This window comes from Artibeus jamaicensis, unplaced genomic scaffold (genome assembly GCF_021234435.1).
Source record: "Artibeus jamaicensis isolate MK-2021 breed Jamaican fruit bat unplaced genomic scaffold, CSHL_Jam_final contig_76, whole genome shotgun sequence".
In the NCBI taxonomy this organism is placed as follows: Eukaryota; Metazoa; Chordata; class Mammalia; order Chiroptera; family Phyllostomidae; genus Artibeus; species Artibeus jamaicensis.
Window position 1 is genome coordinate 5,824,996 of NW_026521954.1, and position 132,018 is coordinate 5,957,013.

At 40.1% G+C, this 132,018-nt stretch overlaps 1 protein-coding gene across 1 annotated transcript; it reads right to left on the minus strand.

Moving 5' to 3' along the window:
* Positions 1 to 59,520: 59,520 nt before the first annotated feature.
* On the minus strand, positions 59,521 to 120,498 carry DTHD1 (death domain containing 1). The gene is made up of 11 exons (XM_037131560.2): positions 120,228 to 120,498; positions 117,619 to 118,234; positions 113,968 to 114,298; positions 111,311 to 111,490; positions 110,009 to 110,253; positions 96,559 to 96,723; positions 94,569 to 94,858; positions 87,658 to 87,902; positions 71,110 to 71,167; positions 66,336 to 66,651; positions 59,521 to 59,659 (listed from the first exon to the last, which is right to left on the minus strand). The coding sequence occupies exons 1-11, from the start codon at positions 120,496 to 120,498 to the stop codon at positions 59,581 to 59,583; spliced, it is 2,796 nt and encodes a 931-aa protein (XP_036987455.2). The 3' UTR covers positions 59,521 to 59,580.
* Between the last annotated feature and the right edge of the window lie 11,520 nt (positions 120,499 to 132,018).

A 132,018-nucleotide genomic window follows, 5' to 3' on the forward strand; every position in this document is an offset into this window, starting at 1 on the left:
TTCCGGCAACGTCTCGCCTTACCACCTCAGGGTCAAACAGTCTAGACTTCAAATGCAAAAGAGAATCCTTATTACTCACGTTTGCTCGAGCAGCTCACCCAGGAACAAAAGATTAAAAGGGGGAATTTGAGAGGCAAAATGCAAAATCTCGTCCTTCAGGAAATGATGAGAGACCTGTCTTGAAAAACTTTCAAAGGCCAATGGAAAAGAATCATTCATGTTCATTAGCCAGGAAAACTGCTCGGAAGTATAGGGTATGACTATAACAGGAGGGTCTCGTCCTAAGATTTGGATAGACACTTTGCGTCCCTGCTGAACTTGCTCGGCTACCAACGAGGCATAAGAGGCAAGCGCCTTCTTTGGCGTTGCCGGGCCGTGAATCTACTGGAGTACCCCATGCTGGTAGAGAGCTCCTGTCAGGGTGATAGAAGAAGGTATTATTAACAAGGACCAAGGTTGTGAAATATCACAGTAAGACAATTGGGCGGACTGAAGAGCGTCTTCCACCAGCCGTAGGGCCTGCCGTGCGCTCGGGGTGAGCGCTCGAGGAGAGGCAGGATTGGAATCTCCGTTAAGCAAAGTAAAAAGAGGCTTAAGGTCGCCGGTGGTAAGTTTCAAAGATGGGCGTATCCAGTTGATTTCTCCTAGTAGGGTCTGAAAATCATGCAGAGTCTACAGGTGCGAAGTATCAATCTGCAATTTTTGAGGCGAAAAAGTCAGGGGCTTAAGTTGGTATTCAAGATAGGAGTAAGGGTAAGCATTTTGGATCTTATCAGCTGCTATTTGCAGACCGAAAATGGCTAAATCTTGTTTCATCCTGGAAAATGCTAAAATCAAGAGGTCATGATTGGAATGCGCTAGCAAGATATCATCTATATAATGAATAACTAAAACTGAGGGGAACTTATCTCGTGTTCCCTGAATAGCTTGTTGCACAAACTTCTGACACAAGGTAGGACTATTAGCTACACCCTGAGGTAAAACTTTCTATTGAAATCTTAACATTGGTTCCCGAAGGTTAGTGGAGGGAACACTAAAAGCAAATCGCTGACAATCAGAAGAGAACAGTGGAATAGTAAAAAAAACAGTCTTTTAAGTCAATCACAATCTTATAAGTAGATGGAGGGATGGCAGCAGGAGATGGAAGTCCAGGCTGCAACGCACCCATGGGAAACATGGAAGCATTTACTCTTCTCAAATCCTGAAGGAGCCTCCACTTTCCTGACTTCTTTTTGATAATAAATATAGGAGAATTCTATGGTGACCTGGAAGGTTCAATATGTCCGGCAGCAAGCTGCTCCTGCACCAGCTTTCTAGCTGCCTCTCATGTTATTCCAAGCCTGTGAGCAACTTCAGACTTAGCTTGTCGCTTACAGCTCTCGTGATATTCAGCAAGCCATAACAAATAATCACCCCCAGTTAACACTGCCTTACACATAGTTTTCCAATCTTGTGGGGGAAGAGCAAGGCTCGCGATAGTTTCCATGGTAGCAATGGTGAAGGGAGCCGTAGCCCCATATTGGGCACAGGCCAATTTTAACTCCTTCAAGGTCTTGTAAGGAATAGGCTCATAATCTCGCCACTGTTGGCCCTGATCATTCTGTCTCTGAAGGACAGGGAAAAATCTGTCTCTTGGGGGAGAAGCCATCTATTGACTCCCCAATCTTCCTCCAAGTATTAATATTAATCGTTCCCTCTATAGGAAACCAAGGACATACTTGTTGGACAAAATCCACAAAACGATGGATTTGCCCCTTAGAGGTTGTGACACCTCGTCCCCTTAATAGGGTGCACAATACTTGTTCAAACAACTCCCTTTCGGAAGAGTGGGAATTCCCCATTATTATACTCTCCTGCACCGCTCCCTGCTACTTTTTACTTTTAACTTACCGGGGCCCCCGTAGCAGCGGTCCTCTCGGGATCTCAAATCCTCACGATTCTGGACTCTTCAGGTCCCTGTTCCGGGCGCCACTCTGCGCAGCCCGCTGCGGCAAGGGTGGTCGTGAGGCTGAGCGAGGGACTGAAATAAAGGAGAGGACCAAATGCTCTGCTGGCATAAGGCAAGTTTATTGCGCAGTCTTCTGGCTTATATACAATCTTGGATACAAAGGAGAACAAAGGAGAAGCCTTCTGGCACGTAGCTCACTTCCTTGACCTACAAAGGTTATCTCTTCCCTTAGAGTCCGGACGTTCCCAAGCTAAGACACTTTCTTGGTACATGATGCACAGGCCAAAGATATGAGTTGCTGGGAGAAGCGGCTACTTTCTCAAGGGGTCAGAGAACTGTTATAACCCAAGATAGCCCCGAGGCCGGAAACCAGGCCCAGTCACCACACCCGCAGTGCTAGACCCTATCCTCGACCCCTCACAGGCCTCTTGGGCTCCAACAATACCATGCAGGAAATAGCTGATATGCTAAAAATGTCCAAATCAATAAAGTTATTGGTAAAAATAAAAAAAAATTGTCTTTTAGTTTATGGGGAAAAAAAACTAAGTAAACTTTTTGGCCAACCCAATATACTATTTCAATACAAACTTCTTGTTGAAGAATTGTCTCCTAGGAAACAAATTTTAAATTATTTTCAAATGAAAAAATCTACCCAAGAGGACCTACAATTTCAAATTTTATACAGCTTCAAATAAATAATTTCAAAAGGTTATTCTCTTACTGAACCTGAGAAAATGAACCAGATTAAGAGATAATTAAGTTTTCCATTTTTCTGACAAATGCTCACAGAAAGCCCTAATCAAAGTTTTCTTTTTATTAACTCATGTCCCACAAAATTTTCTCTGTATTTATGTCACTTCCAATGTCAAATGAAGATGGAGTTTCTTCAACCAATTTTTAAAAATAGCAACATTTTAGCCCTGGCTTGTGTGGCTCAGTGAATTGAGTACTGGACTGCAAACCAAAATGTTGTCAGTTGAATTCCCAGTCAGGGCACATGCCTGGGTTGTGGGCCAGGTCCCCAGTAGGGGGCATGCAAGAGGCAACCACACATTGATGTTTCTTTCCCTCTCTTTCTCCCTCCCTTTCACTCTCTAAAAATAAATAAATACAAAAATAGCAACATTTTAGTACAGCATAGGAAATAGAGTCAACAACATTGTAATAACTATGTGTGGTGCCAGGCAGATACTAGAAATATCAGGGGGAACACTTTATAAATGATTGTCTAACCACTATGCATACTCCTGAAACTAATACAAAATAACACTGAATGTAAACTGTAATTGAAAAAAATTAAAGTTTTTAAATAGCAACATTTTAAGAATATGACTAGGTCATTACATTTCTTGATATACCATAACTATTGTTTATTTAGAAAAGAAATTAATAAAAGTCAAACAAGATAAAAAATACAATTCTCTTTAAGAGTGATTAGCAGAATCCTAAGAGAAAGTAAGGGGGGCAGTGTCTAGATTGCATGCCACTTAAAATTTGTATTTTATAAGTTAATGTGTATTAACATATGCATATACTACATATAATTCTAATGTTTACATAGAAGCAATTAGGTCTTACTATTGTTAGTTTCTGTGGGGTAAGAGCACTTTCCCTGATAATTTTCATGAGTATTTTCCTCAGTAGACTGACTAGCTTCAATCACTCATTATTTAGCATTTTTTAAAAATTAAATATCAAAATAATAAGCTTAGTAACATTTAACAATGTGAATATTATTTTTTCTCTTGTTCTAATGGATGCCTCTAATGGGTACCCAAAGCAGTAGACGTCCACGTGCAAGTGTTCTCTCTGCATCTGGTTCCACTTGTCGTTCTGCTCACTCCGCACGAATAAACTGACTCCCTGATCCAGATAGTATCCCTAACGATAGGATGATTAGTTGACAATTACTGCAATTACAACTATCAGACAAGCCACACCCAATTTAGAAACCATTAACTTTAGTGTAAATCTATTTTAAACAGACTGCAAAATAATAGGGAAGTTGAATTAGAGAGTATTTGCAATCTCTCTTCACCGAGGAGTGGACACAACCCATGGCCGTGGTGTTTAAGCAATTTCTGTTCTGGGTCTACTCACTTGATTCGCTTTCACCTGTGTCTATCTTGTTCCTGCTTCTTCTTTGTGTCTGGTAATGCTTCCTGAGTCAGCCTTGTAGAGCTTGGCCTCTTGTCATTTCTTTTGTTTATTTTTTACTTTTTAGACATATTTTATTTAGCCCTGGCTGTTGTAGCTCAGTGGATTGAGCATGGGTCTTCGAACCAAAGGATCACTGGTTTGATTCCCCGTCAGGGCACATGCCTGGGTTGCAGGCCAGTTCCCAGCAGGGAATGCACCAGAAGCAACCATACATTGATATTTCTCTCCTTCCCTTCCCTTCTAAAGATAAATAAACAAAATCCTTTTTAAAAAATTATGTATTCACTTTTGGAGAGAGGAGATGAAAGGGAGAGAAATATCAATGTGTGGTTTCTTCTTGCGCATCCTGTACTAGGGACCTGTCCTGCAACCCAGGCATGTGCCCTGACTGGGAATCAAACTGGCGACCCTCTGGTTCACAGCCCACACTCAATCCACTGAGCCACAGCAGCCAGGGCCCATTTTTTTGTTTGTTTAAAAAGCTCAGCCGTTTTCAGATTCTCACCAAATATGTGTTTTTACCTCTGGCTATTTCCCTCTCTGTTTCCTGCAGTACCATCCTTGTAAATGCTGGAAGCGCAGATTCCCCCAGGATTCCTTTAGAACCCTGGGTGCTTCGGAGTGTTTGGCTCTGAAACGCCTTCTTCACTGTGATGGGGGACGTTTTAACATGTTCTGTGTCTTTGAAAGGTGAGAGCATTGTTGAGTGCCTTTTGCTTCTTTTCCATGATCCATTGTGAATTAAATTTAATCACTCCTTCAGCACACTTACTGAGCACTTACTGTATGTCAGAGACTGCATCAGATTCTGAAAATATAGAATTAAAAATCAAAGAAAAATCTCTGTCTGTCTACTTCAGACACAGATAACTGACTGCCCTTTGTGTCTTCATAAAGCTTAACTCAATGGTAAAGAGGGTGATAAGAATTAAATGAGTAAAATATAGGATGTTGCAAAGAAGAATGGGTGCTACAGAGAAAGGGAAAAAAAGAGAAAAAAGCAGAGACAATTGAGAGGTAGGACCAGGGTGGAAACTTTGCAAATGTTGACAGAGAAGGGAAGGAAATGCCTCAACCTTGCTGGAGCAGACAATGCAAAGTGTTTTTATGTTACCAATTACTGCATTGCTTTTTTCTCCCTATGACATTACTTGCTACTATGTATTAAGGAATAAGCTGTTATGTTCCTCCCTGACTCAAGGAACAGCAAGGAGAAAGGTTCTTGACTCCTTTCACACCCTGGTAGCTTCGGACGTGAGAAAGTCCAGGGCAGAGTCACTCAGGATGAATCTGACTAACCACCCGCATCAGAAATCATCTGGGATGTGTCCAAAATTCAGATTCATCAACTGCATTCCAAATCTATAAATATGGATTTCAGGGATGTGAGTTCATGTCCAAATACTTAAGCACCTCACCTGGTCATCTTTGTGCTGCTATTTAAGACTAAGTACATGGCTTATCGCAACATTAGGCCCAGACGAGAAAGGTCCTGACCTAGCTCTGGACTTGGAGGTTCCGGCTCTGCTGGGCTGGCTGGCTGGGCTTGCTGGGAAGCAGCCTCAGAGACAGAGCTCAGTGCAGAAGGATTTGTAGGGTGAGCTCTTGTGATCCTCACCTGTGCAAGCAAGGGAATGAAAGCAAGGCAGGCCAGAGGAGCTGCCAAATTGTAATTCAAGTTCCACCAGAGCCTTGGTTGAGCACAAGGGACTCTTCGGAGTTTGCATCCGTGTTTTCCCCCATGGGAACAGAAGGGTAGGACTACATAGGACCTTAATTTGTCCCTGGATGTGGCTCCTCAGGAAAAGACATGGCCTGGGGCTGTCTGTCTGTCTGTCTGTCTGTAGGTGAGACTGTTCCTGGAAGGGCTAACAGCAGCCCAGCTGTGGGACTGACTGCGAGTCTTTCTCTGTGGACGATCTGAGTGGCGCACCCTCAGTTCCACCACAGTTTGATTGTCCCTTGTCTCTGCCCTCGCCCACTGGCTGAATACCTGTGGGGCCAGGAGAAGATGGCCGCCCAAGGCTTCACCATCCCCTCCTCTGGTTGCTACTATGTATACGCAGGGCCCTGGAATTCCCTGCTCAAACATCTCTGTGCAGGGCCTGTGTTGGTGTCTTCCCTGGAGGGGACAGCACCCTCAGTGTGTGCATCCCTGGCCAGAGGAGTGCTCAGTCTGTAGCTGTTCACACATGTGGACAGAGCTCCCATGTGCAAGCTAACCTTGGTACAGGCTTGTGTTCAAGATCACTCACAGTGGCAGAACCAGACTGGAAAGCGAATGAAGCAGGCTGCCTGCCCAGGGGCCCCAACTACTCAGTTCAGACATGGACTTTCAGGTTGTCATGTTGGGGTATATGTTCAAGAAGGAAGCTAGAACATATTTTATTTAACAGCTTATTAGTTTGATTGATGACTTTCTATTATTTAGATGTAGGTGTATGACTCTTCATTCACTTTCTCCCCAGGCTCTGCAACTATAACTTGCAGGCCAGAACAAAATAGTTTTCTGTGATAAGAGGAAAAGAAATAAAATACTGGAAATTCTTCCTTTTATTCATACCCCTTAAATGATCGTAGGTCAGCAAACTCAGGCACTGCAGCAATGCATTACTCTGGAAGAATCTACTAAGCAGAAGCAGTGTAGGCTTCTCGCTCTTTCCTGCTAACTTAAAGCAAAGAAAGGTTTGCATTGTAAACACTAATTATGCTGGTTCCATTTAGTTAGGAGTCAGTTAGGGTGGATGATTGTGGGGATCCTATTAATGCATGATTTCAGGAGATTCCTACAGAATTGTCCGCTGCAGCTCCCCCAAATGTGAACCCAGACTGATACTCGAGGGGTCACTTTTATGCTAAAGCAAGAAAAGTAGAAATAAGGAGAGTGCATGTCCCACGCGGGAAGCCCAGGTCTGGGGCTGAGGAGATGGCACTGCCCTGCAGGGGAGGCTCTCCTGGAATGTGGTGACCTCGATGCGGTCCTTCCTCCTCCAAACACTAAAGAGATGGTTTTTTATTTTTCTCATTTATTTATTTGTCTTTATTCCTGGAAGCTGGGGAAATGAGTCCCCCAGTTCTGACAGAGTGGTTGGACAGCCGCTACTGAGTATACTTTTGTATCTGTTCAACCGTCCTTATGCCCATCCATCCATCCATCCATCCATCCATCCATCCACTCTCATTCATTCAACCCATATTCATTGAGCAACACTGGTAGTCACTGTCTTAGGGGCTGGAGGTACAGGAGAGCACAGAGCTGCCCCAGGAAGGACGAATTCTAGGAACAGAGCACATACTTGATTACAAGTAGTGATAACTGCAGTGAAGAAGCAATAACCTAGATAAGGCAGACAGCGAACGATAAGGGATGCTATTTATATACTGTGCTCAGGGATGACCTTTCTACCCCTGTTTTAATTTTTAAACCTTTTTTTTTTACTTTTTGAGCCCCTTTACCCAATTCTTCCACACCCCACCGCCCTTGTCTGGCAGCCAACCATCTGTTCTCTATCTATAAGCTGGGTGTTGTTTTTTGGTTTTTGTTTTTAGATTTCTTATGTGAAAATCATATGGTATTTGTCTTTCTCTGTCTGACTTATTTCACTTAGCGTAATGCCTTTGAGATCCATCCATGTTGTCATGAATGGCAAGATTTCAGTATTTTATATGACTGGAAAATATTCCATTATAAATGTACACCTCATTTTCTTTATTTATCAGTTAATCTATAGATACACACTAGGTTGTTTCCATATCTCAGCTATTGTATGTAGTCCTGCAGCAAACTTGGGAATGCATGTATGTTTTTGAGTTTGTATTTTCATTTTCTTCAGATAAGTACCCAGAACTGGGATTGCTGGATCATGTAGTACCTCTACTTTTATTATTTTTTTCTTAGCAAACTATATACCATTTTCCAAAGGGGCTGCACCAAATTACATTCCCACCAACAGTGCACAAGAATTCCTTTTTCTTCATATTCTCACCAACACCTGCTATTTCTAGTGTTTTTTAAAATAGCCATTCTAAAGGTGTGAAATGATACCTTGTTTTCATTATAATTTATCCCTCTTATATTCTCTTCCCCCTCTCCCCTTCTCCCACCACAATCACTACACTGTCATCGTGGGTTTGATTTGCAGTTCCATGATGATTAGTGATACTAAGCATGTTTTCATGTACTTGTGGACTGTCTGTATGTCTTCTTTAGAAAAACATCTAGTCAGATTCTCTGCCCATTTTAACTAGATTATTTCTTTTTTGCTACTAAGTTGTATGAGATCTTTACATACTTTAGGTATTAAACCATTTTCAGATATATGGTATGCAAATATTTTTCCCAGACAGTATGTTACCTTTTTGTTTTGTTGATGGTCTCCTTTGCTGTGCAAAATCTTTTCAGTATGCTATAGTCCCACTTGTTTATTTTTGCTCTTGTTGCTTTGTATTTTGGTGTAAAATCCAAAGCATCATCAGCAAGGCCAGTGTCAAGGTGCTTATGGCTTATATGTTCTTGTAAAATTTCTATGGTTTCAGTTCTTCTGTCCAAGTCTTTAATCCATTTTTAGTTAATTTTGTGTGTGGTGTAAGATAGTGGTCCAGTTTCATTCCTGTATAAATCACTGTCCAGTTTTCCCAACACCACAGATTGAAGAGATCGTCCTTTCTCCATTGTGTGTTCTTGGTTCCTTCATCATGAATTAATTGACCATCTATATATGGGTTTATATCTGGGTTCTCTATTCTGTTCCATTGATCTATGTGTTTATTTTTATGCAAATACAATACTATTTTAATTGCTTAGTATAGCTTTGTAGTAAAGTTTAAAACCAGGGATCATGACGTAGCTAGCTTCTTTCTCAATATTGCTTTGACTAATGAGGCTCTTTAGAGATTCCATACACATTTTAGGCTCATTTGTTCTATTTCTGTCAAAAATGCCATTAAAATTTTCATAGGAAATGCATTGACTCTGTAGATTGCTTTAGATAGTGCAGACATTTTAAAAACATTAATTCTCCCAATTCATTAGCACAAAATACCTTTTAATTTATTTGTGTCTTTTAATTTTTTTTCTTGATGTGTGGTCAATTCCAGTATACAGGTCTTTCACCTCCCTGGTTAAATTTATTTCTAGGTCTTTTATTTTTTTGGATACAAGTTTAAATGGGATTTTAAAATTTCACTTCCTGATCGTTTGTTATTAGTGTATAGAAATGCAACAGATTTTTGTATATAGATTTTATTTTCTACAACATTACTAAATGTATTAGTCCTAGCAATATTTTTGCTTCATGTATGTGTCATCTACAAATAGTGACAATTTTACTTCTTTTTAATTTGGATGCCTTTTATTTCTTTTTCTTGCCTAATTGCTTTACCTAGTACTTCTAGTGCTATGTTCAATTAAAGTGGCACAGTGGGTGGGTATTCTTATACTTTTCCTGACCTAAAAGAAAAACTTTTAGCTTTTTATTATTGAGTATGGTGTTAGCACCGGGCTTGTCAAATACCTTCTCTGTATCTATTGAGATGATCATATGATTTTTATTCTTCATTTTAGTATTGTGGTACATCATATTGACAGATCTGTGGCTTTTCAACCAGCCTTGTATCCCTGAAGTAAACACCATTTGATCATGGTGTGTGATCTTTTTAATGTATTTTTGAATTCTGTTTGCTATATTTTGTGTAGGGCTCCCCTATAACAGACAACCCCAGATTCTCTTCTATTGGTTGGCACACCTGCATCACCTTCTGTGAGAGAAACAACTCAAAAGCTCTTTAGTTACACAGAAAGAACAAAGAACACATGACACATTTGATGTATTTTTCAGACTATAAGACACACTCCCCCCCCCCAAATTTGGAAAGAATAATGGTTGTTAGTGCTGCTGTTAAGTTCTGTTTACATTTACATTGGTGAAATGTTATGTTATTTATGTTCTTAGATATTTTACCACATTTTTTTGCTTCAAAATTTTTTTTCTATTTTCCTCCTCTAAAACCTAGGTGCGTTTTATGGTCTGAAAATGTTATTTACCTTACTATTCTAGTCCAGGGTGTCCATGGTCTACTTGAGAAACTGCAAGCATTTTTTTTAAAGTCATGTAGCTAATTCTCCCTCAGTGCTGGGGATGCTCTGTGGATAGCACATAGTCTCCAAATTGCAACATTTCCTGTGAGCCTCCCTTTGCTTCCAATCCACATTTGATAGAACTGGAGCCTCGCTTTGCCCTGCATCTGTGTGGATGAAGCCCGGTTAGTCTAACAGTTAATGACTTCATTAAATCCCACTACTGGAAGCACCTGGATCCACAGGGCTAACACCTGTTAGACCCAGTGCACCACCACCTGCCATCTGTGATCGCCCTTGGCTATGCCTTTTGGATGATTTGCATGCCCCTATTCATCTCTACACTGTCACTCACCAGTCTCCCTGATTCAAATGCTAATCCCAACACTGCTTGAGTCTGCCTCATCCCCTGCCTATTATTGGACTGTTCATTCAGCTGAAGCAAGAATAGTAACTGTTCTTTCAACAATGTTTGCTTCTGCTGAGGTTTTGTTGGCAAATGTCACTAAATTCCAGTATCCTTATACCTGCATCTCCTCCTGTGGTGAATAATATCTAAACCACAGTGGACAAAATTAAGTAGTTTGTGAAATTACTTAATCATCTAACTGAAAATAGGATGCTGAAATAGAAGAAATCACGCATGTGTTCGCTTGGCTTCTGTTCATTTGCTTTGTTTTGACTGAGGAGGAACAGTTCTATGGGAGATTGCCTGGAATGGAAAAAATGCCTGATAGTGAAAGCGGCACTGGGCAGCCTGGTGAAGGTGGGAGGTCAGGGGTGCAGATGCCGATGTGTTCGTTGGTGGGGAAAGTGAGTTGATGCAGTACCAGGAACGGTCATCCTTGTGCTCTTTCCCAGTGTTTCCTCGGACTCTGGTCCAAGCTCTTAATAAATCTGATTGAAAATCAATTGTGCCCATTAAGAAGTATCCCATTCTCTGTAACTGGGTGACTGTTGATCTACTTCTAGCAAACTGGAATTCATTCCATACAGAAGGTAGAACAAAGATACTGTGAAATAAGGGACACCCGTCAGAGGTGCGAGCAGGACTCCCGCCCTGAAAGAGAAGGAAGGAAATCAACAGTTGCCCAAGATGCAACATGCAGATCATGTATCATGGAAATGTACGCCCGGAACCTATATAATATATTCACCACTGTAACCCCAGTAAATGTAATGTTAACAGAGAAAAGTAAGAAAAGGAAGTGAACAACTGCATACTGAACACTGGCACGCTCAGTTGCCTTGCCCACCTAGGTTCCCAGAACTTTACCTGTCCATCTTGTCTAAAACCTGGAAGGTCCTTCTCTGAGGACTCTGACCAGTCCAAGGGAAAAGCTAATTATTTGTGTGTGCTGATTAATGATGCATGGTTATCTTGAGGTTCTTTACTGATTCTTTCCTTTATACTTTTTTTTAGTCTTTGTATTTTATGTAATAAGTATGTATTCATGTGTCTGTAATTAAATAATTTAACATTCATTAATTAAATACTTGTGTTGGGTGGGCACTGTGCTAAGGAACTTAAATTCATTATCTCTTAACTTTCACAGTAATTTTGTAAATTAATTTTTATTTCTTAAAATTTATTATATTTTTTAGAATGAGGAAGAGACAGAGAGGGAGAGAAGGGGAGAGAAGGGGTGGGAAGGGGCGGGAAGGGGCAGACAGACAGACAGAAACTTTGACTCACTTATGTATGCATCCATGGGTTGCTTCTTGCGTATGCCCTGACCAGAGACTGAACTGAAACCTTGGTGGATGAGGACAGCGCTCTAACCAACCGAGCTACTGGTCAGGACTTAGCCTGTGCTCACGCAGCACCCTAACACAGGGCTCCTCAACCTCCAGGCCAACCAGGGTCCTTCCTGACCTGAGCCCGTTAGGAACTGGCCCACACAGCAGGAGGTGACCTTGACCATAATGCCCTTGAATCCTCCTGAAACCATCCCCCCAACACCAGTCAGTGGGAAAACTGTCTTCTGTGAAACCGGTCCCTGCTGCCAGAACAGTTGGGGACCACTGCTAACATGCCTAAAATAACTTTAAAACTTAATTCTAGAAAAAAAGTGTTTCTAAACCCCTCAGACTGTTCATTTTATTTTCATACCCCATCCTAATAAGCTTTGAATTACATTTCGTAACAATTTCTTATTTCTCCTGTTTCCAGTTTCTTAGTTTGGTTTTGTTGTTTGCTTGTTTAAACCCCACCTCATCCTTTGAATCTGACGCTTGGTCCCTGACTTGGTTGTGATTGATACAAAGGGGTAGAAGTGTTGGGGGCGTGGCAACACCATTTAGGCAACCGCTGGAGAAAATCTTGTTAGAACGTGGCCTGTGCGGTCAGAGAAGGAGGAGCCGAGAAGGACGCCACAGGCGGTCGTGTCTCCTCTGTACCCGACTCTCCCGTAAAAGTACCACCATTCAGTTCAGGCCGTCAAATACTATGTACTCCCTAACTATTGTATCTCCGAATAACATCTGAAAAAGGTTACAAAGTTCTTTTCAGATAATGCTACTGTGATTGCAAGACCCAGAACCATATGATTCCAGTTTTTTAAATAACAGCGCATGTGATAAATGAGTACCTATGTGTGAATGTTACAACTTTGTTAACATTTGTTAAGTGGAGCATAGGGTGCCAGGTGGGAAGCCAGTTTCAACAACAGACCCCAAGAGAAGCTGAAATGCAGAACTGCATCACTCACAGGTCCTGGAGAAGTACCCAGTGCAGTTCTAGGGGCCACAGTGGTGGGTGTGGGCAGAGACGCAGGACCGGGGCAGCCCTGCCTTTACTGGGGTCTGTGAGTACAGTGCTTTGGGGGTCCTGGGCTACAGCTAGATCCGTCCGTTTAAACCAAAAGATGCTCCACAAAGGTCTTACCTAAGGGTCACACAAAGTGAAGGCAGCCAGAGGCTGGGGAGACTGCTGACCACATGGACTGTGAGGGGGGTCACATCAGGAATGCACATTATTTGCTTGTGACGCTACGGCCTGCTGTCCAAGACATGGGTGTTCGTGCAGGGGCCAGTGTTAGCTTCATGGCCTTGCAGGCCACTTGGCCACACAGAATGGGTGCCCAGGCAGCAACACCTTGGAGCGGCTTAGTTAAACTTCTAACAGTGTAAAACCACTGACATTAACATGGTCTACAATATAACAGCTCAGGCAGATGACTTTCAAGTAAAGGCAAAAAGTGACAGGCTCCCTACGTGCTCAAAATGTCCAACCAGGTTCTGGTGCCCTTTCTTTAAAGATAAACAGACAAGCAAGAGTCATTGAATACACAAGGGAAAAATTTAATGTGACAGATAGGAACAGAACAAATAAACAACAACAAAAAGTTATCTGACATAAGGGCACAAACAGATGCTACCTGGGGAGAAAATAATTTTTAAAATGTGGAAAGAAATAACAAAACAACAATGCATTTCTGGAGAGAAATAAGAATAGGCATTACATCCATGAAAAAGAACAGACCACAGTAAAAGATATATTTAGAGAAACAAATAAGCTGTAAATATTAAAAATATGATGTTAAAAAAGGAAGACTCAATAGGAAATTAAGGGGGAAACTGCCATAAAATAGAAAAAAGATTAGAAGATTTTTTTTTAAAGAGGATAAAACCAAAAAAAAAAAGTGGTAATTAGACAACAAATCTAGAAACTCCTTCAGTGCAGTAAGAATAGAAAAAACCCAGAGAGCATTGTATCATCAAAAAAGTTTCAGTATTTTTTCTAAAAGTGAAGAATACAAATTTTCAGTTTGAAAGAGCCCATAAAGTGTCCGTAAACATGGAAGAAAATCAGACCTAACTCCAGGCACTAGTGACAACGTGAAAAACTGGTGTCAGGAGAAGATTCTGTAGGCTCTGACAGAAAGAAAAGAAAAAAGTTAAATGCAAAGTAAAAACATCAGCAAATTAAGGAGAAGCCTTAACGATCCTTTGGACAGAGTAAGGCCAGTGTTTAGTCATGCACGTCCCAGGAAAGCTCACCTCCCATGGACCGCGTTTGGTAAGCTCTGTGAGAAGACCCTGCACAGAGGAAGGAGGAAGGAGGAAAGGGGGTGCCCCAGACAAGGGAAGAGAGTTCTCAGGAGGACAGTGGTAGGTGGGAGATTCCATGTGGTCAGCTGTGCTTCGTGGATGGAGGGCTGTCAGTCCAGATTAATGCAAGTTAGTGAGTGATCTCCCAGGGCGTTTTCTAAATTACATGAAACCTAAAAGTGTCTGACGCATCTGAGTCTGTCAGTGCTGGTCGGCTACAGGGAGCTTCTAGTACATCAGGATGATGGTACTTAACTTCAAAGTGTTTATTACCTCGTTGGGAAGTAGAGAAACCAGATTAAGAATAAAAAATAACTGTAATACATAGAGTCTCATGTGCAAATGTGATAAAAACAAACAGGAAAATAAGAATGGCATGGGGACAGAAAACTGTGGCAACAAATAAGATGTGAAGAACCTCGTAAGCCCTGTTTGTCATATTTGACTCTGAAAAAAAAGTGATGCCTTCCAAAAGCTCAATTTTCTGTGACTGAAGGTTTCCAAAAGGATTTACTCCAGCCTGTTAGATATTCGAAAAGAGCGCCATGCCTGCTTTGGACCGTATTAGCACTGTTGAAAGACGTGTGTAAGAGACTTCCAAAGGAGGAAAACGCATCTGGATAGATGAGGACAGATGTTTGCTTCATAAATTTTTTCACTAACTTACAATTACTTAAAATCAATAAAATCACAGAATTTTAGAACCCTTAAATAGATTTATTTCTTCATTTTGTTGAAGATGAACTTGATACAACAGTTCTCATAACTTCTAAAATTCACCCAAAATTCTGAAGACAGCATATGTAAGAGCCACAATTAAGACAAAAATGCTCTGGGTTTTTTGTTTGTGTGGTTTTTGTGTTTTGGGTTTTTTTTTTTTTAACTGTTTTCCAATCTCCAAATTCAGAAGGGAGGGATCGGAGTGTAACTAAATCTTTAAAACTTAAAAGAACATATATTTTACATTTAAAAGATTAGCTCCAGGAAAGGATAGCTTGCTAAATTGTAAAAAAATACAGTAGGTGTTTTCAAAAGTAACTCTTCATCAATTAAGATGTAAAAAAAATTCATAGCACTATTATTTACCTAATCAGAGTGATTACAAAGTAATAATTAAGACACACTTTTCCTCTACAATAGATAAAATGATGACAAAGAGGTTTTTCTGTCAGTCAGGTAGATGACAATTTTTCCTCTTCATTTTATGGCTAAAAATGAATACATAAACATAATTAATAAAGAGGTACTATTTAATGACCCATTTCTTTTTGGAGAGACAGCTTACAATTTTGCCAGAGTTTAAAAGTAGTGTTCCTTTTATCTAAGTTATAATTAAAAAATAGAGAATTCTTTGCATTTGCCAAAAAATCAATCAAATTTTGCCATATTTAATATACATTTTCCTCAAATGTTGTGTACTATGATTACTTGGGTTCATGGAGGAAATTCAAGCTCTTAAGTGAATACCAACTCTGAGTTACCTTTCTAGAGTTTCTATATAATTAAAGGGCAAGTGGAAAAGGGAAAAACTCAACAACACATCCCAAATTTTTTCTTTGTACAGTACTTCTAGAGTTATAAGACAAATAGGGGACCAACTATGTATTTTCAAAAGATAGCATATCTGCTGATGCATTTGAGAAAAAGTATTTATTATTTGTGTGTGTGTTTGCAAAAAAAGACATTGAAATATATTGGGGTACAAATATTCACAAGCATTCTGTCCCCAAATAACAACATGGAGGTTGGGGCCCAGTACGAATTTCTGAGTTTAAAAGCGCCCCCACGTGGAGGTGAGCAGTCATTACTATCTCTTACAGTGTTGCTCCATTTGTTTACTTCGTGCCTGGCACCTGGAGGTTTATGGACATTTCTAATGAAAGCTGACCAGTGAATGACTTCAACAAAATAATGATAATGTATCAGCCACTCAGTAGTATTTGATGGCACTGCTGCAGTGTGTCCTAAGGCAAATGAACCCTGAAACATCACTGGAGGCAAAAATGACAAACCTGCAGCTGTTCCACTTTGAACATGTCCTGAGGAGTCAGGGTTCCTTGGAAAGACAGTACTACTGAAAAAACAGAAGGCAGCAGGAGAAGAGGAAGACCAAATAGGGGCTGGATGAGTTAACTCTGTGACAGAAGCCATAGGCATGAGTCCACAGCAACTGAGCCGACCTGCCAAGGGCAGGACATCGTGGGCATCAGTTTTCATACGGTCGCCAGGTGTCAGAGCCGACTCAGTGGCGTGCACACACACCACGGACAGGTGCAAGCTGAAATACAAACAACACCATTTTGTTCATCACTGTACCCCTAGTGCTTAGCAGAGTGTCTGGCACAAAGCAGAAGATATAGAAATATTTTTAAACTAATGAAACAATAATTATGCAGTCACATAAGCTAGAAATCTAAAGACATTTGTTCTTTTCTCATTCATACATAATGTAAAAAATAAATTCTTATCACTTTCCTTATCTCTTTTCTGCTCCATGATCCCAGTTAATTTATAATTGCTATCCAAAGGTTGAAACAAAACGATATTCAGCAAATTGAGGCCAGCATCTATGCTATTATTAAATACAGCTTTTAGCAGAAATGATGGAAAGACTTCTCGTACTAACTTACCAGCACTGCTGTACAGACAAGCATGCTCACTGTGGTGGCCGGCTGCTGAGTTCTCCCCATTTCAGGAGACGCTCAAACACTAGCGCGACCCTGAATGTACTTTCCACCTTTTGAATAGAGGAATTATTGCTACCCAGTAAATTGAGCTGTTTCATGTTTTCCTATAAAAAAGTTTAAGAGCTTTTTATTCCAAGAAAAAGTTTAATGTACTACATGTTTAAAATGCCCATTCAATAAGGTATTTTTAAGTGTTCTCTTGGTTTCTCCATTGACCCATTGATTGTTCAGTAGCATGTTGTCTAATCTCCACATACTGGTGGTAGCTATTAATTGCAGCCATCCATGCAGAACCCTGATTTCTTGTCCTGTAACGTGCCCCCCAAACACTGATATGAACAAGTATATATGTTGAAGTCTTAAAAGAACTGCTATTGTTGAAACTCCAATCGAAGAAATGATTTCAGTGAAAAATAAGTTCTGTAATTTTATGAGCTTCTTTGATGTATGTTGGTCCCATTGTGTAGCGCCTGGCCCTCACACTGATGCCCAGATCTTCTCGTTTTATCATCATGACCTTGGAAAGTAAAACTATGATGGTGTCAATGTTCTGCCTAAATACCATCAGGGGTTCTCTGCTGACTACATAGCATAGAGCTCTTTGCATCCCTTCGTGACCTCACTCCCGCTGTCCTCTCTAAGCAGCAGTCCCCCTCACCCTTGCAGATGTGCTCCAGACCCCCAGTGGGTGCTCTGAACTGTGGATAGTACCGAGCACTACGCACACTATGTTTTTTTCATATACGTACAACCCTATGGTAAAGTTTAACTTGTGCCTATAAATTAGGCACAGTAAGAGATTAACAACAACTAAGAACAATTATAATAATATACCAAAATAAAGGTGATGTGAATGTGGCCTCCTCTTCCTTTCTCAAAATATCTTACCGTATCATCACATATTGTGATGGTATGAGAGGATTAAAAGCTTTAAGTCGAGAACTTTCACCGTTTCACTTACAGGAAGCACTTCACAGCCTCTCTTTGACATATGCGCACTAACGGCAGTACTTCTCTCGCACTCCGGGGCCGATATTAAATGAAATAAGGGTTCCTCGGACACAAGCACTGTGATCCTGCCACAGTGGATCAGGTACCTGCAAAGCCTACTAAGTGACTGATGGGTGGGTAGCTATTCAATGGGGAAGGCTCAGCAAAGGGACGATTCATGTCCCATGCGGTACAGCATGCGATTTCATTACTACTCAGAATAGCACAAAATTTAAAGCTTGAGAATTTTTTATCTCTTGAATTTTCCATTTAATATTTCCAGGCTACAGTTGACCATGGATAACTGAATCCTTGAAAAGTAAAAGTACAGATGAAAGGAATCTACTGTTATTTTGCTACCTCCTCCTCTCAATTATTATATTACTGACACTTGACTCTTGCCAGTTGTCCATTCAAACTATGATGCTTCCTACCTCTTCAATTCACCCAACTCTTTTCCTCCCCAAGAATTCCTTCCCTGACTCTCACTGGACCTTCTTCACACTCTTTCTGCCACACCAGGCAGACTATTACTCATTTCTTCACCCCCAGTTTCCACAAGAAAGTTTTCATAGCTTCCCCCACCCCCAAAGGATGTTAATCACATCAATAATATGCTACTTCTGTCTCCTTTCCATTGTCTTATTGTCGTGCTCATGACACTAAAGCAATTTGCTCGATTTTCTATCTCATCAGGCAGGAGCTTTGAGCACTTTGAGCTCAGCCACAAGATCACCACCCTATTATAAATATCTGGACACATGGTAAATTGTACACACATGTTTGCTTAAAGAGTAAGAGAGCAAAACATGAACCACACAGAGGCTTGGGCATGGGAACTAAGGAAAACTCCGTTTTTATGGAAACTGAGTCTATGGAGAGAGGTCCCCTACCAACAACGATAACAATGTTAAGGGAGACAGACATCTCTGAGCAGCAAAAACTTAGAAGACACTGTGCTATTCATCTGATATAGATTACTCTGCTTATGTCTTTCCCAGACTTCAATCACTGGCAAACTTATTAATGCCTGTCTGTGCCATATGTGTTTAACTTCTATACGTGCTATTTACTTGACATTTTTATTTAAATTGGCTTATGTTTTACTCAGTAAATCTATTTAAGTGGAAACTTTATATCACTACAATAAAGTAGAAAATTTAGCATTATGTTCTAAATATACAAATGGCTCTTAAAAATAAGTACAATGAGAGTTTGGCGTTAGCTGATGCACCGTAGGTAATCGGGACAAATCCTCCTTCTGAAAACAACAGGAGAGGCTAAACAAGATATTTTTAAGTTTGTTCTAATGTATTCCTCTACCAAAGCACAGAGGAACTTAAAAAGATAAAATCTGGAAGGAAAAAGGAAACCAGATATTTAATTCTTACACTTAAAGCCACGTTTTCTTCCTTTCAAGCACTTGTTCTGAGATGCGCAGAAGTCAAGTATAGCTTTCAGAACATTTGCATGTTTAAAGGGAAACAAATGAATTTCAGGACCTCACAAAGAGGGAGGTTAGTGAAAGCACAAGCTTTTGGTCTGGGCCCCCAAAGGACTGCACTTAGAAAGCCAACTGAAATATCTGAGATTTTCTCGCCAATGTTCTCCTCTAGGACTTTAATGGTGTCACGGCTTACATTTAAGTCTTTTATCCACCTTGAATTTATTTTGGTGTATGGTGTAAGTTGGTGCTCAAGTTTCATTTTTTTGCACGTAGCTGTCCAGTTCTCCCAGCACCATTTGCTGAAGAGGCTATCTTTACTCCATTTTATGTTACTGCCCTCTTTGTCAAATATTAATTGACTGTAGAGAGTTGGGTTGATTTCTGGGCTCTCTGTTCTGTTCCATTGGTCTATGTGCCTGTTTTTATGCCAGTACCAGGCAGTTTTGATTACAGTGGCCTTGTAATACAGTTTGATATCAGGTATTGTGATCCCTCCTACTTTGTTCTTCTTTCTCAAAAGAGCAGCTGCTATTCAGGCTCGTTTATGGTTCCATATACATTTTTGACATTTTTACCGGTATGTCCCCTAGAGCAAGGAATATAAAGGAAAGAATAAACAAATGGGATCTCATCAAAATAAAAAGCTTCTGCATGGCTAAAGAAAACAGTATTAAATTAAAAAGACAACCAACTGTATGGGAAAACATATTTGCCAATGATACCTCAGACAAAGGTTTAATCTCCAAAATATACAAAGAACTTACAAGAATCCACTCTAAGAAGACATCTAACCCAATTAAAAAATGGGAAAAGGACTTGAACAGACACTTCTCCAAGGAGGACATACAGAACATTCAGAGACACATGAAGAGATGCTCAACATCATTAGCTATCAGAGAGATGCAAATTAAAACCACAATGAGATACCACTGTACACCAGTCAGGATGGCTATCATAAACAAAGCAACAAACAACAAATGTTGGAGAGGTTGTGGGGAAAAGGGGTCCTTAGTTCACTGTTGGTGGGACTGCAGACTGGTACAACCATTATGAAAAACAGTATGGAATTTTCTCAGAAAAATAAAAATCGACCTGCCTTTTGACCCAGCAATTCCACTGCTAGGATTATATCCCAAGAATCCTAAAACATCAATTTCAAAGAACCTCTGCACCACAATGTTCATAGCAGCACAATTTACAATAGCCAAGAGCTGGAAGCAACCTTAGGTGCCCATCAGTAAATGAATGGATCAAAAAATTGTGGCTCATATACACAATGGAATTCTATGCAGCAGAGAGAAAGAAGGAGCTACTACCCTTTGCAACAACATGGATGGAACTGGAAAGCATTATGCTGAGTGAAATAGGCCAGGCATTGAAAGACAAATACCATATGATCTCACCTTTAACATGAAGCTAAACAACAAAACAAACAAGCAAACAGAATAAAAACAAAGACACTGAAATAGAGAACAAGTGGGCAGTGACCAGAGGGGAGAAGGAAGGGAATTTAAGGGGGAAAAAGGGGAGGGATTTTGAGGAGCAAGTGTGAAAGACACAGGGATGAGGACTAAGGGGGGTGGAAATGGGAGGGAGGTGGGGAGACGGGGCAGGGGGGGCTGGGATGGGAGAAATAGACAAAAAACTGTACTTGAAAAATAACTAAATAAAAAAAAAAGAAAGCCAACTGAACAAGAATATGCTAGTCCTCTTGAGGACTCAAGTTCAGGTCTCCGTCTCAGACTCTGCGTGGACCAAGCTAATGTCTCTAACCTGCCATCTGCCAAAACCCAGCATAGATCTCTTCTGTCTGGAACAAGGTAACAGAGATTACCTTTTCTGTCTGGAACAAGAGATTCTTAAAATAATCTGTTTCATTTCATATATGAGAAAGAGGTCATGGAATGCTAATCAAAAGAAAAAAAACAGGCAATGGCAAACAGCCGGGTTACCAAGCATAGACTTTAAAATAATTATACTTACTGTTTAAAAAGTTTAAATTATGTTTAAACAACTGAAATAGAACTGAGATTTTTGGGGAAGACAGAAAAATAAATATAAGAAAATAACCATACTGAAGCAAGCTGACAAAAGAATGGAAACTGGATATTTTGAATAAAAATCTTACCAGGTTAAAGAAATTCCCTTTCATTCTTCACAATTTCCTATTTTTTTGTTATAAATTGATATTGCTTTTAAACAAATGCTTCTTCTTCATCTGTGAAGGTTATTCTATGGTTTTTCTCCTTTATCTTACTGGGATTTTCACATTTTCTCTTTCTTCTGTTAGTTTTGATAAGTTGTTTTTATTCTAGGGACTTGTTTATTTTTTAATCTAAATTTTCAAATTTATTTGCATTTGTTGGATATACTGTTGCCAAGCCCTGATTTTAGTTATTGTACCTTCTCTATTTCTTCTTTTTTCATATCTATCAATTTTTAATTTACATTTCCTTGGGTCAATCTGCTCCTTTTTGTATTTTTAAATATAAATTTGTTCTTTTATTAGCTTCTGGATAATGTAAAAACCTTTGAATACTTAAAGTATTTTAAGCTCTTCCCCATAATAGCCAAATTATGTGTTGGCTATTTTAATTTCCTGTATGTTTGAAACCTCAAAACATTTTCTCGTTGTTTTGTACAATTGTTATTTATTCAGGTTTCCATGTATATTTACCCTTTGCTTTGCCCTTTTTGCCTTCCTCCATCTCAGAGCTTCAGTCTAGAATCATTTTCAAGTTCCTTCTTTACTCAAGAGTTTTTGTTTCTTTGAAAAGGTCATTACCTCACTTCTTTTTTGAAGTGACATAATTTGGGCTGCGTCTACAATTCCATTCATGTATATCTTTATATAACCCCTTGGGGAATGGGGGGACCAATAATGGACAGTTGTTTCCCACGACGTAAGGAGGGAGCTCGCTGGGGAAGCCTCGGGGCAGCCGGGAGGCCAGGGCGACCAGAGGGAGCCAACTCGCGGAGAACGGGGGAAATGAGAGAGACAGGATCAAATCCTGTCAGGTTAGGAGGGTTCCTTACTCTTCAGGTTGGTATTCCAAGTGAAACAGAAAATCACTGGGTAGTTTTGAGCATGAATTTACTTATTTTTGGCCAAATTATCTCTGTTTTATCCCCAGCACTTAGCGCAGGTTGGGAGGTAGTTTGGACACTGGACTCCATCTAGGGATCTATTGTACTAATCTGTGCAGAATTTGGTGACGATGTGGACCAAAGCGACAGACAGCAGTGGGAGTGGAGAAAAATGGTCAGATGAATATAGTTTTAGGGTAGACCCAAAAGCTTTCCCTGGTGGACTGAAACGTTTAGTGTGGGGCATCGAAAAAAGTCCAAAGTCACTCCAAGTATTTGACCTAAACGACAGAAGGATGGCTTGGACGGTAAAGGTGCAGGTGTCAGAGGGGAAACGCACGACCACTGTGGGGGCAGTGCAGACAGCACAGAGCTGCGCTTTCTGACGGGCCGGGCACTCACTGCCACGCAGTTCACGCCATGACCGAGTGACTGAGGCCGGAAATGCTCTAGTGTTTGCCAAATCGATAGTGAATAAAGGGCTAACTTGTAGTAATTTCTACTTTTGAAATTTTAAAAAATCTGTGCCATCGCTCCAGAGTTAAAAAGACTCCTCTGGGGAGAAGTAAGTGGAACACAGAGGATTTTTAGGGCAGTGAAAATGCTCCGTGTGATACTACAATGACGGGTGTATGTCATTATAGTGCATTTGTCCAAACCCATAGGCTGTACAAGACCAAGAGTGAATCCTAATGTAAACCGTGAGCTTAAGGTGATTATGGTGTGTCAAAGCAGGTTCAACAATTGCAATGAATGCACCACTCTGATGGGAGACGTGAACGGAGGAGACTGTTAACCAGCATTAACTGCACTGAGCAGCTCTGTGCACATAAAGCACAGAACTGCATCTCACCACGGTGCTTCCTCCTTTGTCTCTGTGTGCATCCACACCCAAACTCAACCACCTCCCGGAATGACTAGTGCGTTCTACTTTATTCACTTACAACCCCAATTCCCGTGTCTAGCTGGTTGAGTGGCAATAACTGACTAAAGATCATTCAGAATTAGAGTGTTCATACAGAGAAGGTTTTTGTTCTAGGTTTTATAGCTCTGTAGACTTCTCTGTGAACAAGCTGGGATACAATGTTCTGTTTTACATTGGTCAGCCATTGCAGTCGGTTGTAACATACGTCATGTGCAAACTCTGGAAATATCCCGCACAAATAAATCTAACATAAAAGAGATGAAAATTAGTGAATCAGTTTCTTAGAGCTCTTAAAACTTACAGGAATTTCTGTGATAATTTTTTATGGAGATTAAAAAGGTGCTTGAAAAAATTTAAGGTATGATAACTGAAATATTTCCAAAGGAAAAATAAATGCCTAAATATCCTCATTATTTGAGGGGGAAATTATTCGTGCTATAAAAATGATGGCCTTTTGATCCGAATTAGTTTAATAGCTTTATGAAGTTTCAAAATAAGGGCTGTGAAGACATTTATTGCTTTTGAGTAATTTAACAAGTTTCAATCATTGATATGTATCTCTAGAAAGGGGAAACTTTAATTAATATTTTAATCAAGGTGAATTCTTTCAAATTATACTGGTGGGTAATTTTGCTTTCTCTCTGACTTTGTCAGAATGTAAAAATAATACAATGCAGAAATAATACTAGAAAATGTTTCAGTTTATTCAAGACTTTGCTTAACTTTCTCAGCTTCCTGTTCTGTTTTACTGGTCAGATAGACTAACACCAATATCACATATGTTTCCTATTATAAAGATGAATTGTGTTTAACCAAACTGACTTATAATAACCAATGTTTTTATAAAACAGATTGATGTTACAACTACAGATACAATAGTATCTGTACAGTAGTATAAACTACTACTCTATGCTATAAAAGTAGTATAAATTACATGAATCTAAGGTACTATCTCACTCAAATAATTTGCATGACTTCTGAAAAGTACTTTATTTTTATGGAACTTTTTAATAGCAACAGTGACTATGATTTTTTAAAGAATGACTCTGATTTACTTGCTAAGGACTGCAACTGACTTTAAGTACCTGCAAGTCACTAGGAAATAATTTTTTATTACAAAAAAAAAAGAAAATTCCTATGGAAATCAGCCTTTCAAAATCAGAGAGGAAAAATACGCAGAGTTTCCATACAGTATTGTAATCTTGCATTATGTATGTATACACACACGTACATATTTTACATATTCTTGTGTAGGTACATATATGTGAATTTCTATTCTATAAAGGTTAAATCATTTTATTATTTTTAAAATTAATTTTATATAGATATCTTAAATAGGAATAGGTTTAATTATATCTAAAGGCAAAAATTAAAACTTTACAATATCACTGTTTAATGTTTAAATCTATTATACCGAATCAAAAAGTAAAGAAGGAGGAGGAGAAAGAGGAAGAGGAGAAGGAAAGTCTTATATAAAATAGAAAGGAAAGAACTATAGGTAAATAAAAAATGTGACCTCAGATTATAAAATTACCTTCCCTATGAGGAAAAAAATAATTATTATTTAGCATTTATATATTTTACTCAGAAAAGTCATAGCTTGTTCTTTCCTCACTTATGTAGACTTTTAATTCTCATGAGTCTACTTTTGTGGTTTCGTGCTGTTTCTGCCACACTCCCAGTTTATTTTAAATAGAGCAATAAGAATTCTTTACTCTAAGGAGAACTAGAATTTTCAACATATATTATGTTAAACTTTGCATATTTTATATTATTATGACTAATCAAGAAGCCAACCCACCACATATTTTTTGACAAGTGTCTTTCCTAATGCTGACCCCAGATTCAGAAAACCATACTATTATTGTCTTTTAAACCAAACTATTATTGGAGTTTCCTAGGTGGCCACTGGGTAACTCCCAAGATTAGTTCATAAAAGGAGGAAAAAGGAATTTGTAGGGAAGACATTCTTGAGATTTTATTTCATTGAGATTATTATTTCATTAACTCAAAACAATTTGAAATCTCCTTCGGGTATCAAATACAGGATTTTTGAAAAAAATGAGAGAGGGATCAGCCTTCCAGAGTTAATGGTAGCACTGGTTTGAAAACGACCCCTGCCCCGCCCCACATACAGAGGGAAAGGAGAGACCCAAGAAAGAGGCAGACCGCTGCAGACTGGCAGGCGGCCAGTGCAATAAGCAAGGGGATTACATGCAAGTGTTGCCTTGGGTGACTACCAGACCAGTGGATGTGCACCCACCTGCCTGAATCCTACATGTTTGTACAGAAGCCTTACCTGGGGTCAGTCGCGTGTGCAGTACAGGTGGTCTCCACAACCCAGTGCTTTCCCAGGGCTGCACCTTTGAAACCGCTCCCACTGTGGGAATGGTGGGCAGGACGCACATACCCAGGACAGGGGAGGCGTGAGGAGCCACTGATCACCGGGGTCCTACTCAAGGGCCAGCCCGTGGTCACTTCCTCTGAATGACCTCCAACAGATCTATAAGTAATGTCATTAATATATACATGTTTGTATGCTTTGCAGAGTGAAAGAAGAATACGCATGCTCATGTACAAAGACTGATACTATATCTATAATCTGACTTTGGAAATGATTTTGTCTCTGCTTTTAATGGACTTACAGTTTTATACCAGGAAATAAAGGAGCCCTTAGAGCGCTGGGGCAGGTGCCAAATCAGGGACTGACCTGATTAAAACCCTCTAACACTCCAGTCTCCCTCGGATACCTTCCTCCAAAAGTATAGGTGGCACCCTAGCCAGTATGGCGCAGGTGGTTGGAGTGTCATTGTGTAATTGAAAGGTTGTGGGTTGATTCCTTGTCAAGGCACATACCTAGGTAGTGGGTTTGATCGCTGGTTCAGGCACCTGTGCATGCCATCGTGGTCTGGAGGCACCCGCGCATGCCATCGTGGTCTGGAGGCACCTGTGCATGCCATCCCCTGGTCTGGATGTGCACGATCCCCTGTGTGGTTGTCAGTCCCCAATCTGGGCGCATTCAGGAGGCAACCAATTGATATTTCTCTCTCGCATCTGTGTTTCTCTCTCCCCTTTCTCTTTTTCTAAAACGAATGAAAAAAATGTCCTTGAGTGAAGATTAAAAAACAGTATAGCTGGCATTTAAGTTTCCTCTAGAGTAAGCAGTTATTTAAGTGCACATTTCCATCAACCAAACTGTTAAAGCCTATTCTATCCCCTCAAGCTAAAACTTGAATCTAGAATCTCCCATAATTGACCCCATATCAATAAATTTAGCATATTCTTTCACCATTCTCACACACATTACCAAGATTTCTGTCTGTATAGATTGGACAAGACAGCATAGTTTTTTTGTTGTTGTTGTTTATTTTTTCTGGTATGTAGTAAACCTCCTCTTGGGTTGCAATTTATTCCTCAACCTTTGGGGCCTTCTGTGAACTGAGTCTAAGGCAGGGGATCTACAGCTTTGGGGCCACTGACTGGTGTTCATCTGGAACTGTCAGGAACCAGGCTGTACAGCAGGAGTTGAGCTTGAATGTGATGCACTTGAAAAAATCATCCCCTCTGCCCCACCTCCCCTGGTCTGTGGAAAAATTGTCTTCCCTGAAACTGGTCCCTGGTGCCCCCCAAATTGGGGACCAGTGGTTTACTGAAAAGTTTAGCATCAAAAAGTGACAGTAAGGTGTGCATTCTCAGGAGTCAGCAGGGCCCTGCCAGGAACTGCCTCAGGCAAATTGTTGTGTTTTTTGTTTTTTTCAGGCAAAGATGAAAAGGACAGCTTTTCCTGGTCAAACAAAACAAACAAACAAAAACTCTTGGTAGAATTTAGAGGTTTAATATGAGCTACCTATATGACCCCATTTTTATTTTGAGGACCTCATTTCTTCCCAATAAATGACCTCCTGTAATGGACACCTTGGGAGGGAATTCCATTTGCACTGTAATTTACATAAACACAGGACGAGACTCAGTGTTTGGTGTTCAGAAATAATAGCCCTGCTACTACAGTAGACCAGAGTTTCTTTCAGGGAAGATGTAAAAGCTTTAAAGTGATGTATGCAGAATTCATGCTGGGAATTTCAAGGCCCGAATTCATTTTTAATTTTGTATACTTTTTCCAGCAGAGGTAGGATAACCAATCAATGTCATTTTACTAATTAGTTTGACTAAAAGGTCCTAACTTCGCAAATATGGCCACACTGAACCTCACCTTCTATAACTGTTGGATTAGGAGTGCTCAGTGGTAACACTCTGCCTATCTCTGTTGCCACACCAAACCATGGACTATCAGTTTTCTTTTTTCTACTGGCACTAGAGCCATTGTTGCCTTTAAATCTATTCAGCAGTCCCAGAAAACCCAGAACCAATGCAGAAAACTCATCTTTCAGTTTCTGTTCCTCTCCCCTCACCAACATCTGGATCAGCCAGGGCTCAGCTAAAGAAGCAGAACCAGTGAGAGGTGTGTAATACTAGATACAGTGTAAGAAATTGGTTTATGTTAGTTGTCAGGTCTAAAAACACGTCTAAAATATTTTGGGTCTGATGTTAGGAAGGGCGACCTGGAACTCTTAGGCACATGTTGAAGTTGCCGTCTGCAGGGGGAATTTCTTCTTTACTTGAGGTCCACTGCGTGTGGACTTCAACCACATCCACGAAATGCCTTCAGAGCAACACCAAGATGAGTGTTGGACGGAGAACTGGGGACTACAGCCTGGCCAACTGGGCACATTCAAAGACTGGCATATACATCTGTATTTTTTAAATATCAATCAGGTTCCACTTTTGCAATTAAAAGTAATAAATACACCACTGAAAGCTTTTCCACTGAAATGACAACAAATATGTTTAGACTGAAGTTTGTTTTCCTCTTTTTACCTAGGCAACAACATCATCGAATCCCTTTTCCTTCTTTCGTTGACCTTATTTCATACCTGGCCCATTGTCCCTGCATTTGAACTATCAAAGACTGATGATGTCACCATGCCACAGTTCTCAGAAGGTGGTTCCAAATCAGCACAGCTTCTGAGGCTGGTGTTCTCTTCCTGAAACCATAGGGTAAACCCTGAGGGAACTTGACCTTTCAGTCCCAATTGCTCCATCATCTCCTATTACATCAAAGCCACCAGTCATTCTTCATGATATTCTGAATTTTAAGTGAATAAAAAGTGCACAATGACTCTTGATTCATGAAATAAAAGACATTAACTTAAAAATAAAAGGGGAGACACTTTGCCCTAGTTTCTATGATAGCACAGGGAAAACCCAGTTCTGCACGGTTTGATATTCAGTCTTTTTGCTGGTACAGGGTATTTCCAAGGCATGTTCAATGATGTTAAAGGCATAATATGAGGTCTTTTTTAACATAGTTTATATCAACTTATTTTGCTCTGTAATCTTGCTTGGTCTCTGTCATGGTCTAAATAATTAAGCAGAAAGATTTTAAACCACTATCCTTGTTCACATCAACTCATTTTCTAGGAAATCTCTCTGCCGCCCCTTTTTGTTAGAAAAGAAATCACTAACCTGTCAACCAGCAATTTTAACAGGGTGACTTCTATTCAATAGAGACCCCAGAGAAAGTCATTTGCATTCTAATTAATTTTATCTCCAATAATTTTTTAGAAATACCAATAGTCTCCTAATTATATCCTACTGGACATAAACCTGTGGAAACGTAATAAGGACCAATCACGTTTTAAAGAACCAGTCATTTTAAAATAGGAGGACGATGTTGTATAGGAATTAATCCAGAGGACCCCCTAATTTCTTACTCATGGGTTATCAAACAGGTAATACCAGATTTTTCTCCTAAACTGACGCCTCGGGTGATTCCTTCCTCACACTCTGAGAGTGTTCACTGTGCAGCCTGGCAATGAATACGTTTAGTGATAGTGTGTTATAGACTGAAGGTTGCTGAGAGTGGGTCTGAAATGTGCTCACCCAGAGAAGGGTCGGCTGTGTGAGGGGTGAATCTGTTCACTGCCTGGCTCTCGGTAACCACCCCACAGCGTGCCTGTGTATCCAGTCCTCCTGTTATGGACTTAAAATATGTACAGTTATACTTGTCAATTATTCTTCACAAAGTTGGGGGAGAATGAATGGAAAAATAGTCTTATGAGTTGCTTCCTTAGAATGATCAGTTTAAAGGAAAGGTTTCATACAGCTGACTCCAAAGCAGTTGTGGAAAGAGATGGGTGACGTCTGTGTGGAGTATCCGTCCCCTTCCGTCCCCTCAGCCTGAGAGACTCAGGGGCAGCATCCGGCCCAGGAACCGTCTGATGGAATCTGAGCTAACGTCCGCGAGGAGTTAAAACGATCGTCTGTCTGAAATGAAAGATCCCAGGATGGGCGGCGTGGTCCAGGATATTTATTAAATTCTTTATAGTTTACAAGGCACTTCTATTATATTATTTAAACATTTAATCCTCACTATAATCCAATAGGTTAGGTACTACTGCCTCTATTTTTGAAAAAATGTCTTTATTGCTGGCACTAGTACAGATGCTCCCAATTCACCGCCTCCCCCCAGCCCCCACCCCCTCCCTCTGGCCATCACCACACCACCGTCTGTGCCTGCGGGTTATCAAAAGAAGCATTTGAACCTGCCCAGCTTCACACAGCATGCAGCTACATTTGTGACGGAATCTTGTAGATTTTTCTATTAGAATGACTTTATCTCCCAGATGATATGTTTTGTGTAATGCTCCTTCCTGCGTTAGTTTGCTAGGGTAGCCCAACCATAGCACAGCCTGGGTGGCTTAAACCACAGAAATTCCCTTTTACACAGTTCTGGAGGCTAGAAGTCCAAGTTCAATGTAAAGACAGGCCCAGGGAAGTAAGTTAACCTATTAACACAAACAGTTAAGTAGTGGTAGAATTGGCACTAAACCTCGGTCCTCTGATTTTCATAGTGCGCTTTCCATTAAACAAACATGTCTTTGATGATATGGTTCATAAACAGTTTCACCTCGGTACATGCACACAGGTGGAAGGTAGATTCAGACTCGTCAATTTGAAAGAAACATCCAAGGAAACCAGTGAAATTGCTCCAATTTGTGACTTGGTTTAAGCTGATATGGTCCCTCATAATTGCTGGCCTTTTTTTGGTATCATAGGATCAATCTTTATGGGTAGTTGAACATTAAGAGCTTTCTTCGAGAGACCTGCCAGGTATCAAAAGCCACCATTAAGATAAATTCTGTACACGCACCAGTGTTTATTAGCAAAAAAGGAACTGAGGCAATTATGCAGCATGTTCCTTTAAGCTCAATAAAATCATAGCTCTCTGCTCTTTTGAAAGCTTTGGCCATGCTTGGCATGGAAGCTTCTCTGGAGGAAAATTTGACAAAATACAAGAGATGGGAATCTTCTCACCTACTTGTAAGCAACGGACAACCATATTCTTTCAAATTAGTGACTGAACACCAGACTCTTTGGGAATAAAAAATTCAAGAACCATCAGAGCCAGACTGCGGGTCTTGTAATTCATGTGAGGACCAGTGTCTCTATGATGTTTCTCACTACTACTCAATTCATTAATGAACTCCTTCTTGTAACATCTCTTATGCTAGGTAAACAATCTCTGGCTTCGATTCAAGATAAATAAAGCTCAGGTCTCCTAACAGTACTGCAACCTCAGCAACCCCTTTCCTTCATCACTCACTCCATTCTAAGCTCTGCTAGCTTCTTACTCTTTCTTGGAAAAAAAATATATATATAAATAAAAATATATATATATATATATATATATATATATATATATATATATATATATATATATTCTATTTTAATGGAGAACCCTAATACATCTCTATGTGCCCCCAAACTGTGGGCAACTGTAAAGTGATACACACCTAAAGGTATTACTCTTACACAACTCATTGCACTAGGGTTGTTTAAGGGTATCTTTTTCGGAACAACCCTCAGTTACATTGTACTAGGAACTCAGGCCAATTACCTGGTTTAAGGAAAAAGCTACAGTAATACTTTTTGGTCACCAGAGGGCACCACTGGCTCATCAATGGGCTCTTTAAAGCTAATGCTTTTATTACTTGATACATATTTAAGGTTCTTTAGTCAAAGAACATTCCAAGCACATAGTACACGTCAAGAAATGGTCTAAGTCCTGGGGGATGCAGCAATGAATAAAAGACAGAAGGTCTCTATCACTGAGCTTGTTTTAATTTCACTCAAAAATGAGGATTCAACACAGCCGAAGTCTGGTTAGAATTAAGAAACAAGTGGAAAGAGATCCCATGCTCATGGACTGTAAAACTTAATATTATTAAAGTGTCCACACCACCCAAAGCAATTTTTCTCTTAAAGTAGCATTTTGATGGGATTTCAAGCAATTTCATGAAAATCCCAAAGATATTTTTTACCAAAAGAATTCTAATCCTAAATTTCATATTAACCACAAGAGGCCAGGGATATAATTAGATCAATCTCGAGAAAGAGAACTCCATGCCTGGTCTTTGACAACACTGTGAAGAACCCACAACGGGAACAGGGTGGATGGTCTCGTCAAGAAGTGGCGCTGGGAAAACTGACTGTCCTCAGTCAAAAGACAACTCGGGCCCCGCCTCGTGCACCGCGCAACAATAAATAAATAAAACAAAAATAAAATAGCAACTAAAAAGGGATTAAAGGCTTAACCCTAAGACCTGGCATTCTAAAATTCCTAGAAGGAAACCTGAAGGAAGCTTCAGGACACCGGTCTTGGCCGTGACGTCATCAGAAATGACGTCATTGGTATGACACCAAAAGCGCAGGCAACCAAGTAAACCGCAGGAAGACGAATCCACTCCCAGAAAGGGCTTGGCATAGGAAAGGGGCTGCACAGGAAGCTCTCGAACTTTTTTTCTTCATTATGATCTGGGATGTGTCGGCTCACCTGACACCTGATTTGGTTGGAGTAACCTCATCCTTCCAACATCCCCCAAACCAATCCAGAGCTGTGAAACTTTAGGACAAGACCTGGAATGTTGTTTGATAAAATAAAGAAAATCCCATGGCGTTTAATTGTGATGACACAAATTTTGGACCTATAGTAAGTTAAATGATACATGTGACTCATGAACAGACAGTGAAATCGAAACAACGCCGGAACAAGAGATGCATCATAACACAACTGAAATTAGTTTCACTTCAAGTAAGAATGCCAGTTAGTGATCCCAGCGGTACTGGAGTTTAGAGTAAGGCCAGCAAGAAGCCAAGGTACTATTAATGAAGTACAGGGGTTTGCCCCCCTGAACACATCAAAGCCCAGGGAAATGCAAACTGGAGTTTGCAGCCAAGAAAGTAAAGGTTTGTTCATTAAGGAAGTGATGTGGTTCCCTGATGGCTTCTAGGAAATGGGTTATTTAGGGGACTAACTAAGGAAGTAGGGTCATGGCCAGGGTCATGTTTTCTGTTGATCGTCTGGAGCTAGGGTAGGGGCAGTGGATCAGTGCACCTGGCCCTGAGGTCAGCCAGGGCATGGCTATGTCTGGTTTCGCAAGGCTGTGGTCCGTGGGGTTAGTCCACTTTACCGTGTCCAGAGCTAAAACACAATCAGGGCCCAGCTGTTATCTCTAGTGAGATTGAAACTCTATTTCTGTGGTCAAAGACCCGAGGAGTTGTTTCTTAAGGTTATTTGATGCTGATCAGAAGCACATTGTCCTAGGGCTTAATGATAAAGGGAATGGACAAGCAAGGGAGGGGGAGGGGGTGAGTCAGGGGTGCTGGATGAAGCCAGTTCGGGTTAAATGGAAAGAAGTGCGAAGAGGTCAGATTAAGTAAAGGAAGCTTCTGTGCATCTCCAGTGTTCTCACAAATTTAAGAGAATGAGGAATCAAAGAATTTAGGTATATTTAGTTATATTCCTGAATAAAACAATTAAATTTATGATTTTTTTGGTAGACCTAAGAGATCATTCTCTCTCCAACATGAAAGTAACAGTTGTAAATGAAATATCTTATTAAGTTTATGTATTTTCTTTTATTTGGCTCCCTAGGAAACTGACTTGAGAACTTGATGAAATGAAAATTTAGAAGAAAATAGAAAAAAAAAAGAGTTATGAGGGCAGAAGATGAAAATTAAAGAATGCAAAAATAGAGATAAGGAGAATGAAATTAGTACACATTATTCTTTAACACAGTTAGTAATCACCCGTTGAAAAGCTGCTAAGTGCCAAATACTGAATTAGATTCTGAAAATGAAATAATGCAACATTAAAAAAAAACTAATAATATTGGCATCTTGTCTTTAGGATATTCTGGGTTTGATAAAGGCAAGACATAGAAAAATAATTACAATGCAACGTGGTAAAGTCTATAATTAGGAGAATACAGTCTAAGTGAGGAGAGATGGAAACTGAGATGGTAAATAAAGGGTAGTAACTACTATTATTTTTGTCTGTTCAGTATAGCTTCCCCCTTCTTTCTCTGGTGTCCAGACTTCCCTTTTCTGGGCAAAGCTGTTTCATGTAGTTTATGGAACCGCAGGAACACTCTCCTGATTCAGGTCTAGCCCAGCAGGGCTTTGCCGGGCCCTGACCGCAGTGGGGAAGTCAGGAATGATCTTGGGATCTGAGTCAGAAAAATATGCATTTTTGTGTACTTCTCTTTAAGAAGTGCTTAGAAAGTTTATCCTCTCACTTGTTGGTAAGCCTGGAAGATGGCTGTGGGGCTTCTGGTGGTCATTTGTAAACTACCAGAACAGAAGAGGGGGCAGGAGGGGCCGAATTGGAAGGAGTCCCACCCCCAGGGCCTGGACTGGCCGAAAATCAGCTGTATGTCATCTCACACAGGACGTTTCCTGGGAGGTTTTCCTCTGTGCATCTGCAAGTAGCAATACTCTAATTTTTACAGAGGATATCGTATACTACACCCAGTTGATATATGCATTTTTTGAAAAAAGAAGCACCATTTTGAATTTCAATCTCCCTATTTTGTTAGGGAATAATAAAGTCATAATTTTTCCATTCAAAGGCCGACATGCCTAATGAATTCTGATTTTTCTTTCTTTTGTTTTTTTGGTTAAAGAAATGTAAAATGTATAGTTCGGAAACATGAAAGAGAAAAGCAAGTTTACGAGCTTCCAGACAACAGGACTTCTGAGGTTGTTCAGACAACGTGACGGCTTGTGTTTCATTGTTGCGCCTGAGTCTGGTAAGAGGGTAAAGACACACACAGGAAATAAGGCGGGTTAGTGAAGGAGTGCGGAGAGGCTGATTTAAAACTCGTTGTAAAATGTACCTATCAACAATTTAAGACACTGCACTCTCTTAGAAGTATATCTGAATAGACTTCAAAATGAAAGGGAGTTTATGGAGTGTTTAGCTCCCGGTATAAAGCTGCTGGAGTTGACAAGTTCATTTTTAATATTTGATTTGAAAATCTTGGTCACAGTAGTAGCATGTTAAAATGCAAATTAGATTTTTCAGGAAACAGGAGAGATGCACATTTTAATTGAATTTCTCATGAATAAAAGGTTATGAAGGCCCCTACTAGACAGGAAGAAACATCATTATTTCATTTTGGATGGTTTGGGAAGAAGTCTTAAAGTCTTAATGATCTCTTTTTTCTTTATTTTGTTCTCCAGTTGGCATTAACAGTCTCCCTTACTACATTAGGGTATTGTCAAGAAGGATTAGCAGGAAATATGCTTTTTAAAAGTAGTCAGTTACAAAGGAGACAAAGTGAATGGGTTCCCTGTTACTTGGGATTCAAGGGAAGGCCTTGATAAAGGACCTTCCCTCAAGGCACCTGCCCAGATAACTCTGAGCTTGGGTTTGCATTTAAATGCAATCTGCAAATTTCTTGCTCTAAGAGCTGTCAGTCAGCCTAAAGAAAAAATTAAATCCCTTGTTCCTGGACTAACCAAGGATAACCAGCTTTTCTGCTCAAGTAGAAGTAGCTCTTCACAGCCTCGTGTTCAACTCTTAAGATAAGTAAAGAAGCTTTAAGCAATGCCATTACCCACTGTACGAATGTTCCAATGAATTACCATATTCTCTCGCAGGGAGACTCAAAGGCTCACATGTTCTGGTGTCTGATGCCTTCCCAGTAACACAGTAATGATGCAGATGCATAAGGGTTTGCTAAGAAAAGAGCAGTGGAAGGAAAAATGGCATCAGAGATTCAAGTTGGAAAGGGGAAAGACTACCTGGTTCCTCTAATGATGACAGTGATAAGGCTCTAGAGTGAGCGTCCCAAAACAATACCCAGAGGAGCTGCAGGGTGGGAGGTGAGGGTGGGGGGCTCCAGTCTTGGGCTGGGGCTGTCACACTGTACCTGTGTGAAGTCAGTCCAGCTCCATGCCGAGCCGGTCACCACAGTGGCAGCTGGGCTGGGACAAGGAGACATGCGAGGCTGAGAGATTCCAAAGCTGTGCCAAAAAGCAGTCTGATATACACTGACTGATATAAATTTGATCCAGACTGGTAGACAGGGCAAAGAATTTATGCATTTTATACATTAACTATATTTGTTTTTAACGTAATGTTTGGTGCTTTCCCCATACTTACTCAATTTTTTCCTTTGCCTTAAAGCAAGCAGGACTTTGCAATGATAACTAAGTTTACAACTGAAGGAAAAAGAAAGAAAAACACTATTACTGGATGCTATTCTATATTCATTATATAAAGGGCAGGCAGGGTTCAATGTTGAACATGGTGAACAATGAGAAAACTTTATATTTTGATATTTTTGGCAGCAAAATGGCACCAGACCTTGGTCCAGCAACCAGGTGTCAGACCTGGGTCAGCAATCTCGGTACTTGAGTTCTTGCTGAGAAAGAATTCAGAACCAAGACTCAAACGATAAGACAGAGTTTATTTAGAAAGTCACAGAGGTAGAAGTGAGCTGTAGAAGTAGTGGGCTCAGGAAATAAGTTACGGAAGCAAAAGATGGGCCCTTGTAGCTTGGGAGTGAGAGGCAAGGAAAACTTGGGGGAGGGGAGTGGACATGCTCCCTAGAGAGCCACACTGAGCGTTTGTCAGGAGGTCTCAAGGAAGGATGCTGATGGAACATGCACCAGCTTTCCAGGTGTGTCCTTTCAGAGTCCTGGTCTGTACTGATTGGTCAGCACCAGGCAGGAGGTCGTTAATCATTGCTGCTGGTCCTGAGTTTGGCTGTGGTGTTGCTTCTCTGGTTTTGCTGCTTTTCTGAGCCTGGAGCTGAAACACGACTGAAGCTTAGATGTACTTCATGTGGTCAGAACCTCAGGGGTTTAATGCTTAAGGGCTGTCTTCAGCCCCTGTGTGTTCCCCCTCTGAGGGGGTCCAGCCCGAATGATGAGCAGCATGGCAGGGGAGGAAAGGCCAGGGGAGGGTCCAGGTCACGTGACTAATGATGTGCCAGGGTGTTGCAGGAAAATGAAGCAACCAGACACTGAGGGTTTCTGGAGTATGAGGTTTATTAACGTGCACTGGTCCAGAGGATCAGTCTCCAAATTCTGAGCCCCAAACAAAGGATTCTTGGGGTTTATATAGCCTTCAGAGTAGTAAAGCAAGATACAGAAGCAGGAATGGGGAAGTTAGTCCTAGCTATGAGGCGAAAGTAAAGTACAAAGGCTAAATTCGAAGGTCAGTTTTTAACAGCAGGGGTGTTAATCTCAGTCCTAGCTAATGCACCTTTGTTTACTTATCCCAGACAGCCCCATCATTCTCCCCAGGGCGCCTGGGGCCTGGGCAAATAAAGGTTAAACAAAGGTTCTTCAAAGCTTCCCCTATCAAGGGGAGGAAAGAATTCCCTGGAGGCCAGGTCCTTGGTTCCCCAGTTCGGCCCTTTGCCAAGCTCCCGAGGCTTTCCACCCTGGTGACCTTCTGTGCCTGGCCCACCGTCTCGCTCTGCTCGCGTCTCACTGCCTCCCACAACCTGACTGGGACAGCTGGCATTTTACAGATACAAACCTCTGGCATCAGGCACTCCCTTCCCTTCCTATAATCACAGACATTTAACATATTGAAAATATCATCTAGCTTTTACCTTTATATCTCATTTCTATTTTATGGCATCTTAACTCAGTAATTATTTCACTGTTTCTGAAATGTCCATAATAAAGTTTTGGGACATTTAGAATATGTGCGTGTATGTACATAGAGGTTATGAACACATAGGTATATGTAGAAAGAGAATATATATGGGAGGATTATGCAAGCTTTATAATTTACTGCTGTGATGAAACATGAATTGAGGTTTGTGTCAACTGTTCTAATTGGTCTAACGCACATCTTAACATGTTGAATTAAACAGAAAGCCAGTTCCACTTCATACTGGCACTCTTCTCATTAACAAGGACCTGGAGAAGGAGGGGCCAGGTGTCTCGCTGTTGTAGTGGGAGGTCACAGATGAGCAAGGGAGGAGGCTGGAAAGACCCACCAAGTAGTGGGAAAGACTGGAGGCGTTCATGTGAACTGATTGAGCTTGAGGTAGAGTCCAATGTTTGCACAGGGAATATATGTTGCCAATGTGCATATATACAGGGTGGTATATGGACATGTACCTGCTTTGTCAGCTGAGGGGGACTAGAAACAACTCTGTAGCACTAAGAATACCTGGTGCCGTTCTCCAGTGGACAGAGCAGGACCCCTTGGGTCCTTTGAAGAAAGGGTTGCTACTATATTGGTGCAGGGATTATACAAGAGAATGCTAGGGCATTTTGTGGTGTCAGAAAATGAGGAGGGGCTAAAAAATATTGTAATAAAAATGAAAACTGTGTTGATGGAAGTGTTTAGGGACATCAGAGGCAAATGACCAAAGCTGCAGAACAAAAGAAAGTAGCAACGGGTTTTAACCCAAAGCATAAGGTAATTACCAGTGAGTTCACGTTAATATAAATAAACCATATAGACTCTAACTGCCCACGCTTTAAGTCTCTATTCCACATTGCAGCTGTTAAGGCTTGAATTTTGTGCCTCCGAACTTCAAATGTGAAGTCCTAGCTCCCAGTACCTTAGAATTTGACGTCATTTAGGATCAGGGTGTAATGAGTTAAAGCGAAGCCATACTGGAGTAGTGCGGGCCCCTGGTCCAACAAGACAACTCTCCATAGGACAGAGAGATTTGGACACAGATATGAGCACAGGGAGAACATCAGGTGTCCTTGAAGGCAGTGTCCTTGCAAGACCAGGGCACGCTCGTGCAAACCAAAGACCTCCACAGACGTCTGCAGACCCCCAGAGGCAGGAGGGGGGCACAGAACAGAATCCCTCACCCCCCTCAGAAGGAGCCAAGCCCAGTGACATCTTCATGTCAGACATTCTTGCCTTCAGAACAATGGAGCGATACATTTCTGATGTTTAAGAGGGTCGGTTAATGGTACTTTGTTAGGCAGCCCTAGGAAACTAATATAGTGACTTCCTTTCAAAGAATGGAGTGTGGAGAGAGAAAAAAATGAGAGAAAGAAATGGAGAAACCAGACAAATGCTATACCAGCTGGATGACCGGGTCTAACACCAACAGTGTTGGGTGACATTGGCAGCATGACCCTTAATTTGATGGGCCGGGAAGGGCGCGTCACCTCTGGGGCTTTCCTCACAAAAACCCACACCCCCAGTCTAATCGTGAGAAGAATGGCAGGCGAGTCCCAGTGAGGGACTTCTGCAAAGTACCTGACCAGCTCTCCCCCAGCGTGTCGTCAAAACCAAGGTCTGAGGGACTGTCACAGGCAAGAGGAGCCTCAGGGGACATGACAGGAGGACTGCATGTAATGTGGGCTCCTGGGTGGGCTCCTGCAACAGACAAGATGCAGCAGGTTAAACATAAGGAAATCTGATGAAATTATAGGCTTTTGTTAATGTGCCAATGTTGGTTAATCAGAATAATGTATCATATAAGACATTGATAGTTGAGGAAAATGCTTGGGCCATATCAAAGTTCTCTGTATTCTCAACTTTTACATAAATTCCGAACTGTTTAATGATGAAAAATTTATTGAAAAAAAAATTGGATCAGTGATCCATCTGGTAATGGACTTAATATGCACGAAGCAAAGTGCTATGACATACAACTCTATTCTACAGGAAATTCAGTTTGCAATAATTCCCACCTTGCTCATAAAAGCATTCAATAAAAAATAGTACCATGATAAATTATTGATTAAATCATGCAGTTTGTGAGGCAGGACGTTTATTTCAAAATGATGTCCAACAGCGCGTTTTTCATCCTTTTAAAACCGTAACTAATAAATAGTTTTCCCCTCTCAGTTCACTAGGACTCAAAATATGTTTTGACATATTATCCTCAGAGAAGTTACATGAACAACTTGTGGTTCATTCATTTCAGTTGAACAACTGAACAACTTTTTATGTTCTACGGTAATGACTTAACAGAAAATAAAGGAGTAGAGTAAAAGATTTACTGGTAACATTTTATCTTCTCTATCACACACAAAATCAATCTTGGGGATTTGGGGAGATGAGCGGTCATTCATTCCTTGCCTTGTCAATGTCAGGCCACGGCTTGTTAAAATCAACACAGGAGGCGCTAAACTACCAGGTCGTGTGTAGTATATTAACTTTCCCGCTCGGACATTTTATACAATTACTTTCATGTGTGAGTATGTGTGCGTATTGACAATATCTACTCTCCGAGCAACTTACAAGTGTTTAATACAGTATTGTTGACTGTAATCGCCAGGCTGCACGTGAGATCCCGAGGGCTCATTTGTCTTTGAACCAGAAGTTGTACCCTCTGACCAGCATCTCCCCATTTCCCCCACAGTCCAGCCCCTGGTGACCACCACTCCACTGTTCCTTAGATTCCAAATCTAAATGAGATCATATCTCCAGGGCACTCATGTTGTCGTGAATGGGAATATTTTCTTCTTCTTTTCTTACTGCTGAATAATATTCCATTATAGATATAATGGCATGACCCTTGTGCCCCACCCTCCCTGTTCACCTGATGTCACCCCAAGCCACTCTCCTCCCCCCACCCCACCCCCACAAAAAAAGTCCTCCAAGGGAGATGTTTTGCCAATGTAGAAGAGATGAAAGAAAATACAGCAAAAACACTAAAAGACATCAAAATCAGTGAGTTCAAAAACTGTTTTGAGCAGTAGAAAAAAAATGGCTTGATAGGTATATTACATCAAAAGGGGAACACTTTGCAGGTGACTGAAGTTTAAATATGTAAAAATAAATACACGATTTTTATAAATAAATTCCGTTTTGGGGGGTCCCCCACCTACTATATTAAAGGAGGAGAATTATCTGTGCATAGAGCAGAGGAGACAATGCCGAATTGGTAACCTGAGGTCAGTGGTAGGAGGCCAAGGAATTCACAGAACACAGGCAGATGAGGGAGAAGTCCCACAAACAGTGTTCAGAAGCCTCAGACCTCCCGACTTCGGGGTCAGGCAGGCCTGGATCTGCTACTGGGCTCCCTTGTTACTGGTTCCTGGACCCTGGTCAGTGATGACCTGTCCTCCTAAGCCTCCCTCCTTTCATTCTGTAAGTGTGTACTGCTTTCCAAAGGAGAAGCCACCTCCCCAGTCGTTGTGAGGAGTAACTGTAATAAATGTCCATCAAACTCTGCAGTGCATGGCCCAGCATAAGCGCCTCATAAACATAAGCTCTGTGAAGGCAGAGACTTTATCTGCTTCCTTTGTCTCTAGAGCCTTAGCTCCTGGTGCTGCTGAGTGACCTTTCACATGATTAATTGGCGATTTAATGGCAGCTACTTATGTTGCTATTCTTGTATTTTTGGTTGATGTAAGGTCCTGAGCTATACAATACACATAAAGAGAGATATGATTTTTAAAAATTCTTCAACCCACTTAGGCATGTACTACCCTCAAAATGTTTAGGAAAGATGGCTTTGCTCTTGGGTTTCCGAAAAACCAGGGGTCCCTACATTCTGAGTTCAGCCAGGAGAATCAGTCTTTTCTAACATCCTATTTGGTCAGCAACAGTTTCGTCCTGCAAATCCTCACATGAATGCTTTTACAAGTCAAAACATACTTTTGACTTTTACTTCTGGCCTTGTGCACTGTAGCCTATTTCTGGTGGACAAAATGTGGCCGTTTCCAAGCTCCTGGAGGCGACTTTATAACACTTAACGTCATGTGTCATGCTGTCTCCTTTTTCCTGTTAGCACCTAGGAGTAGCAAATGCCATTGTTGTTTCATGTAACCTTTACAGTGTCTTGCATATAAAGTGGGGACAAAAGTATGCCATTTTAAAGGTTACAGCTATTTCTAAATTCTAGGTGCATGCCAGAATCCTCCATTTGCTCTACAGCAGTCTCTTCGGTGACCCTTACAGACACACACATCTAAGGCAGTGGAGAAACGATGATGTACATACATGTTTCAGACGGAGCTGTTGTTATACATTTCATCGTGTAAAAGGCTTTTTATTTTGAGTTGAGTTAGTCTTTGCAGATATTATTATGTCATTAAGATGTATTGATTTTTCTCTGGTTGAGGGTGGGTAGGGAGGGTGAAGAAAAAGATGAGAGACAATGAAAGTACCCCAAATAAAAAGAATCAAGTCCCAGTAATACAGAAATAAGCCAGCAGCTGAGAAAGACTTGTCTAGTGGGAGAACCCAAAGACAATGGCCAATACATTAAAGGAAGATGGGTATCAGATCACCAGTTTTATCCTTTCCACATTATAACTCCCTTCTATTTAAAACAATGAACTCTACAGCCAAACTGCATGGGATTAAATTCTGGGTGAATCGCTTATTAGTTACATGTCTTTGGGAAATGTATGTAGAAAATGGGGGTAATAATAACAGTACCTGTATTATAGGACTGGTGAGATCATTAAGTGAATATATTTATTTTAGTTCTCAAGTGCTTAATATGTGATTGTATTACCAGCACTACATTTACCTTTGTCCCAAGAGTTAGTAAAATCTTAGGCATGAGAGCATTGCCCTGGCTGTGTTTAGCAGCCTGTGTCCATGTTTTGGAATGAGTTATGCTCAGGACTGAGACAGCGATGATGAGACGGCTAGAGGCAGCCTGTGAGGGAGAGAAGGAAGGGATGAGCAAGACAGGGTGAATTTCTAGGACACATATGGAGTCATCTCATATGTGTTGTCTCATATGTTCTTGGGGAGAGAATTAGACTTCCTGCAATTATTCAGTACGGTAGCTCCAATTATCATTGCATATGTATTAAAAGTAATAGGCACCCTAGAGGTCTAGAGAATTTGGGGACGCTGAGGTTTTAATACAGTATTACTATCAATTTATTTAGGTCACAGACATAATCTATTGATCACTTGCATGAGCCTAACACCTTCCTAGGTGTTGGAGATATATAGCTAGAGCCTACATTGTGGCTGGGGAGAAAGATCATGAGCAACTAAGCAAATCTATGCAGGATAATTACAAATTGTGATACGTGCTATTTAACAGGGCATCACTGATACAGAGCACATACTCTACATAGGATATCAGGAAGGCATTCTCTGAAAAAAGAACTATTTAGGCTGAAACCTAAAATATGTAGCAGAGGAAGCCAATAAAAACCCAAGAGAATAGTTTACCAGGCAGAGAGAATAGCAAGTTCAAAGGTCCACCAGCAAGAAAAAGCTTGCCATGTTCAAGACACACAAAGGAGGTGATCTGGCTGGACTTTAGTGTGTCAGGGAGGGTGGTAAGAGATGGTGCAGGCAAAAGAGGCAGAATCCATGTCATGTTCAACCTTGAAGGCAAAGATAAAACATTGTAGGTTTCATTCCAAAACAAGGAGACATCATGCACAGGCTTTAAATGAGGGAATGAAATAATATGCATTATGGCTTAAAAATACTGTAAATGAATTATGGGGGATGAAATAATATGCATTATGGCTTAAAAGTACTGTAAATGAATTGTGCATGTGTTAAAGCAAGTCTCCCCACCTATGCCCTAGACTAGATCAAGGACAACAAGTTGTCCTCTCTAGTGGAAACACACATAAGCTGTTATGATGTTTTTTTTCTCTCATCTTTTAAGACCTTTCTCAATTCTGCTTTCCACTTTAGTTAACATCCTATTTTATTTCCTTTACATTACAAGAAAGGAAAGAAAAGAAAGAGAGAGAGAGAGAGAGAGAGAGAGAAAGAAAGAAAGAAAGAAAGAAAGAAAGAAAGAAAGAAAGAAAGAAAGAAAGAAAGAAAGAAAGGAAGAAAGAAAAGGGAAGAGACAAAGGGGTGTGGGAGGGAGGGAAGGGAAGGAAGGGGAAGGGAGGGGAGAGAAGGGGAAAGAAAACGACTGGAAAAGTTGTCTGTACTCTCTGACTGCAATTTATTTACTTCTGTTCTGTTTTTTTACCACTTTGTTCTGTTTTTATCTCAGTTGACCTGTCAGTAACCTCAGAAAACCACTCTCCTACTATGCCTTCTATGGTTCTGGGTCCTCAGTCATTTTTAATGGTTTCTTCTCATGTGCTCCATCTATAAATGTTTCCATCCCTATGGCTCTTCTCTATTCTAGCTACACTCCTTAGATTATTTTATCCGGCCACATGCATGGCTTTGAAATATCACCTATATCCACATATTTCTATCTCTGCCTTAGACTTGTACCTTGAACTTCAGACCCACAGATACTCTGCCTACATAACATCTCAGATGTCTAATAAACATCTGAAACTTAACATGTTAAAAACGTAGCTCCTGTAGCCTATCCCCTACCCCAACAAAAAGTAATAGTTGTTTCATTGTTCCAGTTGCATGGGCCAAAACCTTGATGTCATATTTTTATGGCTTTTTCCTTCCTTTAACCAATTTATGGCAAATATGATTGATTCTACCATCCAAATATATTCATAGCCTCGTTAGCTATTCTCATCTCCACTGTTACTACCCTGAAAAACAATCATCTCCTGCTTAGATGCATGCAGTTGGCTCCTACTGGGTAACTCTGTTTCTGTGTGTGTCGCCCTGAGCATATTCTAAATACAGCAACTGCAGTGATAACTTGTCACACGAAGTTCCCATCAGATTACGCCTCTCCTTAAAGAAGAGTGGCTTTCATGGCTTCCCTCAGCATCAAAACAAAAAAACAAAGTTCTTGTTTTTGGGTTTTTTTTTTCGGTAAATTGTAAGGTCACACATGATCTAGACGTTTTTGATATTTCTAAATACTTGCTTCTCTTGTACTTGCTGTTCCCTGCTGTTCTCAAACCCGATGTAAAAGCAGCTGTGTTTCTGCCCTGAGGGCTTTGTACCTGCTTTGACCCTGGACAGGATGCTCATCACAAAGACAGGCGTTCACTGCCTGCCAGTGAATGTCTCTCTCTCTATACATCCTATTGCATATGTTTCTCTGAAGAATTCTGACTCATAAATGGTCTTTAACTATGAAATTCTGACTTATAATATCAGAAAAAATTAAAACATCATCTTAAAAATTTGCCATAAGCCATTGCTACCTGCTTAGTGTGAATCATTTGTTCTCCCATGATTGGTTTATTGGCCCACAGGTATAAACTGTGTGTTTCACTTTAGCTTGAGTGAAAAAATAATCACATGTATTAGACTATAAGTAGTGCATTGTGTCTTCTCCAAATAATTAGGAGATGGACAATGGGGTGCCACTAAACCCAGTATTTAGCCCAATGATGTCTACCAAACTGTTAGGGATCTGGAAGAAAGGGATAATAGTAAATTGATAAAATATGTGGGTGGTGAAAAGCTTATGAATGGTGTGTTACCAGTTAGGAAACACACACTGCATTAAATCTTTCCACAGAGAAGATCAGTTGTGGACTTGGAAAAGCAGGTGGTGAAGGCAACGTGAAGTGTAACACTAGACAGTGCAGGCAGGCGGCTGCTACCCCCTCTGCCACTGGGAGAAACAGAAATGCAAGGGCTCTGGGTTGTCAGAACCCAGCAGCTCAGAGGAGTGGTCGTGGAGCTGCAGCTCAGACACCTGAGCATGGCGCACTGATCACCTGGTGCTGGGACCTCCGGAGCGTGGAGGACCAGTCCCACTGGGTTGGTCTCATTCCTCAGAGGAAGGACTGTCCTTGCCCCTCTGCACTGATGCCTCCAGGGAGGGGCCTGGGGGACTGGGACCCAGAACCCTGAGGTGGCGACTCTCAGGAGTCAGAATGAGACTGGTTCTGAAAGGTCCAACAAACACTGAAAACCGTAATCAACTCTTCCTTTCAGGGCAAAGGGCCGTTGCTAAAGTGAGGCTGACAGGAACAGAAAGCAACCAGGAAAGAAGCCGCTCTTTCCTCTTCCTGTGTTCCACTCCTTCTAGTGAACTGCACTGGAGGAGATGGTAGGAAACCAGCTGCAGATGCAGGAATAGTTTGCAGAGCCCGAGACACCATTTTGCAGAACATAGAAGCAGAATGACTTCATTCCTGGGCCCTATTCATAGACAGAAAGTCTGACCCAGTGTGTGTCCAGAAATCGATGATTTTTAAGTATCCAGTTGGTTCGACTAGATTTGGAAACCATTCATTTTGTCATGGGCAAACTGAGCCAAGGGTCGTGAAGTGCCTTATGGTCTGTGGCAGTTCATTTTATGTATCAAGCTGACTGACCCACGGGATCCTCATATATTTGGCCAAACCTTATTCTGGGTCTTTCTGTGATATTTATGGGTAAGTTTCATATTAAAATTGGTAGACCAAGTGAAGCAGATTGCCCTCAATAATGAGGATGCGCCACACCCAGTCAGGCCTAGTCCTCAGGCTTAAGTGCAATGACAAAGCTATCCTTCCCCAAAGAAGAGAAACCCCCCCCACCCGGCACACATGCCTGCGCACTAGTGCACTGGCTTTTCTCCTCCTTTAGACCATGACTGAAACGTCTCCTTTTCCTGAGTCTCGCACCTGGAGGCCTTTGGACTAAGTCTGCACCACTGGCTGTCCTGGGTGGCAGCCCTTCCTGCCTGGAGGGGGTACCACCATCACTCTCCTGGTCCCCAGCTTGCTGAATGCAGGTGTTGGGATGTGTCAGCCTCCACAAATGCATGATCCAATTCTTATAATAATAAATCTCTCTGTATATACATCCTATTGGATATGTTTTACTGAAGAATTCTGACTCATAAGTGGTCTTTAACTCTGAAGTTCTGACTAATATCAGAAAAAAATTAAAACATCATCTTAAAAATTTGCCATTAGCCATTGCTACCTGCTTAGTGTGAATCATTTGTTCTCCCATAATTGGTTTATTGGCCCACAGGTATAAACTGTGTGTTTCACTTTAGCTTGAGTGAAAACATATTCACTTATATTAGATTATAGTAATTCATTGTATCTTCTCCAAATAATTAGGAGATGGACAATAGGGTACCACTAAACCCAGTATTTAGCCCAGTGATGTCTAACAAACTGTTAGAGATCTGGAAGAAAGGGATAACAGTAAATCGATAAAGTATGTGGGTAGTGAAAAGGTTATGAATGATGCAGCTGATGGCAAAGGGAAAAAGTGGATGAAACGTACCTGCAGGGGATCCTATTCATGCAGAATGAACGAAGTGCTATGCAGTTCCCATATTGATGTAGCAGAAAATGAAAATAAAGTGTTCCGTATAAGTAGGCTTAGGCCAAGGTGTGACTGTCTTTTTCTGTGTGAAAGCTACACTTCCTGTGTTTAACAAGAAGATTTGGTACAGAATATTAGCATTTCGTCAATCTAGAATACTGTGTTTTAAAAACACTCTAGGCCTTGGACCAAAGGAACAAAATCAATGCCAGTGAAAGGCACTCTCAATTCTGCCTGTCCTCCATACATTAAGGAACAGAACAATCACTAAACTGTGAGGGCTGAAATACCAGTGGGAAATAATTAGAATAATTGCAGTTTAAGATTAAGGTCCAAATATGAGAATATCTGACTATTTCTCTTTCTGATTGCTTCTTTTCTCCCCAATATAATAAATATATGATTGTTCCTCTTCCCCTCAAATGTGTTAAAATATAAGCTATATTTTATTAAACTTGCTATTTCTTCTCAAAGAAGACAGAGGTAGTTCTTGGTGTTACAAGAAATTTTGCTCGAACTTCATACACTGCTGTTCATATACTGACAACAATAAGCAGAAAAACACATGTGCAGGACTTTGCATGACATCTGCTGGCTGAAGGTGTGCATGATGCAAAGCCTCATTTTTCCCTCCGGGCAGAGCGGATAACTTTCCCAAGGCCACCCAATGTCTACAGGCCTGGAAGGCTTCCTTTCACTCAGTGTTTTTTCCATCCATTCTTTACATCCCAGGGTTTCATTTTATACAAATAAGTACTAATAAATTACAGGATAAAAGACAATCTAGCTGGGGCACACTAACCTCCTCATCTCCTAGGTCTGATTATTTTCTTGAGCCCTAATGACTCTCCATGTGCGTCCCATCCAGACCTAATTGCTGACCTGCCCTGCACCCAGGTGTCGGCCACCTCAGACTGCATTGCCCAGGCTGTGGTTGGCAGGCGACAGTGGAAATCGGATGACAGAAGTGAGATATGGTGTTTCCTCGTACTCTCTCCCTGTTTGGGTGATGCACCTTTGGCTGGAGCGGTGTCTCCCCATGAGCACGGTTGCTATCTGGGACCCTTCCTTTAGGGGTCAGGAGCTGTTCATTGTTAGTTTCTGAGTGTCCCTCCTTTGTCATTCCCATAACTTTCATCAGGCCACTTCCATAATGGCTCTTATTTGAACCCTGTCTTTATTGGCCAGGACCTTTAATGATACCTTTCTAACGGAGACCCACTTTATATCCAGGGGAAGAAACAAAAGAAAGGGCGGGGTAGCATGAGAGAAAAGAGTGGAACAAAAGGCCAGGAGGCCACAGGGTGAGCACCACACCGTCTTGTGTGGCCATGGACTCTCCCCAAATGATGCCACTTGGTTATGTTAAAGTCCCTGTCCTCCAAATCAGTATTTTGTGTCTGGGGGTAATTTTTGTGTACTGCTCCATTAGAGCTTGAGTTCTGTGAGGTCCTGGTGGTTTTGGTTCTTTTTGTTATTATTCTTTTTCGACTGTTTTGTCCACTAATAATCAAATATGTAGAAGATAACATATGCATAGTAGCTCATCGATAAGGACTTATTAAATTAAAGAAGTAACTGGATTATTATTTGAAAACATTAATTACTGGATGGGTAGATAGATGAATAATCATTGATTGACTCTCTATTTTCTTTAAATGGCTTATGTATTCTGAGATTCTACCTTAAACAACGATATGCACTGAGGTGTAATCAGGAAAAATGGGGACCTTAAAAAGATGTGCTGTGATAGAGAAGGATTCTATTTTAAATACATTTGACCTGAATATATTCGATAGCATGAAAGAAATAAATTAAACTTCCTGCTTATTGTAAAGATTAAAAACATGCTTATATATTAATCACAACGAGCATTTTTATAAAGACAATATAATCTCTATTGTATCTTTTAGATAAGATACAATAACTTCTTTATTTCTTCTTCTATTTAAAATGATACCATGTAATATGCTGGCTAGCAGCAGTGATGTGCTGGTTATGAACTGTCTCTCTGGGGGGAAAAAAACAACCCATAAAAGCCAATTTACACCACTTGCTGATTTCAGCGGTGCAAAGACTCCCACTAAACACCTTAGGTTTCTGTTGCTGCCATAGCAATCTCCCTCTCACATGCATGTGTCTGACTCTGCTCCCGTTTTTATATCTATTCTCCAACTGCAGGTGGGGAAGCTTCTTCCCTTTCAAGGAGTCCTGTGATTAGACCGACCCACCTGGATAGTCCAGGATAACCTTCTCCAGCTCCTTAACCTTAATTATATCTATGAAATCCCTTTTGCCATGTCAAGTAACACATGCACATGTTCCAAGTATTAGGATGTTGACAACTTGGGGGAGTCATTATTGTACCTACCGCACCCACCATGGCCAAATTCAAGCTAACAATAGGACGTCAACTGGTTTATGAAATTCCTGAAAAATTAGCCATTACTTTTTATGAGCTAGAAAAGAAACAACTTCTGCTACCAGAATTGAGAGCATGAGTCCAGAGTTAGATGCTGAATTTGAATCCTGGATCCGCAATATACTAATTATATGGCTTTCAGCAGGTTGCTTAGCTTCTCCATATCTCAGTTCGTTTCTATGTAATGGCAATAAAAAGTAGTATTGGCAGGGGTGTTGGTGAGAATTTACAACAGAGATAAAACATGTAAAGGAATTAGAAAATGAAGTACTTTATATTTGTATTGTCTCTGGTCTACAGTGATCAGTGTAAATCTCCACGTGTTCAGCTTTTATTTAAAAGCTCAGAGCACTTGCTTTCTTTTGAAGACTCCTGTAGTTTATGTTCATAATATTTATTCTAAAAGGTTTCAAGAGGTTTATGAGCTTCCCAAAATTTTAAAGAAAATACAATCAACTTGGCAGTATTTGTGTTACTTTTCCTTTGTCCCAGACAAGTCTTGGCATATTCTGTTATTAGAATTTTCTGGTAACTCCAAGATCAAAGCTTAAGAAGAAAAAGGGACCCTAAAATAACATTTAAGTTACTATTAACTATTCCTGTAATATTTCCATCAGTCTTAAATCTTTAACGGTACCTTCTAAAATTCATTTTGCATTGAACCTAATGTATGTTTCAGCATAATATGCAGATATGGTGAATACATATCAGATTTACCCATTTATTTACCAACCTCCATTTGCAAGGCAAAGGTTAACTGTGATTCTTTTCCCATGTAGTCAAAAGGTGCCTCCCTTCCTACCCTCCCCAATTCTTTAGTTCAAAAAGAACAGGCTGCCTGCTCCACCACCCACGAGCCACAGGCAGAGAACCCACTTGATTTTATTAGTATTCTCAGAGTATTTAAAAAGAAATACCCCCAAATAATGAGATGCCTGGCTGTGTCTGGTGTTGTTTACAATTTTAGCCTCAGGACTTCGCACAGTATGTGGCACATAGTAGACATTCAAACAATATATGTACATAATAGATGAAAGAACTAATGAAGGAAAGCTTGTCACGAGGAAGAGCTTTCTCAAGTTGTTGAAGTCACAGCACCCAGCACTGTATCTGACTCTGAGCTGCAGGTATTCAGCAAGTAATTGAATGAACCATCATGAATGAATGACTGAGGTGATCTCCATTGGAAAAAATGCACAGTTGCTTAAAGGGAATGGTCACTACCTCATACTTTCTACAGATGTTTTTTCTCTGATAGAAACAATTCCAAAAATTGCGGTCTATCTGCTGATCTATCACCCAGATGCATCCACATGAATGCATCCCCAGTCTGCCTGGTGAGCAGAGTACAGCAGAAGCCTCAGGCTGCACACTGATGATGGGGAGGTACCATCCCACTGATGCTTGCAAACCAGGCCTGGTGGGTTTGGCTTTGCATCTGTTACCATTGCCCAGGGTGCCAACATCACTGAATTCAGTACAATTACTGAATTTCAGCTGCCAGGGAAAAAGTATCTTCAGAGTCAAGAGACAGATAGATGTGCTCTCATGTATGTCTCTGGCATTTAATTGTCGGGCTAATGCATGGAACAGATATTTCTACTAGCAAAAGAAAAAAAGAAAGGGTGTCTTTCTCTGGAGCGAGAAGGACATCCATTGGTCTCACACTTCAGCCGGCTCTCAGGGCAAGTGCACTCCTTCCTGTTGCTCCCTTCCCGGCCTCCACGTCGACCCAGGCATTTCCCGTGGGAGAAGAGCTGTCATTCAGTTGTGGCGCCCTGCATGGTCAGCCGTGAGTTCCCTGAACTCTGACTCCCAGTGCATCGGCTCAGCCTGGTCAAAAATAATTTTTTTAAATAAAAGCATTGACATTTAGATTTTTTACTCTTAAAAAAAGGAACAGTCATGGGGATGTAAGGTACAGCATAGGGAATATCGGTAATGACATCATAATGACTATGTATGGTGTCAGATGGGTACCAGCTTTATTGAAGTGATCACTTCATACATGACTAATCGTTACACTGTTTATCTGAATCCAATCTAGTATCGTATGTCAACTATAATTAAAAATACATTTTAAATAAAAAGTAAAAGATCAAGTAATATTCTAGTTCCAGAAAAGCTTAAATGTGAGTCTTAGAATCGAATAAATACAGTATTTTTAATAATGAAAAATAATTTTCCCCCTGGACTTGGGGCAGACACTAATTGCACTTCTGCTCTATCTACAGGTAACTGGAATAGAGGAATTGTATTATAGTTCTCCCACACTAGAGCGCGGTCTTCTCGGGGATGAAAACGGATGCGTTGGTCTCATTAAGCTAATAGTAGATGCTCAGTGAATGCCTGCTGACTAGTGTGATGGGTGGATGGAGAGGTGGACACGTGGGGGGGACGTGCACCTACCAGAGGCAAGTAGCCGTCAACATGGAGACCGCATGAGAGGGAGCAATCTCGTTTGACTGGAGTCCCACCGATATACAGATAAATAAAACACCTGTCCAACTTAGAGAGTTCATAATCTAGCTGATAGGTGGTGCGATGGAAAGTTTGCTCCTTTAATTAGCCATCTGGAAGCACTGCCTACAAGATAAATTCTAAAATCCTTTTGGAAAATTGTCCCTGATGGGTGGTCCCAACAGCATCTTTCTCAGCCAGGGACAAGCAGGTGGCAGGCGAGGTGACACAGGGAGGTAACTGACACCTTGGCCCTCGGTTGGGACGAGCTGTGCTCAAACTGGCTTATATCAGTCAGAGATGACTCAGCATTCCCAGAAGTCAGGCTGGGATTCTTGCCAGGCTAACTGAGAAACATTTTAACAATTTGATAGAGTATCTGTTGCTTTTTCTTCTTCCATTAAATAAAAAATCCTGTCCTATAAAATAGAATTTTTCACCTCTCCATGTTCATCTGAATTTATTATCTTTTTCCTTCAGAAATGATAATCATTATATTTTTTTTACTCACAATTTTTGTCTAAGAATTGAGTTTCATGTATGTTTTATAAAAATTTTTGGTGAAAATATATGAAAAACTGCCAATAAGAGTAGCCTCACAATAGGCAAATTTAATAACCTTCTTTTTGGCAAAAATCGAGGCCAGGAAGGCCCCTGCTCACCCTGGCACCGGGAAAATGTTGAATTTGCTCACGGAAATCTCTATATGATGATATTTGAGTTTTTCTGGCTTTTGAGGCCCCTTATGAGAATGGTGACACCTATTAGTGTCCAACACCAGTCTTCCAGCTGAATTTGCCACATGTGCGGGGCACAGGAGCCACCATGCATTGCCATTCTCGGTCCCTCACCCTTAAATTCGTCACAGCATCCGTGGCCTTCAGCACCCCCAGGGCAGATTCCGGGCAGCCATGCCCGAGGGATGGGAATCGGCCTATGAAGTGGTGCCTGTTTGCTGGCCCAGCTCTAGGCAGATTCCCTGAGAACTGGCTGAGACCCAGAGTTTCACCTCCTTTGTCTCAACATCAGGTAAGGAGAGGGACTGCAGAAAAGAAGCCCTGAGACCAGTCTGAGATGTTTGATGATCAAAATGTTAGTTACTCTAAAGGAAAGACAGAGCAATCATCTGGCCTTCTCAATACCTGAGAGAAGTCAGCGCCATAAAATTAAAGTGCAAAAAGTGTTCAGTGTTGTATGAATTGATGTTGTAAATAAGTGTTTTATATTCATTTTGGACGCTGTCCTACAAGACCCTAAGGGTGTCAAGGAAGGGGTAGGCTCTGAAGTAATGAAGCTTCCGATCCGAGGGCCAGCCATGTCCGCGAGCCATGGGACCATAAAACACCAGTAAGGAACTGAGTACAAATGTCAGCCCAAAGTAAAAAAATTCAGATTTTTTCTCAAGTAATCAAATAGCACGGCATAGTGTAATCACTGAACCATTTTAATGCACTGTTTCCCAAACCCCAGTATTCCCATACCACCTTCATAATGTTTATCATCTCAGCATAACAATTGTGTAATTACTTACATGAGATGTAAAATAAAATTTATTTTAGTACAATTTTAGATTTTTAACAAGATCGTGAAGGTAGGACAGACGATTCCCATATACCCCACATTTGATTTCCTCTACTGCTAAGACCTTGCTGTTGCAGCCTGAGGCATTTGTTACAATTAATCAACCGATACTGATATATTATGATTAACTAGAGGCCATAATTTATTGGGAGTTCTTTAGTTTTTACTTTATGTCTTTTTTATGTCCCAAGATCCCATTCAGGTTACTGTACCACATTTAGTTATCGTATCATCCTTGGCTCCTCTTGGCTGTACCGGTTTCTCAGACTTTGTTTTTGATAACAAAGCATTTGGGGACAGTATGGGCAGGCATAGCGCAGTGTGTCTCAGCTGGGATTTGTCTGATGTTTTCCCCATGATTAGACCGGGTTTCTACATTTTGGGGAGGAAGACCACAGAGCTGAAGCGTCCACTCCCGTCACACGGGGTCAAGATACAGTAACACACTCTCAACACCGGGAACGCATTGATTTTTCACTTCACCCTCGCATAACTAGTAGGACTCAGGTCACACTTCTGGTGAGCTTTTTATGTGTTTTTAATTCATTTCTCACTCTTTTTTCTCTCGGTATTTGAGTTTGGGTGAATTCTGTTGACCTATTTTCAAGTTCACTGATTCTATCATCTGCCCTGTCGCGTCCACTGATGAACCCACAGAAAGCATTCTCACCTACGTTTCTGTGATTTTAGAGCTAACATGGTCATTTGACTTCTCATAGTTTCCATCTCTCTCTGCTGGAATTCTCCATCCACACATTTATATTGTCCAGCTTTTCCACTGGAGCCTTTCACATGCTCATCACGGCTCTTTAACAGTGTCTTCTAGTTCTAACATCTGGGTTACATATGTGAATATGATTTGTTGCTTTGTCTATTCACTGAGTATTGCATTTTGTTTACTTCTTTGTTTGGTAATTTTTGTTGAAATATTAACATTGTGTCTAGGACTGAAATAATTACTATCAATCCCTGGAAGTAGACACACCTCCTCTTCTGTTGGCCTTCTAGTGTATTGGGAGGGAGACTTTTCCACTTCCAGTGCATTGCTGGCTGCAGTTTCTTTTAGTGTTACCTTGTGCTTGGGAGTGGGAGGAAAGGCTGCTTTTCTGCAGGACTTTTCACAGTGTTCCTGCTCCACCCTCAGCCGTGGACCTTCCTATGCACCTGTGCTTCAGAGAGGCTTTCTCTCCAAGCCTTTGTCCATCCCCCAGCAGTGGATCGCTGCTGCTTGTTACTAAGTGGCTGCTGGTCAGTGGCAGGGGAGGCAGGATGCGCTGATGCCTTGATCCAGGCTCAGCCTCAGGCAGACTCTGCATCCTGCACCCCAGGTCCCAGTGTGACCTTTCCCCTCCCCCAGTGGTAGGAGGTTTCTTATGATCTGCTCCCAGGAGATCGTCTGCCCCTGCCGAGATGTACAGTGTTGTCCTTGTCCTCTTTCCAAGCCATAGGGAATCTTGACCTGTGACCCGAGTGTGGCAAGACCTGCTGTCCTTCCCCCCAGTAACATAAGGCTGGTGTTTCTCCCCTCGTGGGGAGAAGCCTCCTGGTGCACTTTCCCCCTTCAGCAGCCCCTCCCCTCCTCCGCACCTGCACCACCAGGGAAGCCTTTTCTCACCTGTGCCCAACCTCTCTTGAGCATCTAGTGCAAAGCCCTGAAGAGGGGCCTCTGAGTGGGTGGGAAGTCCCCCTGCAACCTCAGCTTCGAGGGGCTCTATACCCTCACACTTGTCCACACTTCACTTTCAGCAACTTTTCATTAGAATTTTTAGCTAAATTCTTCCTATGAACTTGCAAGAAAGACCCATCTTCCCCTGTGATCTTTCATGTTGGTGAGTGCATATAGCCTGTGTTATTATTATTATTATTATTGATTTTAGAGAAAGAAAGGAAAGGAGAGACAGACATCCGTTTGCTGTTCCACTTATTTAAGCATTCATTGGTTGGTTCTTGTATGTGCCCAAGGTTGGCCATTTAACTTCTTTCCATGTGATTCAAAACAGGCAAACCCCAAGCACACATGAACAATTCTCTTTTAGAAAGACCACTTGAGACATTCACTGGAACAATGTTACTGGATCTCAAAGTAGTTATATTCCCAAATACATAAGAAGAACAAAGAAGAGTGGGGTTCTTTTCTTGAATGTAGACATATAATTCAATATGCCAAGTTAAAATGAAAGAAAAACAAATTGAACTAGAAGGGAGGGCATCCTGACAGTAAATACTAACAAATAACGTAACACTTCAAGGGAGATGCTACAAGAAGACCCATTATACTTGAAAGCTTAGAATAACTTTTCATAGCAAGATGTCATTCATAAAGCTGTGGGTTGTGTGACTGGTTTGTTCCTTTTGTGCCTAATGTTTGTATTTGTGACCTTAGCAAACTTTCAAGATCGTGTTGTTTAAACATTTTTATGTAGTCTGCTGTCCAAACCCCCCTAATAATACCAAGTAACATTTCACATAGATCTTGAAATAGGAAAAGAAATCTCTTAGAATAAAGGTCATTTACTTCCCATGTAGTTTATTTAAATGACATTTTATTATAGAAACAGTATAAATAGAGAAAATATTTATGAAGCTATTGCTACAGAAGACTCTAAAGTTAAACAAAAGACTATGTGGCACAAAAATTATGGTGACTCACCAAAAATTTTTCAGATACTCAAAGAACGTTTCACCTATGGTATACAAATAAGAACAGAGGAAAAGAATACATGAGGAGAGGTCAAGGTTGCTATAGGAAATGTGTGCCCTGAAGTACAAACGCATAATAATGAAGGCGCTCGTATGTTTTTCTCTCACTATTCTCATGGGACAGCTTTTGAATAGACCCTGGGTGTCTGTCACGTAAAGGAAAGACAGAGGACAGTTAGTCCAATTGCTACAGAGACTTGTGTCCTCATACCAAGTTTTTTCAATGGAAATGTTTAAATTAAACTACTCATGGCCCTGAAAAACATTTCATGTTCAAAGCCACATATTATAGTCGGGCCACTATGGCCACAAACCTTTACCCACATTCAACAAATCACTCAGTTAGTGTATTTGGTAAAATGAATAAAATTCATAGAAGAACTTTGAAAAGAAGGTACTTGAAAGGTCATGAAGTCATAGAAAATACAATTTTAAGCTCTGGATTTGGAAGGAAGTTTAGCCGTTCTGTATTATAATTATTTCTCAAGACTTTATTTTTTCTTTCTTTTCTTTTTTTGCCTCACTCTTTGGTAACTGAACAAATTCTTAAACTGTACCATCATACTTTTCTACCTTCTCAAGCAAATAATTCTGAGCATAAATTACACTTTTTATTAATGACTCAAAATTCTCAGCTTAAATGAAAGTGAATTCGTTTTCTCTTGCTGTGTAACAGGTGATCACATACTTAGTGACTTGAAAAACACCAATTTACATGCTCACAGTTTCCACGGGTCAGAGTCTGGCACAATTTAGCTAGTTCTTTGCTCGAGCTCAGTCTCAGAAGGCGGCATTCAAGGTACTCGCCAGCTGTGTTTTCGTCTGGGGGTGTGAATGGGGGTTACCTGCTCCATCAGGCTGTCGGAAGGTTCATTTCCTTGTGGTTATGGGGCTGGCGCCCCCATGACCTTGCCAGCTGTCACAGGACTTGCCAGAGGCTATTTCCATGGGATTCCCCTCTACCTCAGAAACCGAGAAATGTTCTCATCTCAAATCTTTTTCATGCTTCAATTCTAACTTCTTCTGAGAGCAGCTCATAAGATTAGGCCATGTCCATTTGAATAATCTCCTTATTTTAAAGTTAATTGTGTCTTGTAGCATAACCTAATCCTGGGATTTAAATGAATTCTTTTCATAGTCCGGGGGATTATTCAGGGTATATAGGAGTGGGAAATCTTGGAGGCCATCTTAGGATTCTGCGTAGCACAGAGTTTATGGAGTGATGGGAACATAGACTAAGAAATCTGATAGGAAGGGGTTTAAAAACCTAAACTTACCAGCTAGTATATAATAAGTGCCTCACAAATACTTGTTGATTGGATTATGAAAAGTGAACAAATGAACAAGAAATGTATAAATGAATGAAATCAACACTTCAAAACCATTCATTATCTAAGAAGAAAAAATTGAAGGGTAGTCATAAGAATGAAAGGAAATGATACCTGAAAGCTTGGCACAGATGACATTCAGTAAATTGGTATCTATTATTAATCTTTCCACAGTGGCGTAACAGCTGGACTTACCATTTCCTTGGGACTTTTAATTTCCCCTGATTTGCTGGTGGAGTCTGCGGTTAGCATCCATAGTGATCCTGCTGCCCGCTCCCCCTCCCCCCCCTTGTTTCTTCATTTACATAGGCCACGGCTCCACCCCTTCTTTACAGTGTTGCTCCATTGTGGTCCCCAGCGTCTTGGGTTTGTGTTTTGTGATGCTTTGTGAAAAGGAAAATATTCAGCTTCTTTTAGAATTTGTCTCAGGAAATATATTATGTTAGTAAAATGCAGCTAAAAATAATACCTTGAAAAATATTACGACTGCTTTTAAATCATCTTAATTCAGAGATCCATTTTAATGTATGTTGGCCATTTTCATTTACTGAAACATAGCAATACTCCTTTCAGAACCTTCCAAAAATTAGGAAGCAGTTCTTTGGAAATCACATCAGTCAACAGCATTTACTGGAAAGTGAAGTGAGTCAGAAGTACACTATGTCAATAAACTATGTCAATAGTTTATACTCTCAATTTCTACTTCCAGAAAATTTCAAAGAAATCTCACACATCAGTTTCAATGATTAATAGTGGATTGCATTATTATTTCTATTGTTTGGACTGGAGAAACAGAATAGACAATGTAACAAAAAGACCTGGATAAATGCAGCAGTTTCTGTTTACTTTGTTTCTTGTCTACAGGGAATTAGACATTTCAGAATATTAGAGTAGAAATTAGCCACAAAATGATGTACTATTACATTAACAATATATTAACCATAAGTCAAATTATGCCTTCTACCCTAAAATAACTTCACAATTTTTAAAAAAGAGAATCATGTAAAACAGTACTTAGAAAATATAAGGAACTTTCTTTGTAGTCTTGACTGTTTCTTTCCTTTTATCTGAGACACAGACGCCCTCCTGTGGTAGCCTGTGGCACTGGCTACCACAGTGACTGCTTTTAAAGAGAAATTTCTGCTTGTCTGGCACAGACAAGGCCTTCTAAGGCCCGGGCCACTCAATTTTTGAGGCCCTCAGTGTATGTAGACATTATCAAAAAGAAATCTAAAGGGAATAGAACATAATTCAGTGCATAGAAACAATCAGCACACAAAAAATGCAGTGAAACATGATGTTGCTTTTTACAATGAGAGAAAAATTTTAAAAATATTGATTTACAGTGTATGATTAAGTAGGTAGTCTATGCATGGGACCAGATTTAAAAATATATAATCATCCGCTTTCAGGGAAGTGCATTTATCTTTGTGGCTGTGGCACAGCCAATCTGCTTCAGAGAGAGGAAGAAAGTGCTGTGTTTGGTCCTCTGCTCCTGGGAGGCCTGGCTCAAGGCTTGCTCCTTCCCAGCTCTCCCAGGTCCTGGCCGCTGCTCCCGACCCCACCCTGCTCAGTCTTGTGAACAGACAAATTGTCTCGAAAGACGACTGTAAACTCATTTTGTTCATCAAAGCACAGACCCTGCTCTGTTTCCGTCTGTTTCTCTTCTGTGTTGCTCTTGGTTCTGTTCAAACCATGAAAGATAAAAATAAAAATTGGGAGCATGCTTTAGACAGGAAGGGGGCAGTCTCCTAAAACTTCCACTTGAGGGGAAGTGTCAGTTTAGGTAGTCACAGCCGCAGTGGTTCCCAGGACCCGCCCTGGATGCTGCAATCAGGATTTCTCAGAGCAGGTCCAAGCACCAAGTGCTGACTCCAACCTGCAGCTGATCGGATTCGAGAACCACTGGGTCAGACAGCACACAAGCTTTGGCGCCTGAGCCCAATCTGTTCAAGGCCAACAGGACACACCTAAAGTTCAACAAGGTCAGGTTTATTGACTCTACCACAAGGGAGATTTCATGCCAAAGGAACAGTGATGTCTCCCGGAACAAAGGCAGGGATGGAGTTATTTTAAGACAGAGGAGTTGGGTGGAGTTGTGTTTGGATGGGCTCAAAGGGAAACAGAGCTTGTGTAAAATGATCGGCTTCAGGTTGGCCCTGCGAAGTTGGCCCAAAGCTCAGTTTTCTTAGGGATGTCCATCTTGAGAGGGATGTGCAGTGTTGTATCCAGGGACCCTTTCTGAGAAGTTCTGCCTGCGGTTGTCGGTGGAGACTGCTTTTCTATGTCGACGTGACTTGGACAAGAGAGGTGTGTTGCTGTCTTTTGGATAGGATTTCCAGCAGTGAAGTTTTGGATAGCCTGTGATTTTGGAAAACAAAGTATCTCAGTGTGTAAAAAAAGCAGCAGTCACTCAAAGAAGGGGATGCATGACAGTCGCAGCGCGTTTGGGGGAGAAATATTGAATCTTGTTAACTCTGTAGCTGGCTTTGTCTGTGTCTGTTATTCCGACCTGATAAAAGGCAGGGTGGATGTATACAGTCCCAGCTAAGTTTCCCTTTTTAAAACATGACCACAGGGTTACTTCCAGAAGGAAGATGGAAAAGAGAGTCCTCACGTATGAGCACATACATGTTCGTCATGCATTAATTCAACAGAGACTTATTGGGTGCCTGCTATGTGCTAGATCCTGGGTTAGGCTACTAGAAATCTAGTGATGAACAAAAATTAGCCTCTGTCCTCAAGAAACTGTGACAGGTTGGAGAAAAACATAGAATAACAGGCGATTATGTTAGGGTATGAGAGTGCTGCTACCTGAATGAAAAAGTGTTATAACTTGACTCAAGAATAGATGCCATGGATAATTAACCCAGTCTTGGGTATTCAGGCAACTTGAAAAACGTGACCTCAGGTTAAAGAAGAGAGAGGATTAGGGTGGAGGGGATGAGGAGCCAGGGGCTGAAATTTGGCAGGAGAGGAGAAAGAACTTTAAAAGCAGAATCATCTGGGTTCCAATCCAGGCTGTACCACTGGGTGGGTATCACGGTAACTCCAAGGTGCACTTTTCTCATTTGTAAAGCGAGGGTAACAAAACAAAGAAACATTCACGAGTGCCAGCCAGAGTTCTAAGTGACAGGATTGCATCAATGAACACAAGGTGCAAACTCCAAGACCCTCAATAGCCTGAAATAAGGGGTGGGGGGATTGCAAAAAGTAAATAATACTCATAATTAAAATGCAAAGTATTTACTGTGTTACATAATAAATGCAGAGTGGGGGGGATTGGATATGCTGGAGAAGTAATGAAGTGACATCTGTCAAAACACCTAGCCATGGCATAGGGACTTTCTGGTGAGGTCAGGTCATAGAAGCCATGCTTGGCTAAGCTACGGGCAAATAAGGTACCTGTGCCAGCCACAGAGAAATACCTACCCTAGTATTTCCCTTTTCTTCTGAACTATTTGTTCTTCTAGTTTCAAAGAGCCTGCTCTGTACCGTAGACAGACCTCGCATTCTACACCCCAACTCTGGCTCATAACTTAGAGGGTATCCGCATTGACAGTATTTCAGGGAAAGTCACCAGACTGTGGTTGACTTTGCTTGCAAACAGTGACAGCAATTGGAGAGTTTAAGGCAGGGCCCTCTTTTGCTGGTAATGTTCTTAGTTTCTCTTAATTTATTCTTCCCTCTGTTATGCTCTGCTTTGAATCCAAAATTGGTTAAAACCGACTCTCAACACCCTCCTGTAAGGTCCATGGCACCCTATTCTTCAGTCCAGTTGTAGCATTTCTGCGCTCTCCCAACCCACCTCCATCATAGGTAGAAATATGATGAAGGGATTTTGTTTCTCACACTTACTAGGGTGGAGGGTGCTCTGTCCACATGGTGAACAGAAGTCAGGGCTGCCAAATGGCCTGCAATGCAGGGACCAATTCAGGTTACTTTTAAAAAATTCATTCAATGTGGTGCTTGTTGGCAGGTAGTGGGGTGGATGGAGGTAGAAGAGGGTATAAGGGGGATAAATGGTAATGGGAAAATACAATGAAAACATATCCACTCAAAATGCCAATAACAACTCCATTCAGAAACACTGAGTTAGGTCCTGGGGCTAGAAGATGGCAGCAGAGTAGATGGGAGCTGAGTCCACTTGCGTCGCCACCAGTCCAGATTCTCAGCTGAACTTCCCACAGTCAACCTGAACAAGCCACTGAACCTCAGCTGGTGGGAAGTTTGGAGCCTAGGAGTACAGAACGTGGTGGGCACCATGCAGTAAGGGGATTTTTAAATCTAAAGCCCGTAACCCTGTGCGTGGCTCCTGTCACAGCTGAGAGTCCAGACAGAAATCCTATCTTTGAGGCTCTCTCCCCTCTCAGAGCCAGGGGCCTTAGTTTCACACAAGGACCTCCAACTGAAGTTGGAGGAAACTTGGGGGGATCTACTGAGATTGTGAGACCCAGGCTGCACATTCACAGTGAGCAGTGCCGTGGTGGAAGTGCTGGCTTGGAGAGCTCTAACAGGGGCTCAGACTACTAATGGACCGGTTGCCGCTCCCACATCTGCAAGAAGCACCTACCAGCTGCAGCCAGCAGTGACTTTGAAAGCTGTGTTTCTTGGGGAGGTTTTATGTGCAGAGAACCAGAAAACGACTCAGTTCTGCGGCATGGGTACGGAAGAGAGACTTTCAAAAGGAACCGAAATGTGGACTGTCAAGGACCTCATGCACTGCTGCTCTGCTAGTGGAGAGACCAGAGTGAAATTGCAGCTCCAAAGCTCTCTCTCCTCTGGGAGCAAGGGGCCTTAGCTCCACGCAGGGATCCCCTCTCCTAGACGGGGAAAACGTGGGGGATCCACTGAGTCTGTGAGACCCAAGCTGCACGCTCACAGCATGCGCATTGCCATTGTTGAAGCACCAACCTGGGGAGCTCGGGATACGGCCTCAGGCTGTGCAAGGGTCCAGGTAGCTGCACCTGGGTCTGTCAGAGGCACCTACAGGCTGCAGTCAACAGTGACTTTGAGAGACCTTTTATTCTTTGGGAAGGCTTTATGCGCAGAGAACCAGAGAGTGACTCAGTTCTGTGGTGTGGGCACCGCATAATGACTTTTAAAAGGAACTGAAATGTCCACTGTCAAGGACCCCATGTGCAGCTGCTCTGCCAGCAAACAGACCAGAGTGAAATCACAGCTCTGGGGCTCCCTGCCCTTTGAACTGGGGGGCCATAAAAATACTCACAGCAATAGAGTGGAAAGGGTAGGCTGTGGGGTCTCTGGTGGTAGGGTGCAGTGAGGTTGCACCACACTTGTGAAAATCAGAGAATGCAAATTCAGCATGAAGTGCTTCTAAGGTTTGGGTGTGAGGCTGAAGAGCTCCCTATATGAGCTCAGACTAGGAGAAAGCATGCTGGTCCAACAGGGCCTCTAAGGAGGTGGCAGACAGCAGTGGCATAATGGGGATCTCTGGTTGTGGGTGAGGTACCAGGGGGAGACCAAAACAGAGAACTTGATGAGTGGATTTGGAAAAAGAACTGGTTTCCCCACTCTCAAGCACGTGTGTTGGTGGTGTCCTGCTTCTCCACTATGAGCTACCCCTTCTGCTGTGGCTGTGAAGAGGGACATAACAGAATGGGAAAAAAATTTTGGGCCCACTCTGAACTATTCTCAGCTGTGCCAGGCCATGCTGGATCTTTGGGTCCTTTCCTATTGAGACCAGTTGGGCAGAGGGATCAGGAATTTGTGCAATGAAGGGTTTTTTGGGCTCTACCCTACTGGACTTGTAAGCAAACTGGGGGCTGTGTGAGGTAGAGAGTTTTGGATTGTGTCTCCTACAAAGGCTGTGAGCTAGGAGTTAAACAGGTGAGAATTGAATGCCTGGGATACTTTGGAGAGAGGGAAAACCACTCTCAGCCTACAGTCCCCTGGGAAGGGAAAAGAGTACCCATCCCTCTCCTGCAGGGTTGTAGGTAACACTCCCCAGTGGCAAAACTGTAGAACAGCCCTGCCAGGTCCAAGATTCTACCACTGGGTGCATTTCTGCAGGGGGAAGAAAGAGAAACTCCAAACAGAGACTTTCAAAGTCTAAGACATTTGGAGGATATTACTTAGGAATAGAACAGAGAGCTTAGCTTCCTACCCAAGGCTTGGAATATAAAAGAGTTTAGTCCCTACCTGTGGTCTGGTCTTGCCCCAGCCCCAAGAGGAGATTTTTTTTTATCTATCTCTTGAAGTCCAGAGCTGCTGAGCTCACTCCTGCAAAGGGGAAAGTTGAATGTACCAATTCTGAATCAGCAGTGAACGTACCTGAGGAAGCAAGTGCCTGAGTGTCTTGCAATGACTGAAGAGCTTGCTTTGAGTAGGGGCTACTGCCTCCTACAGACAGCAGGACCAACAAAGTAGAAAGCTGCTAGCACTATCTCAATAGATCTTGTCTCAGCCTATAGTCCCTCATCAAAAGGCTCTAGAGAAAAAAATAGGCAACCTCAGGGAAGGGCAGAATGGCTGAAAGGGAGAGGTGGACCTCAGGGAGCCTCAGCTCTTAGAGTTGCCAACAGCTCCAAGCAGGAAAAAGCTGACTCTTGTGTCCATGACCCCTCACATGTATAAGCAGGTCCAATAAACACAGACACAAACAGCAAACAGCCTGGTAGCTACAGAGAGATAGCCTAGGGCTGGTTACACACAATGTCTGAAAGGAACCTGTTTCTGAACTCCACCCAACTGGACCCAGAACCAACAAAATCACTGGTGGACTTCAGTACACATCAAAGCTCAAAACAAGTAACTATACAGCCAATGCACCCAAAGGAAAATTCCTACGTGCTCCAGACTCCACTGGGAACAACACCTCTTCAAGGGGCAGCGACTACACAACATCCCACATATGGAGGTAATGGCTGCTATTACAATTACCAAGCCTGCAGGGATAACTATACCCACAAAACTGCCAGCATTTAAAATACAGCTACAACAAGGGAAGGGGGGGACACACAACCCAGAAGAAACACTCCTGGACCATGGAGTTCAGGTGTCCTGAAAGATCTAACCCCAGCAATCATAAAAAAATTATCATACCAACCTAACACACAGAGATCAAGTGGAGTAACAGAGAAAAATGTCCCAAACAAAAGAACAAGTGAAATCCCCCCAAAAAGAATTAAAATATATTGATGGCATGGAAGTAACACAAATACCAGACGCAGGGTTTAAAATAATATTTATAAAGATGCTTAAAGACCTTAGGGGAAGAATAGATCATCTTGGTGGGAATTTAAATAAAGAGATAGTAAATATTAAAAAGAATATAGAGCCCTGGCTGGTATAGCTCAGTGGATTGAGCTCGGGTCTGCGAACCACATGATCGTGGTTTGATTCCCAGTCACGGCACATACCTGGGTTGCAGGCCAGTTCCCAGCAGGGGACTCATGAGAGGCAACCATACATTGATATTTCTCTCCTTCTATCCCCCTTTAAAGATAAATAAAATCTTTAAAAAAAAGAATATAGAAACCATAAATAAGAGCCAGTCAGAAATGATTATAATATCTGAAATAAAGAATTCGCTTGGAGGAATCAACAGTAGGTTAGATGAAGCAGAGGACTGAATCAGTGAATTAGAGGACAAGATGACAGTATGTACCCAAGGAGATAATGAAAAAGAAAAAAGACTTAAGAGAAACAAAGAAAGTGTAAGGATCCTATGGGATAACATCAAGCAAAACAACATCTGCATCATAGGATTGCCAGAAGGAGAAAACCTATTTGGAGGACTAATGGCAGAAAGCCATTATTTCCTAAGGTGATGAAAAAAAATGGCACACAACTTCAGGAAAGACAAAGTCCCAATAAAGATGAACCCAAAGACCTACACCAAGACACATCATAATTAAAATGAGAAAGCTTGAAGACAAAGGCAGCAAGAGAGACAGTCAATTATATATAAAGGATTCCCCATTAGAATCTCAGCAGATTTCTCAACAGAAACAGCACAGGCCAGAAGGGACTGGCAGAATATATTCAGAGAAATGAAAGCTAAGAACATGTAGTCCAGATACTCTACCCAGCAAGACTATCATTTAAAACCAGAGGCCAAAGAAAGAGCTTCCCAGACAAAGTAAGGTTAAAGGAGTTCATTATCACCAAGAAATGTTAAAGGACCTTCCATTAGAAGAAGAAATAGAGAGAAAAACATAGGTACAATATAAAAAAATGGCAATAAGTAAGTAATTATCTATAATAGCCTTAAATGTAAATAGATTAAATGCTCCAATCAAAAGATGAAATGAAACTAGACCACCAACTCTTTTATATACTATTTATATAAATACTTAATATTTATATAAAATATGCTATTTTATAGGGCTTATCTAAAGTTTCTCTCAAACTGATTTAAAAGAAGAGTTTTTCTCCTAAGCAGGTGAAAAGGCCCTGAATTCTTTCACTGATATGCATTTCCTCATCCCACTAATAATAAAAAATGAGGTGTTCCCTATTGCAGACTCTATTTTATTAAAAGAAAAGTTTGTGGCAGGAAGCGCCTGGAATGTTATTCTACTTTTAATTTATTGAGAGCTTATCATCCACGTCAGGTCTGGGCAGCCCAGTCTGTCCGTCACCGTTACCTGTGGGCCTCACTGTGTGCACCCAATGAGGGTTAGTTGCTTTGGATCCTGGGTATTTTACTTTTATGTAGATAAATAACAATCAAAAAGGGTTTCTATATACCATATTTTCCCTTTACACTTAGCAAGTGACCTCAGCTGCTAAAACGTGAACAGAGCAAACTCTGTGACAAATGCTATTGAGTCTGGCTGGACTCAAGACTGTCCAGTCTGCAGAGCATAGAGCACTGAGCCATGGTGTGAGTAGATCACTCAGACCTACGAATGCTTGTCATTGTCGGACTGGTGCTTTGCCACTTGTCTCAACAGCACATCTATCGGACAGATCCACTTCAAACAACATTATTTGGAAGTCACTAGTAAAATGTTGACAGAAACCATCTTACATCCCAACTATGACCCAAAGAAGGAACAACTGACTTTACTCTGCCATATCAAACCACTGTTGTGGATCAGTGAACACTTTGTTTTCCCACTTGAACTTGAGCTCTTCGGAAAGATCACTCCTGCCAATCTTGCGGAGATGACGAGCCAGAAGGCGAAGTTTATCCGTGGAATTTGGGAGTGACTTTTTCCAGAAGCAAAGAAGTTCGTGGATCTGCTCTGTGAGATCGTGTGGGCTCTTCAGTTTGATGAGCTGAATGGTGCTGCGGCGGAGAGGGAGGGACGCGGAGAGACACAGGGCGTTCTCCTCCGAGAGCTCCTCTGCCAGCCAGTAGAGCAAGTTATCCCACAGGGCTTCTGCCGGGCACAAGGGAACACTGGGTTAGGACTCTTTCTCGGGGCATGTGCTTATTTCACCTCTGTACCTGTTCACAGGAAATCTAGGTGCCTCTGGTTTGTCCCCTGAGCAGTGGAAAGATTTGGGACCTCCCAGAGGATGGTTGAGAGCTGCTGAATTTCTGGGGTCTTCCCCTGAGGGAGCACCTATTGCAGAAGGTTGGAACTACTTCCCTAAGAGCCAGAGAAGCTGGTTCAGTGGTGTGTAGGCCCTGGCCCAGATGGTGTACTTACGACGAGGCTGCAGACAAAATCTGACATTTTTAACAACCCTGCTTTAAGTGGCACTATGGTAAAAGGCATTTTTTTTGTTCAAAAAATACTTTGCTTAGTTGGTACTAACCTGATGCATAAGTTATTTGAGCAGCTGGAAAATTCTCACACACCCCCAACCACAGACGCACACAAACTCACTGAGGGAGGTCCACTACCCAAAGAGCAGTTCTGTGGGTGGTTCTTCACCCCAACAGTGCCCCTGCCCTCCGGGCTAGTGTTTAGAACCGCAAACACCTCTGTTGTCTGTAATCAGTATGTTCAACATACCTCTTCCCTTGCCCTGTGACTCCTGTCTACCACCTAAACCCATGATTCATTTTCTGTTGTTATTTTCTTCATCATGTAACTCAGACACATCACTCAGAAAACCCCGACCCACTTTCCCTCTCCATCCACATACCAGCAGGAGCCTGCCTCACAGTCACTTGTTCCTCCTCTCATGCTCACCACCGCCACGTGTTCCCCACTCTGGTGTGAATGAAGAATATCTGCCACCTTTTACTCAAGTATTCCTTCCACCAACCTACTTGCACAGATCGCACTTGATTTTACACTATGAATCACCCACTTCTCTGTGGAGGCTACTCCGGAAATAGAGTCAGCACATCCTTGCTCTCCACCGTCACCTTCAAAGCAACCTCCTGCTCCCATCATGCAGTATATTGATTTCCATGGCCATGCTCTACGGCCAGGCCTTCCCCTCCCTGTCCACATCATGTATCTGTTGGCATCAGACAGCAGAATCATCAGCAGCTGTGTTCATCATCAGTAATGCCATTGACCACACGGTTCCTTAGCCTTGTCAATAATCAATGAGTTGTGTGTAGGTCCTTATTAGAAACTAACATTCATGGCCAATTCTCGAGTTTCATCATCAGCCAGAATTATTCCACCTCCCCAGCCTCAGCCTTTCAATATTACTGCCCACCAGCACGTCCTCAACTTCCACAGGCTTTGTCCCATTGCTCCTGCTTCATGTTCTTCTTGTCCCCATCGCTACTAATCTAGTCATTCCTTTGATGGCCCCAGTCTTTCATCATCCCCACTGGGTTTCACATGCCGCTTCTAATGACCAGCTGTACATCCAGGCAGGTGTTGCATCTTCTTTAAACTCTGTTGTCCGCTTTAGCTTTCATTGCCAATCTGTCAATGCTCAGTTCTGCTTTATTCACACTGCATTTAACTACTGGGCTGCCCAGGGTTATGAACCTATGCTGAATGTGATCGACAAACTCTTTGCTTTTTATACCATTTGAACCCTTAGCGGCTTATAAATCCATTAAAAAATCTTTTTCCTGTACTCAATTTACATTTTTCCAGAGCAATCACCCAAACTTCTACCACTCTTAAGTCCCAAACTCACACTTGCTGTTTCCCTCAGCCAGTTCTCCTTCTTCACCCAGCGCCATTTGACCTCAGTTCTCATAACCTTCTTTTAATTTCAGAATCTTCTTACAAAATTTCACTCCTCATGTTCGCCAGATTCCACCCTCTGCACTGTTTTTCATCAAGTAATTTCACTCCACACCTGTTCCCTCATCTCCTCCTCGCCACGGGTTCTTGCCATACTTTTTACAAGCACTCTCAAGCTTCTTCTTTCTCTGCTTCTGCTACTCTTTCAAGTTACTGAGCTGTCTCTCCCTTTCCTTTTACCATAAAATCTTTTATATTTTTGGAGCTAAAGGACAAAGCCCTCTATTTTATTATCATTTTTTAAACTTTCAGTATTACCTTCTATTGGTTTCAGGTGTACCACATAGTAATTAGACAATCGCATACTTCACAAAGTGTTCCCCCTGATATTTCTGGTGCCCACCGGGCAACATTCATGGTCATTGCAATATTATTGACTATATTCCCTATACTGTGGTTTCTCTTCAGATTGTATACATCTTTTGCTTTTTACTATGAAATCTTTTAATGTCCGATGTAAATTGATGCCTCAAGTTCATCACTACTGACTCACTTCTTATACCCTTGCTTTAGGGATTCTGTACCCTCTTTTAAAATTACTGAAGCCTTTCCAATCTTCCCAGGGCCCTCCTGATTACTACTTACAACAGCTGATGCTCAGTCCGCATCTTCTCGGACTTCACAAGGCCTTTTACTCCTTCCCTTGGGCTCCGTGGCCAACTGAGGTTCTCCCCTCCCCTCTCCTGCACAAACTTCTTTCTGCTTTGCTGTCTCTTGCTCATGATGCTGCTGAATTTCTGCTTCCTTTCTCAGGCCTCTTCTATCTCTATCATCTTCCCTCAATGAGTTCATCGGCTCTTACTGTATTAACTATCTCCTCTTTGTGAGATAGCCCAAATCTACTATATGTTCCTCTGTGGCTTTGTTTTCCCAAGTCCTGGTATGGCATTTGCAATGTTCATCTCCTAATTATCTTAACCAGTATGTGCCCCAGCAAATTCAAGCCTCCTTTGTTTCAAATCAAAATCAGCTTCAGCCTTTTCCTCTCTTCACCTGATTCTTCACTCTATCAGCTTTTAAAGTAAATGTGACCATTCAGTTGAATAAGCTAAAATGTGTAATATTATTCAAATTTCTTAAAGCCTATTTCTTAACCCTGGTACCTAACTAAGTCCTATACGTCCTAACTCTAAACATGTCTCAGACACTTCCCCCACCTCCCAGACTTATGACTCCATTTCAGTCACGACCCACCTCTCTATTGGAAAGACTCACAGGAACCGGGGCTCTAATCCATATCTCTGCTATCAGTTTTGACTAATTTTAGTCTTCTATCTAATTGGTAAAGAGAAGTTCTCAGTCTATCCTGATTTTATTTGTTCCTTGTTAATAAATGTCTTTTTAAAAAGATTTTATTATTTATTTTTAGAGACAGGGAATGGAGGAATAAAGAGAGGAAGAGGCATGATGTTTGATAGATACATCGAGGAGTTACCTCTTGCACACCCACAAGTGAGGAACTGGCCTGCAACCCAGGTATGTGCCCTGACTGGGAATTGAACCAGCGACCTTTTGGTTCTCAGGCTGGCACTCAATGCACTGAGCCACACCAGCTGGGGTAATAAATCTCTTATAAGCTACCATGTATACTTCTTAGCTTAGCATTTAGAGCTTTTTATAGTGTAATCCTGCTGTAATGTCATCTCTATTATCCTTCCTGCAACAGCTCAGATGGCTTTGGTTGTGCAAGGCCATGTGGTGTCACGACCTAGGACTTTCTGGTGCTTAAAGGAAAGACTGGGATGGCCTGTGCTGCCTACTGGTCATGACAATGGCAGTGAGAATGCTACTTTCATGTGAACATCAAATTCTTCAAAAGTTAAACTTTCTGGGCTCTCATCTACTGCTGTTGTTTTGATTTGGTTTGGTTTCTTATTTGGGGGCAGGATTGGGTTTGTTATTTTGTTTTTGCTGTATTACCTGCTCTGTCTTTGAAAGCAGTTTTATTGCCTCTGAGAGGATCTGTCACACTAAGGTTTATTCCCATCTTACTTTTTTCTGATATAATTTCAGTAAAGCCCACACATTTTCTCTACACATCGATAAAGGCAGCCACTGAATGGAATGCTTTGCCATCAGTCATGGGTCTGACATGGTAGCAAAACACACTCACATATGTCCTTTGAAGACCAATAAATTATCACAGTAGTAACTATTAACCTCACAAAATGGATTGTCTCAAAAGCTAAAGTAGAGTAAAAGTATCAAATTCCACCCTGAAACCTGCATCGTTATTATGTAATCGATTTATGCATAACCACAATCAAATATCATAGCTTTCCTTTTTGGTTTCATCCAAGATACCTCCATTTAAAGGCTACTGCCCTTAAATGCAGATTTGAAGTGACCACACTTCAAGACTCAGAATTGATAGTCAACATTTCAGAACAAACTGCAGCGGTCTATTTATCAAACTAAGCAATTATTAGTTATCTTGATAAATTAATACTTAGGAGGGTTCATATATTTCTTGCAGGTTTTAATAACCTTTTAAGTATGTCTACATTCAAGTATCTTTTGATTTAAGTGTGTGTGATCTCCAAAGGAAAACAGTAAACTGATAAATCTAATGTTTGTTTAATCGCAAAGTTCTCATTTTTTAATAAAAAGGTCACATAAAGTACAAAATATAAGAGGAAGAAGGCACCTCTGTAATAAGGACACTCTTACCTAGAGGGTCTGTAGAAATCCTTTTGGTACTCTGTGGCCGCTTGATTAATTTTTCATGCTATTGGGGGAGGAGACGCAGAATAAGTAGAAGAAATCATTAACTTGTGAACAAGCTACAAATAAATACACATCTATCTGAACCTCACACCTATTTGAAAAAGCAATGAATGACGTACCTTGCAAAGTTAGATTAGGTATTTGTGCACGCATACTCAGTGATTGCTTTCCTGAGATAAGGCAAAATACATTAAAACAAATCTTTCAGAAAGTGTAAATTAAGAATACACATTTAAATATTATTAATGCAGACACATTATCTGTGAGTAAGCATTTTTCCAACTATAATTTGTAACTATTAAAATCGGCAAACAGAGAGTGAACTGCAAACAGAATTTTGGGAAAGCCTTCATGGGGCAGACTTCAGCTTGGACACCCAGCTCGGGGCCTCGCACCGAACGGGTACGGAAACACGAGTTTTAGTGAGTAAGTGCATGCATCAGTGTGCATACCTGATGTTGAAAACAATCAAGGCTTTGAGCAGATATTGGTCTACAACCAATATTTTATCAAGAAGTAATCGAATATAGAACCATTACTTTTCTACACTGTCTGCAGAGGAACTCTTTGTTCTCATTTCATCCAGGATCACTGGAAATGGCTCAGGAGATAAATGAAAACGGTCTGGGTTTGGAAACCTGTTCTGCGCTCTGGACAGTTCATCTCCAGCTCAGCTCTGAAATGCGATTTATATATTTTTTAAGAAACACACATCACATTACACAATGGGATTCTACTCAGCCATAAAAAAAGAGGAAAATTTTACCCTTTGCAGCCATATGGATGGGCCTGGAGAACATTATGCTAAGTGAAATAAGCCAGGCAGAGAAGGACAGTTACCGTATGATTTCACTCATATGTGGACTCTAAGAAACAAACTGAACTAACAAGCAAAACCGAGACAGACTCTGACGGAGAGCAGATGACAGCTGGTGGGTGTTGGGGACTGAGCACAAAGAAGAAAGGACTCATAGGCATGGACAACTCTGCGGTGATTGCTGGGGGCAGGGGAGTGTAAGGAGACTAAATGGTAATGAGAACAAATACAATAGAGATTAATTAAAAAATAAAACAATAAAATTAGAAATAAAAACATATCATAAAAATCTGTACAAAAATGTCCGTAGCAACAAAAAATGGCTTGCAGTAGCCAAAAAAACTGAAGACAACTAATATTTTTCTCAGTAGGCGAATGAAGGATGGTACAGCCACACTACGAGTTACTTTTCAGTGACGAAAAGCATGAGTCACTGATGCATGCAACGACTTGCACGAACTGCAGGGAATTATGCTGACTGAGAAAATTCCGGTTGCAAAAGGTCACCTGTTCCAGAGTTCCATTTTCATCACAACCTTGAAATTACAGAGTTATGAAGACATAGAACAGATTAGTGGTTGCTAGGTGCTAGGGGTGGTGGGGGGTGGCCATGAGGGGTAGCTAGCACAGGGGAGACCTTTGTGATGATAGAAGGGTTCCGTATCTTCAGTGCAGTGGCTCCCCCAATCTCACATGTGATGAAAGTGACATGATGTAAACGGTACATTAAGTCAATGACAACTTCCTGGTGTTGATATCATACTGTAGTCACGTAAAACGTAACCACTGAGGAAAGCTGAGTGATGACTACGTGGGACCTCTCTGTTAATCTATAATTGTTTCAAAATAACATTTTAAAGCCTACTTTAATGATACAGTAAAGCCTACTTTAATGATATAATGATTGCAGTGATACAATAAGGAGGAAACTATGCTAATAAGTAGGACACGGTCTAAATCATAATGAGCACTCAATACAAATTGATTAAATATCTATTATTTTGTAGGTATTTTTGTCATAGATATTATGTAAACATGTATATAAAAATTCCATTAAGAAGTTTTAATGGGAGGCAATTAAGAAAGAACATAAGAATAACCCAAGTTCAAATATACTAATACTGTAGCACTGCAAAAGAATTGCACAGGATTATCAAGACATCAACTGTGTGCTTAAAACTCTCAAAAATGAGAGATATACCAATTTAAATAGTGCATGAAATTCTATCATTCTCATCAAAGGGCATACGGACTCAATTGGGTCTGGGGCAAAAGATACACATTGCATGTTTTCTTTTCTTTGTATAAATAATTCCCCCTCAGTCATTTTTGTTCTTCAGAGATGTCTCATAGCATCATGATGCATTCAGAGTGATTCTAGATTTTAAATATATGTATTTTTTCACATGCATGAAAATTCAAGCCATGTCCTTCATTAGGCAGGCAACCATGGAAGCTGTGTGTGGTGACCGAGCAGCATAGGAAGTCCCTGGCTCTTTCAGATGTCCTGGCACTGTGCTAGCTTGCCTCACACATTGCCTCTTCATCGGGGATGTTCAGTGACCCTCTTACCTTCCCTTTCTTTTTTCCTGTATTGCTGGATTTTTATCTGTGCATTCTTTTCGCCTTGTGCACTACTTTGTAAATCTCACTGGGGCTCAGACTCAGTTCCACGCCAAACTAGAAAGCTTTTGTTCATCCTCCACAGTATCCCCTCCCACGGATTCCCAGGGTCTGTATGTGGTTTCCTGGAGGACTCCCTCAGTGGGACTGTCTCTAATTATTCCCTACTTTCCTCTCCCATTTCAAAAGTGCTATTCTGCTCCATCGTCTTAGGTCCTACTATTCGCTAAAGAAAGGTTTGTTATTTCTCTGAGGGATCCTGGTTTATGTTGATGCTTCCTATAATTTCACACATATTTTAGAGTGCTGAGTGGAAATAATGCTAAAATTATATCTTTGAATCCTATAGTAATATCCTAGTTTAAATTTTAACTTGGGTGTTCACTAATTCTGTGGGCACACATCATAGTACTATTGCCATTTAGCAAATAGAAAAATACTAAGTGGTAGAGCATTCCTCCTGAATTTCTACTTGCCTGCAAGTTCCTTGGTGTCCCCTGTAGAACCAGCACTTGTGTAATACTGTGCTTAGGATTTCATGTCACTTGATGCTCTAACAGGGATGCCACATTGCATTACAGCGAAATGTCAGTGCAATGCATTGAGAGAATTTCACAAGTAATTATTACAATATCACATGGCAGCAACTTCTCCATGCAGCCTTAACCCCCACACACTTATTATAGGTTTTTCTGGTAAATAGGTCATTTCTTTAGTAGTTAGAAGATATACAGGTGAAAGTGGTGTGAATTATAATAGATCAAGGAAGTGTATCTAATCAGTATATTTCTCTGTGTCTTTAGCAGGGATTTTACCATAGCCTTTTAGATACCATGACTAAGTACTGGTTTTCACTGCTTACTGTGTTCTATATTTATTTTGCATAGAGGCCTCTTCGACTAAGTCATAGTTGCCATTTGCTTAACTTGAGTTCGTCTTTTGCATCATAATAGTAAACATTTATAGTCTCAATCTTTATAATATACAAATCCTACAGAATACCATTGTAAATAAGTTAGAACACTGACAAAAGAAGTCCTCTGGTCAAAAGATTAATGTTAGCATAAGAACTTTGTGCGGCATTCATGTGCCCCACAGAACTACAAATCACATAAAAGCTTCTATCATTGTTGAGGGAGGACACACTGGTATGAACTGGCTAAACTTCTGGTTTCCAGTAAGCCATGTAAGAAGCCAGAAGTTGTCATTCTGTCCTGACGACAAGTAAAAAGCTGAACAAACTGTAAAAAGTCAACAACTCTCTTCAATCTGTAAGGGAAGTAAGGTCACATGTCAAGCCTTTGACCTGAATTGGAGAAGAGTGATAAGCAAGCACAGAGAACAGCTACTTTCCAGAGCAAAAACTCACAAGCACTGACCACGTGGGAAGTGGGCCCTGGATAAGAAAGCCTGAACTGTAATCCACAAACTGCAGAGACTCAGTGTCTTCAGCAGTCTGAGAGTTACAAGCTCCGGGGCACCCAGTCAAGGAGGCCCCCACACTTTTGTGGACTTCCCCTCCAGGACCACAACCAGGCTCTCACAGTGAATATCTGAAACCCATCCCCATGGGTTGGGGCCGGCAGGGACTGGGCAAAGGAACCATTTTACAACAAATCCAAGCATGCTGTTCTTATCAAGACCTGTTTTCAGAAGAAATTATTTAACCAAAGCCAAACCTAGTGGGCATTTATCACCATCTAATTAACCTGGGGGAAGGGAAATGCCCAACACAGAGGTAAAAGTGGCAGACATATAAAATAAACAAGCATCTGACTTGCTCAAAGAAGAGGAGAGAGAACAGCACAAAAGAAGAATGACTTCATAGTCCGGGTCCTAGTCTAGACAGCCTTTGCCCTGTGAAGTCCTACAAGTTGAGACAAGCCATGTAGACATTTTTGCTGTACTCCCCAGCTGGTGAAACAGAGACGACGGCCCCGCCTCTGCAGGACACAGTGAGGGTAGACTGAGTAATGCCTAAGGATGTGACCTGCATGGAGAGCTCAGCAAGTGCCGGCAGACACACAAGCTAAATGCAACATGTGGGCGTTTTTAGGATAACCATGAAACAACAAAGTCAGTGAATATAGAAAATGCCTGAATATTATATACTGTTAAATAATAGCCATTTTGTGGGGGTGTAGTGATGATATTGTGTTTTTTAAGTGCTTGTCTGTTCTGAAACATACCAAATTATTTACAAGTAAAGCAATATAGTAACTGATTTGCTTTAAAATACATAGACAAACAAGCCCAGGGGTATTAGATAGAAGAATGGCAGAAAATGATGGGTGTTGGGTCTGTATAGGCTCATTGCATTTTTTCTCTATTTTTGTGTGCCTAAACGAGAGAAAACAAAAATGAAACTTTGACCTAAATTAACTAAAAGACAGTGGCATCAGTCAGCCCACATCCTGCTGTTTTCAGCCTGGATTGGTTCTGTTGCACACTCAGTGGAGAACCTCCTGAATGCTGGGATGGAAACCTGTGACCCACACAACAAAAGGGAGTGCTTCTTACCTAGAGCAATCTGGGGACCAGCATAAACACACAGAGAAGCAAGATGTGTGGGGGAAAAAATAGGAATGGAGTTGAGAGCAAGCAGGGCTGGCTGAAGTAGTCTCCCCTGGAGATGAATCTAGCAATGGAGCTTTCTGGACATAAAATCAGGCTGCTGCCGGTTCCTGAAATAACGCAGATCTGTATTTTTGTTTAACTTGGATATTTCTTGGTTTTAAACCTATGCAGCCAAATGTGTTTTGTTTCTTCATTATTTTTCAACTGCTTCTCTGAAAATGATCTTTTTTTAAGGCTTCATTTTCATTATGATTTTTCCAGAAGAAAGCATTAAATATCTCTCAGTCTCTGAAGAAGATGGTCACAAAAGGAGAAAGCTTTACGTCCCTGGTAGCCAGACGGAACAATGCGAGAAACCCCAACCGGGCTAAGGTGCTGGGCCAGAAAGAAGGGCCATGGCTGCAGGTGTGGATGAGCAAGGACCTGGATAATTCAGGAAACCTATATGGAATATATAGAATCAGGGAAGAAAAGTTGTCAAAAGCAGTCTAGCATAGATAAAGCACTTCAAATATGCCTAGAATGTAGCAAGCACTGCAAAAGTGCTGACTATTGTTAATATGCTTAAAATTTTGCTCGTTGTTCAAGCGATTCTGGCAAAGGCACACGCTCTTGACCCATAATGCAGCTTTGCGGGAGACACTATTGATTTTCAAAGCAGCTCAGAAACACACGACACTGTTAGAACCTGCGTGAAATTCCACCTCTTTTCTTTGATGCTCCACTTTTAAATAGGAATCCCAAGTTTTTGTCAATCCTGAGACTTGTCAAGGTACCTATTCAACTCAGAACATAGTTCTTCCTAGACAATCTAACATTTTTTAAATTTCCTGAATTTTTGTCTTGTTTTGCTTTCATTCTTCTGTATTAGAGACAGAAATAGCCTTTGGAACAGAAAGTGTGATGTGAGTGTGGCCGGGAAGGGCGAGGAGAGCCACAACTTTGCAGCTCTCGCCAGCGGGTGCAATCTGCACAGTAGCCGCTCCTTCAAAGGCATGCAGAGTTTCTGCTCGGTGCAGCTGCTAGCTGGGGAAGGATTCAGGTAAAGTATTTGTCAGGTATCCACTGCACCTTCACCTGCGTTATCAGTTCCCCAGCATGCAGCCATTCATTAATTAAGTCAAGAAACCAGTATAGAATGCACAGTAAGAATGCGACCACAAGATTGAATGAGCTATGCTACCAGCCTGAGGGACTCGGTCCCAAAAGGAGGCAGCAGGGATACTGGGTAGGAGGGCAGCAGCTGGGTCAGACAAACTGGGTTCACACAGGAGCTTTGCTGTTCTCCAGTTATTTCCCCTCGAACAAACCTCTCTGCCTCAGTGCCTTCAGCCACCTCCTGTTTCAGCAAATGAGCAAATATCAGGGACTAACAACAAATATCAGTTATTGTTAACAGTACCATTATTGTATAAATTAAATTTTGAACGGACCACATGTCCATATATACTCAGGATGCTTTGGTTGTAGTTACAGTTCAGCACCCAGTTCTGCCTGGGCCGTTTAAAGGCTTCTTGTTAAAAAGGTGATAGTCAAGCCCAGTGTGGAGTTTCCGCTGTCACAGGGGCAGCTGGAGGAAGTGGCTCTGGGGCAGTTAAGACTGTAACATGTAACAGAAGTGAGAGCTGAAGTGGACTGGAGCGGAAGAAATTTGTTGGGTGAATGTCATGTGAAGAGGTCACAGGGTGGTGGCGGGTAAGACATGGGGGTCACGAAGGGCCTTATAACAGGGCAAATGGCTTGGTCTTTGATCGATAGCTATAAAGTGTCAATGAGGAAGTTTTAGAGAGTGATAAATCATCTTTGTTTTTGAGATCAACCATCCCGTCGGTTAAGTGGCCTGGAGCAGAAAAGGGGCTCGAATTGGCCTTCAAAGTTAGAGCATCCATCATCTGTTGGGTAGGACAATATTTGGGGGAATCGAGATGAAATGCAAGTTTAAACAACTTCAAAGTAAATTTAATAAAACACTCTGATGAATCATAGGACAATGGCTCAAACCAATATGCGGGGAGCTACCCTAGGAAGACCCCGTCACAGTTTTCTCTGTCTCCCATTGTCTTCCTCCCCTTCGACCTCCACACACATTTGCCTTATGGCAAAGTCCAGCTGGACCCACATCCTAAATCTCTGTCCAGCTCTGTTCTCTACTTCCCACCCCGGCCACCATGGCCTTACGTCAGTTCATTGCCATCCCTTCCATGACTCCTTTGTTAGTCCTTATTTCACTATTAAACCTGCCTCTTTCCAATTTATTTGCATAGGCTATTGCAGTGATATTTGTATCAAAATTCAGTCACATAACCTGCCTGGTCTAAATTTACTAATGGCTTGCCATTACTGAAAGGATAAAAGTTTACTTATAAACTAACCAGAGACCCACTCCTCTGTCCTCAGTCATGGCCCTACTCATTCCAAGAATACCGGTGGCCGAGAGGTTTTTCTGTTTACTCACGTGCTAAGGATCTCTGATCCGAATCTCTCCTGTGGTCTCTCTAACGTGAAATGCCACATTCTTTTGGCAAAGGCTGACAGAAAGCCCCACCTGTAATGATTTCACAGGGACCTAAACAAAGCTTTCAAAACACTTCATCATCTTCCCCTAACTTATTTCCAACCTGAATTTCCCGAATTTTCCACTCAGGCCACACAGGTCTGTTCCTTGTCATCTCTTGAAATACCTGTGCTCTGCTACCGCCAGGTTTGAGTTCATATTGGCCCTTTGTGTGGAAATCCCTGTCTCTGTCTCTCTTCCCCTCTGGAACCTAAATATGCTCTCCATTGATCTAGTTCAGTGACATGTCCCCAGGCCACCTGGGTCCACAGGCCTCACTCCCTTCTCTGAGAGGCCATAGCACTTACCTTCTCGGTCATTTGTTTGCAATCAATCATCAGTTCCTGTCTTGCCGTATTACTGTATTGTTGTATTATCTCTTGCATTGTCTTATAACTTTTCAAGTGTTTATGCTGTATTTCCTGAACTGGATTGCACTTTTCTTGAAAGCTAGGACTTTTGACCTATATCACTATTTTTCTAGGCCTTACATGATATCTCATATATAAATAGGCACTTAATTAGTATTTGCTCATTGACATGTTGACTGATAAATATACAAAAGAAACAGTTGGAGTTTATGAACTAGAAAACTGTTTGAATGGATGAGCATTATTGTTTACTTTTAAATGTTACAATGTTAAGGGAATACATACAAATATCAACTACTTTTTCAATTTTATTTTCTGTCAGGCAAGGATGTATGTACTTCTTTTGTAAAAGAATTATTGAAAGCCAAACAACAACACAGAGCAGAGTTTCTGGTTTAGCTCACTGCCCACTGAGGAGAGAAAATGTTCCTCTTTGTGGACAGAGGGTGGGGGAGGAGGAAGGAAGAAGGGGGTGATGAAGGACAGAGAAGGAAGAGGGGTGAATGGAGGGAAAGGGGGGGCAGCGTGGGGACCGATGAGGGGAGAAGGAAAGAAGAGGGGAGAAGGAAAAGGGAAGGGAGGGAGCAGACTAGAAGGAAGGAGAAGGGGGGAGAGAAGGGAAAGAGTCTTGTCTGATAAAGTTGGTAGGTAAAACATTTTCTGAAAAAGAGTGAGGATCCTATTTCTGACTAAACCGGTTTTACTCATTTTCTCCCTTTCACATGTCATGCACAATATAAAGTCAGTTTTTCAGCAATGTGGTCAAAACTGGGCCTTGAAAGGTCCCTGTGATGACTTCCAGGAACATAGACTGCAGGCCTGGAGGGCCTCTGGGAAGAGCCGAGGGGGCTGGAGTTGAAACTCTGGAGAGAGCGATACGGTGTTTTTAAAACTTTCACAGGTTAAAGAAAATCAGTATAATCCATTCATTTACTGCTGGGCATCTAGGTTGCTCCCAACTCTTGACTATTGTAAATTGTGCTGCTATGAACATTGGGGTGCATAAGTTCTTTTGGATTGGTGTGTCAGGGTTCTTAGGATATAGTCCTAGCAGTGGAATTGCTGGGTCAAAAGGCAGATTCATTTTTAGTTTTCTTAGAAAACTCCATACTGTTTTCCATAGTGGTTGTACCAGGGTACATTTACACAATGGAATTCTATGCAGCAGAAAGAAAGAAGGAGCTCCTAACCTTTGCAACAGCTTGGATGGAACTGGAAAGCATTATGCTGAGTGAAATAAGCCAGGCGGTGAAAGACACATATCATACCATCTCACCTTTAACAGGAACCTAAACAACAAAACAAACAAGCAAGCAAAATATAACCAAAGACACTCAAATAGAGAACAGGCTGACAATGACAAGAGGGGAGGGAATTTCAGGGTGAAAGGGGAAGGATTTATAGGAACTAGTATAAAGGACACATGGACAAAAACTAACAGGGGTGGAAATGGGAGGGAGGTGGGGAGCACTCGGGGGTGGGCTGGGATGGGAGTAAAAGACAGAAAACTGAAATAGACAAAACACTGTACTTGAAAAATAACTAAATAAAATTAATTAAAAATTTAAAAAAAATAAATAAAATTGGAAAAAAAAACTGTACTTGAACAACAATTAAATAAATAATTTTTTTAAAAAGAAAAGAAAATCGGTATGCTCTCTCTGCCCACCCAGGTTCTTGTGACTTTCTTCTATCATTGGTAGGGGGTGGGGCATGAAGCAACATACACATTATTGGAATTAAGTGTAGTGTAGAAAGCGTGAAACTAAGTTATAGAAAAGTTTAAAATGATCATTAAGTTAGCTAATCTTTCTCTACCCTCCACATGCAAACACACGCAAGCATACCCACACCATTTGTTCTAGGTCTTTTAAAAGGTATATGCCCTTTCTAATCTGCATTCCTAATAACTAGCAATAGGATAATAAGGCCCATTTCATTCTTGAACCTTAAGATAATTTTGTAAATTATTACAATTAAAAACCCCAAGTAGAATTGAAGGGCCTGGGAACATATACATTTCAATAGCTTGGAATCTTCTCATTTATTTAGTTGAAATTATTCTTCAGTATTTCACAGGGTCACAAAAAAATATCATATAGAGGAAAATAGTCATGCCGAGCAGGAAAGGGAGAGAGATGGGAATGAACGTCCCAAGTGGCGAGATGGTGGTAAATCTGATGAAATGTAAGTCGCACCAGCTTCCACTTGCTTCCTCCCTTTGACAGCAAGTTATTTCATGTGGTGAGAAAGTAAGCGTTCAAGCAGTATCATTATTTACTAGAAATCACATGTCATGAGTTCAGTTTTTAAAAGGAGGAAGTTGAGGCCAAGCAAAACTTCGTCAGCAGAAGGATTATGTCAAGAGGTAGGTGAGTCTGGCTGGGGACCGCAGCCCCCAGCAGGCCCCGGCAGAAGCATCTGCTGGTCCTGCTTCAATGCGAACTCCCACCCTGCCCCCCACCCCCGCAGACAGGGAGGGGAAAGGCGGTCACAACTCAACTACCAATGGCCAAATGGCACAGGCAGTCCCCCGTGTGACACTGTTTCCAAAGCACACACACAGCACTTCCTTCCACCTAAAAAAATCTTTGACACTTTTGAAACTTGCCTCACTTCTGCCGAAGCACACTTAGAGTGTGAACTGCATTTACGCAAATATTTTTGTAAAAGGAGGAAATTTGAAACACAGGTTAGGAAAGATTTAGAGACACGGCATTGTTCTTTTCAGCTGTAGGTTGAATATGTGACCATTTTCAGATGATCATATTGAAATGTCAACTATGACCAGGACTCCCTTTTCCCTTCAAACCTCATCACAGTCTTGGCTCCTGCTGTTTTCCTCACTGCTGTACTTTCCTGGCCAATGGGCTTCTTGTCACTGTCACTCCTTGTCCCTGTTGCATTTCCACAATTAAGTCTCACTGGCCATCCCATCTGTATACACTGCCAATTCTGTGAACCCTCCATGGGAATTTACTTTCCTTCTTCACACTTCTCACTTTCTCCTCCACACTTTTGCTGTTTGAAATGCAAACTACCTTTATGAATTCATTCATTTAACAAACATTGAGCACCTAACATATGCCAGGTACTATTCCAGGCTCTTGGGTCTCAGCAGAGAACAAAACATTCAAAGGTCCTTGGCCTGAAGGAGCTTATATCCTTGCCATGCAGTGGAGGATTCTAATAAACATCGTGCATGAGGAAATACATATTAGAAGGTACCAATTCTTTAGAGAAAAGAAAAAACACCAGAGCAAGTTAAGAAAATCAGGAGTGTCAGCTTGTGTGGGTAGGAAGAGATTGCAGTAAGATATAGTTGGAGTGGCCTCAGAGAAAAGGTGAAATCTGAGCAAAGAGTTCAAGGAAGTGAGCATGTTAGTCAGGCAGGAACCTGAAGGATGGAAGAACATTCAAGGCAGAGGGAACCACTAACACAAAGACCTAAAGCAGATGTATGTGCAGCAAGCAAGTTCCAAGAACAGTGAGAGAGTCACTGTGGCTAGTGAAGACGAGGGTAGAGAAAAGAAGGCCCCAGAGTCAGTGGGGGCCAAGTTCACACACAGTCTTTCACTCTGAGTGAAACCAAGAGACTTCACAGGGTTTGGAGGAAGGGCAGGAAATGATCTGACAGATGCTTTGGGGGCTCACTCTGCCCTCTGAGTTGAGAATAGTCTGTAGAGAGGCCAGGGGAGAATGAGACCATGGATACTGGGATGACGCATATGTCTTGCCCATGGGATACAAGGAGTGTGTTTGTCAAATGAATTAGTGTATGAATGAGTAGACTATAGAGGTTGAAGGATGAGGTCCGAGGAGATCCTCATGAGCAAAAAGTAATGGGTAGGATGTTTTCACATCTCTGGGAATCAGACGTAGTATATTAACAGTACATGTTTGTTTATGTGTGCATGAATGTGTTTGTGTTTAGATCTAAATATGCACATATAAATATTTACTGCTTGCTTTCTGCGTGGAAAGCACTTTTCATTTTGACAAATGGCTTCACCTAATTTATACTGCACATATAGATGTATTCATAATACAGTATTCACTAATGCCGGGCTCTATATAAAAAGGCTGCATTCATTTCCTCAAGAACAACCCATGCTAATACTGCCTAGTATTAGCAGTATTAGAACATTTCTTTTTTTATTCTGAACTTTATGGAAGAAATATATTCTACCAAAAATAAAGGGCATAATTTTGGTTCCCATTTAACTATCTTAGTTTGGAAAGAGGGAAAACATTTCCATAGCCACAGGTTCTTCCTTGATCCCAAGAAACTCATTGTGAAGACTTTGTTCAGGCGTGAGAAAGGGCCGGCAGAATGGCTCTAGACAGCCCTGCACAGACGGGGTCACGTGGGCAGCAGAGTCACATATGAAAGGCCGCGGATGTTTAAAATGTGCTGTTTTTAAACGTGCTCCTATAGTTTCAATATTATCAATGGCAAGGTTGGACAATTTTGAGATTTGAAGCTATTGCTTCATGTGTCTAATTCACAAACACTCAGCAAACACACGTGTGTACATGTGGCACCGGCAACACAAAGTGACAGGACAAGGCTGTGACTGCAGTTAGTCACACACATTCTCAGCCAGGGTAATGCCCCCCTCGCTGAGAGAACATATATGAAATATGTATATATTTACATCTGGCATATATACATGTATACACACAGTGCATAAATAGACATACAGACTATCTTATATTAAAACTTAATGGGGAAGAGTGGTTAGGGAAAAAGGTGTCTAAAAAGACTCCTTAGGAGGAAAAAAAAACCCAAACGACTGAGAAACCTGTCTCCTGGGAAGGCAGTGATTATAGTAAAACACAGTAATTACAGTGGGAGGGAAAACGTGGGGTGTTATGGGACCACCCCCTGGGAACACCTGACTAGGTGGGCGTGGAGGAGGAGGTCAGGCACGGCTTCCTGACACAAGCGACACCTCAGCAGGGGTGGCCGTGGGGAATGACTCGGGCAAGTGTGTAGGGAATGTTGCGCTAGAATCAGGAGAGGGGAAGAGCTTGTGCAGAAGACACGGCCAATCACTAACATGGACTCCTATTGAAACAAATCTATACAAACCTTTAAACTATCCAGCCTGGCTAATTTGGCTAATTAATTCATGTCGTCAGCTGGGCCATGGAGAAAACACTGCGAACTGAAAGCTCTATCTGTGTCGCAGTTTGGACCTAAAGCCTGTGTTCTCTTACACAGTGGCCTTTCTCCCATTGTCTGCCATCGTCACAGTGGGGCCCGCACAAGCTCCTGTTGGCGAAGCCCAGCAGTCCCTGGCCTTGCCTCCCTCTGGTCACCCCGGGACAGTAGAGCGACACTGCAGTCTTAGGAAGTCATGCCCTAAATGGAAGATGGCCCCTCCCCCCACACCTTGTGCCTCTGCTCTCAAATCTTCATGGTGACCCACAACAATGCCTTAGCCTGCCAGGAACCATTAGTACAGCCAGACTCCAACCACTGATCTAAGACAGTTATGTTTTCCTTTAGGTCAAGTCCTGAAACTTTCAGAGCCTAACGCACACCATGGATGTCCCCTCATTGATCCCGTTACAGATATTTAGAGTGCCTGCGATGTGCCAGATACTGTTCCCATCACTGACGATGGAAGCAGAACCGGGCAGACAATGTCTTTCACTCATGCGGCTCATTTTCCCAAGGGCCAAAGACATAAAAGGACACAAACAAATCTAATAACTTCAACTAATGGTAAGTGTTATGAAGTGAGTCTTGAAAGAGTGATAGGTTCAAAAGTGACCTTAGATAAGGAGATGGGGGTACTAGGACCTGGGGTGATATCTGAGCTTAGGCCTGAGTGATAACCAGTCATGTGACTAAGAGAAGAGAGCCCCAGACATCGGAAGCAGCAGGTACCAAGTCCATCCGATGGAAATGAAAGTGAACAGAGGGAAAACTGAGAGCGGGTATGCACCTACATGGCTATATTGCTCTTCAAATAGAATTTTTGAGCAGTATCAGTGGCTTAGTAGCCTCTGCCACCCTACACCTGCTGCCCAGGAAACCCAGGATCTCCCCAAAACCAACGAGGAAAGCGTTACCATCTCTAAGGACCCTGCACTTCTGCTCAGATAGCTAGTTTACATTTGAAAGGCCAGAACCCGTGTTCTATCATTTGTGAAGTAATTTCAATATCACGTGTACACTAACGCATAGTGTACATGATATTGTCACACACCTCCAAGGGTGAACTTGGTTGTCCTAAAATCTGTCTCTAAGAATCCCAGCTCCATCTGCTCCAAAGACTGCCCCACACAGTAGCTGGAGGTGCGGGAAGCAGGCTTCTGGGTCGGAATCCTAGCTCTGACACCTGCTCAGCTATCAGACCATGGGCACGTTACCTATAGCGTCTATGCCTCAGTTTCCTATAAAAGTAGAACAGCGCTTATGGCTCATAGGATTTTTGTGAGGATTTAATTATATTGTATGTAAAGCTCTTGGAGGACTTTTGTCACATTAGGAATTATTATAATGGTTATTATATGGACTAGAATTCCTGGTAAGCTGAGCCCACCATCTCCACTCAAATTCATTCCATTTCCTCATTTTAATATACTCTTTTCCTCGCTTCCAATGGCAAACTTCTACTAACTTACAAGGTTCAGCTAAAATGCCACAACCACCATGGAACTTCTACTGATTTCATCTTCCAGGAAGGCCAGTTCCCTCTGCTGTTCATGCCCTGAGTGTCATCAGTTACTATCTTACCAGGTGATTTCGTGGACTGGTTTTGTGTACTCTGCTAGCTTGAAAGTCACTTAGAGCAATGCTGTACCATAGAGATAGAGTGTGAGACATGTAAGTAACTTTATTTATTTTATTTTAGTCACATATATTTTTTAAATACAGGTGAGATTAATTTTAATATTATTTTTTATTTAATCCCATAATCAAAGCATTATAGCTTACTGTGCAATTGCTATAAAAAAGTTAATGAAATAGTTTATATATTTCTGTCCCGAGTCTTTAAACTCCACTATGTTTTAACACATACAGCGCATGACAACTTGGACTAGCCATATTCCAGGTGCTCCCTACACACACGTGGCTATTGGGTACCATTCAGGACAAGGCAGCTTCAGGGCACGGGTTATCCTCTGGATCTCTGGATTTATCATCCTGTCCAGCATCGCACATCCTCTGTTTCCAGGGTTCAATTAATATTTGTCAAATTAATTACTTAACTTGCTAATTTATTTAAAATCAGTACAAAAGCTAATCCCATGGAAAATATTGGGTTGGCAAAAAAGGTCCATTTGTTTTTTTCCTAAGACAGCTCCAGTAGCACTTAGTTGTCTTTACCTTCGTTCACAATGATTTTGTTAGAATTTCTGTTAAAGTGTGGATTTTGTTAGTGTATTGTGACATCTGTCATATAGTGGGCATTAAAAAATTATCCCAATTGGTGAATTTTTGTGTAGCCATTTTAACATTGAAGGTGAAAGAAAATACACAATATTTTCAGCATATTATACTTTATTATTATTTCAAGGAAGTTATGATGTAACTGAAATGTAAAAAAAAAAAAAAGAAAAAATAGTTGGTGCATGGAGAAGGTGCTGTGACTGATTGAATGTGTCAAAAGTGGTCTGTAAACTTTGTGATGGGGAGTTCTTGCTGAACAATGGTCCACAGTCAGATAGACCACCTGAAGTTGGCGGTGATCAAATTAAGACATTAATTGAGAACAATCAATGTTATACCATGCAGGATAGCCAACAGACTTAAAATATCCAGATCTATCAAGTTATTGGTGAAAATCAAAAACATGTCTTCTATTTTATGGAAAAAATACATGGACTTTTTGGCTAACTTCATATATTACTGCAATTCATAACACAGAAAAGACAAACACATAGAAGAAGTAATTTTTGCATTCTTATAGAATAAGTTTGTTCTTCTCTGGAGTGACCAAGTGAATTTTTCATTTATTTTCTCATTAAGAATATAGTTTAGAAGTGCTAAGTCATGGATCGATAGAAAATAGTATGTACGGTAATAAAATTATTTGTTGTTTGATATGTTCAGAGAAACAATTCAATCACACTTTCCTGATAAGAGTAAGAATTTTAAATATGAGTAACTCTTTAAATAAATGTGCAGGATTTGGCAAATCTTGATGAAAATATTTTTATGTCATTTTCCTGCTCACCACATGATTTTTCTTCAAAGGGTTGTGCTCTAAAATACATTTAATGCTTTCATAAATGATCTCCCAGTCACTCACATGCTGTTACAGAAATGAGTGACATTATCCTCACAGTCATTAACAACACACTCAGGATCAGATGAACTTGAATTGTTCCTGTGAGAAAGTTGATACGGAAGTGGAAAACCTGGTATGTATTCTACCAATCTAAAATTGTAATGACCTGCTTCTTTCTTATCACCTTTATTCTTACCTTTCCTTTTAACTTCTAGTATCCATATGCCAGTAGTTTTTATTGTGGTAGAGCATTATAAAGAATTAACAAACTATGGTAATTAGAGAAGTAAAATGACTCACCTTTGGCAATCTCAATGGTAATTTGCAAATTGGCAACTGATAATGGTTTTCATGAAGTATGAGAGATTGATCCAAATTGTGGACTGTCTTTTCTTTAGGGGCTTTATAAACTACAATCATGCCCTTGTAGTGAGAAGAGCTGTAGTTGCCAAATTCATCCACCTCTTTGATTTGGAGTTCCAGCCTGGGTTTTCTTTGCAAGTGAAAAATCAGCTTGTAGTCCCTTCCATAATCCTTCCCATTGCCTAAAGAGAAGTAAAATACATTTGTTACTATTAAGATATGCCACTTTATCTTAATTTTAAAATTTAAATAATCATATTTTTAATGCAATTAAAGCTATTTAGGTGTCATTGCCTCTTGTCAAAATACATCTTGACAAATCAGCAGCAATGGGACCTAAGACTCTGTAGGTTACTCAAAAGATTTCTCATCTGTAATTGGACCAATGGGTCTCTGGCTGGTTCTATATCTGATAATCTTAAATTTTATTTTTCTATTCCATTTTACTATAACAAGAAAGTATTGGAAATATTCAGCTCTTGGTGTATTAACAAGTTTTCACCTTTCAGGAGTTATATTTTTTCCTTTCCCGCAATGATATCATACTGTACACTCTCGTGACCTCAGAATGATATTCTGGGTCTGCATTATTCTATATTGCTGCAGTTAGGAACATGTGTGTGTGTTTTAAGTTAAAATTAATTAAAATTAAAATTCAGTTATTTAATCATCCTAACCATTAGCCATGTTTGTCTAGTAGCTATGTTATTGGGCAGTGCAGATATAAAATATTTCTACCATCGCAGAAATAGTGCTCTTCTAAAACTTCTAAATGAAATAGTAGATTCATGTTACTAGAATTTCTATTAAAGCCTGATGAATTCCCTCAAAGCAATGACATGTAAAAGCCTTCCCAACTGCACACTAAAAATAATGACGATTTGGTAAATATAACCTTTCACCAGTGGGGCTTTTACTGTGACAGTCAGGACACTTTACTTCATCACAGCGACAGTGAACAGGCAGTGCAGTATTTCCTTAGGTGTGTCTGCATCACCCTTAGCAAAGCTTAATAGTAAGGTATAAAGTGGCCGTTATAATACGTGCCTGACATAAAGGTACTCATCCAGTACTTTCACATCTCTGAGCTTCTTAGAGCCGTACTTAACATTCTTTAAAACAGTGGAAATAAAACTTAACTCCTAGGTTTGTTCTGGAAATGAAGAAAGGTAACACGGATAAAATATCTGGCACAGGGCTTTGCATGTAACATGTGCTCAATAAATGAAAGCGATGATAGCAAATGATAAGAAGCAGAATTTTCCCATTGTTTTGGATTTGTGTGACAGAAATGATGCACTTAAATTTTTTAAACATGTATCACTATCAAGTTTTTCTATTTAAGTTGCAACTTCCTTCTGCCCTTAGATGCCTGAGAGGTGACTGCCCATTTTGCCCAGTGAAGTACAGGTTCAGTGAGAGATGGAAATGATACCAATGCTCCTCTTCCGATTGTGATGGCTCCAAGGCCATTCTGATGCATTTCTGAAGTACAGTAAAATCTTGAATGACAGTAACTCCAAGTTATGAAAGGTATAGGAGTATGTCCCTCTGCCTACAGATAACCTGGGTACATGAACAAAACAGATTTGGGTCTACAGTGATTCAATTTATTTATTTATTTATTTATTTATTTATTTATATAATAAATTTTATTTAGTTACTTTTCAAGTACATTTTTTTATCTATTTCTCCCATCCCACCCCCCCGCCCTGTCTCCCCCCCCCTCCAATTTCCCCTCCCCCAGTCCTCATCCCTGTGTCTTTCATACTTGGTCCTCAAAATCCCTCCCCCTTTTTCCCCTTAAATTCCCTTCCCTCTCCCCTCTGGTCGCTGCCCACTTGTTCTCTATTTCAGTGTTTTTGTTCTTATTCTGTTTGCTTGTTTGTTTTATTCTTTAGCTTCCTGTCAAAGGTGAGATCATATGGTATTTGTCCTTCAATGCCTGGCCTATTTCACTCAGCATAATGCTTTCCAGTTCCATCCATATTGTTGCAAAAGGGTAGTAGCTCCTTCTTTCTCTCTGCTGCATAGAATTCCATTGTGTATATGTACCACAATTTTTTGGATCCATTCGTTTACTGATGGGCACCTAGGTTGCTTCCAGCTCTTGGCTATTGTAAATTGTGCTGCTATGAACATTGTGGTGCATAGGTTCTTTGAAATTGATGTTTTAGGATTCTTGGGGTATAATCCTAGCAGTGGAATTGCTGGGTCAAAAGGCAGGTCGATTTTTATTTTTCTGAGAAAATTCCATACTGTTTTTCATAATGGTTGTACCAGTCTGCAATCCCACCAACAGTGAACTAAGGTTCCCTTTTCCCCACAACCTCTCCAACATTTGTTGTTTGTTGCTTTGTTTATTATAGCCATCCTGACTGGTGTAAAGTGGTATCTCATTGTGGTTTTAATTTGCATCTCTCTGATAGTTAATGATATTGAGCATCTCTTCATGTGTCTCTGGATATTCTGTATGTCCTCTTTAGAGAAGTGTCTGTTCAAGTCCCTTTCCTATTTTTTAATTGGGTTCAATGTCTTCCTAGAGTGGAGTCGTGTAAGTTCTTTGTATATTTTGGAGATTAAACCTTTGTCTGAGGTATCATTGGCAAATATGTTTTCCCATACAGTTGGTTGTCTTTTTAATTTAATTTAGATCTAAAATGTATTTACTTCTTATTGCCATTTAATTTTAAAAAATAAGGATTTGTAATGCAAATCTCTGAGTCACATTAAATATAAAATAGGAATTAAGTTACTGAGAATTTGCCCGCAATAAATAGCATGATCATATTGTTATAAATAGAAAGCATTATGTTGATTTTTTATTGGAATTTCATTGTTGTCAAGATATAACACCATATTTTGAAGAAACCCTTGTCACAGAAAAAAAAATAGACCCTCTGTCCCCCCGCAAAAGGATAAATATAGAACAAAGGAATCGCACTGTTCTATTCTTTTTCTCCCACACTGTTGTATTTAGAGGACAAATAAAAGGAAAAGCCATTTGTTGTATACCAATATTATTCAGCTCTCAGTTGACCTTTTGAGAACCTCCTTCTCCTCAATATGTGGTGTATATACAATAGTTTCTAGTAGGGCCTTGAGATAGTAACTGTTCAAAAATATTTGTCATAGAAAGAAAGAAAACATTTATTTATAATTTATAGGTTATTAGATATTTCTTATAGCAATATTCTTGTTGAAAATGGGTGTTGGAATATTTTTCACTGATGACATAGAAAGTACAAACATAGAAATACACATTTCTGCTTAGAAATGTCAGATGAGGTGGTGAAGGCTAGTGATACGAAGAAACAGAATATTCTTGTGAGAGCCACTGCCTGGAGTATTTCTGTTCTCACACATCCTACCATGTCTGCCCCTGAGCCTTCATCATTGCCTGCATGGTTTATTGCAACAACTTGTTAACTAGTCTCCCAGCTTCTTCCCTTGCCTTACACAATCTATTCTCAGCACACTTTTAATCTAACTCAGATCATGTGGCTCCTCTGTCAGCACTTTCCGTGGCTCCTCATTTTACTCAGAATAAGAAGCAAAGTCCCTGCAATGCATGGGCTTCAGGGCAAAGGGCTTCAGTCCTCGCCTCCTCTCCTCCTGCTTTCGCCTACTCTGTCACTCAGCCACCCCAGCCTCCTTGCTGCTCCCCAGACACACGAGGCCCACTCCTGCCTCAGTTCTTTTACAATTGCCACACCGCTGCACAGGGCGAATGCTGCTGAGGTAGGATCGGGGTTTGCTCCCTCATCTCTGTTTAAATGCCTCTTCCCCCCAAGAGGTCGTTCCTGGTGAGTCTACTTAAAATTTCAGTTTTGACATTCCCTCTGTGACTTTCCATATCCTTTTCCTGCTTTATTCTTTTATACATTACTTTTCACCCCATTCAACTATATATTTATTTACTTATTTGCTCCTTCTCTGTCTCTCCCTGTTAGAATACAATATACATAGGGACAGGGAATTTTTGTTGAATGAACATAAGGGCAGTCATTCTCACTTCCTGCATATGTATCTGGGAAAATCACTTCTCTGGGCCAAAGAACATCCAGGGCAACTTTGACACATGTAGACCTCTTTGAGGCATCACTAGATGTTGGGGGTGATGCGAAGGTGCCATTGTGTAAAATTTTGTGTGTCCTTTACAATATGAATCTTAAGTGCTAAATTAAGAGCTCTGACCTAGAGAATGAAAGCATACTCTAGCTTGTGTCCAAAAGGATGCCAAAGGTCAATATGAAACCAAGGGAAGCACCTATCTATCTATTTTTACCTCTTAGAAGTAGAAATCAAGTCCGTGTCCCATGGTCCTCACTCAAAGGAATCAGCTCTAGTCTATGTAATGAATGTAGAGATTTTTGACCTTACTCAGAGAGCAGTTATCTAAATTTATTAAAGTTTCAAACACTTAATCACACAATAGTATTGTGTCAAGTCCTTCCTCAAGTGTTTGTTTTCATCCTTTCAATGAATACTCAATAAAGCTAGAAGCTTTTAGGTATTTGGCCTGGGGATTGAATAGAGCTTGCCAACAAGACAGACCCTTCCTTCATGAGACTGTAGTCAGAGAAACTGTCATCGATCAAACAATTAAATCAATAAATAGAAGATCGCATCTATGGCAAAGTCCACAAAAGAGAAACACATAGACTCGGAAGAAGTAAAATGAGGACTGGCTTAATCAGGAAAGACAGGGAAAGCTTCTCTGAACATGACCATCAAGTGAGATACGACAACGCAGCAGGAGATGACTGCAGGCAGAAGTTGGGGTGGGTGAGCAGGACAGCCTTCCAAGCAGAGAGCCTCTGACTTCCTGTCTGAGATTCACAGAAGGGACCCAGGTCCGGATACAAGGAAGAGTATCAGTTTTCTAGCCCCTTGCTCCTCTTAAATGAAGACAATCAGTGTAGCTCCAGAACCGAGCATAGGCTTCTAGGAATAGCAAAGCAGAAAAGATTCTGGCACCCTGCCTGACTCATTTTCCTTGAGTGAGGATGAGTTCCTCTCTGTTCCTTATTTGGAGGAAAGGTACACACCCTGGCCATCTCCAGGAACTCTTATTTTAGCATGTGCTCCTTCCCGTGACAGGCAATAGCATACTCCGTACCACCGCCTGGAAGAAGCACAGCAATTCACTTTTGTTTAGGGCAGTAAGTAAACACAGCTGCCATCTGGAGTATCACAGGAAAATCATTTGCATTATTTGTTTGGGTGGGTCACTTCCAGTTTTTGACTCTCTTCTCAGAGAGATAGTCCCAGGGTAGACACCATGGTTTCTGCTCCAGAAGCCAAGTAGGAAGGGGGGGGGTCTCTTCCTCCCTTCTGTTCTCCCCCTCCTCTCCCACCCCTTCCGCTTTTTCCGACATCCTCCACAGTCACTCACTAAGACCTGTCAGCTGACTCCGTTGGCTGAGACTGCATGTGAAAGTGGAAGAGATCATTTAAATTGAGACATTGGGGTTTCACTCACTTCAGAGATTTCAGAAAACAAGCAGCATCATTTTTTGAAGCAACAAAGAGCCCATGGGCTTGCAATGATTTCCAGAATCAGAAAGAAAATAAGCATCATAAAAATCAATGGGATCTATTTTTCATCTAAAAGTGACCAGAGAATACTACTTCAAGCTGAGTGTATTACAAGACTCCTGGCCCTGAAATCCAAATAAACCCATCCCTGAGCTCTCCATTGCCCCTCATCCGCATGTACATACCTGTTAGATTCCATTCCACCTCAAAGAGAGGACTTGGAGATGGAAGGCATTGAACTACTGAAAAGGACATTGCCGTGATAGCAGCCGCCCCCCAAATCCCTTTCTTTCTTCTCTCAGACAGCTGTTTGCTCCATTGTCTTTTTCTTCCTTTTCTGTTTCCTTCATTTCCTTTTCTCCCTTTTTTTCTCATTTATTCCCACTTCTCCTGCCCCTCCCAGACTCACTCACCCTGCTTGTTTTTCTCAGCATCATCACATGTGTTGAAAGCCTTTGATGTACCAGACACTAATCTAGACTCAGGTCAACAGCAAGAAAACACAGTCATTGTCCTCATGAAATTTATATTTCAATGAAGAACATAGCACAACATATGAAAGTAAACAAGTCAACAAGTAACATAACTCCAAATTGGGGTACGATTTCTAATGAAAGCAAAAATCACCAGATGGATATGAGGATGATGGGAGGCAAGGGTGTGCCATCCAGATCAGAGGTTCTGAGCCACTTTCTGGCTGTGGGCCTTTTTGGAGTTGGGGGAAACCCATTGATTCTTCTCAAAGCAGTCTTTTAAAATAAAATAAATGGCATTATGAATAAGACAATGATACTGGAATATAGTACTATTCACCTGTCTCTTAGGAGTGCTCTGAACCCAGGTTAGATTGTTCATAAGACAAAAGTCTGGGTGTCACTTTAAGTAGAATAGGAGTTGGACTTTTAAGGTTTTAATGAGAAGAGTAATAAGGTATTATTTATGTGTTTAAGAGATCACCATTGTTTCTACATGGAAAGAGTGTTCATGTGACTAGCAGTGGAAGCAGAGGACTGTTTAAGAGGCCACTGCTCTGCTGTGGGAAGGAGATGACTATAGCTTGGACTCATAGTAATCATGGAGAAGACAATTTCCAAGAGTGTCACCTAGAATCTGCCCATAAGGAATGTGCTTCCCCTGAAATGCACAGAAAGAGATGGGAAAGAAGTAAATAAGCTTCTTTCTCTTCTTGCTTTTCAAAAGCCCCTCAGTCCTCAAAAGTTTTCCTCCTAATACAAGTTGAGCAAATTCCTTCTGAAGTTTGTGGATCATAGCCCATAGAATATACAGAAAGATGTCTTTATACTTACTTGAGGCAAATATGTTTCCAGCAAACCTCAGAAGAAGTTGTTCTCCTTCTTTCACTTGGAAATGGCAAGACAACTCTGGAGGCCCACTGAAGGCTTCCGAGCGCAGATTCCTGAGCACCTGGCTTAAGTCTTTGGAGGCCGCCACCAAGATAACTATTCTGTGCGGGTTGTCCTTCTGGTGATACAGGACCACGCAGGCACTGGTGCTGAGCATGGCTTCCTCCAAAGATTTCACAAGAGAGACCAAGTGGCTGTTGCCCACCGTGGAAGACAGGTGCAGCACAATAAACCTGCATGGATGAGAAGGGCAGGACCTCAGGCAAATAAACAGTCCCAGAAATATCACTGATGACTCATAAGGCCCAAGAAAGGACCCATCGTCATCCCAACTTCCTTTAAAATCAATCATTCTGACGACCACCTGGTTAGATGCATGAACGGCTTTCACAGAACTCTTGGCCTTCGGGAAACCAGCTCGACTCAAACCACATTTAAAGCAAATGTTCTCAAACCAAGAAATTTTGTAGTCTCAGCTCAGCTCTAAATATGGCTGCATTTAAAATTATACTTTAATCAATATTACTAAAGACTGTTACTTCAAAATACAGAGGAGAACAATGATCAAAATAATCCATTTGCTAGCAATAAGACACCAAATATGTGCATCATAATTAACTGGGGACTGCGATATTCTTCTCTGTCATGGACTGTTATGATGGACCCCGTTATGGACTGAATTGTGTCTCCTCCACCCAAATTCATATGCTGAAGTCCTAATTCCCAGTATCTCAGAATGTGACCTTGTTTGGAGATAGGGTCTCTACAGAACTGAAGTTAATATGAGGTCATTAGGATGAGCCCTAATCCAATATGACTGATGTCATAAAAAGGGGAATTTGGGCACAGTGGTCTGCACACAGCGAAAATGCCAGAAGTATATAACAACAGCCAACTATGAGCCGAAGAGAAAGACTTGGAACAGATCCTTCCCTCACAGTCCTCAGAAGGAATGAACCTTGCTAACAACACTTTGATTTTGGTCTTCTAAGGTCCAGAACTGAAACAATAAATTTCTGTTGTTTAAGTTCCCCAGTTTTTAATACTTTTCTCTCAGGCAGTCTAGCAAATTAAGACAGGCCCCTCTGCTTGGGTGGAGCACCATTACCCAACTCCTCTCCAGATAGCTGCCCACAGGAGCCCTCAATCCAGAGAAGCCCCAGGCCCATAGACAGGGATGACTGATGCAGGGACAAAAGCCAGACACCTTGGTACACTTGCACAGCCCTGCTGGGGCATCAGGCTGAGGTTAAACTTCAGCTGGAACCAAAGATGTTCCCACCTTCTTCTATTGCCCTACTCATGTCTTCCATTCTCTTCCAGGATTCACCTGAGGGCCCTCTTTCAATAAATCACTTGCCTTTACATCTTAGACTCTTTTCTAGGGAACCTGACCCAAGACAATTGTAGATGTAAGATGTTCCATGATGAAATAAAGGTTATCTTTGGACATGATTGTTCTCTATGAACGTCTACTTCTCACAAACCTTAACACAGTATAAAACTCTTCTCATAATGAGCTGTCTAGAAAACATGGAAATGAGAAAGCGAAATGAGGACACAGAAATAACAAATTCAGTTTATATATACATAGTTAGGAGATGAGCATAATATGAACAGCTAATTACTATCATTATGGAATTTCAGAAATGAAGGTGCTATTTTAAAACTATTTTGGAGTTAGAAGAAACCTGTAAAAATAACTTTAAGTTATGAATGGTTTCCAAAAGCAGTTATTAAGCTATCATAAATAAAATTACTGATAGCATATTCATGTCAGTTCTGGTTTGCATTTTAAGCACACCCTAAGGGACTATTCATATTCCTCTCTGGAGAACAAACACTTAATCCTGTGCTCCCATTTCTGTAAATGCCAGTGATAAATCATCAGGATAGGATATCATCAACTTTTTATTGTTCATTACTGAATTACCTCTCTAAGTGTTCACACAATTCAAATGATATCAAGCCACTCTGCACGGCTCTCACCACGACATCATCAAGCCCAAACCAACCACTGTCTCGGCTTCTGAATCCCAGTAACTTCAAAGATTCACAGGCGTTGTCCCCAGGTTTTCTTATGGAAGCACTTTTTGTCCTATGTAATGAGAGCAGAAGTGACCTTGGTAAAATTTGCATAGCATAAATTGTATCTAATGCATTTCTGTTTTTCATTAAATGAATAATTTAATAACAGTTCATTAAGTATCTACTATGTGCCACTAATTCTGCTATGCACCAGGACTACAAAGAGAAGAAATATATCACCCTTGCACCACAGGAGCTCACAGTATTACAATATTATTCAATCACAGGGCAAATATCTGTGTGATCATTAAGGGAATATACATTGTGTTTGCTCAGGAAAGCTCATGAAGTGAGAATACTGACGTTTGAGATGAGCTTTAGAGAATGAGTAGCATTTCCCTACTAGTAAAAAAGTTAAGGAATGCACCCCAAAGGTTAATACACTCTTCTGACATAAACTTGGATGCTTTAGGATAGTCAAGAGTACCACTATAGCATAATAGGCAAGACCACTGACTGTGGAACAAGACTGCCTACTTTCTAATCCTGAGGGGGCTCCTCCTCTTATTAACTGTGTGGCCATGGTGAGTTTCTTTTGTCTTTTGGTTTCCTAATCTGTAATATGAGACCAATCATAGTATCTGCATTGCAGGATTAAATGAGTTACTATTTAAAGCACTTATCATTGTAGTTATCGTAAGTGGTTTTAATATTGGCATCCTAATTCCTACAGCAGACATAGCCAATTAGCTTTTTTTGTACAGTTCTCCTTCTCACCTACCTGGCCCCACACATATGCCCTGAAATTGCATAGCAGTTGTCTGTTACATGTGGTACTTTCTCCCAACTAGAGGTGATTCGACTAACTGTAGACCAATTTCCAATACCAAAATGAATTTGCTTCTTTTTCCCTGGAATTTGACTGAGTAAGAGGCCCAGAGATTGGCATTTTCCTTGGATTGCAGTGCCCTGGGTTATGAAAGTGAATAAGCAGAGAGATCATTAAGAAAGAAAATATAAATGGGCAGGTACTAAGAATAAGAAAAAATGAAGATGAAAAAGTCAGTGTAGTCCTTGAGTTGGAGAAGGCAGAGATTACGGATGGTGGTCTTACTATGGATTCCTCTTTCCCTGAAGCCACTTAGATAGATATCTTATCCTCACAACTAAAGGAAGAAAAATCCTTGATACTGAACATCTTTCAGGAAACAAAAAAAACTAGAAAAAAAACACAAATCTAATCCACTAGGGAACAGAACCATTTTAGTCAGGTACTAAAAATGAAAACCCAAGTGTGATTCTCACACCTTTATTTTTAAATAGAATTAGTTATGTTTAAAAGCACCTTAATGTCACGGGTTGAGCCATGACCCATAAATTAGCAACTGAACTAGATTTAAAATGTCTACTCTAAAAAGTTTAGACTGTGTTGATTCCTTCAGAAGGAAATCAACCAGTTTAAAATCAGAAGGATGAGAAACAAAATGACATTTAGTTTTTGGCCTTTGATTTATAACTCTTGAAGTTAATAATTTACTAACACAGGAAGATATACTCATACTGAATCCAAAATTTTAGTTATTTACTAGACACTAACGTAATTACATGTATTTTTTTCCCTGATGGCAACTCTCACTTTTTCCTACCAGTACTCTAAATTTTCTGTGGGACTTGGAGGATCTCAATTGTTTGGAGCTGACTTTACTTTCAGGTTTAGACGGGTGCATAACCTGAGCCAAATAGTGCATTTGGCTTTTTGTAAGGCTGTTTGCAAAAAAAAAATCCAAGTTCCCCCCACTTTGAGTACGTGACAGGGTTGTACCTCCTTGTCCCAGGTGGTTGAGTGGGGCTTATGACTAGGTCTGGTTAATGAATAGTGAATAAAGGAAATACATGTCCCTGTGAGGCCAAGCATCTAATCGCTACTGTGGGTCTACCCAAACTCCTCTTCTGCAACCATGACAGCAACAGACAGTTGTTGCCATTTAGTGTGAGTCCCAGAGTGAAGGTGATCAAGAAGCCGCCTGCCTTTGATGTCCACACTGCCATAAAGAATGTTGGTATAAGCCCTTGGGAGACTAGATTTTTATCATGCTGTAATTCATCTTTCCTGTGGTCCCAGTGGTCTGTTCAGTGAGGGGTTTGTGACCAGTTTAGAGTTAGAATAATTCTCTGGGTCTTTATGTATATTTCTTGGGGGAGGGAGCTTCCTCTTTTCCACTGATCTTGGAATTATGGTGATGCAGCCATCTTGCAACACACGGAATGAGCATGATAGCAAATGGAATTGGCACAGAGGAAGACAGAAAGAGAAGTGAGAGACTGGGTTCATTCTGGTTCGAGAAGTATATAAAAATAAATATATCCCCAGATTTTTAAATTATATGCACTGAAAAATTGCATTTCATAATTTTTTTTTGGTTTTTCTTCTGTCACTTGAAATCAAGTCCTTAATGATATGAAGATCGAATTTAGACTTCATTTTTTCCAGCTTTCTTAAGATATAATTGTCATATAACTGTAATTTTAAGGTTCACAATTTGATGGGCCTATTTATTATGGAATGACCACCACAAGAAAGTCAGCTAACACACCCATCTCCTCAAGTTTAGACTTTACTATTGTAAATACAATTCTCATGGAAATTTAATGATTTGATAGCATATTTACTTATCCCAGCTGTTTTTAACTCTGCAAATAAATGCTTCCTTTCACATACAGATGGGGCAAAAGTAGTTTACATTTGTGAGTATGCAAAACAGTTTTTCCTTGTATTGTTATTAATTAATTATTGTATTATTTTCCATATGAACCACTACAAACGTACTTTTGCTCCACCCCCTGTGCTATCAGCAAACTTTCCGACTAGTATTGCCTAGCAAGGAATAGCACTTGATCTTACTTCATAAAAGATAATATTTTGATGTACTAAGAATCCAATAAAACATAACCAACCTTTATTAAATCAATTTGTTTATTTAAGAAAACCTGACCTTGCTGATTCTTGAGTTCAAGACTTTTCATGTCCTGAATTCCAGGCATTCAGGGAATTACAGTTGGCCCATTTTGGGTCAAGTGCTCAATGACAATGAACAGGGTCATTGAAGAATATGAAAGATCCCATTACATCCACATAGATAAAAAGGAAAGTTTCTAGAATTTGGGGTATAATTTCCCCAAAATAAAGTGGCTGAGAGGATAAAAGCAGCAGTTATCTACTCCAGGCTGCCTTTCTGTCCCAGAAAAATGCCTTAATGCCACACAATGAAAGGACACTCATAATTTACCCCAAATATAAAAGATCTGCTCAGAAGTCCTTCAATATTTTGTTCCCACAAGTAGAAATGGACATTACTGGGAACTTTTCAAGGACAGTTTCTTTTAAAATTTTCTACACTTTATTTTTTTAGAACAGTTTTAGGTTCACAGCAAAATTGAGAGGAAGGTGAGGATTTTCCCCATTTATCTCCTGTCTCCACGCATGCATAGCCTTCTCCATTATTTGCATTACTGGGTTGACCTACGCTGGCACATCATAATCACCAGAAGTGCATAGTGTTCCTGGGGGTGCACTCCCGGTGTCGTGCATTCTATGGTTGGGACAAGAGTGTAGTGGCGTGTATCCATCGTTACAGTATCTCACAGAGTATGTTCACCACCCTAGAAATTCTTTCTTCTCTGACTATTTATCCCTCCCCCACCCCAGCCTCTGGCAGCCACTGATCTTTTTACTGTCTCCATAGTTTTACCGTTTTCAAAATGTCATATAGCATACAGCATAAAGTCTAAAGCATTTTCCGAGTGGCTTTTTTTCACTGAGCAATGTGCATTTAAGATTCTTCCATGTCTTTTTCTGTGGCTCGATAGCTCATCTGTTTCTGGCACAGAATAATAGTTTATTACACAGATATTATTTATCCATTCACCTACTGAATGATATCTTAGTTGCTTCCATGTTTGGGCAATTATGAAAAAGCTGCCATAACTGTGTGCGGGTTTTTATGTGGCTAGTGTTTGACTTCTTTGGGCAAATACCAGGGAGTGCTGTTGCTGGATTTTGTGGTCAGTGTGTGTTTAGTTTTGTAAGAAACCAACAATCTGTCTTCCAAAGTGGCTGTGCCTTTTGGCATTGGCACAAGCAACAAGTGAGAATTCCTGCTGCTGCACATCTTCACCAGCATTTGAAGTTGTCAGTGTTCTTGACTTTGCCCATTCTCATAAGTGTGTAGTGGCCATTCTCACCATTGTTTTAATTTGTTTCTTATTGATGACATATGAAGTAAAGTATCTATTGATATGCTTATTTTTCAACTGCTATCTTCTTTGGTGACATGTCTGTTAAAGTCTTTGGCACATTTTTATAATCGGGTTTTTTATTTTCTTATTGATGAGTGTTAAGAGTTCTTAGTATATTTTGTGCAACAATCCTTTATCAGCTCTGTCATTTGCAAATACTTTCTCCCAGACTGTGGCTTATCTTCTCAATCTGTTGCCATTGTCTTCCATAGAGCAGAAGATTTTCATTTTATGAAGTCCAGCTTATCAATTATTTCTTTCCTGGATTGTGCCTCTGGTGTTGTATCTAAAAAGTCATCACCAGCCCAAAGATCATCCAGATTTTTATCTGTTACATTCTAGGAGTTTTATAGTTTTGCATTTTACATTTATGTTTGTAATTCATTTTGAGTTAATGTTTGTGGAAGATGTAAGGTCTGTGTCTAGATTTATTTTTGTGTGTGGATGTCCAGCTGTTCCAGTAGCATTTGTTGAAAGGACTCCTTTGCTCCATTGTATTATCTTTGCTTTGTCAAAGATCAATGGATTATATTTGTATGGATCTATCACTAGGCTTTCTATTCTGTTTCATCAATCTATTGGTCTATTCTTTAGGCAATACCACTGTCTTGATCAGTGTGGCTTTATGGTCAAAGTCCTGGAGTCAGGCAGTACCGGTCCTCCAGCTTTGCCCTCCTTCAGTGTGGTGGTGGCTATTTTGAGCAATAATTTCTTTATTTGAAAAATAAAATTAAATTCTTCCTCACATGGTTTTCCAAACCACAATTAATATTATATGCTTTTAGGTTAAATGTATATAATACATTAAATATATTTCTAATACAATACCTCCAAGTTTAATAAATGTGAAAAATTATATTTGCTCAGTAAGCATTTGCCCCCAAATTTTACTGAAGCAATTTCACTTTATGAAATGAGAAAATATAGTACTGGTTGTTGAGTGCAACAAAAAATATAGGATGTGTGATGTTACTATTTATAAATTACCATTTCTTAATGTAAAATATGGTGACTGTAGTTGATAATATGGTATTATGTAATTGAAGTTTGCTGAGAGTAAAATTTAAACAGTCTCACTAAAAATAAAAGTAAAAGAGATAAATATGTGAGATGTATGTGTCAGCTAACTAAATGGGAGGAACCCTTTCACGGTGTATACCCATTTAAAATCACCATGATGTCTGCTTTCAGTATCCCACAATTCTACTTGTCAGTTATACCTCAGTAAAGGTAGAATAAATAAAATAATCCTTTCTGTTTAGTTTGAGTCTCTACTATATTAAAAATTTAATACACAAAATCCAAAATTATAAATAACACAGCAAGAGAATAGGTAATCTATTGCCTCTCCCTCCCTAATGCTAAAGAACTAATCCTGATAAACCTTCTTTTGAATAGATTTTTTGTCTTGAATAAACAGGAGGAATCAATCTCCAAGGAATGTCCCAACTTCCCCTCCAAAAAATGTATGAAGCCAGGGTTGAAGATGAGGTAAGTACATGGAGATGATGGGATTACTAGGAGGACAAATTTCTTTCCAACAATGTAGATATGGGAGAGAAAAATGTAAGTAATAATCAAGTGATCAGGGCAAGGAATTGTGACCCTTGGGATTCAACCATGAAAGGTATGGTCAAGATCTTAACCAAGATTCTCAAGGAGTCTCCTTTAGCCCCAAGTTAGTAGCACCTGGGTCTCAGCAGAGGCAGAAGCAAATGACATCTGGAGCAAACGAGCTCCATCCATGCCTGCAGAATTCTCCTCCACACATACTCAGAAAAAAGGTCCCCAACACATAAGGAGGCAAATACCAGGAGTGACAGCAGAAGCAATAGGCAACACTCTCCAAGACCTCAGATATCAGAATTAGTAGCTACAGAATGGATACAACTATATGGGAAAAACTTAGTAAGATGAAGGGCAGTATCATAAAAATAGGCAGGCAGCAAGAGACTTCCAGGAATGACTGGGGAGATTTGAAGAAAAGCTAAAAAAAAAAAAAAGCCTTAATACATAAAATACATAACCTCTGGAAATAATAATGATAGATCAAAAGTAGGTTTTGGAAGTACACAACATTTGTGGCATTTGAATTGGAATGTGGAGAAATTACAGTGAATGTAGTATGCAGAAACAGGAAGGTAGGACCAAAAAAGAGAAGAAAGGAAATATGGAATTTAGAAAGAGATGGCCTAATACACATTTAATTGGAAATATAAAAACACAGAATAGGTAAAATGGGAGAGAGATGATATTTGATTAGAAAAAACATAAGGATTTTTCAGAAAAGGGAAAAGATACAAATTTATTCTTCAGGAAGCCCAATGTATTTGATTCAGAAAAAGTTTTTAAAATTTATATCTAAATACTTAATAGAAAAAGGCGGAACATCTAATACCAAGAAAATATCTTAAAGTAGCTAACAAGATAAAGCAGATCACCCATAAAGTCCTGAAAATTAAGTTCAAATTGATTAAAGAGTTAAAAATGATGACTAGAAAGGAAAATGAAACTGTCATTGCATGAAGGTGATATAACAGTTTACATAGAAAACTTGAAGTAATCCTCAAAATATATTAGAAATAATTAGAGCATTTAGAAAGATGCTGGCTTCAAGGCCATTGTTGAAAATCCACTATATTTACTTATATGCATATCTCCAACAACGGGAAAACAAAAATTTTAAATACCATTTATAATAGCAGCCTAAATTATAAAGGATTGAGGAATAAGTCTAGCAAAGCACATGTAGTCCATGTATGGTACCTTTTATAGTGTGTCATTGGAAGACATTAGATACACAAGTAAGAAAAATATATATATATATTAGTATAATAGGTTAAAAGACTCAATATGGTAAAGGTTTTACTTTTCTCCAAATTGACCTATAGTCAGAGGCAATTATAATCAAAGTCCCAACAAAGTGTTTTCTATGGAGCTTGACAAAGTGATTCTATTTTATATAAATGGAAACATTTCAAAATAAAATTTCCCCTAGAGAAGAACACAATATGATTTACCTACCAGATATCAACTTCTTATAAAGCTGTAATTATTAAAACAGTATTAGATTGGCTCATAAGTAGATAAAAAGACGAACCAGTGGAACACCTCAAACTAAGGAAATCTTTCTGATGACAAAGGATGCATTGCAGACCATTGGGGAAAGAAAGCATCATTTAATAGCAATGCTTGGAGAATATATTATCCACATGGAAGAAAACTAAATTCCTACACCATCCTGTGTGTAAAAATCAGTTTTAGATGAATTGAAAACATAAAATTCAAACTTTTAAAATTACATGCTAGTAAAGATAAAAATTTTTTATTATTTCAGTAGATAGATGATTTTAGAACCCAGATTAAAAATCACTAATTATAAAAAAATTATAATAAATTTAGGACATAAATATGAAAATACAGGTCATGCCCTGACAAAGGACTGGCATTGAGGATGTGATAAGAAGTGCTACACATCAAGGTAAAAATTCAAAATGAGCAAAAGACGTAGCAGATATTTCGCATAGAAGAAAACAAAGATGCCTAACAGAAGAAATTATGAAAGATGTCGTTTTCACTGTAATCAGAACACTGTAGATTACAACCACATGAGATCCATTTTACAGCTATTAGATTTTCAAAATCACAAAATCTGACGATGTGCAAGGCTGGAGAAGACGAGGAGCAAAAGCAGGAGATTATAATTAAGTTCTACCATTTTGTAAAACTTGAAAAATTCAATGTTTTTCTCAACAATTAGTTTTCTAGTTATTTACTCTGAAGTACTTGCTCAGATACACCTTGAGTCAAGAATAGTTATAACAGTGCTGTTTGTATTAACAAAAAGAAAAAAGGAAAGAACCCAAATAACCATCAGTGGGAAAGTAGATAAGTAAAATATGAAGTTATTCAATGGAATATTATATAGACATGAAAATGAATATACACAGTCATAAATGAAAAAGCAAGACCATAGGACTATACACAGTAGATTACCATGTTTACTTTTATCAAGCACAAAGCCTAAGAAGACATTGCATAAAGATGAATAAACATATGTGATAGAAATAAAATAAATGTAAGCAAAAAATGACCCACAACTTCCAAATAGTGGTTAACTTTGGTATAAATGAAGAGCAATTATGTAGTGAGGCTATGGATGGAACAGGAGAGAGGCATGTAAGGAGACACAGTTGTATGGATAATATCCAATTTCTTGAGTTATGTGGTAGCTTTACCAATTTGCCCACTTTATTATTATGTGATTTGGCATATGTTTTACAAATATTCTTGTGTCTGACTCACATATTACATTTAAGTAAGATAAAATCAAGAGCATTAGGTAGAAGTGACCATTTTTTCATGAGGAACTCTTTCCTTTTAACTCTCTAAAATATTTCCTATATGATGTGAAATGTTTCTATTTAATAAATTTCCCCTTTGTTACTGTCAAGAAATCTTTTCTGGCTCACAATTAAAGGACTTTCATCTTTTCCCCAGAAATCATTCAGACATGCAGGAATGTAATGCAATAAGGACCTTTAATTTTCATAGTCAGACTATGTTTTGTCTTCGACCAGGTTTTATCTTTATTATGTTATGAGGCCTGGATAGCTTCACTGTGTTTCTGTTTCCATAGAAAATGTTCAACTGGCTTTCACCCTGTGAGGAAAGCATATTAAATAAATACAGATTTATTTAATCAGTGATACAGACTCTCACTCGGTTGTATGCTCCACTGGATGGAGAAAATGCACCTACCATATCTAGCACTAATAATAACAGAGCCTATTATGTCAATTTAGCATTGTCAAAAGTATAGAGGAATTGATAATATAATTTACATTTGCACAAATGTATTCATTAATTCCTTTAATTCCCCTAACATTTTTTTAGTGTGTTCTATGTATATTTGTGCTGAGTGATGATAAATGATAAAGAGGACTTAATAATACTACAAGATGATACAAGATGTGCATAAAGAATGGGCTGACACAGAGGAGCAACTGACCCCTGTGGGAGATCTCAGGGTGTGTCTTGACAGATAAGGAAAGAGTGGAGCTGTTACTTACAAAATAAACAAGATCTCTCCAGTTAAACATGGTAGGAAAAGAATTTTCTAAGAGAGAGATCATGTACCAAGGCAAAGAAACAGAGAAGAAAAAAAGTCCCCACTTTCTGTCCAACTGAACTGATGACAAATGGCCATCTCACTTCCCGGGAATGCTAGCCAAAATGTCACACACGCACTGGAGGAACTGAAAATATGGGGAGGAAAATCCCTTAGATCTGTAAAAAGAACCTCAAAAAGCTGGAATGCTCTTCTTTCCCCAGGGAACAAGAGGAAGTGATTCTATTGATACTCCCATCCTGGCCAGCCTCCCCCACCCCACTAGCCATGCACCCACACCAGGCGTGTGGGGGGTGGCACTTAATATACCTTAGATACGGCCTCCAGCTGTTGGAGGGAACCAAGTCATACAGCTCGAGTCTCGAAAGGGCAGCATTACCCATGAAATGGTGAAATGCGGCAAAAACAACCCAATCGCTTTGACTATCTGTGCAAGAAAGCAACAAAGAAGTACATAAAAGCTGCTCTGGGTGGGAGGGAAAGAGAAAAGCTGATCTGATAAAAAATTGTAACCAATACTTAGAAATGAATTTCCAAGTGTAAGATAGAATGGAATTAGACAATGTATGATAGATAATGTACTAGATTATACCATGCTAATAGATATGATAGTAATCATTATGTTAATAGATGATAGAATAATCTGAATGAAACCATGAAATGAACATGAAATGTTTACAACGACCAAAGGAAGACATAGGAAGCATAATGAAACAACAAAAACAAAAACAGCTTGGAAAATGAAGATTTTTAAAATTTAGCAATAGCTCTTTAGAAATGAGAATTATAATGATAAAAATGAACAGTTTAAACAACTGTTGGAAAAATTGGTAACATATATGATAAATCTAAGGAAATTACCCTGAATATAGCATAAAAATATTAAAGATGAAGATTAAGAAATTATATTTAACCCATTTATATATATATAACATAATTGATGATTTTATTCATATCAGCTTTTCTCTGTAATATCACCATGCCGTATTCTTTCCTCTATCTGTCACATGAACATCCTCATTTTTTTCTTTTTGCTTTTATATTATTTCTTATTTATATTCAATACCAAATTTTAAAAAATCTCTTAAGTTCTTTTTCAAGTCAGCTGATTGACTTTATCTATTTGTTTTGTTAAGAACGTGTGAGTAGTACATTTTTGTGAGCCCCTATACTAAAGAAAAGAAGAAAGAAAAACTCCTTTGTTGTGTGATAACCCGAACTCCACAACACCTTCCCTTCAAAACTTCGAAGGTTTTAGTCCGTTTTCTGTCTTGATACTTTAGTGCGGCTGTGCATGAGGCTGCTCTGATTTGCCTCCTTCTCAGTTAAAGTGTTTCCGCAGAATGGATGCAGATAGAATTATATTTATTTAAACAGACATTTCAATCTTCCATGTTATGTCTAAGGATGGATTTTTTTCATAAATCTTGTCTAGCAATCCTTCAGTCCTTTCTAACGCACAGTTTTCATCAACATCAGAAAATTACGTTCAGCTATACTTTTGATTAGTCCTTCATTTACAGCTGTTTTGATTTCTTCTTTGATGGCATCTGTAATTTTTAGGTTACATCCCTTCAAGTGCTTTCTTTTCACACCTTGGTGTCTTTTCACCTCAGCTTGTCATCTTTGTATCTCATCTTGTTGTCCTTTTAAAAAATTATTTGTAATTACAGCTTACAGTCAATATTATTTTATATTTCATCCTCTTGTCCTTTTATCTTTTTTGAGTCTATCTTTTCCTGATGGCTTTTTTGGAAATTTTGCTTACTGGACACTAATAAACTTACAAAATAGAATTCTATGATATTCTTTAGGAAACTGTAATTCTCATTATTCAGATTTCTGTGAAATATCAGGATGAGCTTTTTCTTTATTTGTTTTTTTGTTTTTGTTTTTCTTTTAAAATCTTGGTATTGATAGGTATTGTTTATTTATTTTTTACCCTTAAGACTCCAAGTAGGATTTTGGTTTCCTTCTTATTCTCAAATGAATATTTGTCTACTTTCAGTTCAGTAGCCATTTGAATCTTGTTCACAGATTCGAATAGCAGATCCGTGCACATCATTTCGAAACCAGTTCTCAGTGTCAAGGCTGTGACTGAGTCAAACTCCTCTGGCCTACGGTGTAACTTTCTTCTGCCTGTGCCAACTGGATCTCCAGTGCTTTGAGTCAACTGAGTGTATGAAGATGTACCCCTCACAGCGTGCATTTCTATGAGGGCTCTTACTGCCTTTGTCTTTATCTTTCTACTTTTGGGAATTTCATTTTCAACAATGCAGTAGGCTGTCTCCAATTTCTCTCCACATTCAGGTCTGTTGTTGCTGAGGGATGTGGACATATAACCAAGGAGGGGCAAAGGAAAACTGATCTAATCACTTCCAAAGTGATCTCTGTGTATTACAGAGATAAATTGATATTTTCATTGGTATGTATAGACTAGGGGATCAGAAAATAGGGGACAGGCAAGTTGTTATTTCTATCATCTTTCTGGCAAATGAAGCTGCTATGTGTTATGATGTAAAGTACATGTCAGTCACAAATTATTTTATTAATCCTTTGCTATCCACCCTACAGACAGTACAAATATTAGATCTAGCAACATCTTACCAGTCAATATCCATTTTTAGGAGTATGTTGCAGAAGTATGCATAACCGGATCATGTCTCTATTTCTATGTTCTCTCTCCCTTATCAAATTCTAGGGAAAGTTTGATTTCTCCTCCCAGCCACAGCCCAACGTTCCGCTATTGTCAGCCTCCTAAACCACCAGCACAATGAAAAATAACAACTTATTCATGTCTCAGTTTCTAGCCTTGCAGCTCAAACTAAATGAGGGATGGCTGCACAGAGTCGTGAAGAGAAACAGAGCCATGTGAGTGCGCACCGACGTTGCACTACTTGGTAGTTGTAAAAATTCTTAATCTCAGCCTTCTCACTGAATGAAATGAAGATGAGTTGGTGAGGAGACTGGATGAGATAATATATGTAAGGAACCTGGCACATAGTAGTTTCTCAATTAATAGTAGTTGTTTCTTTTTTTAAAATATTTTATTTATTTGCTTTTAGAAAGAGGGGAAGGGAAGAGAAAAGAGAGAGAGAACCATCAATGTATGGTTGCCTCTCACGCAGTCCCTGCTGGGGACCTAGCCTGCAACCCAGGCATGTGCTCCGACTGGGAATTGAACCAGAGACCCTTTGGTTCACAGGCTGGTAGTCAATCCACTGAGTCACACCAGCCAGGGCTCAAGTAATAGTAGTTATTTCAATTAAATGAATTTGTTTCTTCCTCTTCTGGTTTTACAAAGAAAAAGAATTCTCTTTATAACTAAAGAATAGAAAGATTCCCTTCTACCTTTTTCATTAGGAAAAGAAAATAGTATGAAATGAAAGAACAGGAATTTAGCTCAGGATTACAGTTGCTCACTGAACTCTATTTATTGTTAGCATTTCATTTCTGATTTTATTTCTGGCTGGTAATTCAATACATATGTAGTTGTCTTATTGGTGGGGATTTTGTTTAATTGTAGATATTAGGAAAGTAAGGAATTTACCTATATGGCAAATAGAGACTCAAACTTCATTTGTTGGAAAAGGCCACATTTATCTTTTTCCTACATTAACAGAATACTCTTTAAATACAAAAATTAAAATCACCATACCATATCTTTATAATTAACCATGTCATAAATTATTTGAAGGCCAGGATTAATTGTGCCTCTTTTGTATCAATTGTATCTTATAGCATACTCTTGGTCTTATTGGAGCTAAAATTGTTACCCTTTGGGGATCCACATTTTATTTCTGTATTTAAAATATTCAATGATATTTTAATACTGATATTTAAATACAAGACATGTGATTCCATTTTATATCATTTAAGTTTCTTTGTTTACCATCAAGTCAGTTAGAGATACTCAGGTCCAACTCACCGGTTGAGGTATAAAGGTACGATCCTTTTTGTTGTGGTACTAGCTGTTCTTTTATGATCTATCTCAGACCCCAAATTCTTTTTATCCGGGTGTGGAGAACAAGGTAGGGATACAGTGACTGGCTTCTGGAAGGGATGTGTTGATGGGTGCTGAATATGAATCAGAGGGCTTGTGGAGAGCACTGAGTAGGAAGTGTCTTGCTGTGTTTTTAAATATGCCACCAGAGATGGGTCAACCGGTTGGACCTAAACAAAGGAAAAATATATATATATATATATATTTCTATATTAGCAAAAGATTCAAAGTACCAGCATTTCTAAGCCCCTTTTCTGAAACTTTGAAGGAACATGGTTTTAATATATTTCTCTCTTCATTGTTGGGTGAATCAACACTGCATTCACTTACAAGAGCACAGCATTCGGTCTCCTTTTATAAAGTCTTTTGAAATCTAGGTTCCCTGTCCTTTGTTATAAATAACTGAGAAACACTCTTAATTGTGGGCAACAACATGACCTAGAAAACAAAATAGACATTTTACATAATTTCTAATTAAAACTATTGTTGGATCAAGTGATCCTTAGAAATGAGAAAAACAAGACTGTATTTACTTAAATGTTTCACATTCGAATGGCTAATAACCAAAATAACTAACATAAGTCCAACATTTCAAAGTTTATGGAGAGTGTTTATAAAAATTAATTATTCATAATATGTTGTCTTCCCAACTTTGCTTCTTTGCTTACCTCTGGTGGGGACAGCAGGGAGGAACAGGAGCCTGTCGGGGAAGAGGTGAGGCCAGAGGGCAGGGAATACTGGGGGGACATACCTTCTGAATGGACATTGCTGCATCATTATTCGCCTTGCAAATAATGTTGTCTATGTTGAATTCTTAAAGGGACTATTTTATAATTAAATGTAACCAGATTTTCAAAGTTATAAATATTTTCATTGACTAGCATCTTTTTTGCCTCTCAGGTATAAATTTTGAATCATATGAATGTCCAATGCCTGGCATCAATTCTACCATACTCCACATATGGTTTCGTAAATAAATATTATAAACAAAACAACACAAACGTCAGTTTAAAAAAACTTTCAAATAACATAGAGATTCATTTTGAAATGAGACTCAGCATGCTCCAAATCGCCCGTTTATTACTAATAACACTGTTAGGTTTTTTAAGGTATGAGAAAAGAATTCATTTACTGTTTTAAAATATTTGTATGTGCTTCCTCTTTTCGGATCCTGTTTGATGACCCACCAAGTCACTGAGAAGGTGACGACTAGTTATTAATATTTACCTTTAACTGTACAAGCACAGGTGAGCTGAAAACTCCCGCAGGGTAATGCAGGGATATTCGAGAATCCATGCTTGGCTTGAGGGTAAGGCCTCTCTTCGTTACTGTGAAGGACTCTTTCTTTAAACAGGACATGACAGAAAAGATGCCCAACTTGTATGCTTTCACTTCAGCACAGACCCCCTGTATGGTTTGAAAGGCATTGAGACACAGATGTTAACATAGCCCTGGGTCATCCGTGGCTCTGAAGAAAACCTAAACGCTGCTCCTATGATCTCCCATGACTGAGCACAACTAGGAATGTCTCAGTTTTGGGCTGCATGATAGAAACGAGAGAAGTCAGTTTGTTTTTAGATTTAAAACAAATTCCAAAAAGGAAATGTGTATGCATAATGGGCAATCACATTCAGTGTTTTTAACAAATATTAATTACTTCTAAAATCCTGTTTTCCTTTAGTTAGCCAGAATGGACTTGAAATCATCAGCCTTGATCCAGAAGATTCACCACTGCTTTGGGAATTCCAAGGGCTGAAATTTCATTGGGTAATTTACATACACACTACAGAACCTGTAGCATCAGCGGATTCTTCCTTCTAACAATGTACAGTCTCCTAGTAAAGTCTATTCTCTATTTCCTTCCTCCCCGCGGTGCCAGCAGTGGACTTCAAAGGAAAACATTTGTGTATCTTTGTTACATAATGACATTTAAATCTGTAATGCATATAGGCAAGCACATATTCAAGCTTATTTTTATCACATAAAAAGGAACTGTATGTAAATGAAAACACAATCTACTCATATAATCACCAAAGCTTAAAATGAGAAGGAAGACAGAAGCAATGGGATTTATTCATGCTTTCCTGCACACCAGCTGGGCTCCGCCCTGGCCTGAGTGGATAATCATACCGGCACACACACACACAAACATTTCAGGGACAGTGACAATGCAGACTAATCTGTCATTTGAACACTGACTAAAGACATGATTTCACAATATCACTGCATGAATCTGTCACTGGAAAAATCCAGGGCATGATGAATGCTCCTAATTGGCTGGAGGGAGGTGGTGAGAGGTAGGAAGGGAAGGTGTTCTGGGAACCAGTGACGGCTGCCCTGCATTTCAAGCATGTTCAGCAGATGCTTGGGATTTTTAACCAGGGGGCATCATAAACACAGTGCTGAGGGTGGTTTATCTGACTCCAGAATTACAATTCTTAAACACCATATGAACTACATAAAAATTTGGAAATAATCCAGAGTTTAAATTTTCTTCAGCTAAAAATATGGGTGACTACCATTAGAATATTCTAAAGAGAAAAATATACGCTTTTATTTTTTCCAGTAGACAATGGTTCTCTTTTTTCATTTCGTTGGTTGCTTTGATTATTTGTTTGCAAAACATCTTGTGTGCCCACTTTGAGAAAGCACATGTGCCGAGCGGTTTTTGCCTTTCTGATAGCCAGACAGAATGGCCGCGATTAGAACGCCCCAATCAAGAGCCATTTGCTTACAGGCTTCCTAGACTAAATATAAAATGTATTAGTTGCATGAATTGGAGTAAATAATTAGAACAGGCTTAGCTTTCATATATTACTGTATAACCTTATTTCTAACTCAGAGAAGACCAAGTCAGAAAAGGGAGAGGTATACTATAAAAAATTTCTTGTATGCATGGGTTTTTCTACATTTATTCCCTGCCCTCCTCTTCAAATAATGCCAATTTACACAAAGCTAAGAAGACAAGTATTTGAATTGCTTCAAAGTACGTTCAGTGGCCCCCAGCAGAACCTTAAACCTTTGTTCCCATCAAATCTATGCCAAGTTTAGTAATTGTGTATATTCTTCCTTCCAAACACATGGATGTGTGACCATAGAGGTACATAAGTTATACAGTAAAGTCAACTGTGGAAAAATGATAATTTGTACTTCCTAGCATGTGTTTTTAGGCTTCCTTTAATTGTTTTAAGTGTATAGTATTCTCTCATTTTGTACTTATGACCCTATCATGTAGATACTGTTATTTGTTCATTTTGCAGATGAAGAGATGGAGATGTAGCAAAGTTGCATAATTTACCAAAGTCCACATAGTAACAAAGTATAGAAACCATATTTGAATCCTTCACCACCCCCATCCCAACAACCATATACCCTGTCTTCCACACATGGACTGAACACAATTTACAGACTTAATAACTATCTCAAGGCACACACACACACACACACACACACACACATACATGATTGTTCATTTTAATATACTATCCCAACCCATGAATGACAAAAATAAAGCTACTACCACCTTCGGACTCTCACCCTCCTTAGTTTTGCAGAGGTCCACCACTGGGAAGTGTTGCTCTAAAGCTCGTCTGACTGAGGCATGAGCTGATTAAGCTGTGATGTTGGTTTTGGTTTCCAGGTGAAAAGATAACCTTTGCTGTGTCCTATAGCCAAGTTCAGCATTCCTAAATTTGTGCAATAATTTCTATCCTTTGCTCTTTGTGGAGGGCAAAAAAAGCATGAATACAGCAGCATAAATCTATCAACCCTTTCGTTTGTTGTTACCAGTGTGTAATTGTATCTATACTACAATCTGGGAGTCTGAACAATACTTAGAAGAGGAGTCAAACAGCAAGTGCAGATGTAGCCAATGATATACCAACCTTGTAACTTCCTCTCATTCCTTCCAGTGAACTTGGGGTTAGGTAACTTGATCGAAGGTTTTTGTCAGACACTTTCACCAGGATGTCTTTGTAATTTCCCCTGTAATGTGCAGTAAATGGAATTGCAATGCATATTGGAAATGGAATTCTCTTTTTCATATCCGAACATTCAACAGTGACAACATTGCTGACCAACTCTTCACCGTCACTCACTATTAAAGAACTCATGCTGTTAGCTATTCGGCATTCTAGATGTTGTAGAAGGCATGATGGCGCTGTGATGTAGCAAGCCACCTGGGGGCCTGCATCGTCACTGAGCACATCAAGATACCTACAGGGGAAAAAGAGAGCATAATTTTTGCAAATAGTGATTTATGTATTTTATGGCTAAAAATACAACAGCAGAAGCTCTAGGATCGCACTGTCTTCATGTGAATCCCAGCTCTCCCACTTACTGACTCTGCTACCCTGTGTCTCTGCTCAACCTCTCTGTGCCCCAGTTTCTTCAATAACATGCTAATGAAAGAATAACCAATTTCATAGGAAGACTGTGAGAATTAAATGATCTATTATATGTTAAGTAATTTAAAGGTATGTTCCCAGAACATAATATTATATACATTAGCTATTAATATTGTTACTGTTGTTATTACTATCCCGTGGTTGATTCATTCCTCAGTTGTCTTCACATCGTAATATGAACCTGAGGATTGTCGAAGCCTCCTAATGAACCAAGTACTAACACCTGAATAGTTTCTTAATTATGAGTGGAGCACATGTATCCAAACAATGTTTATTCCATTTTTTAGAAAAACTGAGGAAGGTACAAAAGTACTTTATGATTAATCAAGGTAATTAGAAACAGAATATTTACAATCCTCAACTAATCAATCCAAAAGCATATTTTAACTAAAAGCTTATTTTGACTATTTGTATTACTCTTGATTTTTATACCACCACTGTTGCCAAAGACTTTACAGTCTTATAACATTGAATTCAAATATGAAATCAGTTGCTCACTTTTTGTTTGACCTCTTAAGCATCAGTAATTATTGTTAAAATAGCTAATATTTTAGCTCTTCTTATGGGCCGGGTTTTAGGCTATACATTATTTTATTTATTCCTCACATTATGGGGTCAGGCAAGGTATATCATTACCATTTTACAGGCAAGGAAACTGAGGTTAAAACATTTTAACTTGCTGAGATTACACAGATGGTAATTTGTAGAATCAATTATTGAATTCATTTCTCTTTAACACAAAAGCTCAGACTTTCTAATATAATATCGTACTTCCTCAAATCATTCCAAAGCCCTGGGTTTTTTATGTGTTATATACTGAAACTAATATCTAATCTATGATAATGTGAGGATTAAATGAGATAAAATATTTAAACTTCTTATAAAATAAGTTAGGATAAAATGAGTGCTCAATACATGTTATATTTCTACATTAGAATTAACAATTTGAGTTCCTCCTCTTCTTGCTACATCTCATTTTATACCAGTGAAATGATTGAAATATAGAGAATGTCAAAGAGAAATTAGAGGATCTATATAAAATACAGCATTAATAATAGCCAGTTTTAGAATTATTAGGTCTTATTTTTCAATTAAGTGGTAACTTGAATTTTATAGCTCACTTTAGCATAGAAATCTACAACATACGTTGAAATTGCAGAGAAGGTTACTTATTTATATTTATAATTCTGAACTGGTAAAGTTAGAAGGACCAGCAAATTACCCAGCTCATTGGTATATAGAAGTATTTTCTGATGATGGTGATGATGGTAATACAGAAAGTGGGAAACGTTTTCTAGTAGAGGATATAGTGACCCAACCTTCAAGAACAACTTCCAGAATGTCTCTCTTCTGTGCTCTGGGAACCATCTCAATAGACTCTTACAAAAGTCAGAAGAAGTAGAGTGAGGAGACCTGCAAGGCTTTCATTGTCCCTAACCCTAATTAAATAGATCAGGTGTAGCTGCTACAATAATCACCTGGACTCATTCTAATTTTGTTTCCCTTTGAGTCTGTACACACTGGGACAACTGTACTAGAAGAGATAGGCTTTTTTCAAAAAGCCATTCAGGGGGGAATCACAACATATTCTGAGCTAAGTTTTGTTGATGACACTCATCTCTTATGTGGCATGATGGCCTCCCAGCCTGAGAGATCACAATGAGTAGTCATCCTAAATATGCAAGCTAAGCACAATTGGTTCAGAGGTCACAAGGAGGAAATCAGTAGCTAGGAAACACCTAAAGGAGATGTGAAAGGGAGTGATTCAGCAATGACTCATTCGTTGAAGCTTCGAGTCATTTCTGAATGTGAGGATCTGAAGTGTTAATGTTTTTCTCAAGCAAACTAGGCAGCCACTTTTGACTACTTCAACAGTTGTTTTGCAGGGGCAGTCCTTTCGGACCATGAGGGACTTTCATGCATTGAACGGCCTTCTGGCCTATGGAATTCGTTAGGTTTTCAGACCTGTAGGGTCCTCACAGAGAAACTAGCCCAACCTCTTCATTGCATAAATGAGATGACGACTCACGACTATGCCTGCCAGCATAGACTGATTTGTGGTGTTGTCCTGAAATGGCATCGTACATCTGAAAGAGCATCCCACACAGAGCCAGCAAGGGGATGCGTGAAGGTTGGCAGTGCCAGGGAGAAAGTGAGAGTTGTTGGGGTACAGAAAATGGGCACGCTAACATCTAGCTGAGTGTGAACATCTGCAGAGTAGCACAGTGCTGGGGCCTTGGTTCATTTGACCTTACCAAGTAATCCCGGAAAGGGTGCACAGTCTCTACAAAGAAGAAGATAGAGCTCTGTAATGAAACAAGTTGCCCAGGGTCACAGAACTAGTTCATAATAAAACAGAAGATAAAATATAAGTGTGTCTGACTCCCAGACCAATCATTTTTTTTCTTACTATCCTCCATTGCCTTCTAAGGGTACTATTTTTGCTGGGGAAATTTGGCTTGTGAATGTTTTATTTGAACAAATAAGGATAATTAACCACTGGTATTGGGGAGATAATTTATTAAATAGGTCAGTCTTTCACATTTTATGAAGTAATAGTATTTTTGAGAATCTGATGAACGCTATGGACAAAGGAGACTAAATTGGTATGAAAATATACATTAAATTTAAAAAACCTCCCAAAGCTTTTCCACAATCTCCCAAGCATTCTACAGACATAGGTTAAGAAGTCATGCTTTTTCATAAATAAAGTAAATCTGAGAATTTACTTACTGTAAATAAAGTAAACCTGAGGTCGGAAAATTCTCTCCTAAATTTTGAACATTTCGCAGCCTCCTAATTTTTTCTTATTATAATCGGGGAAATAGTGATTTTAAAGTATCCCTACTCAGGACATTGGTACATTTTAACTACCCTTATCTAAGCAATTCCTTCCTCCTTGAAAGAAACATTGAATACATTTGCTGTCTAAAGCTGTCAGAAACAAATGATATTAGTCACACTACCTATATAAATTTTTATAGGAGTAATTTAAACTGAGTTACTGATTTACAATGTATTTTGGAGATAGGAAGTGGAAATACAAAACTTCATTCATGTACAAATGTTATAAATACTAACTACAGAAACACATAAGTAGCATCTCTTGCATTGATTGCATTTACTTACTCCTTTTCCATTATGTTATTTTTCTGCTTTAGACTCTCTGAATCATTGGGAAGAAGACTATTCACATATTCATTGGCTGTATCACATGTTATTAAGGATGTGGTAGTCTCCTCTGTTTGGTTTTCTGAGCTCTCTGGAATTCCTCTTTCTGCTGTAGGAATGATGTCATGCGCCTCTTCCCTGTTGCCCTTCATGTTCTGAACTGTCACATACGCCGTTTGTTTACCAGCTCCATTTTCTGCATTATCTGGGAACATTTTGTTCTGTGACTCCTCTTGCTCAGTTACATCTCCATTCAATAATGTATGGCTTTCCTTTTCCACTGGTTCCGAACTCCTGTGTGTTTTATTTTCCTTTAATGGGCCCTGGTTTGTGTAATGACTTTCCCCACCATTTGTGGGGGAAACAGTAGCTGTTTCTATGACATTTTGTTCCTGTCTTGCAGCAATGTCTGTTGCTCTGATATCCTGAATGGCAGACATTGTCTGCTGTGGAGGGCATTCATCATGCGTGCTGCATAAATTACACATCTGCTTTTCTTCTTTCTTTAGAAGTGTAGCAGTGCTCCCCAAATAGTCCTTTATTTTCACGAGGCAGTCTATGAGAGCAACGATGTCTACACACACACACAAAAAGAATAAACACAAAACTAAACCAAATTAGGCTTCCTGACCAACAGGTAACATGGTACAGCAAGGTAACCTCAGAAAACGGCAAAGGCCCTTCCTGAACATTTAAACCAATCTCCCATCTGAGGGGAAGTCACTGGTAAAACGGTCAGTCTTTTAACACATTCAAGAATTGGGGACAAATTGCTTCTTGATGTAGTGAAAATAGTAAATCAAATCCTTTTTGCTTTTGAAAATTCTTTGACTCTTTGAAGACAAATACTACAGCCTCCCCATAAGACTGCTCAGTTGAAGTCAACACCTCCCTTAGCCATTCTTTAAGGCGTATAATTTTGAAACATGTCCTTTCTTTCTTGGATGGTATAGTTTATCAATTATCCATTTATAATTACTTGCCTAAAATTTAGGGAATTTTTCTAAATGAGACTTGGGTAGAGGCATACCACAGTAACATGATTTCTGCTGGAGATGATGCTGAATTGAATATTTTGTTTGCTAGTAGAATTGGACTAGCTTTGCACCATTTCTCCTGCTGAGCTTGTGATTATTAGCAATTTTCAAATTAGACTTTCAAAGAATAGCTTTAATTATACAGATGCTCTGATTAGAAACTGCAGTAGCTTTTGAAGGGCTACTACACAAAGCCAAGCCTCTTCACTCCAGTGCAAACCCTCACCTTGATCTGCTCTGACATAATCGTCCCTCACTTCCTTCATCCCCAGTTCTTCCCCTTCTCCCATTCATTTCTCCTCTCTTCACAGCTAGGGTCGCCTTATACCTTCTTGGAGTCTTGGCAACTCTCCAGTCTTCAGAATTCAATTCTGAACTATGGGGTATGATATTTAAGGCCCCACAGCTCTCAGTGTCTTTAGAACCATCAATAAATCATCCTTTCACTAGTCTGGACTCAACTTTGGGCTCCAGTTCTGACAACTTGTTTTCTTGTCTTATATCCAAGGCCCTGTCTTTATCTTGAATTCCATCCTGATAGCCTTATAATTTTCTATGAATAACTAATAACTATTCATAGAAAATGACTTAATATGTTGCATAGGAGTACATTGAGTTCTCTATGCAGAGATTTGCATCCTGGCTGTGAGTTCCAGCTGATAGTCTCTGGGACTGTTGTGTTCGGACAGATTTTCCAGGTGCCCACCATCTGCCCCCTGGACTGAATTTCTTAAGATTATCTGCCTTAGATTTCTGATTGAGAGCAACTGCCCATTTGCTTTGATACTACATTATTTAGAATTGGATTTCATGACACCACCTGTGTTCTTATCTAGAGTAACTATAGTTGTCTGAGGTCATGTTCATGAAATACCCAGTTTTCCCTGCTGTACTGAGCTCCATCCATCGTGGGTGCTGTACTGTACAACACCCATAACTGGGTGTATTCCTAAGAACCTGGACTCCTCTTAGTGTCTGTGTGAGGTGGGGTCTAGTTCCATATTCCAGCCCTTCTTTCCAATGTGTTTTGCAACTAATAAGTTCAAACTCAAATGAGTCTAGAAATAGAATGTCATATTCCAATCTACATAGAAAAACTGGTGTTCTGCCTATATTTTCAAAGTAAGCCTATATTTTCCTGCCTCTAAGTCTTGGATCCTGCTAATAATAGCTCTGCCTGAAGTACTCTTTCAAGATTCTCAGTTCCTGGCTGCATACAGCCAATTCATTCCTTAAGCCTCAGTTTAAATATCACACTTATTTAGTGAGATTTCCCAAACCCTCACTCTAAAAACAGGCTTTCTCCTGCCTCTGAAGCCTTAACACATTTTATTTGTATATTTCTAGTGGAACTAGCCTCAGTTTTCCTTGCATTATTGAGCATTTGTCTCATCCTATTTCCTCTATTCTATTGTGAGTCCCTCGTGGAGAGAGACTCTGTCTTAGCCTTCTTTGTAGGCTCCTTCACCCCTCTCAGAGTATGACCAATCGATGATTCTTAGAGAAAGAAGGAATGAAATAAACACTTGCCTTGTCTCCAGGTACACTGATTCTCCTTGTCGAGCAGTACACCCAGCTGCTGGCAGGTGGAGCGCAGCGTGCCTGCAGTGTGCTCCAAGAGCTGACGCAGGGCTCCACTGAGCTCCTGAGCCAGAAAGACCACCGTGGCTATCCACGTGGCCCCGCCAGCCCCTTCAGAGTGCTCCTGGCCCTGGAGGGCCTGCTTCAGCATCAGGTTTTGTTTCCATATCTGCTTCAATATTTGGCCTAGTTTACCTGAGCCCATATCTTCTGTATCCATTTTATGCTCCAAGAGTGGAATGCTTCTTTCCTGCCAGCAAAGCCTAAAGGTTCAGCAAATTCAAACTTGGGGGTGGCTATGTCTCCTAAAATCTAGGAGGTGATCCAAGCCAGCTAGCCAAGCACTTTCCTGCAGCATAATAGGTCATTCAGCGTCTTGTTGACCAGTGAAACGTTACTAGGTGACCAAAGGAGGAGCGTCCCTGCACCCCGGGTGCCATTGTGTACAGAGCAGATTGACCTCAGGGGTAGAGTTAGCCCACACAACTCCATTCTCCATGGAGGTCTTACATGCTCGGTGTGCTGTGGAAGCCCCATGGACTTGCCAGTTTTTAAGGGAGCAAAATACAGACTCTGTGGTAACATGAGAAGTTTATTATCAAAAGTAAATTGTTTGAACAATACTGCCAATAAGACTCCTCAGTGATACTTGAAAATACTTAGGGATGAAATAATACAGCATCTAAGTTTCCTCAAAATAACCTAGGAGTGTGGGAGTGGTGTATAGATGAAATAAGATTGACTGTAAATCATTAATTGTTGAACATGGGTATGATTACCTGTGGGGGTCTTTACAATTCTCGTTAGCACATATTTATAATTTTTTAATAATAAGGATTTTTAAAAATATATTTCTTTGCCAGGGAAGAGTCTATTACCATAGGTTAGGTAAGTTTAATTAGTACCTTCTTATATGGCATGTCCGCAATCACACTGAGATAGGTGCTTGGCTTCTTTGCTCTCTGATAATGTTCCACTAATTGAATAAAATGCCCCTTCACTAGCGGAAAGCCAACCTGAAAAGTGGCTTTTTATGAACTGGTAAGGAGTCTTTACCATATATAATTAACAATCAGATACAGCAAGTTCTCACCACAGCTGGCCCTCACTTGGCACATTGTATATGAAGCCATTTCAGTACAAGATTTGATGGGATAGGCGGGGATCCTGGAGATTTGTGAAGGGACCCAGAATAGCCTGCTTTCTCAGTTCCAATCCCCCTCTTCTAATAAGGGAGCACACAGAGGCAGTGGGAGGGGCCGTGCATTCCAGACGGGCTCACGTTCTCCAGAGGTACTGGAGTGAAACAAGAGCTCTCCAGAGGGGAGCTGGAAGGCTTCCCTCCCACAGGCATTGCGTTATCTCCTCTTAAGCACTGGAGTTCTTAGAGCTACGCTCATGGCACCTGGAAGGCCAGACGTGGGAACGCAAACCCAGTGAATAAAGAACGAAGAAGAACCAATGCCACAGGTCTAAATCCTCCCCAAGCTGCTCTGGGTCTGGAGAGACTGAAAGCAAAGGGAAGGAGCAGGGTGACGAGCGGCAGCTAGGGCGTGAGTGGAGGCTCTCGAGGAGAAATCTTAGTTTTCAGTCCCCTGATTCACTCAGTTTGCTGATAGGAGTGGCTTATGATATGAGTTCATATCACATTCTGAGTAACGTTGTGTAAATACTTTTCACCCTCTTCTTAATACAAAAGACTTTCTGGTTTATTTTTTCTTTTCTTTTCACCCCTGTATGTGTGATTTTTTTTCTTTCAACTCCTGTATGTATGTACACCTCAATAATAATGTATACATAGCTTTAATTCAATGTCAATTCAGAAAACATTATATAGCATTTACTATATCTAATGTGAATAGGATGTGTTAAGACTTTGGAGAGAGGCATGAGAACAAATTATTAAAATACAGCTGAGACTATTCTGAAAGCTAGAGCAGAAGCATGAATAAATAGTACCACACAAGCTTTGAGGAGTAAAAGCAATGAGTTCCGATTAGAGGACTGGGAGGTGTTTGAATTAAGAGCTAAAGGATGATCAGGATTCACTCATGTTAGATGATGGAGGGGAGAAACATTCCAGCATGGGGAACAATATGATCACAGATGTGGAGGCATGAAATGAGGCAGGTGATCAAACATGGGAAAGTATGGCTTTAGAGGGGAGTTTAGTCAATGAGTCCGGGAAGTGGCAAGAGAGGGTCTAATGATTACATAATTATGGGGAGTCAGAAGAAGAAGATGGAATTTTGTTTTGTAGACAAAAAAAATACCTAAGTATTTTTGAAACAAGTTAAAATATGACCAGAGCTTTGCTGGAGGGGTGGCAGATGTTTTAGATGGTTAAAAGTCAGAAGCCTTAAGGGCTGTTGTTAGAACAGCAACAGGGGAGGCCAGGGATGGAGATGCTTTGAGAAGAGATTGGAGTCAAGTGAATAGAGCTTGCTAATCATCAGAGACAGGGAGATGAATAGAAAGCATTGACAATCCATGCATTCATTTATCTGAGGAATAGTTACTGCGGGCTAGTGCAGGAACTGTACTTGCTAGTGGACTATGGCAAAAAAATTTAGTTTAGGTGACTGAACAGATGGGAAGATAACTAATTGAGTTAAGGAACTTAGAAGAAACATTAGGTTTAATAGGTAGATAATTTTATTAATTTTGGATTTTTTGAGTTTGAAATAACTCAGGAAGAATTTTTTGGACTGTGTTAGAAATTTAGAATAAAAGCCAGAATAATATTGGCATATTTGACTGTCTTCAGTAGGTAGGTGGTGAATAATTCCCTGAAAAGGGAAGAGATTGGTAAACAAAGTACACTATGTACATTTTAAGCATGGAATAAAACTTACAGTACAATGCTAAATCATTGGACCAATGTACATTTTTTCCTTTTGATATGTAGGAAAATTTTTCTTCAGCAGAGGGGAAAAGAACAACAAAATTTTTCTCCTTTGCCTCACTGACATTCGTTCTCCTCAAGTCCAAACTTGTTCTCTCTCTGGCTTCCTGAGAACATGTAACAGCTGCAGATGAGACCTTCCACAAGCCACGCTGCAGATGCTTGTTAAAACAAGCATCTGCATGCATGTTCCTGTGTCTCATGTTTCAACTCACTGATGTCACTAACCACGGAAAGAACCGACATTTGCAAGCAAGGTTTGTGACACCCACAGAAGTTAACTGCAAAAATTTACCTTTATGTGTTTAACACTTGATTAGTGCCTTCACTGTGGCTACTAGTTACGATGACCTTTCTTACACTTTTGTTACTAAGAATTCTGTTCTTCCACTGACATTAAAAGGACGAGTATGCAGTCTTGGATTTACACAGTACATTGTGTGGTTGGAAAGACAGCTATCTTCTTGATGTTAAAAAGCAGCAGAATAAGTAGACACAAAATTCAAGTAAGTAGGATTCAAGTCAGTTATTTGTTTAACTACTCAGGCAGAAGATTGGGAGGTTTCTTCTTTACAGTAACTCAACAGCAGAAGAAAAAAATGATCAGTTGTGAAACTCATAGTGTCCCTCCCCCTGATCCCCACCCCAAAAAGGTCACTCACCCTGCCCTGGCCAGATCCTCAACAATGAAGTACCCAGTCATAAATACAATCTAGGTATATGAAGCTTCCAAACGAACCTAATACCTCACTTTGAAGTGTAAAATAACAGTCAAGAAAGTCAAGCAGTTGAGAAAGATTCTAAAATAATGCTAGAGAGTAAAGAAACATGAATAAAAAACTTAAAAGAGAAAATGACGTGCCCACAAAATAAGAAAAGATTTTCTAAAAAAGAGCTTTCAGACAATAAGAAAGACCTCACAGAAATTAAAATATGATAACATAAATTTTAATAAGTGGATAAGGGTAGAAAGAAGCAGCTACAGAAGTCTCCTACAAAGTCCAACAAAAAGACAATAGGGAAAGTAGGATGTTAAAAATGTTAGCATTTCAATCCAGAGAGGAAGCAGAAGAAAATAAATTATCAGAGAATCTTACAAAGTTTCCCAGAATGGAAGTACCTGAAGTCCCAGACTAAAAAGGTCCAGAACAATACATGCAAAGAAAAAAAAAAGTATAACTGGTCATAGTATCATGAATATTCATAACACCAAAACCAAAGATATTAATAGCCTCCAAAAAGAGAGAGAAGCCACATTTAAATAATCAGTAGGCATCAGATTTCCCAACAGCGACACTAACACCTAGAAAAAAAATAGAGTTGTGACTTCACTATTTTGAGGGGAACCTCCTTCTAGTTCAGCATTCTAGTTCCCTGAAAGTCTCGTTCAATGGTGTAGTGAGAGAAAAGACATTTTCAGGTGTGTAAGAATCAAAAATGGGGAGGGATTTTGAGGAACAAGTATGAAAGACACAGGGATGAGGACTGGGGGAGGAATGGGAGGGAGGGGGGGAGACAGGGCGGGGGGGGCTTTGATGGGAGAAATAGACAAAAAATGTACTTGAAAAATAACTAAATAAAAATTAAAAAAAAATAGGCCTCCCATATGTCTTTTTCTTAGGAAGTCACTAGGGTAGGTACTGTGACAAAAACAACAGAGAAACACAAGAAAAAAAGTCAGGAAATAGGAAATCCAGCAAATAGATGTAAACCAAATGCCTAAAATGAAGCCCCAGGTGACAATGATGTCCTGGGGCTCAGGAGCCCCTGTCCAGATGACAGGCGCCATTTGAGTGTTCCAGGGGGACTGGGGGACTACATGATGTTTAACCATTTTAAGAGATCTTTTGCAGTTCTGTTTGAGATTTCTGGGAAGAATTATTGATAACTGAACGAATGCAATAAAAGGACCAATTGATAAACTAAATTCTAAAGGAAAAGCTATATAATCATAGTGTACTACTCTTGCTATGCATGGTACTTACATAGCCATAATAACAAAAACATAATCAGTTTAACTAAAACTAGTGATGTAAGTACATTATAAGGATGGGTACAGGGCTGAGTATGTGGAGAATAAGTATAGTGGTATAAATATGAGAGCAAAAGGCTTATTTTTATAGTGGGAATTCAAATATTTAAAAGTAAAGAGAAACTAATATTTAGGAATCTGGAGGTAAATGACAGAAGAAAGTGCTAAAAATGGGATACGACAGACACTCCTGATGTCTGGGAGCTAGTCCAGGACTATCAGACCTTGGTATCCTCCTGTTGAACATAAAGAACCTCACGGACCATCAACATGAGACAAGGCCTCAGCGATGACGATTGATCAAGGCAAAATGAGGACCCTTCTACAATCATATCTACATCACAGGTGAGATCTGAGCATTCACTGTCCAAGCCACAGAGCACAAAACTCTGCCCGTTCTAGCTATGTGAGTAAAGGCCACTTTTTACCAAATGTAGCTTTAGCAACTTTCTCATGTGCCCTCCCATATTTACAGTTTATCCAGATACTCAAGCCTAGAATTGTCCATACTCTTAATCAACATCCAATCCAGAGCAGAAAGCTTTCCCAAAATCACACAACCAAAGCCCGATCCTAAAATAGTTGAACAAAGATGTTTAACTGAGATGTTTCATGGCTTCCCATGGTATAAGTTTTCCCTCCCTGAAATGATGATAAGCCATCCTGTTCAGTTACAGGGGTGTTCCTGGTGGCCTTTGGCACTGACAGATACTTGGGTACTTGGATTGGGAGGAGGGCGAGAAGCAAGTACCTATCGCTTTTCTTAAAATTGTTGTCATACTATTTGATTCTTTAAAAACACTATGCCTGTATTACTTTGAAACAAACTAAATGCACACATATTTAAAAAAGAATTATGGCCAAATGTTGCATTCACTACAGATCCCTTGGTGATGATATTAAAATTGGCATAACATATTCACATCATGTGGGTTACTTCAGAACAGTTAACACATGCTCTATTAAGTTTATAAAGAGTAATCTATCATTTGAAAATGTTTGGAACTGAGTGGCAAGTGTCCAAGAATGAAAAATTAAAATTAGTTAAATGGGCTGGGCATGATCTTCAAACAGAGGTGGAATAATTACCACCTGGTAATGGCCCAATATCAAATAATTCATCTGGAGCACAGAGCTCTGGATATAGCAGGATGTTTGATAATTAAGACAATAATGAAATGTAATAAGCAATCCACCTGCTCTTTTAAAAAAATCATCATAATATTCTGCTAAAACTGTAATTTAAACAATTTATTTGTATCATCAAACACTTGGACAGGATTCAAATTCCCAGTTGTTTCATAATGGTCACAAACGCCTGGCTTTTTTTCAATTGCAAGTTTAAAAAATTGGGCTCAAAATAAGGTCCACACAAGCAACTAACTCCTTATGATTTTCATATGACTTAAAACAACTAAAAAACTCACTTAAAAAATAAAAACACATACCAACAAAAATGGGTATGGAGCAGTTTAATTATAACCTTGAAATATCTTTTATATTTTTGTCATTTCCAGTGTTGATTAGAAGTGGAAGTAAAGAAGGTGATTGAGACTAAGGGCCTGGATTTGAAAACCTTAAGCAGACATATTTGCAAGTACAGTTTCATTTCTTTGTATTTCAGTACATTCTTGAATCTTTACCATTCAATTACAGTAAATATTGATTTTGAATTTTTTTCACATCTTGGGGTTTAGTAGTGCAAGTTCTTGTTGGCAAGCTTGTAGTCATGATGTAAAGAACACGGTCGTTCAGGGTGTCAGGAACTGTATTAATAGACTGAGAAGTAACTAAGCGTATTCCATTAGTTGGTTGGCAACAGCTCCTTCAACAGCTTCAGTGGCCTCTGCACTGCACCTCGCTGTTTGGATTGCAGTGTTGCCACCCTTCTCTGTTGAGTCGTCATGTTTGTGAAGATCACGGCTCATTGTCTAGTCATGGGCCTACTCTATGAAACCGATGAAGTACAGTTTCATGTGAAATGAAAAGTAGAGAGTTTTGTTCTCTGCCAGACATTCTGAGACAGATCTTCAATTGAGGGCGTGCCAGGTGCCTTGCTGTGGTGTCTTCCTGTGTCACAGCCTGGCATTCCGAGTGTTTCCACACCTTCCTCCCTGTTCACTCCCACCAGGCCATGCTCAGAGATTCGAGGCATAGTTCTGTCAAAAGGGAAAAAGAAACAACTCAGAGAGGAAAGAGAGTTTTTTAAAAGGGAGGGGGAAAAGTGTCTGATGTGTCTTGATGCTATGTATTCCTTCAAGTTCACGACTAGGTTCCTCCCTTTCCTCTGGACAGGAAATTCTGTGGAATAGGACTGACCCAGAGCTCGCCCCCATGGAATGTCCCTTCTACCTGCCCTCTGTCACACCTCTTAGAAAGCCCGTGTCAGGACCTACTGTACGAGGACCCATCTTTGGAAGCTGAATTGTCGTCAGAAACCTTAGTCCTCACACTGCAAAGATAAATCTGCAAGAAGCAAATTCTTCAGCAGAAAGTATACCCTCACCATCATGGGCACTTTTCTGAGGTGAACAAAGAGTGCTGAGGGGTGCCCAATTAGAAGGTTTTCGGAAATAATAGAATGTTTCCAAATAATTTGGATCCTGAGAGTCCCTCAGCATCCCCTGGCGTCCAACATCACTGGGAGAACAGTATCATACACGTTGAATCCTCAAATGCCTTTGTTTCTCAGAAATTTGTTTCCTCAGAATCACAACTTTCTCCCCTCTTAGATCATTGTCTTGCCATAATTGACCTGAACACTTATCACCTGCTGCCTCAAATGATTTACATCCACCACAGATATTAACCATTTTCAATATCAGAAAAAATAAAATACCATTTTTTTAATTCTCTCTTTTGTGCTTTACTTTTCCTCTTCAGTGCTGTCATGGCCAGATTCAGGGTCATCCTAGGATCTCAGTGAGCGGCAACTGGTGGGAGGACCAGCCAGAGCTGGCCCTAGGCCAACAACTGGATTATGAAATAATCACTGGCGTCTTCTTTCTGGCTCCATTTCCCACCCACTTCTCCCTTTCGGCATATCTACCGTGTTGTTCTTTCTCTCCTGCTACCTTGAGTCATCTACCAAAAATCATTTGGATAAACCCATTGGCACTAGAGCCTTGGCAAGGTCTGTGAGTTAAATCAAAGCTTCTGTGTGATGTCTTTCCAGGTACTTCTGAGCCTATGCGTTAAGTCTGCACCGTGAGGTGGTATCATCATTAGCAACATTTTTTCATTCTGTTATTTTCAGCACTGTCAGAAATGCCCCATTTTTTAATGGTCCATTTCTTAATTTAGAATTAGCTATAACATTTTGAGGGGACTTTATTTAAAAATTAAAAAAAACCACATTGTGTTAAAATGAGAGTGAGAATGAATTAATTTCTGTTGTCATAGAGGTTCAATTTTTGTTAGGACACAGATCATCCAAGAATGTGCCACATTTTGAAGATGCCATTGTAGTTACTGGTAGACCCAGATAACAGCTCCACGGTAATCCCTGGTTCCCATATTGAATTAAATCTCTTTAGGCTATTTAGGTCGAATACTGCACCAATGCCCTCTCTCTGTCATTACTCTGTAACTAGTGAGAGTGCTTCGGTTTTCTCTATAATATACATTTATTTTTGGAGCTCATTAAACAGGTTAGAAAATGTAAGTAGGTCTAGCGAGTAGTCACAAGCTAAAGCTGAAGTTAGAAATACTCTGTGGTATTATCTAACCGAAGGTGAGGGTCGTTTTTAACTCCTGGCTGCTACCAACAAAGGAACTGAGAAAGCTGTTTGAAAATCAGGTCTTGAAATCAAGTCTACGCTTCTTTTGTATCTATAGTTATTGCTTAACAATGTTCATTTTGTTTGAAAGCAAACATTTTAATAGATAGTGAATGCTCTAAGCCATTTTGTCCAGGTGGTGGCGGGACTAAGAAAAGTCTAGTTTGAATAATAGCGTCCAATTTCTCTTCCCTACAACCCCTCACATGCTCACTTTTGCTGCAGATACATGGTTGTAGTTCTTCCTTGATCATAAATTGGTTTGTAGTTTTCTAAAGTCTAAGATGGCTTCTGGAAAATAAACTAGTCGTTTAGGGATTAATTATTTATTTGCATTTCAGCAAAGGTGCCCTATGGATTCATTTGATTACAGAGGACAGTAGAGTTAGTGCCTCCGTATGGGAAGTGGCTAACTTGTGTTTGGAAGGGGTTAGTCCCCCAGTGACATATTTATACCCTAAGAAGGACACATAGTACTACGAGAAATAATGCATTCATCCGTGGGAAGAACCGACTCCTCCGTTTGGGAACTTTTTAAAAACCACAGTGTCATTTATTAAATCTCTGAAACATTAATGATAACAGAGTAGTAAAATAATTGATGATTCCTAATGTAATAAGTAGAAGTATAAGGAGTCTTCAGACTTCACCTTGTGTGATAAGCTATTCGATTTTAATCAGGAATTTTTTCACATATTCAAAATATTCTCACTAAGAAATTCTAGATTTTTCTCAAAGCACCAAGCTCTCAGATATTTTTCCCTGTCCTCATTTGTCCTCATTTCAATAACAGGAGCTAAACTTAATACATGGAAAACAATCTCGACATTCTTAAGGACCCAGAAAGTAGAGTACTTTAAGGATAATAGTGGAGGATATGCTAAGAATGAAAATAAACAAACCCAGAAAATATTTTCAGTATGCTCTTTAAAAAAAGAGATCACGTGATCTGCGGAATGGCTATTTATGAGTATATATAATTATTTGGAGGATTTTTACAGCTGAAACCCTCCTCCTCGTCCACATGAGGAAACAGCAGTGTGTCTGCGTGAATCCTGAAGACGGATGCTTTGAGCCATTACTCAATTCAGCAGCGCTGGCTACGCCCTTTTGTATTACACAAAATAAACAGAGAGGCAGAATATAATAAGGCAAGTGAATTCTTTCTCTTTTTTTTAAATCCTCATCTGAGGACATTTGTTTATTGCTTTTTGAGAAAGAGGGAGGGAAAGCGGAAGAGAGAAGGAGAAAGGGAAAGAGATGTAGGAGAGAAAGACTGTGCACAGGCCACCAGGCACTGGGCCTGACCGGGTGAACTGACTCAACGTCACATTCAATAATGATCATAGAAAGCCAAAATGTACATCAGGAGAGCAAATTAGACATGTGTTCAACAGGGCTTTCAAAGAAAGAGTGCTATGGATTAGACAAGGGAAGCAAAGGGAAAAAACAGCAAATAGTCAGGCAAGTGGAGTGGTAGGTGTTAAGTAGGGATAACTTCAGCCATCCTCGAATGCAACTTCAGACCTGTTGCAAAGTCCCCGATTTGCAGGAGGAGCAGGAGATGAACCATGAGTGTGGCAGCTTCAACTTCACGGTGAAACTATCCCCAGGGACGCAGCACGGAGGCTGCTGTTTCCTTCGCCATCTATTATACGGAGCGCACCCTGTTGCCATGGAGAGAACTGTAAAGCAGCCAACATCTTGAACTAAAAAAAAAAAAAAGTCCTCTAGGTTGTATACCAATTAATTAATTTTTTCTTTTCTTTCTTTCTTTTTTTTAAAACATCAATTGGTTGCCTCTTACATACTGCTGTCTGGGGACCTGGCCCAACCCAGGTACATGCCATGATCAGGAATTGAACAGGCAACATTCCGGTTTGGGGGATGACACCCAACCCACTGAACCAGTGGTCAGGCTCCGATTTATTTTGAGCAATGACATTTTTTTTCTGCTCAAACCTTCAATCTTTCAAACTGGTATATAATTGAATTTGGTCAGACCATAGAAAATTGTGGATGTGAGTTTGAATGAAAATTTAAGCATTGCATTTTCCCCCTGATGTACAATATGTAAGGCACTGAAAAAAATAGTTTCACTCACAGTTTCTTCCTCTCTGTTGTATCCTGAGATTTTTACTGCCACTTCATGTTAATTGCCAATATGACATTTCCCTCCTATGTTTACTCTCAGATGATTTTTCTGGGCCACAAAAAAGATAAACCAATGGAAGTATACAATAGCAGGTAACTACTTCTAGCCCTTTTCAGCTGAAAATTGAAATTCAAAGGCTTTGTATCTCTCATAAGCCTTCAGAAAAGTGCTGTTTTTGTGCTGTAGTTGATTATATCTGCTACATAAAAATATAGTTTCCTTTGAGGTTTTGAAGGATACATCACTTGGAAAGCCTCAATACCATGATCAAGTTGATCTTATAACACTTTGTAAGTTCAGACACAGGGGATTTTTCACTAGTAGAGAGTTCATTTTCAGTATTTAGTAGAAAACAGTAGCAGCCACTTCAATCAACTGTGCACTATACTGAAGTATAAGAGGCATCTGAATGTATACACATACTTCACATATGCATCTAAAATGCATTCCATGTGTTGCGAATAAGTGAAATTCCATTCATTTTAGCGAGCACCCATAACTTTGATTTTAAGCCTTAAATTGAGCAAGATAGCTTATAAATGATTTGTAAATTCATTCATTGCGAATGTTTCCTAAGCACCTACTGTGTGTCATCTACCCTTTAAAGCAGTGAAGACGCAAGTTCCATTCCTCATGCAGCTGATATTAGAGTGGATGGCTTATCCTGGTTGTGTAGGTTAGCGTACTGGGAAAGGCTTGCTTGCCAACTATTTCAGTGAGACTTAAACAAACAGTTTCTAATGCTATGTCATCTGAATTGAGTATATATTTTTGTTTGTCCTTTATCTTAGTGCTACAGGTAAAAGGAAGGTTCTCAACATGCTGCGGCATGTGAAGGTTATCTGATATTTCACAACAAAGTTAAAATC

What these genes read in the sequence shown, in the direction of transcription:
- DTHD1 (XM_037131560.2), bottom strand. Translation starts at nt 120,498, where the DNA reads ATGGATACAGAAGATATGGGCTCAGGTAAACTAGGCCAAATATTGAAG. An exon ending in AATAACATAATGGAAAAGGA is followed by an intron (nt 114,299 to 117,618) that starts GTAAGTAAATGC and finishes TTTCCCCTGTAG; the next exon opens with GTATCTTGATGTGCTCAGTG. An exon ending in GATTTCTACAGACCCTCTAG is followed by an intron (nt 66,652 to 71,109) that starts GTAAGAGTGTCC and finishes TGTGCCCGGCAG; the next exon opens with AAGCCCTGTGGGATAACTTG.